Raw genomic sequence first — 110,057 nt, 5'->3', positions numbered from 1 at the left:
AAGCCAATTAAGCCCTTTCCTCTACAAGTTGCTTTCGGTCCTGGTGGTTATCACAGCAACAGACAGCACACTACTGTTGACCAAGTTCCCACAGTCAAATCCCAAAGAAACACACAGAGGTCTACATTAATTATAAAACTGATTGGCCTAGTAGCTCAGACTTCTTATTAACTCTTATAACTTATTAGCCCACTATTCTTGTCTGTGCTAGCCACATGGCTCGGTACCTTACTCGGTGAGGCAGTCACATTTGGCTTCTTCTGTATCTGGGTCATGACTGCAGACTGAGCTTTCCTCTTCCCAGAATTCTCCTGTTCTCATTGCCCCTCCTCTACTTCCTGCCTGGTTGCCCAGCTTATACTTCTTGCCTGGCTACTGGCCAATCAGCGTTTTATTAAAAATAATACAAGTGACAGGATAAAAAAAAAGACCATTGTCCCACAGCACACTACAAGACTTACTACTATTTACTTTTTATTTTGTCTTTGTATTCTCAGTGTTACCAGAATTAGACACACTTTGGCTAAGGCAGGTATCAGGAGGGACTTTCACACCATGAAGATGGGGTTCACCAGGCAGTCTCCTCAAGTGAATCAGCGTCAGTATTCCTCGTGGAAAGGATAGTCCTCTTCGTTAATTGCGCTGCAGTAACAAACATGAAGGAGAAAATAGTCCACGGAGGCAAAAATATGATGGGAGGCATTCTTGTATGGTATATTCAGCTTTCCCGTGTTTTTCAATCTCTTCCCCAACATAACTGTGGACACAGGACATGATGGGGGTGGGGAGACACACCACATGACCCCCCCCAAAAGTACGAGAGGACTATAAAGGAAGGAGGGCCTGCAAACCATTTCATCTCGTCACCAGTATGTTGCCATAATGAGGGATCATAAGCAAGCTGGCACACAGCCGATGGCCTCAGAACTATTGTCTCAAATTCTCACATTGTTGTGAAGTAGGAAATACTATTGAAATGGACAGATAGGTTGTGACTACTAAATAAAATTAATATAAGCAAAGAGCTTAAAGTGTCTGCTCTATTTCAGCTGGTCTTCAGTGAAGGTTTGCTGTAATTAATACCGTCATCTGACTGTGTAGATAGAGTGACTTTTCGACATCGAAACTGCCCCAGGCCTCATCTGTGGTGAGTAAGTGGTAGGGATTGGATTAGGACCCAGCTAGGCTGGCTTTGGAGTCCACCAAATCCTCTAGCTCCGCACACACTCTTAGTTGCTACCCCACTGGCATAAAAAACACATCTCAAAACCTGGACTTTCCCAAAATGTTAATTCTGTACTTGAGCTGCTCAAGCAAAAGCAAAACAAAGGAATAAAAACTATATTCAACTGTTAAATCTTTTTTTGGCAAATTTAATGGATTGTGTGTTCCCATTTATCTAGATTATGATCTTCCTCATTTCCTCCCCCACACCATGCTCCTGGTCCAATGACTCTCATCTTTCCCATGGGTTATCATAGTCTCTCGATGCACAGGTCTTGGTGAATCTTTTAAGGCATGCCAGGTCATGCCAGCCTCTGCTCGAAATTCCCTCATGGCTTCTCCCTCCTTCAGACCTAAAACTCTAAGCCCTGTACATGGTCTATAGCACCTACTTGATATTAACCCAACGCTGTCTCCAACTTCCTTTTTTCTTACAATAACACCCTGTCAGTGCACTATATTCTCAATAGCATCCTAACCCAAGTGCTTTGAACCTGTTGCCTCAGGACATTTGCAGTGGTAGCTGTGACTGTCAAGAATGCTATTTCCTGATTGCCACTCATCCTTCACCCTCTTCAACTGTCATTTTATCAATGAAGCCTCCGGAGATAACCATGGATTAAAGTGTTATCACACCGGGCTCACCACTGCCTCTGCCTTCCGCCCCATGTTACTGTTCTGTAGCGTGTGTTACTCTCTGACATACATATTTGGTGTTAGCCCACTTTTCCCTTTCTAGAATATAAGACTGAGAACAGGAAGTTTGTAGTGTGATGCCCTGACGATCTAGATCATTCCTGGCCATAGCACATTGCAGTAAGTTGCTAAATGAATGTGGAAGGGAATGAGAACTTCTGACTCCCACGTAGTTGTAACAATTCCTTTCTTAAACGTCCTAGCTCTGTGTGTAAAATTAAGAAAATGGGCATCAAATAATGTCTCTCCTACTAATGATTCCCCACGACACAAATGTTAATTTTTTTAAAATATTATTTATTCATTATGTATACAATATTCTGTCTGTATGTATGCCTGAAGGCCAGAAGAGGGCACCAGCTCTCATTACAGATGGTTATGAGCCACCATGTGGTTGCTGGGAATTGAACTCAGGACCTTTGGAAGAGCAGGCAATGCTCTTAACCACTGAGCCATCTCTCCAGCCCTCAAATGTTAATTTTTTAAAAACAACCTTAAAATAGTATTTCAAGACGAATGTCATCCCACAATCCCTCATGCCTTCTGTTCCTTCCTACCACCCTTTACAACCTTAGATAAAGACCTGATTAACCTCTTATTTAACTTGATGATACTTACGCAAACACGCTGCAGGCCCTCCAGTTTCTGTTGAAGCTGAGAATGGTGGCCATCTCCTCATCACTCAGCTGGAAGTCAAAGACCTAGAAAGATCCAAAAACATCCTTAGCAAGGAAAGTGTTGATGGGATGTGAGGTTCCAGATGTTTCCCTGAATATGTCCATGGCAAACACGTTAAGAGTAAATTATTTATAGAGTTTAGTGTTCTAAGATGGGAAGAGATTTGGCTGTAGGGGTGTGAAGTATGCACAATGACTATGATTCCTGAGGCATTTTAGAAGGGGTCTTTTGGGGTTGGGGATTTAGCTCAGTGGTAGAGCGCTTGCCTAGCAAGCGCAAGGCCCTGGGTTCGGTCCTCAGCTTCAGAAAAAAAAAAAAGACAAAATAACAGAAGGGCTCTTTTTCAAATCCAGTCCCTATATCTACAAAACATAGGTGAGTAGACGAAGACAGTGTATAGTTGGCCAGGACAATGACTGGCCGATGAGCTAAGTACTCGGTAGTTTGCAGTGGTCTGCTCGGTGGTGTAAGCTGTGATCATCCATGGTGCAGGCACAGCCGTGACCAGTCCTGACAGGGCTTTGCCGATACCCACCCCAGTCCATCCGTGACCCACTGGTGATCATACAGCTCTGTGGGGGCCAGCTCTCTGGCCTAGGAGTTGATAAAGTGCTTAGAACAAGGGAAGACACACTGGCAACGAAGGGATGAGAGGAGATGCTGAAGGACAGGGACCCGCCTTCCCTCCCGATCATCTGTACCACTGAAAAACATCAGATAAACAGCCTCATCATACCTCAAAGTTCTCACGTATGCGGGAAGGTGTCACAGACTTGGGGATCACCACCACATTCCTTTGGATATGGAACCGAATCAGAACCTGTGAATCACGAAGACAAGGCACGTGTCTGGTTATCTACAAGAACTCCTGCTTGTGAGATTATCTACGTCCAACAACAATTGACATTAAGAAGGCACTTCAGTATTAGGGGCATTTGCCAGTTCCCTTGCTATGTCCCTTGATCCAGGAAACAACACTACGATCTTCCTAGTCAGGAATGAGGAAGATAGCCTATGGTCATGAAGCTAAGACCCTGTATAATCGGCACCTGAACCCAAAACCTGCGGATGTGGCAGGAAGCTGATGGACAGAGGCGGTCCTTCCTTCCTTCCTTCCTTGATACCGGCTTAATTTTCTGAACCTTCCCATGGGTTTACAATCCCATTTGTCCCTCTCCAAGAGATAAAAAAACAAAAAACAAAAAAACAATACGGGTAAATACGTGACTAGAGTGAATTGCTGCTGAGAAGGGAAAAAGCACTCTATTTTACCTGGGCCACAGTTTTCTTGTGCTTTGCAGCAATCTCCTTAATCTTGGGAATCTCCAGTACTACAGGGTCGTCTGGCTTGGCACTAGGGAAAGAGAGATGGCTGGCATGAAAAACCACTGTGGCTACGTTCCAGTGAGCAACACTCCCTGGTCTGGGTCAAGGCTGAACATTGCAGCCTTCTTCTTCTGCAAGGCAGGTGGGCTGATCTGAAAATTTTGTGTCTTTCCCCTGGGTTCATATATAGGTCCAATGCTTTAGCAATTTAAGAAAACTTCCCCAGTACTGGATGGCAAAAATGGGGTATTTCATGGGATCAGACATGCTACCATTTTAAAAACACTTTACCCTGGTAAAACCAGATGGGTTGTCAAGCACATTGCCACTGATACGTTTCTCCTTGTATCTTGGAAATTACCTACTAATATTAAATTATGGAATCCCAATTGTAAGTAATAGAAGAGCTGCCACTCTGGAGCCTTACTGAGGTCTGTCTGGCGAGCCCAGGGGACTGTAAGCTGTGATTCCAATGCCCTTGGAGTGACAGTACTGGATCAGTTTCTCCTGGGTGAGATATGGGTGGCACTCAATCTGCAAAAGAAAACATTGCCATTATTAGGGGAGTAGTCCTGCTTTCAGAGTGGTCAAAAGAACTTTCCTACACGAGAAAAGACAAACAAAGACCAAATGCAAATCATTGATAGATATGTTATGAAATGGACCCAGGGATCTTTCTCCCACCTCCCTGGGCATCCTGAACATGGACCTCAGAGATGAGATTCAATAGCTTGTATGGAAATTGCCTCCCAGTGTTGAAGTAGTCCCAAAGCGGGGCCTTCACCAAAGAGAATGTACCTGATTGGTCACTGGCTTATGTTTCAGTCCAGGCTTGCTCAGGAGCCTCTCAATCTGCAAGTGGTTGAAGTTGGAGATGCCCAGGGCTTTCACCAGCCCCTGGTCCACCAGTTCCTCCATGCCCTGTCACAGTGAGAAACACCAGTTAGATGGCTGCAGGAGGATACAGGGATGCTGGGTTGGCCTCGTCCTTGGATAAGAGGAATGGCTTCCATGTGACAAGGTCAAGTGAATCACTAAAGGGAATCTCCAGCTAGACTGTGGTGCCTGCATGGCTGGTTCCAACCCTTCTACCTGTCCCCTGCTCAGCTGTAACCAACAAGGAGAAGTGAAGGTTTTATTTGCTGTCTGCTCTAAGGCCAGAGTGACACGGGTTTACCAGGAAATAGCCCACAGTGTGAGGAAAGGAATCATCTCTATGGCCTCTGTTTTTTTTTTTTTTAATGGTATTAGGGTTGTGTCTATGGCTTCTCCTGTGCTACACAGGCAATCTCCCATTGAGCCACGTCTCTAGTTTCCACCCCCTTTCTAGTTTTCAGTTCTGAAATAGCATCTCTTTAAGTTAGACAGGTTGGCCTTGAACTTACTCTACAGTCCAGGCAGGATTTGATCTTCCTGCCTCAACCTCTAACATAGCTGTGATTGTAAGTGTGCAGTAGGAATGTCTTGCAGATATATGGGCCCTGGCAGGGCACCCAGCCTAGATTTGTGTGACCTGACATCTGTCTCATTGGTCTTTGTCCAACCCAAATAGCAGCAACCTAAGGGTTGCTTTATCTTGGGTTTCTTTATCTATAACTTAAATGCAATGAGCTTGTTCTAAAGGTACCAAAGAGGATTATCCAGCTGATACACGCAGCCATACATTGGACATGAATTTGTAATCATTCTTTCTAATTTCCTGGTTTTAGTCTATTTCCAGAATGTAAACCTATACAATGTATGTGCTTTGTGCTTTGAATTTTGACAATTCTAATAGCATAGGGATGAGGAAGATAAGGAAGAAATCATCTGATCCCAGGGAAGACATTAGGAAGAGAGTTTAAATTGTGCCTGAAAACAAAATACAACATATAGAAAGGTGGTAAAATCATGAACAGGTTGGGGGGAAGGAGGAGCAAGGGCTTAGAGGCAAGTAGGGACAAGTAGGGTGTGTTCAGCTTACACGTGGTGTCTCATCTTTGGCTACAACTTAGAACACTCTGAAAGCACTAACAGAAATGGATGTCTAGGTTCCACACCCTGGCTTCTGAGGAATTCTCTAGAATGCAACATGGGCATCAGGATGTTCTTAACTCCTCTGGAGATTTAGTATACAAAGCTGAAAACCACAGCAGGGATGAGGGTGGATTTTACTAGGTAGAGTAGCTGAGCATTGATGAGACAAGAAAGTCCAGTGGGGGGCTGGAGAGATGGGTCAGAGGTTAAGAGCACTGTCTGCTCTTCCAGAGGTCCTGAGTTCAATTCCCAGCACCCACATAGTGGCTCACAACAATCTACAATGAGAACTGGTGCCCTCTTCTGGTATGCAGACATACATGCAGGCAGAACATTGTATAAATAAATCTTTAAAAAAAGGGGGGGGAGTCTAGTGGGCAGTGAGATACTGTAAATGTTGTGCGGCCTGGGGCGGGTTTGGGTAGGTTGTATGATCCATCTTGCCCTCCTTACACTCATTTTTCTTTCCTTCTTTTGAATTCTGTTCCCTGCGGTTTGTTGTGGGTCCACAGAATTGTCACATTATTGACATACTCAGGGATTCTAGGAGAGCCTGGGCTACAGCAAGATATTTTCTGCTCCTTAAGGTGTTTCATGGGACCAGGGAAATGTCTCAGTGGGTAAAGGTCCTTTGTGCCAAGTTTGACAATCTCACTTTATCCCTGGAAGCTGCCTGGTAGAAGGAATTAATCTCCTTCCGTCCTCTGACCTTCACAGGTACCTCCATATACACCACATTAAAGGAGAGAGGGAGAAGAACAGTCCTGAAGATATATACAGAGCATTTCATACCAGGGCGGAGCCTCAAGGGGGCCTGACACAAGGCTTTAACTCTGAGCACCCTTGGAACAAGTTGGAACCTACCTCCCAGGCATCCAAGAATGTGGATTTACTCATGAGAAGTTTGCCATTTTTATCTGTGGGGAAAATCTCATTCCCAGCCTGTAAATAAATAAAAAAAAATCTCACTGGAATCTGGTCCTATGGGGAGATATCTCAGGACAGTGCTGTGAACAGTGCCCATACCTGCACGGACATGGGTCAAACTCTGGAGCGCTCACATAAAAACAGCTGTTCTCAAACACATTTCTGCATCAGTCTGCCACAGGGTGTGAGCCCTCTGTTTCTGGCAATACCAAATGGCTCCAGATCCATCAGTATATCAATGAAGCCACCATTACCATCCTGGAAATTAACCAATATAAACTTGGAGGAATTTTAATGTCAAGGTAACTAGACAAAGGTTCTACCAAAAGAGGATGGTTATCTGGGGAAGAAGGAGCCAGCTTCTGATTTTGCCACCTTCAGAAGGCTTAAATGTTGGCACTGTGACCATCGCTGTTCATGAGGGCAACAGAATGAGAACTCCCATCCCTCCAGTTCCTGGGAGTAGAGCCCCAGACACTACAGAGCAGCTCTTCCGGCTGGACTGGCTAACTGCCAATATCACCATATTTGGAAGTCACTCCCTGGCATACTTTGATTTATAGGGACTTATGCAAGATCATCCCAAGACATCCTACCCAGGGCTCTTGTGGATTGGGTTCGACAGGAAAGTGACTGGCCAGTGGCAGCTTATCTGAGCTGGCAGAAATGACTGTTTCTTCACGGTTGCATCAAACCAAGCTTGAGGCTCCACAGATACTACCTGTTGCCTCAACTTCCACTCCATCCAGGCTCTTTTATTTACTCTGTGTGTGATCTTCTGGGGACTAGAGAGATGGCTCAGCAGATAAGAGCACTATTGCTCTTGCAGGCAACCTGGGTTTGGTTCCCAGCACCCATGTGTTTATTCACAACCATGTGTGACTCCAGGTCCCAGGGATCCCATGCGTCCTTCTGATATTCAGAGACACCAAGCACGGACATGGTGCACATACAGACATGTAACTAAAACACCCATATGCAGATAATCTAAGAAAAATTAAAAGATGTCTCCTGCTTCATTCCTCTCCAGTGCCACAACTTGTCATGGTCTCCATTTTGTGCTATCTCCCAGAAAGTAGAGACAATGCAAAGAGAAGCTCGAACCTGGAATCCCTGTGGCCAGTGAACTAGATACAGGTCCAGGTAGTCCAGTTTCAGATCCGAGAGGGTTTTCTGAAAGCATTTCTTCACCAGGCTTTTCTCAAAGAAGGTGGGCCACAGCTGCAAATGTGAGATAGAGGCGTTAGGACTGGGGAGAGGAAGGCCCATGCCACAGCCCCCCTACCGGCTTTGAGATTTATAAACCCTAGCCAGGCCATTCATTGATAATAAAAACAGTTAAGAAATGCAGCCCAGTAGTGAATGGAAACAAAGAAAAAGGAGAGGAAAGGACATTTAGGCTCCCAGGTATGGTGGAGGAGGAAGTTTACTGTGGATAAAAGGGAGAGCATGTCCAGAGGCAGAAACGTCTGGGAGAGTCCAGAATGGACGTGACCGGACTGAGGTGGGCTATGGGATGGGGAGAGGTAAGAGGGCAGAAGTGAGGGGCAAAGTACAAAAGGGGCAGGTAACCAAAGTGTCTGGATTCTGTAGGGAAGACCTTTGGGGGAAGAGCAGCCCAGCCCCTGGGCTGGAGAGTTCAGGTTAGACGGTAGGGTATGACAGACATACCCTGTAACAGCCAAGGACTGTGAGTTGCTAGGAGAATCTAGTCACCAGGTCGACTTTTATATATTAATATCAAACACCTCAGCTGTTTATCCGGGGTTTGACACTTAACAAGTTTACATCAGCTCTCATCAGGTCAAGGTCATTTCCTAAGTGTTCTGTGCACTTGGTTTTCGATTTGTTTCTTTGGTCATTTAACAGAGTTGGTCGCTGACTAAAATTTTATATTCCTATGTTATTCCTTCCTTGGCTCTGGTTTCTCTGTGGGCAGGAGTCAGTGGTGGTACTTAAAGCTCAAGCATTAGGGTGCAATTAGGAACAGCTGGCCCTTTTAGCACTTCCTTATTCTCGGGTCAATCAGGCCCGTGATTGATGACAATGAGTATATATAGGTGTGGCCACTCGAACCTTTGGAGATTTTTGTGTGTGGAAATCTGTCTAGATATATAATGAAGACAGGAGAAAAGGGCTGGTAGACAGGCAGGCACATAGTGATAACTGATAAGCTCTTGAAGCCAGTCATACCCAGATACTTCCACCTGCCTGAAGTCCCCTCCACCAAGTGGGCCACTCTACCTTGCTGACAATGAAGAGATCCTCCCGCTTCACGGCCTTCTCCTTGATCTTCTCTTGGATGGCTTCCCCCACTTCATTCTCATTCTGATAGGCATAGGCGCAGTCAATGTGGCGGTACCCAGCATCAATGGCGGCCTTCACAGCATCCTTGACTTTGCCCGGTGGAGACTGAAAGACAACAGAAAAGACAGCTAGACAAACCCAAGGCCCCCTCTTAAAGGTTCCACATAGACCATATTCTCAAAATCATGGTGTTGCTGAAGCCTTACTTCCAAGTAGACAAGAGAGAGGAAAGCATACATTGAGCAAGTTTTCTAAGAAAAAGTGAATTAATATTTTTTTCTTTCATTCAAATTTTAGGTTGACAAAGTGATGGAGTTTATTATGGCATCTTAAAATGCATGTCACTGTAGTGATCATCAAACCATGTCCTCTTCTAGTCAGTAACCAGTTGTCCTCTGATCCAGGTTGATCTGAAATACCTCCAGGTTCCAAAGAGTGTCAGACAGTTCCCATTGCATCTTGCTGAAGGCCACTCTGAAAACTCGATTCTGAGACAACCCAGAGGAATTTTCAGACTCTGGGAAGAAGGCTCTCAAAACGGTAATGACAAGCTAATCTACTCTGCTCTGGTGCCCTATGAGCCTGAGGGATTCCTCAGTTTCTCTAAACCTTGACAAGGAACTATAGCAACAGTAATGGATCCTGCTTCATGAGGCCTTTGTGTTCCTTGCTTGCCACAGGATTGTGAAGGTTTTAGCACATCCCCTGGCACTTAGAAGGCTGGTGGATGCAACCAGTATGTAATCACTGTTTCAGAACAGGAATGAATAAGAAACTGTAACAACCGATTGTTCTCCCACCTATAAGCAAAAGAAAACAAAAGAAGAGAAAAGAATGTTTGAACTATCACCTTCTGATCTAACCTAGCCGAGCCAGACATTGGTGGTGGGAAATGATACTCTGCACTCATCTCCCTGCAGAGCATAGAGCTGCTCGCCTCCAATCCCACTCTGGGAGGCTCAAGGCAGGAGGGTCATGACTTTGAGGCCAGCCCCTGGCACATTACCACCTCATTCAAGAGAAAACAAAATCCTGCCAGATGTGGAGGCCTGCATCTGCAATCTTAGCATTTGGGAGGAAAGGGGGTAGGAGAATAAGGAATTCAAAGCCAGTCTCAGCCATATAAGCAATTATAAGCCAATCTGGGCTACATGAGACTCTCTCAAACAACAAAATTCTAAAAATGCTTTTTTAAGTATCAAACCATGATAAAGCGTTGCACATAAAGCAGAGATGAACAGCTGTACCATTATGGGGACAAGGAATTGCCAGAAATTTAGAAGCACTGGGGCCCAGGCTCAAAGCCCCACCCTTCTGCATGTCCACTGATAAGCACAGTGTCTAAAGCAGCACCATCATGTAGGCAGAAGTTTCTGTCCACCAGCTGCTCCCAAATAACCACACAAAAAAATATTAATTATAAATTCTGAGCCAATAGGTTAGGCTAGTCTCCAGCCAGCTTTCACAACTTAAATTAACCCATTTCTTTTCTTCCTCCCAGCAGCCTCTCTGCTCCCAAGATCCTGTCTAGCCATCAGACAATCAGCTCTTTATTAACCACGAGAGCAGCACATCTTCACAGTGTACAGAAGGATTACTCCACAGCACTGTTCTTTAACCTCGAAAACAGCTAGCTCCTTTACGATATTTACAACTGCTTTTGAAATTCTCAGTGTTCATCGCTTCTAACTTTATCCCTGGAGATTTGTGATTTATTTGTTACCTTGATGGAATGTGAAATTCCTACTTTGGTTCAAGTCTCGCTGTTCTAGAAAGATTTCAGTGCAGCACCAACACAAAGACAGATCTGACGCTCTGTGCAAACAGGAACAAAGGGACAGAGGAGGAAGCCTGTAGAGGAGTCTCTGAGACAGGAGAGAAGGGTTCCAAAGCAGCTCATGATCCAGGGATGATGTCTACACTGTAGTCCCAGCGTTCAAGAAGCTGAGGCAGGAGGGCTGCTCCCAGTTTGCTCAAGGTCAGTGTAGGTTTAGAGTGAGACCCTATCTCAAGAAATCAAACTCCTAACTAAAAACAGCTCCTATGAACAAACTGGCTATTGTCGTGTTGTGGCTGAGGTGAAAGACAAAGAAGGCAGAGATACAAGATGGAACAATTTCAGACTTGTCTGAGGAGAGGTTGGGAAATGCGATTCACTCTGCACACTGGGATGGACCGTGGAACAACGTGGCAGGAGAGATTAACACAGGAGGGGCAGAGCCTGAGCTGACTTCAAGTGCAGGCTCTGCAGTCCTCAGGACAATCAGATTTTACTTTCCTGTCAGGAAATCACGTGGAGTCTTGGTGAAGGGCAGGTGCCAGTTCAGTAACCTGGGCTGGGGTCTAAGACCTTCCCTCTCCCCCAGGCTCCCTGGCCACTTGGATGCCTGCAAGGAGTTTAGCATCATGAACAGCAGGGGGAGCCTGGTCCTTCAGAACTCTCTCCTCTCTCAGTCACTCAGCCAGTAACAAACCAACAGAGAGCCTCTGAGTCTCAAGGAAATGCTTGCTAAGAAAATAACGACAATGAAAACTATTTTCTTCCCGAAGTATAGTTCCAACTTGCCAGGGAAACTATCCTCATTTCAGAGAAAGGCTCATCGTAGTTCTCCGTAGCCCAAAGAAGCCCCAAATGAAGGGACACTGGGCGACAGCTCTGAGCTTCCAAACCCAACACAGATTCTGTCAAATGAAAGGAAAATGCCAAGGTCCCCCCTTCAAGAGGAGCAGGAGGCCCAAGATTGCAAACTCACCTTCCAGGTGCCCAGGCCCACGATGGGCATCTTGGCCTTGGTACTGAGTTCCACGAAGGTGGCCATGGTTGCTGCAGAAACTTTCTGAGAACAAATGAATGCCTGCTTCTTCTGTAAGCAGACTGGTGCAGTCTTTATTTCCTGGATGAGGGGGCAGGCTTTTACTGCATTGGAAGGCAGCCATAGCCAAGGGGTGGGGCACTCAACAGGATGTTCATTTTGATCTGGTGTAAAACTGATTATGGTGAACAAGATTAAACTCTGCACAGTGCAAAGTCTTCCTGCTGCACGAAGGTTTATGAACCTCAAGAAAATGGGTGAAAGTCCTCCAAGATGAATCTGTAAGATTATTTGGGAAGAGACATTGCTATGGGAGAGGCTATAACTGTAGTGAATGGAGTGGGTGTTCAAGCCATCTGAGACACGGGGAAATGTCAAGGAAACTGAGACATCTTACAGCAGCTACTTTAAAACAACTGTGGTTTGCTGCAGTTACGAAAAGGAGACGTCTATTCCAGCATACACTAGCAGATGACCTCACAGAGTTCTTTTTTAAACGTGAGGTCATTGTGAGCCCCTGTGCCAGGCTTTGTTTCTGCAAATGCTAGTAATGATTTGTATTGATGCAATTCTGACAGATTGTTTAGCAAAAATTTCTGTAAGCAAAAATTGGGACATCCTGGACCTCAATACCCATCTATACCATATTCAGCATATACCCAAGGATGTTCCATCCTACCACAAGGACACTTGCTCAATTATGTTCATTGCATCTTTATTGATAACAGCCAGAAACTGGAAACAACCTAGATGTCCCTCAGCTGAAGAATGGATAAAGAAAATGTGATACATTTACACAAGGAACTATTTCTTAGCTATTCAAAAGAATGACACAAAATTTGCAGGCAAATGGATGGAACTAGAAAAAAATCATCCTAAGTGAGGTAACTCAGACCCTGAAAGACAAACATGGGATGTACTCAGTGCTAAGTGGACATTAGCTGCTAAGTACGGGATAACCATGCTAAAATCCACAGACCCAGAGAGGCTAGGTAACAGGGAGGACCCAAGGGAAGATACTTAGCTCTTCCTGGGAAGGGGAAATCAAATAGATTTTGTGGGTGTACTGGGGGTGAGTGGGTATGGGAAAAGAAGGCATCAGGCCTGTTGGGGTGGGAAGTGATGGAGAGAGAGCATACTAGGAGAGATGAGTGAAATTGGTGGACATTTGGGGGTCGATGTGGAAGCCTAGTGCAGTTGAAAATCTTAGAAATATCTGAGGGTGACTCTAGCAAAGACTCCTAGTAATGGGGGTACGGAGCCTGAACTGGCCATGTTCTCTAACCAGGCGAGGCTCCCAGCAGAGGTTCTGGAACCTCAAACCAGACACAAAACCTTTGACCTACAATCCGTCCTTCCTCCAATATGTGCTGAGGTAATGGTGGCACAGAATTTGTAGTAGTGGCCAACCTGTGACTTGTCCAACTTAAAGTCCACACCACAAGAGGGAGCCCATGCCTGACACTTCCTGTATGGCCAGACACCAGAAACTGAACAACCCAGAGACCCAGGATAGAACCAAATACAACTAGGGAAAATGTCTATGAAATGATTACTAAGGATATTCTGCTATACTCAGAGATCATTGCCCTGTCCAGTCGTCATTAGTGAGGCTTCATCCAGCAACTGATGGGAACAGAGGCAGAGATTCACAGCCAAACACTAGACTGAACCAGGGGAACCCTAAGATTCGAGGGCTGAGAGGTGGAGCGGTGAGGGGATTGCAGGAGCCAAAGGGGGTCAAAGACACCGGAGACGCATAGCCCACAGAATCAACTAAGCAAGACTCATAGGGAAATACGGAGCTTGCATGGGTCTGGGCTAGATCCTCTGCAGAGATGTAGTTGTGTAGCTGAGTGTTCTTACTGGACTCCTCACAGTGGCTATGGAGGTGTCTCTGACTCTTTTGCCTGTTCTTGGTGTCCATTTCTTGATATGAAGGCTTGTGCCTAGTTCTATTATACATTTTTATGCTGTGTTTGGCTGATATGCCTGGGAGGCCTGCTCCTTTTTTAAGTTAACAAAGGAGTAGACCTCGGGAGAGGAGAAGTAGAAAGGAGGACTGGAAAAAAATGAAAGGAGGGAAAACTGCAGTCTGGTTATAATGAATGAGAGAAGTTTTATTCTAAAAATATACATCATGTGTCCTGGGCGGGCTGGCAGCCCTGCCATGCCACGAGCCAGCAGCCAAGCAGCTGCAGGTTCCCAACAGAAGGGGAGCCTGTGTAAACAGACCCATAGACACAGAAAATAGCCATAAACATTTATTAAAGGAGAGAGAGACAGAGAGAGACAGAGAGAGAGAGACAGAGAGAGAGAGACAGAGAGAGAGAAGGAGAAGAGATAAGAGGGACAGAGGCAAAGATATGTGTGCACACCAGAAAGAGAACACAGGAAGAGAGAGAGAGTTTTCAGATGAAGCACGTGTTCAGAGGTCGCTGGAAGTGATCATGGAAAAGGGTGGGGATCAAAAGAATAACAAGAGGAATAAAAATGAACATAATAAGACAAACATTGTAAACATTTCAAACACATCATTTTACAGCCCATCAGAGGACTAGGCCAGCAGAGGTGGCACACGCCTTTAGTCCTAACACTAAGGAGGCGATTCCTTGACAGTCTCTGAGCCTTGCAAGAGGCTGGGATACAGAAGTCCTACTTGGAGATGAGCGTTCTGCATTCTTATTCTCTGCACAGTGACCAGTTTTGAGTCTCAGGGTTCAACACCATCTACTGCATGCAGAGGCGTCTCTGATGAGAACTGAGAGATGTACTAACCTGTGGGTATAATGATAAGACTTGAGGAATTGATTTCTGGCTGTTTTTCTTGCCTTCACAATTATTTCTTTCTCAATATGTCCCAAGAGCTGGTTTTCCAGAGGGACATCCATATTTATTGTAAACTTTGAATCCCCCTGTGCTATTTACTGACTTGATCACTCATTGCTGTTTTCTCAGTATTACTGCACCATTGTCTGTGTGCGCCACAGTTTGCTTGTCCACTTACCTCTGGAAAGACAAAGAAGATTTCTCCACAGTTTTGGACTTTGAATAAAGGAATTTCTCTGCTGGCTCACCATGAGTCAGCAAATCCTGCAAAGTTGAATGGCAGAAGCTGGATTCCCTTAATGTAAACAGGAACTAATCTTTGCTGATGAAGGAAGATAGAGGGCCTCTTTTGCCTGTTGTGCTTCCTATGAGAGCTGAGGTCCAGAGGAGAAGGGAACAGCAGATCTTGATTTTAAGGACTGCAAGTTTAGATTTGATATAGTGCTGGACTAATTCTGACCTGATTGAAGTCAGCATGAAGGCTGGATGAGAGGAGATGTGAGGTGGCTTAGAGTAGAGGCTGGAAATGCTTGGTAAAGAATGAAGCCTGGTGGACAGAGGCTGTTAAGCAGATGTGTTTCCTGGTCCAAGCCTGGAGTGTAAGGTAGATAGGTCTGATAGGAAAGGTTGAATGTGACATGGGAGGGTCCTGTGGTTTGGGAAATAGGGAGGAAGGTTCCTGGCCCAAGCCTAGAGCTCACTTAAAGTGAAGACAGAAGGCCAGACTAGAACTGGATGTAGGGCCCAGGCTAAATCTGGAGGGTTGTGGGAAAGACATGTATAAGGAGGTCGCAGTACTCAGCAGGCTAGACTGGGAAGGAGGCTGCAATAGTCTGGGTACTGAGTGGGGTGGCAAATGCTGCGAAAAACACATGGGCTCCCTTAGGACTGTGTGCCTTTGTCATATTTACTGTGGCCCCAAATTAATAACTGTTTTTTCGGAAAGTTAATATGAAAAGCTAAAACACCTGCTTTGGAAGGACTGAAAAGCTGTGTATAACATCCAGGAACGGAGTTTAGAAGATCTGTTGTCTGGCAAAAAAATTCTCTATGAGGTGGTTTGCTGTGTAATTGGGCAAGAGAAGACAAATTGAGAAACTTGTGAATGTATCTCCCCTCTGTAGATCAGTTCTTTTTTGTTTGCTCTCTCTTTGGTTTGTTTATTTTTAAAATACAGATCTTGCTGTGTGTTCCAATCTGGCCTGGAATGCTATGTTCTCAGATCCGGGTGCCCTTAAGCGAAACTCAACAAGACGGCTAAGTGTTCTGTCTGATTCAGTATGAGCTATAAGATTAGAAATGGTATTAAAGAAAATCCTGGCACGTCCAGATTGCGACCTATAACACGGGCTGTTCAGTGGCTCCCTTGAAATGGAAGGGGTAGATTAGAATTAATAAATAAGAGAAAGAAAGATAAAATTGTTAAGAGATAGAGGGTTCAAGTGGGTGCAGCATCTAACTGCACCTTTTCGTGCCTCACAGAGGCTTAGAGCAAGAGAACAGCTTCAATTCTGATAACTCCTGGGACAGGATTGGTGGGAGCTTCCCTTTAAGAACTCAGAAGAGAGCTGTATCATGTTCAAACTGATAAGCTCGTTAGGACTTTGCTTAGAAGGTGCTCATGGGATTGCTTCCCCATCCAACCCAGAGAGCAGTGATCAATGGTGTTCTGAGTAAGCACTGTGACCCTGGCTATAATAGCAGAAAGTTAATTTTTCTTTTGCCAAAAAAGCAAAAGGCATTCTTTCATACATGGTGGATAATACCTATGATGCCATGTACTTAGGAGGATTGAAAAGCCAAGGTCGTCGTTGTCTGCATGGGAAGTGCAAGGCCAGCCTGAGTTCCTTAGTCAAAAGAATAAAGTTCAAGGTCAAACTGGACTACAGAGAAAGTCAGCTGCAGGCCAAGCATGGCAATCTGGGTCTCAAAAATTTTAAAATCATTTTGGAAAAGTTGCAGAAAATTGGCCTTAAAGGACTTACCTAGCAAGGGCCTGGAGCATAACTGTTTCCTCCTCTGAGATTGAAACCTTCCATCTTGTAAGAAAGTTTCTTAAGAAGAAAGTTTAAAAACAAAGCAAAACAATGAAACAAACAGAACAACAACTTAAAACAGCTTCAGGAAGTCCCTGAAACTGACCCGATTCATTATACCCTTCCCAGTCAGAGTAAGGAATAGGAACAGAGCTACCAAGAAGACTCCCAGAGAAGCCAATCTACAAAGACTATGAGACCAGAACAGCTTTCAAGAAGAAGCAGAAGCCAGCAGAGCTTCCTGGAAGAGTTTTAGACCAACCGAGGCACCAGGAAAGGATGCTCTAAGCTGTTGAGCCGCCAGTAGGCTGTGCAATATGCTCCAGGTTCCCAGCTTTGTGAGCAATCTCCAGTGCTAAGGTGGGTTTTTGTGATACAGCCATCTTTGAATCATTTCTGTTCCTATAAGTAACTCCTCACCTGTTCTCTTGTAAGTAAATAAAACTCATTGTTTTGCCCAGTTGGACTTTGGTGGTATCCGTACTTTGGTCTGTTGTGAGTTCCCTAAATGGGGTTGAGTAGACATGTGTGTGTGTTATATCTCCCCAGGAGAAGTTTATCACACAAAAGTCAAGTAACTAACTTTCATCTCTAGAACTGAAAAAAGTTAGCTCTTTCTGAATCCCATCCATCAATATATTATGTCTTTAAAAAGAAAATGAGAAGAAAAGCTGTGTGAGACATTAATGATGAATCGTTCTCTAGAAGAAAAAATAGTCATGTAAATTCTTCAAACTCCAGGAAGGTTGTGCAACTTTTGTCTAGGATGAAACTAGGATTTCTTAATCTTCATTCAGAAGTTCAAAAAGCTTTAATGTTGTTATTATTATGCAAGATAAGGTTTTTCTGAGTATTCCAGAACTTACTTTGTGACCAGATCTCCAGAAGTTCAGTAATCTTGAGACTATCTTTTAAAATAATATCATTTAAATATTAAATAATTAAAATATTAAAACTCCATTTAAAGTATTAAAACTGAGTCATCAGAGTTGATCTATCTAAAATGGAATTTAAATTTCAAATATCCAAGAGTAGCTCCTTGATTGATAAAGCAAGAAACAAAAAGGAATTTATTTTTGAGACACTGTCTCTCTACAGAAGTAGCCTTGGCTGTTATAGAGTTTACTACATGGACAAGACCTGCCTCAAACTCACAGATATTCACCTGGTTCTGCTTCCTAAGTGCTTAGACTAAAGGCATGAACTACCACTATTGGAAGAGTTTTAATTTTCTAGTCATTTTCAATTTTTTCTCAGTACCACATAAAGTTTTCTATTATTATTTAACATTCTCGAAGAAATACTGACTCGGGTTGGACCTTGAAGCAGACTTTAATTTCCAGATTGTGTGTGATTACACCGTTTATGGAAGTCTACTGATAAGACGTTTTGCACCTATAGGTAGAAAACCTTAACACCCATCATAATGTATTGCTAAATGATTTACTTCAGCATTAATAATACAGCATACATTGTAATTGTTGGCGCCAGAATACAGTACAAAGTCTCTTAAGTCTACTCCTTATGCACACAGTGTGGTATGACAGTGGCAATGTTATAATTTGGAAATCCACTGTGAGTCACAAAGTAAAGACAGGTCTATCGATCTTGCTCATATTTTTCTTTAGCCTAGAAATCTGAGTCAGAAAAAGAAAAAAGAAAAAAAAACCTTGTTGGCTAGTTGGGAGTAATCAGGAATCTCTGGGTAAGATGTCAGCTCACTTTAACATCAGCCATTTCTTCTTATGGGGTCAAGGTTTGAGCTGAAATTGTTTGTTCCACATGGCATCAATCAGATTCCCTCTTAAATTTGACTTTATTTCTCTGGATTGAGATTTCAGACAAGAATGGGGTTCTTTTCCTAAGTGTTTCTTTCGTCTGCTGGACGCTGGCTTGGGTTTATTCACAGTCATGACTTAATAGCATTCCAGTGGCTCTATTCATGAGGTGTGTGGAGCGTCTCTTCTGCCACCTTCTCTTGATAAAAGAAGTTGCCGATACAGCCCAATTTTGGATTAGAAAGACATTCCACTTCTTGTGAGATTTATTGGAAATAAGCTATAGCTATTTTAAATCAACCTCAGAATGTTTAGTAAAGTCTTTTCATATATACTTCTAGCTTCATGAATATGCCAAAATACACTTGGTGTATACTTTAAGAAACTTGTCCTACTTTCTTTATTCTGATGAATACATGTGTATAATAAAATTTACTTGGTCAAAAGTGCAAACAAAGTCTAGAAAAAGTTAATGAAAAAGAATGAGCTAGGTTTAATGTTTTATAACTTTTCTTATTGCTATAACAAAATATCTGGCCAAAACAACTTCAGGAAAGGGCTTATTTTGGCTCACAGTTTGAAGGTATATAGTCCTTCATGCAGGGAAGACAGAAGGAGGAATGTGAGGTAGCTGATCACACTGCATCCAAACTCAAGGAAAAGATAGAAAGGAATGTTTGTACTCAGCTAGCTAGGGCCCCAACCTATCAAATGATGCCATCCAAAGTTGGAGTGGGTCTCCCATCCTAATTAACCTACTCTAGATAACTCCTCACAGGTGTGCCAGATGTTTACCTCTTTATTTGTCCTAGATCCTGTAATTGACAGTATTACCCATTACAGGCTGTGATTGTGTTTTATGTTAACATCACAACTTCAGGGAGTTGAGCTTGTTGCAATGAGTCTTTTCTATGATCCACCAGCTCCAAAATAATGACATGGAGACTTAAAGTCTTAGGCTTAGGCTTGTTCTAAGTAGCTCTTATAATTTAAATTAACCCATTATATTTATCTACATTCTATCACATCGCATTACCTCTCTTCCTTTTTGCACCTCCTGTTTCCCATCTGTGTCTCCAGGCTTCTCCTATGCACCTAGATTCCTCCTCCTCTTCATTTCTGTCCCAATACCTCCTGCCTAGGTATTGGCCATTCAGTTTTGTATTGCACTGTCAGGAGCCAATTTCCTCCTAAAATCATTACAGGAACCATCACCCTGGGGAGTCTGCAGAGAACCCCACACCCCTAATTGTGTTAAGAATGGTTCTATTGACAGAGCCTACCCCACACCCAAATTGGTTGTTAATGAGAGCTATCTGTTAGCGGAACCCACCCCGCATTCCAAACTATCTCGAGAACTAGGTGTGTCATCTCCTAGTTGCAACTTCCAGGCCTACTGTGACTTGACCGAAGATAACCTCCTGCCTACGTGACCAACGAGGACCATGTGACCAACGTGAACCACGCGGCAAGAGCCCAGAACCCTGTGCCCCATCCCCCCAACTCCTTACCCTATAAAAGGTTGTATCTCGTCCCTAATAAACGGAGGCTTTGACAAACTTTGCATGGCCTTCTTCCTGTCTCCTAGCCCATATCTTCCAGGTAGTGCCTCTCCGGGACCCTGGAATAACTGAACTGCCAGGCGGGCTACTAACCCTAGACTAAGTGGCCCGCCAAGGCAATCTACATTGCACCAATTACAGCAATACATCTTCATATAGTGTACAGTATTCCATGACATTTTCCCTGTTTTTCTAAATAAAATGCAAAGGTTTAACTCTAACATAGTTACTATATATAATAAGAAAAAATATCAGGTAAGAATTACATTCACAATGTCCTGTTTATTTGTATTTGGCAAATTCATAGAAAGTACTGTATTATTTATCTTAGTGAGTCCGGGGTATTATACCTAAAGCAATTTTTATAACTTATATTACCATCATAAAATATTTTTTGACCATAAACATCTTCTTAGATAAACATCTTAAGCTTTTGTGTTTCTCAACCTTGCAAACTTTACATCTCTTAAGTAAGTTTCTTTACTTAATTTGGTAACAAGGAAAACTGTAACTATCTAGTCTTCAATCCAATCAAAGATCTGTTGATTGCCTTGGCGAGCTACTTAGTCTAGGGTTAGTAGCCCGCCTGGCAGTTCAGTTATTCCAGGGTCACGGAGAGGCACTACCTGGAAGATATGGGCTAGGAGACAGGAAGAAGGCCATGCAAAGTTTGTCAAAGCCTCCGTTTATTAGAGATGGGGTATAGCTTTATATAGAGTAAAGAGTTGGGGGATGGGCACAGGGTTCTGGGCTCTTGCCGTGTGGTTCACGTTGGTCACATGGTTCTCGTTGATCACGTAGCCAGGTTACCTTCGGTCAGGTCACTGTAGGCCAAGAAGTCGCAACTAGGAGATGACACACCTAGTTCTCGAGATAGTTTGGAATGCGGGGTGGGTTCCGCTAACAGATAGCTCTCATTAACAGCCAATTTGGGTGTGGGGTAGGCTCTGTCAATAGAACCATTCTTAATACAATTAGGGGTGTGGGGTTCTCTGCAGACTCCCCAGGGTGATGGTTCCTGTAATGATTTTAGGAGGAAATTGGCTCCTGACAAAGATCCCAGAAGGAAATAATATTATCTGAGTAAACAGGAAGTGCAGAACAAACAACGTCCAAAACTGTAGAAATATCAGAGACAGCTCACTGCCTGGAGAGTTGCTCAAGGTTCCTCTGCAATGTTATGGCATTCATATTTGGCCTAAAGGCCTAGAATTTCTGACTCCTTTGTGAAGCAGAAATTTTGAAGACCCTTTTCTTGGCAAAGTTTGGCAGTTGCCTTCTTTTGTGTTCTGATTATCCAATTTGTATAGCATACTGTCAGCAATTGAGGCAAGAACAGTATTTAGTCCAATTGGCTAGCTTTGCCACATTGAAAACAAACTCCATATGGAGGTTCTTTGATGCCCATCATCTTTTTTTTTTTAAGTAAAATGGTCCTGCCAAGAGCAGATGTGTCTCATTGTCATGAAAAACGTTTTACCTTTTATTATTAAAAATTTTAAATGCCATATTCTATAGGTCTCTGAAGTGTTTAAAGACCATCTCTCTATTTAAACTATATTTGTGTTTGACCTTGAAAACATATATAACTTGACTATAAATTTGACTGTTGCAGATGACTAACTACTAATCTGTCTTTATTATACTAAAAATAGGTTTCAAGGGCTAAAACCTTACATTTTTGAATGAGCCGCATAGGTTCAATACCTTAAACAAGAGTAGAAGCATATATATATATATGTATATATATATACATATATGTGTGTATACATATACAAAAATAACTTCAAATATGTACCAATATATAAACATTCATACCAAGGTAAAAAAATTGAGTTAGTGATTATTCAAAAGCAGTCTCAACAATCTACCCTTTTATCCCATCATTTGTCTACTATATCCTTTCTCCAGTCTCCTTTATTTAGCTGCTTTCCTGACCATGACCAATAACAACTTGAAACCAACTCCTCTAAACAATAACAAACATCCATAATCCACCAAATGTCCAAAAACCACCCACCCTACCTCTCGGGAATGCAGGAAGCATGTTCTCTAGACTGCTTTATGTTGTCTGGGGGTGATGGCATCTTTAGGGGACCCTGAAAATTTGAAATAATCGTCAAGTCCTAGGAGAGCTAGTTGTATGCATTATTTTTTGTTTAGTCTCTGTGTGATAGGAAAATGTAGCTTTTATCTGAAGTCTTGGCTAGATAGTCTGTGAGGCTGGACCATCTCAGGTTACAGCTTTTGAGTTATTCTGGATGCAGAATTATAAGGAAACTGCAACAGAAGCATTCAGTGAGACTGGATCACCTGGGCTACTTGTCTTCTTTGGTATCTGATTCTTTTTTTCTGAAAACACCATAAAGTCTTAAAGGTAATATGCATATGTTCATTAACACAAGTATGGAAATATACAGTGTGTACAAGGCAACTAAAGATGATTTTCTGTTACTGTTTGAACAGGTAAATGATGTAGGTGGGTCATCTGTCTATCTGTTGCTTTCATTGGTTAATTAATAAAGAAACTGCTTGGCCTTTGATAGGCCAGCCCTTAGGTGGGTGGAGTAGACAGAACAGAATTCTGGGAGAAAGAAAGCCGAGTCAGGCACACCCTATAGCTCTCCTCTCCAAGATGGATGCAGGTTAAGATCCTTCCTGGTAAGCTACCACCTCGTGGTGCTACACTCATTAATAGAAATGGGTTAATCAAGATGTGAGAGTTAGCCAGTAATAGGCTAGAGCTAATGGGCCAAGCAGTGTTTAAAAGAATACAATTTCCATGTTATTATTTCCGGGGCTAAGCTAGCCGTGCGGGAGCTGGGCAGGAACGCTGCCTGCCACTCCACACTACAGGTAAAAAGCACCCATCAACTCTGAAGATCCTTTTGGACTATATAACCAAACTATAAATCTATATCTGTGTCGTATGAAAGGATGGCATAAGTCATAAGAACTCTGTAGCAAACAAGATTTATTATTTCTTCTCCAGTCTCAGAGTTGTCCCTATAGTAGAAGGGTCAGCATATATGTTACCTGTCCTATAGTTTTTCTTTCTTTTTTTTTAATGCATGTCTGTAGTCAAAATTCAGGAGGTCTCCCCTATCAAATCTAATCTATGTTAATTTTGAGGAAAACCATAACTTTTTGTTTTCTGTGGAAACAAAGGCATAACTTCTCCCCCAACACAACACATTTCCCAACTTCAATTCTGAAACCAATACATCTCTAAGATGAATAGGCTGGTTTAATTCAGCAGTCCCTTTCATAAACCAGTGTCTCTTAGCAGCTGCCATTCACTCATCATCTTTCACAAAATTCAAAGTCAGCAAAGCACCATACAGTATCCAGATACCCTGGGTATTTCCCATCTGTATATGGCTTATTTCTTTTATATTACTTTGCTCTCTCATTAGACTTACATTATTTTGCTCTCTCTTTAAAGACTTATTTTTAATCTATGTTTCCTGTGACTGTCTGTACCCAGTTTTTACTGTATCTTTTTAAATATTTTCTCAGTCTGAACTGCTTTACTGCACAACTGCAACCTTCCCTGACCACGTGATCCAAGCCTTAAACCCACTGCATGGCTCAGCACATGGCGCTGGCTGGCTGGAGGCCACAGGCAATAGCTGGGAGCCATGCCTCTGTTTGCTGCCCCCTGCCAGAGAGACTACAGACTAGGAAGCAGTGTCTGGCTCCCTGTCTGTGTGTTTGGAACATCTCTTTTTAAGCTTTCTCGGGTCCTACGTGGAAATATGTACCCCCTTATTGGATGCTATATGTAACAAGTCCTACTCTGTTCCACCAACCCACTGTCAAATAATGACACAGAGACTTCTTATTAATTACGAAATCTCAGCCTATACCTTAGGCTTGTTCCTAACTAGTTCTTAAAGCTTAAATTAACCCATTTTTATTCATCTATATCTTTACCATGTGGATTTATCTCTCTTTCATCTTACACCTTCTGTTTCCTCTCCATGTCTCCTGGCTTCTCCGGTATGCCAAGATTCCTCTTCCTCTCCTCTCTATACCTGGAAGTTCCGCCTATCTCTCTTGCCTAACTACTGGCTGTTTAGCTTTTTTTTTTCTTCTTTTGGCTCCTTGGCTTTTTAACACATCTTCATACGGTTGACAAATATTTGCCTAGCAAACCCACTCCTCTGCTTTGTAATGCTGCCATAGACTGTTTTCACAGATTTTTCTCATTTAGCTCTCTGGTCTCAGCAGGAGTGACAAAGAGACATGGAAGGTGTCTGTGCACTCTGGGTACTGGTGTAGCTAGCTGGAAGCCATGTGGGCCCTTCCTTCGTTCTCCTTCCCAAGACCAGGCTTCCCAGCCGCATTCTGGCCTCTAAGGTAGTCATTTCCCAAGGCTTCTGCTCAGCCTTTCCTTCCTTTCCTCTCTGCTGACCTGGAGGACCATCTCCCTTCTTTACATTTCCTGTAACAGGTTCTAATGTTCTCAAATCAGCAGTGATTCTCCTGGAGCTGCTGGGAACAAATGTCATCCATATGAGAATCCACACTTGAAAGAGTAGGCATTCCCTGCAATCAGGCTCCAACGGTGATTGGGTGAATGCTATTGTTGTGTGTTAGACATTTTGCATTGGTGGTATGACATGGCTTCCCTCATTCGCTTGGATGTAAGGTAGTGACGGAATTTTAAATACATAGCTTGTGAGAATAGTTTGGCTGTGAAGAAGCAGAGAAAGGAGATGGCATCAATATTATCTATACTGTGGTGCCCAAGGTTCACATTCTCCAGAGGTGAAATAATGTGACATCTCGCGTTGGTTTCCCTCTCTGGAGGACTGCCTCTGGCTCATATTGATTCTCATGGTATCCCTCCCTTGGCATTGTGCTAACTCTGTCTTGTTTGATTTTTGTCCCCATGAATTACATTGTTTTTCTCTTCCATTTATCTCTGGACAGGTGAATGAACCCCTTAAGGTTTGGCTGACCTCAGATACTGTGTTACTTTCTGTTGTGTAATAAGTACTTATCAGAAAGCAAGTTAAAAAAAGAATGTAGGTTTTTTTTCTGGCTTCCGGTTAGTAAGGGCATGGTCCATTGTGATGGGGAGGGCACACTGTAGGAATAGAAATCTAATTCTCATATCAGAACAGATCAGGAAACAGGAAGGAATAAGAAATGGATCCTGGAACTCATCTAGGTGTTTCTTTTTCTCTTCCATCCAGCCACCTTTTAGGAATGTGCCCCCAACACTGGGATAGGTCTCCCTCTGTCAGTTACTGCTCTCAGGAGAGACCTCCATGAAGGCTCCCAGACGTGTGCCTCAGTAATGGCCTGGATATTTTCTTATCCTAATTATGTTGATGATAAAAAAGGACCATAACAGATAAGGATATAACCACTGAACCCAGGCATATCTAAAAGAGAAAAAGGTCAGAATGGTCCCCCAGGAGAAGCTGAAGCAGTATGCAATGAAGTACTAGGAGCTCTTTGAATGAGCCAGGTATGCAGCTCTCAGGGTCCTGGAAGATGCTATTCACACTGATTGGTTGAATTTTAACTGTGTCCACTAATTGGAGACAGTTATCAAGAAACCAAATGGGTAGAGCATAGACATAAAGCAGCTTGATGTGGTATTTGTGTGGTTTCCTGCTTGGCTGAAGGCTAGGAGAGCCTGTTCCGTGCTGTCGCTGGGCACAGAATTGAAATGCACAGGAAGAAAGAAGTGGCAAGCACATAAATAAAAGTTTCCTAAACATAGACTTTTCCAAGGACTCATTAGGAAGGGAGTTCATGGTCATAGATGGTGTTGGAACGTTAGGCTGACTGTGATGCTGTAGCACCGCGCAATGATCTCTAACCGCAACTAGACTTGGGAGCCACTGGCTGATCCAAGCTGCAGCTCCTGAAGCAGCCCCACCCTCTCTTCTGCAGCTGTATTCTCCTTCGCAGTTAGACACGGCCTTGGCTGCCAGCCCCTGCTCGCGCTGTGAGGAAGCAGGGCAGGCCTCCAGTGGGGCAAAGCAAAGGGCTCCTCAGAGCTGAGAGAGAGCGCAGCTGTGGGTGTGTGGTTCTTTGTCTGATGAACTCTTAAGGGCTGATGTTGCCGGCTGATATTATAAAGCCTGTGTTTGCATGCTTGTTCCAGAACTTGGCCTCCAGGTTCCCAGCAGAACAGAGTGAAGTCAGAAGACTCCAGGGGCTGAGCGCTGCCACAGACACTGGCTTTCCAGTGCTGTTCACTCATAAACAGATGAAGCCCAGCTAACAGATGCTGCTGCCCTTAGTGACGGAATCAGGGGAGAAGGAGCGAGAAGGTTCATTTTTCTGAGGTTATTTTTTTCCTGTCAGAGCTTAGGCGAAAAGAGACCACCATCTCTTGTTGCGGAATATTATTTTAAGATGTATTACATTCGTTTATGCTGTGAAACATTTGTTTAATGATTTAAGGGTGTGTCGCATTCTTTTATGGTGCATTTGTTTAACTCTGTGAGGTTGTATTACTTTGCTAGTCTAAAACACCTGATTGGCCTAATAAAGAGCTGAATGACCAATAGCTAGGCAGGAGAAAGGATAGGTGGAGTTGTCAGGCAGAGAAAATAAATAGGAGGAGAAAAGAGAAGGGGGAAAAGAAGGAGAGAGGACACCAGTGGCCCTCCACTCAGTTATACAGCAAGCCATGGAGTAAGAAGAAAGGTATACAGAATAGAGAAAGATAAAAGCCCAGAGGCAAAAGATAGATAGGATAATTTTAGTTAAGAAAAGCCAGCTAGAAACAAGCCAAGCTAAGGCCAGGCATTCATAAGAAAGAATAAGTCTCCGTGTGATTATTTGGGAGCTGGGTAGTAGACCCCTCAAAGAGTAAAGAGTAAAAAACAACCAACAACTCCTTGAGATGAGAGGATACAGGAGAAAGGGGGATACCCTAATCCCAGAAGCGCTGTCAGCTGGTAGGAGTCAGTAGCAATGTGGAGGCTTGATTAGGAAGATCTGGGATCACGTGTTCAGACAATGATGACTTTTTCTGCTGATGTTCAACCTCCTAACAGAACCTCAATGACTAATCCCAGAAGTTTGACTAGGAAGCTTGGGTAGTGGGTGTCCTCCCATCCCCATCACCATGGGCCCCGGGGAGGAGCAGAGCAGGATACTGAGTGTTAAATGGGCCTGTGAGCAGCAGAGAATGAGGTGCCTCAGAAACCATCAATGGACAGCGATTATGGGGAGCAAGGATGGAGGAATGATCCTCCCCTGTCTTGACTACAACTTGGATCTTGAATAAATTTCTTTTAAAAAAGTATTTGGACTAAATATGGCAAACTGTTAGTTTTGTTTTCTTTGTAAAATGGATGACCATTTGCTCATTACGCTTTCATGTGGATATTCCTAAATAATTGGAAATGTTTCTAAGAATGTTTTCTTAACATACTTTCTAGGAATAGAGTTCTAGATTATCAGCAACAGTTAATGTTGTCATGTCCAGATTCCCTCATTCCCTGCCCCATTCCCACAAATGCCATTCTCTCTCTCTCTCTCTCTCTCTCTCTCTCTCTCTCTCTCTCTCTCTCTCTCTCTCTCTCTCTCGTGGCATTGTGTGACTTTTAAGGGCTCTTCTACCAGCGGCATTGACCTTTGTCATGGCATATCAGAGGGAAGAGCAAGAAGAGGAAAGAGTCAAGTCTTTGGGGAAAGAGGCAGGTACCTGCCAGAAGAAGGCTTGGGATGAGGAAGGCAGCAAATTGTCCTGAGCTCTCCCCAAGAGCACTCTTCCTTTGAAACTTACTGTAGCCACTTTCTACCTGGGGCCCTCAGCAAGTTCTTGGCTTCATTTCCTCTTCTGTAAAATATGAATGGTGAAAGTTGGACCCACGGCGTTCAGAAAGCTCTCCTGACTGCTAAATGTGTGTGGTGATTGTTATTTTTATTGTTTGATCTTTATATCCTCAGGATTACCAGTGTTTCTGGGGTAAGACAAACATTTGGCCAGATCTAATTAGTGAAAACCATTGTCCTGTCTGTGACAGGCTGCCTCTAGCTGAACATGAGGTTTAAATGCAGAATTGTCTTCTTGTGGCTGGCTCGGTGTGGTATCTGGTAGGCTTGGCAATGATAGGAGTCCTGGTAACCCTTGAAGAGGGCGACTGGGCAAACTCATCAGGTGAATCTGTGTCAGTATTCGGCGTGGAAAGGGAAGTCCTCGAGATGACTTGCCCTGCAGCAACAAGCATAAGAAGAAATTGTTCCCCAGAAGCAACAAGTGTGACCTAAGAGGCATCGTTCAGTGGTCTATTCAGCACCATTGTGCTCTCTGAGTCCCGGCTCCCATAAGACCATGAGGAAATGAGATAGGGCACACAGACCATGATGTCACCCAAAAGGATGAGAGGACTATTAAGGAAGGAGGGTCTGTAACAAGCAGTGACCTGGTCACCAGTAGATTGTTATAATGAGGGATCATAAGCAAGTTGACACACAACCGGGGGCCTCAAATTCTCACATTGTTGTGAAGTGGGAAGTACAACTGAAATTGACAGATGGGTTATGAGTATTAAATAAGATACTAATATAAGCAAAGAGCTTAAAATGTCTGCTATATCCTAAACTAGTACTCAGTGGATGGTTGCTGCAATTAATACTGTCATCCCTGCTCTGTAGATAGAGCAACTTGGTAATATCCAAACAACCCAAGGCTCCATGTCTAGTAAGTGGTAGGGTTTCTCGTACGAGCCAGCTAGGTTTACTTTTGAGTCCATCGATCTGTGACTCCACTCACAAATCCTGATACAAGAGCACTGTCCTCTTAGATAACGCCCTGATCACCCTCCTACTTAACCTGATGATACTTACGCAAACACGCCGCAGGACCTCCAGTTTCTGTTGCAGCTAAGAATGGTGGCCATCTCCTCATCACTCAGCTGGAAGTCAAAGACCTAGAAAGTTCCAAAAACATCCTTAGCAAGGAAAGTGTTGATGGGATCTAAGATTATAGGTGTTCCTCACATTCAGGCATAATGCCTCCAAATTCTTCTCTAAATGCTGACTGGATAATTTAGAGATATCGATGTCCTGGAAGGGGAGCATTGTAGGTGTGTGCAGTGTGTGCAGTGACTGATATCCTGAGGGCCATGTAGGAGGCACGGTTTTTTCAATCCATTGCATCACCTTCTACAAAAAGGTGCATGAGTAGACCAAGAGAGTCCACAGTTGACCAGGACAGTGTGGGTCTGTGATCTAAGTGCTCAAGGGTAACAGGAATCTCCTCAGTAGGACAAAGCTCAGACGTTCAGATCTGACAGGCCTTTGCTGGTGCCTGCCTCCAACCCACTCATGGCCCACATGCATGTAATCGCTGCAGCTCTGTTGAGGCCAGCTCCCTAGCCTAAGTGTTGGTCAGGTAGTTAGTTGGAAGAAGTGAAGTCACACTGGCAATGAAGGGGTGGGATTAAAGTTCAAGGACAGGATCTTTCCCAACCCCTCTCCACCGAGTGGGACTAGCAAATGATGAGGTCACATCTTACCTGAATGTTCTCTTGTATGCGGGAGGGTGTCACAGACTTGGGGATCACCACCACATTCCTTTGGACGTGGAACCGAATCAGAACCTGTGTACAAAGAGGGGACATCAGGTATGCACGTACCTATGAAGAACCCCTCCTAGTGAGATAAATGGTAATTGTATTTCTCTGTGGCTTTAGCTATTATTAGAGACACTTGCCAGGCCTCATCTTACAGCCCCTGATGCTGGAGGCAGCACTGATTTTCCTAGATAGGAAGGAGGTGGGTAGCTTGTGGCCATGAGGCTGAGACTGTGTCCAGATGGCAATGTTCATGAGGCTGAGCCTAGGGGTTTGACAGGAAGCTGATTGACAGAGGCAGCCCTTCCCTGATGCCAGTGGTTTTGCCTGGAGGTCCTAACAAACTTAGATTTCTCATTTCTTCCCCTCCAATGCGGTAAAAGAAGGCAATAGCAGTAAAACACACGAATACAAGAATGAATGGGTGGTCAGATATAGGGGGAATTACTCCATTTTACCTGGGCTGCAGTTTTCTTGTGCTTTGCAGCAATCTCCTTAATCTTGGGAATCTCCAGTACTACAGGGTCTTCTGGCTTGGCTCTAGGGGAAGAGAGATGGCTGGCGTGAAAATCACCATGGCTACTACATGCCTATGAACATTACTGCCAGGACAGTGCCAAGGCTGAGCATGAAAGCCTTCTCCATCTGAGAGACAGGCAGAGAGAGGGGGAGGGGAAGGAAGGGAGGGTGGGAAGGAAGAAAGGAAAGAAGAGGGAGGGAGGGAGGGAGGGAGAGAGAGAGAGAGAGAGAGAGAGAGAGAGAGAGAGAGAGAGCGAGCTTTGTGTCTCTCCAGGAGTCCAGCTATGGACCAGAAATTTAGCAGTTGAAAAGTATGACCTAGCCATGCAAGACAGAAATAACCTCTTCTCTGAGTATCAGCCAGGACCACTGTTGGGTTTTCCAAAAATTTTTACAGCTGCATTCCCTCAGGTGGCTCAACACATTGCCAAAGATAGACACATTTTTTTCCTAGTATCTTGGGAATTACTAACCAATTACCAAATACTGTTTTAAGAACGTTAAAAGGAAAAGACACCATTCTGAAGCCTTACTGAGGTCTGTCTGGGGAACCCAGAGGGCTGTAGGCCGTGATGCCAATGCCCTTGGAGTGACAGTACTGGATCAGTTTCTCCTGGGTGAGAAATGGGTGGCACTCAATCTGCAAAAGAAAACATCGCCATCACTAGGGAACTAGGCCACTAGCCACTTTCTGAGTGGCTCAGAAAGACTTCTCCACATGAGCAAATACAAACAAAGACCAAATGCAAATCAATGATAGATATGCTCCAAACCAGACCCAGAGATCTGCCTCCCAGCTCCCTGAGCATCCTGAACACAGACCTCAGAGATGAGACTCAGTAGCTAGTATGGAAATTGCCTCCCAGTGTTGAAGTTGTCCCAGACCAGGGTCCTTCACCAAAGAGAATGTACCTGATTGGTCACTGGCTTATGTTTCAGTCCAGGCTTGTTCAGGAGCCTCTCAATCTGCAAGTGGTTGAAGTTGGAGATGCCCAGGGCTTTCACCAGCCCCTGGTCCACTAGTTCCTCCATGGCCTGTCACAGTGAGGAACACCAATTAGATGACTGCAGGAGGATACACGGATGCTGAGTTGGCCTCGTCTTGGATAGGAGGAATGGCTTCCGTGTGACAAGGTCAAGTGAATCACTAAAGGGAATCTCCAGCTAGACTGTGGTGCCTGCATGGCTGGTTCCAGGCCTTCTACCTGTCCCCTGCTCAGCTGTAACCAAGAAGGAAAACTGAAGTTCTGGCTTCTGTTCATAATTTTACCACCTTTCTTCCCTTTACTTTCCAGGCCCAAATCAAACTCTCTTTAATGTCTCTCCTGGGATCAGACAATTCCTTCCTTCCCTCTTTGATTCCTATGTTGTTTGAACTGTCAAATAAGCTGAGGTCCCCTAGCACTGGGGCTGAGGGCTCATCCACAGAAACCTTAGCACTTGGACTGAAAGAATCTCAACAGCAAACACATTGTATATGCTTTGATCCTAGCAGCTACTGGACAGGAACTTACAATGAATGGATCATAACTTCATGTTCTGCTGCTCTAGGGTTGGATCATTATCTTTGTGAAAGTTTAGAACAAGATCACTGTGGTAATAATCTATAAACCCTACATCCTTGGGTTGACTCCATTTGGGGCTAAGCAGGTAGTCAGTAGGATAGATTTCAGCCCTTTTCCAGTGCAAAGATAGGCACTCCTACCAGGGCCCATATATCTTCAAGGCCTTCCTCACAGAACATCAAGCTGTGTTGGACAGCAACGAGAGGAATTACAACAGCAGATGGGTCTGGGTGTAGGCTGAAAAATCCCAGATAAGTTGGGGACGTTGAGGCAAAAGACTCATGATTTAAAGTCTACCTGGGCTTCAGAGGAAGATCAAAATGTGTCTATGTGACGTGGAGTGACCAAATTTTATTCCCAGAAACTCATATCGTTGAGACAGAGAACTTTCTCCCACACAAGGTTTCTGACCTCCACAAGCGCATATCAAATACATGAATAGAAAAGAAAGAAACAGGAATAGTGAAGGTAGACACAGGGCTCTTGGGCTTTTTCATGCCATGGTGGAGTGTCAAGGGGTCCTGACAGAAGTTTTTATCTCTGAGCACACTCAGAGAAGCTCTAACCTACCTCCCAAGCATCCAAGAATGTGGATTTACTGACAAGAACGTTGCCTTTATCGTCTCTTGGTAAAAATTCATTTCCAGCCTGTAAACGCAAGACAAAAACCTCATTAGGACCTACACATGGGTACCTGTTTCTGAGAAGCAAGGTTTGAGGGCAATGGATTCCCAAAGAAAAATGCCCGCACAGCCATTTTTCACAGAAAAGTTCAGAATCATCTATGTGGCAGTCTGCTGTGGGATGGAAACCCTGCATGTGACCCTGGTGGACAGTGTCTGACCATCTGTCCTTAGTACATTGTCAAAGCTATTATTGTCACCACTGAGATTAATTCAATATACCTAAAGCCATAGATACTGGGTGGGGCATTTTGGCTTCAAGGTTATTAGACGAGGGTCATATGAAAATGGCATGGCTAACAGGGGAGGATACTAGCCAGTGTCTGTCCTTGCAGCCTAAATCTGAAATTTGGGATAGTATGCAGTCATCACCCAAACTGGTCACATGTACAGTAGAATGAGAATTCACATCCCTTCAATTTCCCTCTACATTCACTTTTTAAAAAGATTTTGTTGGTTTTAGATTTTGCAGGGTTTTTTTTTGTTGTTTGTTTGTTTTTATGTGAATGATTATTTTGCCTGCATGTTTGTCTGTGTAACCACATGCTTGCCAAGTGCTTGTGGAGGCAGGAATAGGATGTATGATTCTTCGGAACTGGAGTTACAGACCGTTACGAGCCTCCGTGTGGGTGTTAAAAATTAAACCTGTATCCCCTAGAAGAGCAACCAGTGTTCTTTACTGCAGAGCTATCTCTCCATACCTTCCACAACCCCTTTTCACTCTGAGGAACAAGCAGGCATGGAGCCATAGTTTTTCAGATTATATTATCTGCCAGCTTTCCTATATTTGGGTTTTGCTCCCGGATGCCTCTTCCCCATGCAGGGGAGCTATAAAGGGCAAAAGGTTGATCCTTGATGTGTGTCATACAAGACTGTCCCAAGAGATTCGCATCCTCTCTGCCTAGGGGACTGGGCTGGGAATGAATAGGAAAGTGACAGGCCAGCTGCTTTTATAGTGGAACAGTCTTTTAGTACACTGTAAAGATGTGTTGCTCTCATTGGTTTAGTAAAGAACTGAATGGCCAATAGCCAGGCAGGGAGAGGTTAGGCAGCACTTAGAGAGAGAGAGCAGGGATGAGGAAGGGCAGGGTCACCACCCAGGTGCAGAGGAAGCCGGACGTGTAGAAGATGAGGATACAAGCCATGAGCCAATTCACAGCATGTAAATTGATAAATATGGATGAATTTAAGTTTTAATTTGTAAGAACTAGTTAGTAACAAGCCAAGTATTTATAAATAACAAAAAGTGTCTGTGGTTATTTGGGAGTTGGCTGGCAGGACAGAAAGTTCCACCTATGTGCTTTTTAGGCCACTGACTTTCTGCTGTGTGCAGAACTCCTGATACAGTCCATCCCCCTGCCCCAGCTCAGGCACAGCTGCTGGTTTCTGACATTTGCTCAGCTGCTACAGATGGGGCAAAAAGCAGCTCAAACCTGGAATCCCTGTGGCCAGTGAATTAGATACAGGTCCAGGTAGTCCAGCTTCAGATCCGTGAGGGTTTTCTGAAAGGCTTTCTTCACCAGGCTTTTCTCGAAGAAGGTGGACCACAGCTGTAGAGTGTGACGTGAGAACGTTAGGACGGGGTAAAGAAAGGGCCACTCCACAGTCACCCTCCCTCCTTTGAGATTTGCTGTTGACCTAAAACCAGGTCAGGCCATTGGTTTATAATACATTTAGTTAATATTTAGAATAGGTCACCAGCCCTCAACAAGGTCATGGTCATGCCTATGTCCTCTTTCATGCTCTTGGTATTCTGTTTCATTTAGAACATTTGATTCCTAATTAGAAGTTGACATTCCTATATTAGTCTCTTGGTGTCAGTTCTCAGAGGGAAGAAATTGCGTCTGACCCTTAAAGTTCAAGTATCTGCACTGGGAGCAGATGACCCTTTAATTGCTCTGACCCCCAAGTCCATCAGTCATACCCACACCAACACTGGGGCTGTGTGTCAGACCCGGTACGATTTCCTTGAACAAGCATGCGCCAGCACAGAGCCAAAGCTCCCCAAATACCTAACGTTCAACACCTCTGCTTTTTATAACAATTTGTAATTCACACGTTTTATTGGTTTGAAATAAAAGGAAATTTGTACATGACAATAAATAATACTCCCACCATTTTCAAACCACACATGTCTGAGAACATCAAGACCAGGGCCATTGAGACCGCAGTCGCGTTAAGCAAGCAGTAAGGTTCAGAGGCCATCCCAACCATACCCCGTACTGCCCCTTGGAGAGTAGATCCCACTGCTGAAAACAGGGAGGTCAAGAACACCAGGAGGCTCAATGAAGCCATCACTACTATAAGAGATCCAATACTGTAGGAGACCAGCATCAGCATTTTCTTACTAGTACTGATTTGGCATGGATAAAGATCCAGAGATAGAATGAAGGTGGGAGAGAGGTGCTGGGAGAATACCGCAGATGGGGGAGGCTGATAAACTCTTGAAGCTGCCCATTCCCAGATACTTCTACCTGCCTGAAGTCCCCTCCACCAAGGGATCCACTCTACCTTGCTGACAATGAAGAGGTCCTCCCGCTTCACGGCCTTCTCCTTGATCTTCTCTTGGATGGCTTCCCCCACTTCATTCTCATTCTGATAGGCATAGGCGCAGTCAATGTGGCGGTACCCAGCATCAATGGCGGCCTTCACAGCTTCTTTGACTTTATTAGGGGGAGACTGGAAGGCAACAGAAGAGACCCTTAGAAGCCATTCTTCCAAGGCTCCACATAGATCAGATTCTCAAACCACAGCCTGGCTAGAATCTATTTCAGATAGATACTGGTGTCAGGAGTAGGGAAACATCCTTTGGAAAACTCTTTAGAAGAAAAGACTGGATCATTTTATTAATTTTTATGGTTAGCATATAATATAATTGGTTTCATCTATTGATCTTCATTCATATGTTGTATCCTAAACTGTGAATTGTTTTTGTGATTATCACCTATGTTCTGTCTTAGCCAAAAACGAGTTCTTCTCTAATCTAAGCTGACCTTGAAGGCTCTTCAGTTGCTCCCCTTGCAACTTGCTAAAGACTAAACTCGAATCTACAGTGGACCAGAAGAATCCTCAGACCCCCAGACAGTTATAAACACTTAAACTATAGTTGTTGTAAGTTAATATGAACTCTCCCATGAGTAGAGTTCAGAGGCTGAGCAGGTTGCAGGTTTTTTATACCTTGACTGCAAAACAGCAGTCAAGACAGCCTACCTGATAAGGTCCTTACATTGCTTGCTTTCAACAATGAACATAAAGATTCTGGTGTACCGCCTGTCACTTAGTAAGGCATGCATAGGGTTGCATATCCGTATGCAATCCGTTATATATTCACTGTTTCGGGAGGGGGAACAAATAGGAAACTACACAGCAATGGATTTTCATTTCTGTCAATAAGAAACAAAAAACAAAAGAATATCTGAAATAGATATTCTTCTCCCAATTTCCACCAGCCAAGCAGATATTGGATTAGGAAAATAAACCCTTAAAGTTCACTTCGCAGAGGAAGCAAGATGACTCCTAGGGTAATGGGACTTGCTGCCAAACCTTAGGACCTGAGTTCAATCCCCAGCTCTCACATGGTAGAAGGAGAGAGCTGACGCATACAAACTATCCTTCCAAAGGCCACATGCACACCATGGCATAAAAGTAGTTGAGTGTGCAAATGTATGTGTTTGCATGCACACAACCACACTACCAAACTAACAAAACATGTATAAAAAAAAGTTAAGCCAGGCATGGTAATACACATTTTTAATCCCAGCAGTATAGACGTAGAGGCAGGCTGATCTCTGTGATTTGAGGCCAGCCTGTTCTACACAACAAGTTCCACACTAGCCACAGCTACACAGTGAGACCCTGCCTCCAGAAACAAAACTTAGAACTCGCTGTTAGTCAAGTATAATAGTGCAAGCCTGCATCCCAAGCACAGGAGGGACAAAGGCAGGAGAGGAGGATAGTGAGGCTAGAGACAGCCTGGAACGCATCACGGTCTGATTAAAAATAAAAGCAAAAAAATGCACACATTCTGGGTGCGGTGGCCCATGCTCATAATTCCAAGCATTTGGGAGGTAGAGGTGCGGGTGAGGGTCAGGAGATCAGCCAGTTAGTGAGCTCTAAGGCTGCCTGGGCTGCACGAGCCTGTCTCAGACAACAGTAAGTAAATCCACCTCCCACCAAGTCTAGACATTCTTGCTGCAGTTGTCAAACATAGAGAAGTGTACATAGCAGAGATCAACAACTATATCATCATGGGGTCAAGGAATTGCTGCCAGCCACTCAGAGGCACTGGGGTCCAGGCTCAAGTCCCATCTCCCTGCTCCTGCACTGGTGAACTCATTGTCCCTTTCCAGCAGCACCCCATCCTGAAAACGACTCCTTGAGAGACCCTACATCACTGCGGGAACTCTGAAAGTTCACCTCGGCTGATTTTTCCGGGTGAGTAGATTCCCTGGTGATCTCCAAGTGATTATTTGTTGCTTCAGTGGATGTGAAATTTCTGATACGGAGCAAATCTGCTTCACTATGCCCTGAAGTGGGCCTTGGAGCACTTGGCAGAAGAGATGACTACAGCCAGCGTGGGACCCTAGCAGACTCCTAGCCCGGGCTCTCTGTCATCTTGAGCCGGCTCAGGCTTTAATGTGTGGGGAACACATGGAGGGGGGGGGTGTCCCTGTAAAAAGTGCAGGCGCCAGTTCAGTAGCCTGGACTGGGGTCTGAGGCTGCCTTTTCCACAGGCTCCCAGGCCGCTCAGATGTTCCAAATGGAGTCCTTTCTTCCTCATGGACAGCAAGAAAAACTGGGTCATTTGTAACTCAGTGTTCTCTCTCGGAATAACCCAACTGGAAACACACAGCTCAAACCTGTAAATCGTTAAGTAATTCAGAGGAAAAGCTTACAAAAAGACTAACTGCCTGGAGATGGTATTTTTGTTGTTCATTGCCAAGTCCAGAAACAGCTGGAAACCTGACACTTGTTTGGGAAGTTGTCAGCCTGCTGGGAAAAACCAGTCTGAGCTTTGAGGCTTGAAGCAGGGCAGAAGCTGAAAGCAAGCTGGGTCCTGGCTCTAGGATTCCAACCCCCATCCCCTGCAGACGCTGTGCAAAAAGGAGAAAATGCCCAGGATCACTCCCCACTTGTAAGAAGGAGTTTTCCAACGACTGCACACCTACCTTCCAGGTGCCCAGGCCCACGATGGGCATCCTGGCTTTGGTACTGAGCTCCACGAAGGCTGCCATGGTTGTTACAGAAACTGTCCTGAGAGAGCTGATAGGCACCTCTGGCTTACTTTAGGAAGCTGATAAAGGTTAGGCGCGTCCTTGGGGAGGCGGGCTCCTCCTGCTGGCAAACAGCCACAGCCTAAGAGCGGGCCTTGGCACAGGAAGTACATCGCGGTGTTTCGTAAGACCGATTAAACCCTCTAGAATGCAGAATCTCCCTGCTGCAGAAGGCGAAGGCTGCTGTAGCAGAACTCACGCGTGTTTGTGGACATCAAGAACACGGCGTGGAGAATGAATTAGTTTACTTAAGAAGGCCCATCGCTGTGAGAGTGGACACACTCAGTGAACCCTGCCACTGTTCAAGACGTTTTCAGCAGTGGGAGAATTCAAGGAAAAACTAGGAGGCTATAGCAATCATTTTGATACGAGTTAGTACGGATAGCCGTCTCCTGCTGCCGGACCAGCCACATCAATTACTTTTGAAACCACTGTGTTTAGCCACAGTATTATTAATAACAAGGGCTGTCAGTGTGAGATTAAAGAGACAATTGGCTGAAGTCCCCGCAGAAAGATTTTTATGTGAGGTTTTAATAGTCTCTGTGCCAGGTGTAGCTCTGGGAGGGCCTGTGGTTTATTTTGTGTTCACACAATTGCTGTAAGGTTGTGGGGGTGAGTTGTTCTAAATTAGAAATTCCCCATTAGTCATTTGTATGTGATATTTTCCCACCAAAATTCTCTCTCTCTCTCTCCTCTTCCCCCTACTTCCCTTCTTTTCTTTCCTGTTTCATTCTTATTTGCTTTTCTTTCAGATTTGATAACTTGACCAGTTGTGTTCAGAATGAACTTCCATTTTTTTCCACCTACTTAATAAAAAAACCCTTCTTGATTTTTATACAGTATAGAGAATATGAAAAATAAAGGTGCTTATAAATGTGGAAAAATAGCTTTGTCAAACTGTACAAGCTGCCGTTACTCAGTGCTGTTTTCCCGTGTGTGGCACGTGGTTTTTATTATAACAGTTGCTCTGACTATATGAATGTGCCTGTTTCTATATAATGTATTTTTCTAAAGCCAACCAGGCAGACAAATGTTCTCTGCATAAATAGAAATCACTTTAAATTACACCAAACATTGTAGTGGTTCTTGAGGTTCAGGTTCATGGACATTCATTTTCACTATACTTAGAGCTGTAGTTCATGTCCAGTTAGTTTCTAGTGTGGATCTATTTCAAGGTGTACCACTGTAAACAAAGCATTGAGTCGTTTTCCTTGGACTAGCTGAAGCTGAAATTTATTTCAGTTTATCATGTGATATCTAGATCCTAGTTAATTTTTTCCAAGTAGGAGATTATCCCACAGCCATTTATAAAAAAACATAATCTCATTACTCTTGTTTATATTTCAATAGTCATTATAAAGAATTCTCAACTTTCATTTAATTGATGTACAAAACTAGAATAGGTGAAGGGTCACTCACAGGAGTATGGGTAAGGGGTCACTCACTAGAGTAGAGGTGAGGGGTCACTCACTGGGGTATGGGTGAAGGGTCACTCACTAGAGTAGAGGTGAGGGGTCCCTCACAGGAGTATGGGTGAGGAGCCACTCACGGGGACATTTTATCCATGCTCCTCCACACCTCCTGAAATCTCACTGACATTTGGAAAGAAAAAAATCCTACACGCAGCATATTTTAATCTATCAATCAAAGGAAACACAGAAGGCAGAGAACTAAGTTGAAGATGCTACACTTGTATAAAGATACTGCAGATTGCTTCATCTTGGCTATCACAATAGTGTACAGTGTTATAAGTCAAGAGCCATAACCTCTGACTACTAACAACCTCAATAACATCTACTTCAATAGCTGATCTGATGGACCGTATCTCTGAACTTAACACACCTCTAGCCTCCAACCGAAGAAGGGCTGGGGAATCTTTAGGCCAACTGGGAAAACTGGGCTCGGCCCCTCTAAGGGGGCATCCTTTGGGTTCCAGGCCTGGATGCAGGAAAAGCAAAAGCAGTTACTGCCTCAGAGTGACAGAGATAGACAGGAAAGGACCAGCCACGTACAGAGCAACAGAGGACAGAATGACAGACTTTGCTCCCACTAAGGAGCTGGGAGGAGTTCCAGGTCTGGGAATCTGCCCAGGGACTCTGGGTTGGAAGTCCTGTAGGCTTCCAAGACCATCCCCTCTCCAGATTTCTGCCTTCCTTTTCTCCCTGATTGGTCCTGCTAGGGGTGTCCTTCTTAGGGTAGACTCTTTCCTCCCGCCAGCTGAGCAGTAAGTAGTGTTTGTAACAGCTGGCTAGGGGGTGGAGGGAGAAAGGAACGGTGGGAGGGGAGCAGTTCTAGGCACAGGGGATTAGAAGGTATGTGCAAAGCTTCGTGTGTGTGTGTGTGTGTGTGTGTGTGTGTGTGTGTGTGTGTGGCTATAGACTACATTGCAGCTATAGTGCCTCAAAGACTCTGGAGAAAGGTGAGGAGAGCCATGTGCTTCAGGACATGGGTACTCATGTGAGAGCAATCTAGGGCAGAACAGATTGTAAAGACTCAATGACCTGAAAGGTACCTCCACGGAAGACCCTTCGGACTTTCACCTTTGTTTTATTTATACATAATCATCCTCCGGTTAATGAGCTATATGGAACGTTAGAATCAACAACTGAAACATTTGCTTTGGAGGAACTGAAAATCTGTCCACAACAGTCAAGTGATGTATTTTATAAGTCGACTCTCATGTTGGCCTGAGTATTCATCAGCTAGCCCTCTGTGGCTGTATTGCAAGAGGGCAATACAGACAATTATTGGCAAGCGTTTCCTCTTCATCACAATTCTTGTTTTTCCTTTATTTATTAATCTTTTTGGCACAACCGTATATGATGGGAACAGCAAAAGTCACAAGGCCAGCAGAGCTCTTTGGCAAAGATCCAGCAAAGCTGAGTCACATGATGGCCGCCATGCCACCTTTGATTTTCATCTCCCCCAGTTGCATACTTGGGGGACTTTTAATATTTGTACAATTTAGGGATGTTGGATTGATGGAAGTTTTCTTATTAATTATTTATGCTTTCTTCCAGGAATGCTGCTTCTAAGCTTCCCCAGAAAAGTCCTGAACATTCTATTCCTCCCTCTTTTGGGTAAATATCCTTATCTGCTTGAAGGTCTTCCTTGTGCCTTGGAGTTTGTGACACACATAAAGAACTCAGGGGGTTCTTTATGAGGCTGTGAGGCATTTTTGAAACATCTGTTCCTGTACTCATGCAGGAACAAGATATTCAAAACAAAGTAAACTCAGAAAGGTGAAGAAGATTAGGTGGGCTAGAGGAGTTGACCACAGCTCAGATTGCATGCCTCTTCCCACTATACACTCAGGCTGTTATGTGGCAGATACGGCAACAAAGTTAGATCCGCTGGAGTTGCCTCTGCCCTGCACAGAGCCTTATATTGATAGGCAAAGAATGATGTAGAAGGATGATAAAAGAACGAGAGGTGAGGACCTTCCTTTCTTAGCAAAGTCAGCACATGCAGAGCCACTGTGGTGTCATGTGACCAAGGAAAACAGAATGCCAGGATTAGACATATAGACACGTTCTATAAAAGTATAAAATGTAAACATTGTATTATGCCCAAATTTGAATAATAACCGCATCAGCTTTGGCCTGAGGACTTTCTTGGGCACTCTGACCATTGAGAGTTAATAATACACTGCTTGGGACATGACAATACGCCTGGATTGGCTTGAGGATTTTGTTTTGGTCTTGTGTCCTTGTAGCCACAAAAGCTCCTAGCCTGAGAACAGGCTGCCTTATGCCTCTAGATTCTTAAAAATTGGGGTGTGGGGGTTAGTGGGTAAAAATAATAACTCTGTTTATCAATGATGTCAAAACTTGAGAGAAAATGATTGAAAATAATAACTCCGTTCGCTTGTAGTTTATTATTGATGACTAAAACATGTGCAAAAGGAAGTGAAACACATATCCAAAAACCAAAAATGTTATGATCTACGTTTTGAAATAGCATGAATGGATTTCTGCTCACTAAATTCTGCATAAATGAAGAAGCACTCTGGCTGCCGGTCAGTCAGGCTGCAGGATTCTCCCGACCACCCTGACCTGGTTCCCTCCCTCCCTCCCTAGGCTGCTCCTTACATCCCCTGCTGGAACCTGCTTCTCTGCCTAGGTAGATCTTCCTCTCTGTCCCTCTCTCCTAAAATGAAACTAAGAAGTCTTCCGTGTTTGATTCCTCCTGCCACTGCTCTTGCCCCCACCCATCTTCAGACCCTGCCCTCATCTGGAGCTGTACGCCAGCACTTTTTTTTTTTTAATTAAAGGTCATGTTATATAGCCTACTTTAGCCTAGAACTCACTGTGTAAAGCCCATGCCTCAAACTTAAGACCCTCCTGAACCCCGGTCTCCTGAATGCTTGGATTACAAGTGCAGATACCAAGCCAAAAAACAATTTTAGTTTTTATTTTTTTTAAAGATTTATTTATGGGGAGAGGGGTGGGAGGAGGGGGAGAAGAGTGAGAGGAGGGGGAGAAGAGTGGGAGAAGGGGGAGGGAAAGGGGAGGCTGGGAGGAGGTGGAAATTTGTTTTTTTTATCTTTATTCTTCTTTTATCAATAAAAAAATTGAATTCAAAAAATAAATAAATAAATAAAAGATTTATTTATTTATTATGTATACAACATTCTACCTCGATGTATGACCGTAAGCCAGAGGAGGGCACCAGATCTCAGTACAGATGGTTGTGAGCCACCATGTGGTTGCTGGGAATTGAACTCAGGACCTCTGGAAGAGCAGCCAATGCTCTTAACCTCTGAGCCATTTCTCCAGCCCCACAATTTTAGTTTTTAATGGTAAACCTCATAGTCTCTAAACCAGAGCTACACGGAAGTATTCTAGAAGTTGATAGGTAATAGCGCTGTTCCGTGTCTCTTCACTCACTCAGCACAACTCACATGCTTGAAAATAGTCTGAAGAAGAAGCTCTGACATTCTGATGTTGCTACCAATAGCATGGACTTCCCGTGGCTGAACAGAAGGTCCGACCTTAGGAGGGAAAGTGTAGATTTAAAATGATGATAAGTGGAAGAAGGGTAAAATTGTTGATACTGTGACGTCTAACTGGACTTCTTGCCGTGCAGAGGCATAGAACAAAAGAACAGCTTCAATTCAGATGCCTCATGGACAGTGAAAGGACACTGGAGCTAAAACCTGACTCCCTACCACCACCTCTATTGAGACAGGGTCTCACTACTACGTACCTCTGGTTGGCCTGAAACTCATTATATATATGCATTAGGCTGGCCTTGAACTCACCTGCCTCTACCTCCCAAGAACTGTTATTGAAGAGGTGCACAACCATATCTAGTTGAAGCCTTCTCTTTTAATTCAGAAGTCAGCTGCATCATATTTAAGTGGATAGACTTACTAATTTTGATTAGAAAGTGACCTATGGGCATATATGCTATTTCCAGATCAAACCCAGAGAACACCGATCCGTGATGGTCTGAGTGAATACTGTGTGGCCTAAACTGCAATTCATGAAGGTATAAGAATGACCTTTGGCCTAATATGGAAAGTCACCCCTTGCCAACCCTGCCTGAAGGCTCACTCCTGTAAACAGCTACAGGATGTTTGAAACCTGTCTTAGTCACTGGTCTGCTGCTATGAAGAGACAGCATGACCAAGGTAACTCTTGTGAAAGAAAACATTTCATGGGGGGTTTGCTTACAGTTTGGGATAGTTAGTCCATAATCATCGTGGCAGAAAGTAGACAGGCATGGTGCTGGATCATTAGCTGAGAACTTTATATACTGACCCACAGTGATTAGGCAGAGAGAGAGAGAGACTGAACCTAGCATGGGCTTTTGAAACCTCAAACCCCACCCCCAGTGACACATTGCCTCCAACAAGGCCACACCTCCTAATCCTTCTAACCCTTCTCAAACAGTTCCACTCCTCGATGACTAAGCATTCAAATATATGTGCATCTTGGGGCCATTTTCATCCAAACCACCACAAAAGTTGAAATTTATCCTTGACTACATAGGGATTTTTGAGTTATCCCAGTCTAAGCTAGAAAGTCTGTCTTAAAAAAAAAAGATAAAGAAGACATAATGGAAGAAAGGGAGGAGAGAAGAGGAAAGGGAAAAGAAAGAAAAAGGAAAAGCGAAAAGAGAAGAGGGACTGGTCAGATGGCTCACTCAGTAGAGCATCTGTTCTGCAAGCATCAGAATCTGAATTTCTCATCTGAACCCACACATCCATGTAAGCAGTCAGGCCCAGCAATGTATCTGTAATCTCAGTACTTGCGAGGCAGAGACTATTGGCCGGCCACCATAGCTGAATCACTGAGCTTCAGGTTCAGTGAGAGACCCTGTCTCAGAAAATAAGGCAAAGTAAAGATTTCTACAGTGGACTTCTTGCGGTCCTGAGTTCCTTGCTTGTGCTCTCTCTCCTTCTGTTCCTGATTTGGACCTTGGAGTTGTAGTCCGGTGCTCCAATGTGGGACTCGGACTCTGTCTCTGTCTCCTTTCATCGCCTGATGAAGGTTAATACCCATGAGGATGACTATATGTTTGTCTTTGGGTTCACCTTCTTATTTAGCTTCTCTAGAATCATGAATTATAGGCTCGATGTCCTTTATAATAGCCAGAACCTGGGAAGAATGGATGAAGAAAGTATGGAATATATACATATTAGAGTACTATTCGGCAGTAAAAAAACAATGACTTCTTGAATTTTGCATGCAAATGGACGGAAATAGAAAACGCTATCCTGAGTGAGGTAAGCCAGACCCAAAAAGAGGAACATGGGATGTACTCACTCATATTTGGTTGCCCCTCCTTTTCTTTACACAAGTTATGAGAGCTGGCCCGGAGCTCACTCTTTAGCCCCTAGGCCCTGGGTTTGCAATCTCTCTCCCGCAGCCTCTTGTGAAGTCAGGATTGTAGGCTCACAGCACCAGGTCCAGAACTTCCCTGCTAATGCTTGTATCCAAACTTTGGAGCTATCCTGGTTTCATGACTTCCTTCTAAGACTAGACATCTGGGATAGGTAAGGGCCACCAGGTGGCGACAGAGTCTAATGTCTGAGTTGATATTTCAGTGACAGGGCTGAGTCCTGCCCCTTCCCAGAGTCCCAAAGGTGAAGTGCTTCTCAGGAGTGAAGGAGTGGGTAGATGGTTTCTATAGCAACTTCACACGCAATCCGAGGGCCCTGCTCTTCATTTCAAGTGCTCATTATTGCTCTGTTTCTACTCTAATACTCCTGCCCTACTTCTCACTTCTCCTAGCTTCTTCTTCCAGCTTCTTTTTCTCTTTCTTCCTCTTCATTTTCCCACATTCTTATCTTTCCTATATCCTTATCCTTTTACATTTCTGCTCCTTTCTGCCAGCTTCTCCCTCCCCCCCACCCCCCACCCCAGAGGCTTGAGGCAAAAGGAGTCACAAGAACAGCCCTCATTGGTCAGAAGCACATCCCTAGGCTAAGCACATTCCATTGCTGCTGGCGACAGCAGGGTCCAAGGTTATAGAAGTGAGGCTGTGACCAGAGGGCCGGTATGCAGTGAGATTAGCTTTGAGACGTAGTTGAGTAGCTGCTGAAAGAGGGAATCCAGGACACTCTTGTTCTTTGTCTCTCTGAGAGCTACGGCTCAACAAGGCTCAACAACTTTAGACATGCCGCAACTCTTGACCTTGGGCGTCTGTTAATGTCTCAATAGAGGTCTCTTTGCCTGGACACTAAGACTGATCAACTGTCTATCAAGGAAAATAACTACAGGAGAGCAGACTTCTAAGTTTATACAAAGTTCATACTCTGTTTGAGAGAGTAAACGTATTGACTGATTGCTTTCTTGCCAGAATCACACCTTTCTGGGGAAAGTCATCCAATATCCCAATGCGTAGGGGAAATTGTGCCCAGTAATTGATGAATACACGGCTGGGGTTTTGAGTTATGAACCCCTCCATAGAGAGGGGAGCACTATGAATCCCTCCATAGAGAGGGGAGCACTATGGCTCCACAGGGAATTTACAGCAAGGACGGTGGCTATTCATAAAGCAAATACTCCCACCGCCCTGTGTGTGTGATACTGGTGGGTTAGCTCCGTGGTTTAGTCAGCTGAGTTCTCATTGCATAATTCTATGGACTGCAGCAGACCCCAAGTATAAAGAGGAAACCAGTGCAATTAACAAATTAAAAAGATGGACATTCTGGGAGTGGTGACACATGTTGTAAGACCCAGGGTTGAGTAGAACAGGCAGGGGGAATCTCAGGGATCTAAGGGCCTTGATCTATATCCCAAGTTATGAGCCAACCAGGGCCAAATGGCAAAATCTAGCTCAAAACAGTTAAAGGAAAAGACTTGTGCCTACAATCAACACCTGGTAAGGGGTGATGGGTAGATAGATAGGTACAGAGAGGTGACTATATTGAGTCTGGGAAACCATATCATGGGTGACGGGGTGGCAGGGAGCCAAGAACAAAAGAAAAAACAGAAAACTATGAGACCAGTGAGCTGAGCTCAAGAAGATACTTCTGAACCCTTTATAAGTGTAAGTCTATGGAACAGGCACACCCAAGCAATGGGGGGGGGGGGAGGGATGGCGGCACTCTGTCCATGGTAACCGTTCACAAGTAGCCCTAAGGGTGGTACAGTTCTGGCCCAATGACTCTGAAGGTCTTTTCTAAGAACCACTCTGTTAATACTAAGCCTCCATCCAGCTCCCTTAGCTCTCAGCTGCACAGCTAATCCCCCATACCTGAAATGAGCCTCACCTCCATCCTGGGCAGCCAGGTGTTCTGCAGAAAGTTACATCACCCTTTGCGTTGGAATCAACTCCAAAATCCTCACAGGTGAATCAAGGTTGTACAACACTGATGGAGGAAGGTCATTGGCTAATAAAGGAACTGCCTTGGCCCATTTCATTGGTTAGAAGATAGGTGGGAGGAGTAAACAGAACAAAACGCTGAGAGGAAGAGGAAGTGAGCTCAGACTCAACAGCTCTCCTCTCAGGAGCAGACGCCTCACGAGAGACATCATGCTCCCGGCTCCTGGGCAGACACACGCGAAGAAGCTCTGAACTAGAATCTTCCTGGTAAGACCGGTGCTCACAGATTGTTAGAGATGGGTTGATCGGGATATCAGAATTAGCCAGTAAGGGTTAGGGCTAAAGGGCCAAGCAGTGATTAAATGAATACAGTTTGTGTGCTGTTATTTCGGGCATAAGCTAGCCGAGCAGGCGGCTGGGGTGTTGGGGACGCAGCCCCACCGCTCCATATCACTACACAACACCCCCTTCTTTTCTGTTTGGCTCCTCAAAGGCCAAACCTTCTCTGCTTCCCAAAACCTCTTTACTGGACTGCCGTGGGGCAATGGTCTTTTATCCTGTCACTTGTATTATTTTTAATAAAATGCTGATTGGCCAGTAGCCAGGCAGAAAGTATAGGCAGGGCGATGATGACCAGGCAGGAAGTGAAGGCAGGGCAACGAGAATTATGGGAAGAGGAAAGTTTCAGTCTGTAGCCATCACCCAGACGCAGAGGAAGCAAGATGCGACTGCCTTGCCAAATAAGGTACCAAGCCATGAGGCTAACATAGACAAAAATAATGGGCTAAGCCAGGCAGTAATCCCAGCACTTGGGAGGCAGAGACAGGTGGATTTCTGTGAGTTGGAGGCCAGCCTGGTCTACAAGAGCTAGTTTTAGGACAGGCTCCAAAGTCACAGAAAAATCCTGTCTCAAAAAACAAAAACTAAAACTAAAAAGGAAATAATGGGCTAATATAAGATGTAAGAATTAGTTAATAAGAAAAGCCTGAGCTACTAGGCCAACCAGTTTATAATTAATGTAGACCTCTGTGTGTTCCTTTGGGACTGAACGACTGAAGGACAAGGTGGGACAGAAACCTCTGTCAACACTGGACCTCAGTAACCCATGCACATAGATGACCTATGGCCTCTCCTCTCCGCAGGGGTGGGGCCATCTGCCCTGCCTTCTCTGGAGCCACTTCTACTGCAGACAGAGCAAGCTGGGCTCGAACCTCTGGACACATTGACAGAGTCAGATGGGGGAAACAGCACCCCTTTCCAATGGGAAATAACCCAAAGCTCTCATTCTCTGCATCCATTTGCTCCTGTGGAGGATGAGCTAGAAATACTGGCAATTGGAGTTTTTCCTAAATCATAGGAGGAGGTGCAGGGAAGAGCTTCCATGGAGTTCCCCTAAGAAGATGGTACCTTCACATTATCGGAGGAGCTCACAAACACGGATATACTGTAGTTTTCTCTTCCTTTGCATTTCATCTATCAGAATCCTATCCCAAAGACTCATGATTCATATAGTTAGACATTTCATAAATATTGACTGACTGTGGGGCTAAGATAGATAGCCATTGTAGAGTTATCACGTTCAGAAGTAAGATCAAGGGTGATTTTAATGGCAGGTACCACATACTGATAAAAGGAATCATGCATGTGAATTTGCCAGCTCTTCCTCTAGCACTGTCGAGAGAAAAGCCCCTCACTGGCTAGCAGGCATTTGCCTGTGTGCTCCACTGTCCTGGTCAGTAAGACAGTAGCTGACTCAGGCTTCATTACTCTTCTTAATCTTCTGACATATAAGCCTACAAAATTTTTGTTTTTTTTTAAAGAATACCTTCTTTCATTTACTTATTTATTTGTGTGAATGCCACAGCTGGTGTGTGCTTATAAGACAATCTGTGGTGATGCTTTTCTCCTTTCCCACGTGGGTCTCAGGAATTGAACTCGGGTCCTCAGACTTGGCGGCAAGCACCCTTACCAACTGTGCTACCTCTTACTCATCTTAGCCCTGACTGCCTGGTATTCTCTATATAGTCTAGGTGGCCTCAAAATTGTGGCAGCCCTGTCTCAGCCCCCAAAATATTGGGATCTTCTTCCTGTACTAACACTTCTAGCTCAGTTTGCAAAAATTTCCCACCTACCAGTAATGTCATGTAGAACTAGCAGGCGCGCATATCTAGACAGCATGATGGATGATCTCCAAATAGTGATGTAATTTAGAATTTTATCATAATGATTGGCTTTTTCTGAACTAGATTATAATGGTCATATTCATTCCAAGGTTATTCTTGGCTAGAGTAGCAAAATTTTGACAATCAGTTTTCAATCTGCAGTACTACACACTGGACCTTAGTATTAGAAAAATCCTATCAGTGTGTTAAGGTTCTGTAAGACTCAGCCTTTCTTGGCACTTTAAAGGCACCAGAATTAACTTAAAGACACTGTCTTGGTTAGGGTTTCTATTGCTGAGACAAAACACCATCATCAAAAACCAAGTTGGGGCGGAAAGGACTTTTTTGGCTTATGTTTCTGAAAACGGAGACTGTTTGTTTGTTTCTTTCTTTGTTTCCCGGTAGCCCAGACCCAAATATTCACAGAAACTGTGTTAATTACAACACTGTTTGGCCGATGCCTCAGGCATATTTCTAGCTAGCTCTTACACCTTAAATTAACCCATTTCTATTATTTTATATTTTATCACGAGGCTGGAGGTTCGTTACCTCTTGCTTCTTGGGCAGCTACATGGCATCTCTCTGACTCCACCCACTCTATATATATCTCTTCCAGACTGGATATATTCTGCCCTGTCATAGGCCAAAGCAGCTTATCCATTAGTCAATAAAAGCAACACATATACAGAAGGACATCCCACATCTTATTTCCATACCGCTGTTCATCATTGAAGGAGTCAGGACAGAAACTCAAACAGGACAGGAACCTGAAGGCAGGTGCTGATGCAGAGGCCACGGAGGGGAGCTGCTTACTTCCCCTGGCTTGCTCAGCCCACCTTCTTTCTTATAGAACCCAGGACCACCTGTCCAGAGATGGCACCACCCACCATGGGCTGGGCCCTCCTCCATTGACCACTAAATGAGAAAATGCCTTACAGCTGGATCTCATGGAGGCATTTCCTCAACTGAGGCTCCTTCCTCTGATAACTCCAGCTTGTGTCAAGTTGACACAAACAACCAGCGGTTATACCCAAATCATGGAGTCCCCCCAAAACCAGCTGGGAAACCAAGTCTTTTTTTTGGTTTTTCGAGACAGGGTTTCTCTGTGGTTTTGGAGCCTGTCCTAGAACTAGCTCCTGTAGACCAGGCTGGTCTCGAACTCACAGAGATCTGCCTGCCTCTGCCTCCGCCTCCCGAGTGCTGGGATTAAAGGCGTGTGCCACCACCGCCCGGCCAAAACCAAGTCCTTTTATGTAAGAGCCTTTTATTCTTACACAAGTTTGCAAACTTGGGCTTTCCATGTGTCCAACGTATTGGAATGATCAGAGAGCCCTGAGCTCAGTTGGAATGGGTTTTTATAATAGCAGAGATTATGGTGAGGGATTCCCAAGGTTCAGGACCCCTGATTGGCTGACATTTGTCTAGAGGTGTTCTGTGAAAAGCAATGACTCTGTGCTGGCAGGTGATCCTTTCTACAATGGTTGGAACATTAGGAATTTTCTTTGGATGGTCTGTTCCTGGGTGGTGCCTAGGTGATCTTTCTTGGAACCAGGTATTGCCTTAGGATAAACTACTGAAACTCAGGCCTCTATTGAGCTTGTCATGGCTGGGTCCTTCACAGCCATTACAGACACAGTGGGTTGAGTTTGAGACAGGGTTTCTCGGTGTAACAATTCTGGCTTTGTAGACCAGATCGGCTTTGAACTCACAGCCTCCCCAAGTGCTGGGATTAAAGGTGTGCGCCACCACCGCTCCAAAGACACCAACCTCTTTAGTTGCTTTAATTGAATTCAAAACTTTAATCTGTCATCTTATTGTTAAATTAGTAAAATAGCCCACTAACAAATTAAACCAATACAATTGAAATTAATGGGCTTCAACTGCTTCCATTAACTGTACTTATTTCTCAAAAAATGTACTGAGGATAAATAGGCATTTGCCTATGTGGTGATTTGAATGGGGATGCCCTCCATAGTCTCCATCGCCAATCATTTGAACACTTGGACTCCAAGGGTGGTACTCTTTGAGGAGGTTTAAATGCTTTGAGATTTAAAAAAATCCTAGCCTACTCATGGTTTCTCTCTCTCTCTCTCTCTCTCTCTCTCTCTCTCTCTCTCTCTCTCTCTCTCTCTCTCTCCTTGGTGCTTGAAGTTCAAGATGTGAGCTCTCAGCATCCTCTGCAGATCCCCTTGTCTCCCTGCTGCCTCAACCCTACCTACCACTGCGGAACTGTAAGCCCGAGTGAAGTGTTCATTCAGTTGCTTTGGTCATGGTGTTTTATCGCAGCAGCAGGAGAGTAACTAATTTTTTTCTTTTAATCCAGCTGGATTCTGTTTATTGGCTTCGCTGTCACTGCGCACGACACTGAGATGTGTAGAAGGAAAGTAGAAGAGAGTGAGGAACCTGCCTGACTCCATTCTGAAGGCAGGAGCCATCATGCTATATTTTGAAAAATAAGTTTCTAAAAGAAGCTGAGAGGAAAATGAGAGAAACACCACCTTTCACAATACAAACACTACAAATAGCATAAATTATCTTGGGGCTAACACTAACCAAGGAAGTGAAAGTTCTTTGACAAGAACTTTAAGTCTTTGAAGAAAGAAACTGAAGAGGATACCAGAAAATGGAAAGATCTCCCATGCTCTTGGATTGGTAGGGTCAAGACAGTAAAAATGGCAATCCTACAAAAGGCAATCTATAGATTCAATGCGATCCCCATCAAAATCCCAACAAAATTCTTCACAGACCTTGAGAGAACAATAATCAACATTTTATGGAAAAACAAAAAACCCAGGATAGCCAAAACAATCCTATACAATAAAGGAGCTTCTGGAGGAATTACCGTCCCTGAAATCAAACTCTATTACAGAGCTACAGTAATGAAAATGTTTAGCTTGGTATTGGCATAAAAACAGAGACGTTGTCCAATGGAATCAAATTGAAGACTCGGATATTAATCCGCACACCTATGAACACCTGATTTTTGACAAAGAAGCTAAAATTATACAACGGAAGAAAGAAAGCATCTTTAACAAATGGTGCTGGCATAACTGGATGTCAACCTGTAGAAGAATGAAAATAGATACATATCTATATCCATGTACAAAACTCAAGTCCAGATGGATTAAAGACCTCAATATAAATCTGACCACACTGAACCTGATAGAAGAGAAAGTGGGAAGTAGCCTGCAATGCATGGGCACAGGAGACCACTTCCTACGTATAACCCCAGTAGCACAGACAATAAGAGCAACCCTGAATAAATGGGACCTCCTGAAACTGAGAAGCTTCTGTAAAGCAAAGGACACAGTCAATAAGACAAAAAGGCAATCTACTGAATGGGAGAAGATCTTCACCAACCCCACATCAGACAAAGGACTGATCTCCAAAATATATAAAGAACTCAAGAAACTAGATAGTAAAATTCTAAATAACCCAATTAAAAAATGGGGTACTGAACTAAACAGAAGAATTTCAAATGGCCAAAAGATACTTAAGGACATGTTCAACTTCCTTAGCTATCAGGGAAATGCAAATCAAGACAACTTTGAGATACCATCTTACACCTGTCAGAATGGCTAAAATCAAAAACACCATGATAGCTTATGCTGGAGAGGATGTGGAGTAAGGAGAACACTCATCCATTGCTGGTGGGAATGCAAACTTGTGCAACCACTTTAGAAATCAATGTGGCAGTTTCTCAGAAAACTGGGAGTCAACCTACCTCAGGATCCAACAATACCACTCTTGGGAATATACCCAAAAGATGCCAATCATACTACAAAAGCATTTGTTCAACTATGTTTATAGCAGCATTATTTGTAATAGTCAGAACCTGGAAACAACCTAGATGCCCCTCAATGGAAGAATGGATGAAGAAAGTGTGGCACATCGACACATTAGAGTACTACTCAGCGGGGGGAAAAAAGAAAAACAAAAAAAACAATGACATCTTGAATTTTGCATGCAAGTGGATGGAAGTAGAAAACGCTATCAAGAGCGAGATAACCCAGACCCCAAAATATGAATATGGTATGCACTCATTCATTAGCGGATTCTAGCTAAAAACAAAGGGCATTGAGCCTGTAGTTTGCGATTCTAGAGAACCTAAGTAATAAAATGAACCCAAAGAAAAACATATATAGATCCACCTGGAAATTGGAAGCAAACAAGATCACCAGGCAAAAGTTGGGAGCATAGGGGTGGGGAGGAGGGGAGGTAGAGGGAAGGAGAGGGGGAAAGAGGAGGAGAGAAGGGGAAGGTTGGAGAGAGCTTGGGGGAGTGGAGTAAGATGGTTGAGATGGAGGAAGAACAGATATGGGTGCAGGGAAGGAGTTATCTTAATTGAGGGTGCCATTTTGGGGTTGGCAAGAGGCTTGGCTCTGAAGGGGTTCCCAGGAGTCCACAGGGATGACGCCAGCTAGGACCCTGGGCAGTGGAGGAGAGGGTGTCTGAACTGGCCTTGTCCCGTAGTCAGGCTGATGACTATCTTGAATATCACCATAGAAACTTCATCTGGCCACAGATGGAGACAGAGACCCACATTGGAACACTGGACTGAGCTCCCAAGATCCAATTGAAGAGCAAAAGGAAGGAGACTATAGCAAGGAAGTCAGGACCGCAAGGGGTTGGTCCTCCCACTGAGACAGTGTGCCTGATCTAATGGGAGCTCACTAACTCCAGCTGGACTGGAAATGAATAAGCATGGGATCAAACTGAACCCTCTGAATGTGGTTGACAATTGGAGCAGACTGAGGGGCCGATGATAATGGCACTGGAATTTGTCTCTACTCTATGTACTGGCTTTTTGGGATCCTATTCTCTTTGGATACTTACCTTCCTAAGCCTGGATGTATGGGGGAGGGCCTTGGACTTCCCACAGGGCAGGGTGCCTTGCCCTCTCTTAGGACTGGAGGGAGGTAGGGGAAGGGTATGTGGGGGAGCAGGAGGGAAGTGGGAGGAGGGGAGGAAGTGGGAATTTTGATTAGTATTATTTATAAAGTAATTTAAAAATAAAAACAAAAAAAGAGAGAAAAAAATTAGCTTCTATTTACTGTGAGAGTTGAATTGTTCTGTTTCCCCAACCCATGACCTTGAGTTGTTTTTTGAGAATACCCTCACCCTCTCTGACCCACTCCCTGACCCCTCCCTTAATCACATGGTGGGTGACCACATGATGATTTTTTATTTCCTTATTGCCCCATTGTTTCCATTTTATAAAACTACTTAGTTATTTTACTCCTTAAAAGGAGCACAAGACATGGGTTTGGGCTGCTCTTTTTAACCCAACTTAGAAGGCAGTCGCTCGCCAGCTCGTGAGCACACCCCAATAAAAATCAAGCTTGCTTCAAATTTGGCTTGAATTGTGGTAGTGATCTTATTCTTGGCGTTAGGATTAGTAGAAGCACATAAGAGAGGCCATTATAAACATGGGATTTCCTAAGGCCTCTCTTAGCCAGACTGATGCTGAAGACCTGGGAGAACTTGGGTTTCTTCTTAACTCCCGACTCCAGGCTGGCTGACACAGGCTGCATCTCCTGAACTAGCCCCATCCTCTCTTCTTGTGAGCCTGAAGCTCACGACTGTACCCGCCCTTGCAGTTAGAATCAGCCTAGGCTGCCAGCCCAGGCTCACCCCATGCTGAAGCAGGGCAGGCCTCCACTGGGACCAAGCTGGTCTGACTAGCTCCTCGGAGCTGACAGAGCGTGCAGCTGTGAGCGTGCATGCGTGCCTGCATGCGGCTCCTTGTCTGGTGAGTTCCTAAGGGCTGATGCTGCTGGCTAATAATCGGGATGCAGCCAGTGTTTGCACACTTGTCCCAGAACTTGGCTTCCAGCTTCCTGGGAGAACAGAGTGAAGTTAGGAGCCTGAGCGCTGCCACAGACACTGGCTTTCCAGTGCTGTTCATTTATAAACAGATGAAGCGGAGCTGAGAGAGATGCTGAGTCTTAGTGATGGAGTCAGAGGAGGTGGAGCAGGAAGGTTCCTTTTCCTGAGGTCACGTTTCTGTGGTAGCTCACAGGTGACTCAGTTTCCATCTGGAGTCCATCCTGGCTTATCAGTCATTTGAGTTCAAGCTTGCTTGTTTCAGTCTCCTTGAGGGCTGTGAGAAAGTTCTGATTAAGCCCATGGGAAAGACCATTTTGTCCATGAGAAAGAACACATTATCTACTAAGACACGGGCTGGTGAATGCCAGCTGAGGGCACATCCAGATAGAAAAAGAAACAGCTTGCTCAAGGACAGAAATGGTCTTGTGGTTAGATACTCACTGACTGACTATGCTGCGCTTTGTTTGGCTTTTGTGTGTAAGCAGGCTCTGAAATAAACTCTGGGCTGATAGGGATTTACCAACAGACCTCCCGGGCAGACCCTGTGCTTTCTGTCGCAATCTCTTTCAATCCATTTCCTCAACCTCGAGTCCCCTTCCAGGTACCCCAGTTGACTTGGTTGGAGCAGGCTCTGACACATTTTCCTGTCAGAGCTCAGAAAAAGAGTGAAGGAAATGGTCACTGGAGGGACCCAGGGCCTTTAGAGACTGCTGCAATTCGCCATTAGAAAGAGAACCTGTCTCTGGAGTTACAGCATTTCTGAGGCAGGCAGAAGGGGAAGTTTATTTTGGAAGATGTAGAAATATTCATATTTAGAGGAGTTGTGCCTTCTAACTTACAGGTTCCTCCTCCTGTCTCTGTGCTTGTAAGAGAACACTTGACAGGTACATGTGCGTGTATGTGTGTGTATTAGAGACAGAGAGACAGAGGCAGAGAGACCAACAGGGAGACCCAGAGGGAATCGCTGTGTTTCCAGAGCCAACCTGGATCTTGCTGCAGCTGCCTGCCTCCTACTCCTCAGTGCTGAGAGTGAATACCTGCACCATCACGCCAGCTCCTTATTACTAACATTGTTTGGCAGGGCACACCCAGGAGAGTGGTCATTAGAGAACAGACTAGTTTTGTAGATAATTGGGCGCTCATGTGCTCTCCTGTGAGGCTACAGCCCTTGCCTTGGTGGAGAGCCATGGCTCTTAAGAGACAGGAAGCTAAAGCCACACCGAGTCAGAATGACATCACAGGATGTAGCCAGGATGGTGTGAGAGCTCAGCCACGTTCTCAGTGATGAAAATGGCTTTTGGCAGGGGTGGTGCAGAGAACCACCCATTCCAAGGTCGGTCGATTTGTCTAGCCTAAAACTGCTTCTTCCTTTAGTGATTAAGTAGGCAAGATTTGCCAGACAGTGGTGGCTCAGGCCTTTAATCCCAGTACTCTGGAGGCAGAGGTAGGTGGAGCTCTGAGTTCCAAGGCCAGACTGATCTATAAGTTCCTGTTCTGACATTCAGGCTCTGTGTAACAGAAAGAAAAAAAAAAGTAACTAAAATATGAAAAGGCAAATATTTACTTACTGGTCTAAATATTTACCAATGTCCCTTGGTGAATTAATGCTAATGTGTGCTCTGTGGTTGTCACAGGATGACTTTACAATTCGATCATCTCTTGTGCATGGATCACGTGATATGCATAATTTGAGGAAATGTTCTCATTTCTTCACTGTCTATTCAGTTCCATGTGTTCTCCTGAATTTCCTTTTATTCATTGGATTGTTGATGACTAATGACAGCGTGTGTGTGTGTGTGTGTGTGTGTGTGTGTGTGTGTGTGTGTCCTATCTGTGTCCGAGGGGCAGGGCCCATCATCTGCCCATCTTAAACCTGAAGCAGCCTGGTGGTGGCGCACGCCTTTAAACCCAGCACTAGAGAGACAGAGGCAGGCAGATCTCTATAAGTTTGAGACCAGCCTGGTCTACAAGAGCTAGTTCCAGGACAGCCTCCAAAGCTACAGAGCTATAAAAAAACCCTGTCTCGAAAAAGAAAAAAAACAAACAAACCTGAAGCAGTTAGCTTGTCTTGGCTTCTCAACACTCTAGTTTCTATTAATAGTCCAGGTGCAAGAGTTAGCCAAGAAGACGCTAGATATTGGGCCAAGCAGTGTTTAAAAGAAAAGAAAAAGAAAGAAAATGGTACACAGGTGTCTATAGTTGAACAAGTATTTATGTCTGTATTGCGATATCAGTGTATTGAAAACCAAGAGCTCTTCCTCATTTTTGCCCAGTTATAATGGGTATATTTTCTTTGTAACTTTTCATAGATGTAGACTTTCCTCACACTAGGTGATGTGGCTCAGAGCTCGCTGCACAATATGCTCACAACTGGAAAATGCAGAAGCCAGCAGCTCCCAAAGCATAGGGGAAATGTGCTGCTGGTGGTTTTAAAACACGCTCCTTTCTTCCTTTTGCCGTGGTCTCTTTCCTTGTCTGCGTGTTTTGTTTTTGTTTGCTATTCATTATCATTTTAAGTGAAGAAACATTTAGACGTCTAATCGTTAGTATGCCTCTATTATTTCGCAACACCTGTTTAAAGTATAAATATAAAACATTTAACTCAAGCACAGCATCACACACTGTAAAAACTCTTCTTTTGAAGCACGCACGGGAAGTGAGTATTGTTCCCAACAGAGCAGTGGAAATACTGCAGAGAATCAGCGAGAGTGTTTTCGTCTCGATTCCAGACACGCACCCAGTCTACTAACAAAGCCTGCTCTGGGTTATTGACCATGTACTGAGATGAAGAGGAAGTATGGTTTACTTTATCATTTCTCTTGTTCTCTTGTCGCACTCCACACAAACGATTGTCTCATGAGCAGAAGTGACGCAGATAAGTCCTGCTCCCGGTGACTTCCCATCGAAAACTCAGCAGGTTTGAGACAATCACATCCACCAAAACATTTTTATTAAATCTATTGTATGAGTATAATCTCATCCTGTTCACGGGATCTGCCTACACGCAAGGGAAGGGATCATACAGTGAATGTCACTGGCAGGGCGTAGATTCTGACTACCACATTTGTCTAGGGACAAATGTTGTTGGGAAGTTGCCAACATTTAACAGTCTACACTGTACATAGAACTCCACAGTCTCCAGGGAGCCAGAGGAATGAACTAATGAAAATGTAGACAAGCCACTGAATAAAAATGAATTGTAAATGTCTTCGAACGATGCCAAGAGGTGGTAATTTGGCCACTTTGGTAACAAATATGATAGTAAATTATCTTCAAAATGTCTACACGGTAGTCTCAGAAATACTAAGTAGTCAAATAAAGGTATAATAATGTTCCATACATTGCCTGAATAGGGAGCCAAAAGCCCATGTCTGCCCAGACCTCAGAATATGGCCTTACTTGAAGAAAGGGCTTTGCAAACAGAGTAAGTTCCATTAAGATATGCTTCCGGGTGTGACGGTGCACACCTTCTACCCCAGCACTCCGAAGTCAGAGGTAGGTGAATCTCTGTAAGTTTGAGGTCAGTCTGGTCTATGTAGTTCTTGCACATCCAGGGCTACATATTGAGACCCTGTCTCAAAATAATAATAATAATAATATTGATGCTGCTGCTGCTGGCATATTTGGTGAGGGTGGGCATGAATCCAATGGCCAGTTTTCCTATAAGAGCATCATGAGAAGTCAGAGAGAGAAGTCAAGACTTCTGAAGAAGTAACTATAAAGCCAGCAGTCAGCAAAAGTAGGGGAGTCAATGAGGGAAACCCTAGAGCCTCCTCTAGGACCACCCCTCTGGTAACTTGATGGAGGACCACAGTATGGAATGGACAAAGTGATGGGTTCTAATCCCAGACACACTGTGAACTGTTAGGAGACAGAACCAAGGTTAAGGTTGTGAGAAAGAGCTGGTTTCCCACAGCAAATCTGACTTCTATAAGAAATAGCATCTGAAAACCACACATTTTGCTTCTTGAGCCCTTCAGGTTCCTAATAGTAGTCCCCACTAAGCTGTCTGACCAGGAACCCTGGAAGTATAGGCTTCTGCCACCATCAACACCATGCACACTGGGAGGAAGGGCAGGACCTGAGCACAAGCAGGCTTGTGAGCAGTGGATGAGGCAACTCAGACATCTGTCTTGACGCTGATTGTGAGGAGCAGAGATGGGGAGAGCTAGAGGTTTCCTACCCTACACTTACCACTTAGTTTTTCTATTTGCAAAACATTTGGAGCAAACATGGCCCAAGGTGAGCATCTTTAAGTTTGTGAGATGGGTGGCCAGGTGCCCTTTTGTTCTCTAAGCCTTTCTTGATGGCTGCAAGGTTTCCGCAAAGAAATGCTATAGAAAAGGCATGTCCAAGGTTAATGGCAATAGGATTTTTCATGCCCGACTCCCCCTTTACCCCGTGATGTCCTCTGTGGATCCCAGACTCTTCCCCCTACCCCAGCACTGACCCTTAGGCATGATGGTGTGTTAAAGGCAAGGTTGGGAAGTTCACAGGGCAATAGAAGAGGTGAGAAGATGTGGGAGGAGGAGGGCATCAAATTGCCTTGCACTGGCGCTCGCACTGAGAGCATCTTCCTTAGAAACTTAATTTTAACCACTTACTGCTCAGGGACCTCCAGCAAGCAAGCTCTTGGCTTGGCTACACCTCCATTTCATTCATATAAAATGTGAAGCGTGAGAGTTGGGCCCCAAAGGGTAAGAGTTGGACCCAACGAGTTCACTAATTCAAAAACCACTCTAGAATGTGTTGGACATGCTTGTTACTACTATCATTTTTATTGTTCTATCCTTATATCCACCAACGTTTTTTGACATACATTTGGTCAGATCAAGTAAGGAAAAGAAATGTCCATTTGTTTCTCAGAGTCATTATCATTGCAAGACAGTCTGTCCTTGGTTCACCAGGAAGATTTAAGTACAGCATTGCCTAGAGCACAAAGTCAGGCGGTCTCGGCTCAAATAGGACTCCAGGGTGAGTGAGGTGTGTGTCAGCAAAGATGGACGGCTCATCGGGCGGTTTAGCTTCAATATTCTGCATTGTAGGGGAATTCTTCCATGTTTATTGTCCTGCAGCAATAAGCGTGGAGAAAATGTTAGTGCCATGTAATGATTTTTTTATTGTTTTGTTTTGTTTTGTTTTGTTTTTTTAAGACAGGGTCTCATGTATGCCAGTCTGGCTCTGAACTCTATGTTGTAGAGAACAACTTTGAACTTAACCTCCTGATGCTACCTCCACAGTACTGTGATTAGAGGCATGTACCACGGGGCCTGGCTTTAATTTTTGTAATTATTTCTTTTATGGTTTTTGAGATTATAATATGATCACATCACTTCCCTCTTCTTTTTTTCTCCTTCCAAAGCCTTCCATTTACCCCTCCTTGATAACGTAGGAACATGTATGTAAATACATAAACATACATGTATGTAACAACAGTTCGTGAAAAAAAGGGCACAGATTTGGAAGAGGCCTGGTTTTATGAACTACCAACGATCTAAATCAAGCGTTCATGCACACCAGGTAAACACTCTCTAACTGAGCTACTTCCCCAGTGTGTCCAGGCATTCTTATATGGTATACACAAGAATGTACTTTCTATGTGCTTTATCAGCCTCTCTTCACCCCATCCTTGGAACTATGGCACATAGGGGCTTCCATACCAAAGTCTGCCCTCAATATGATGAGCAGGACAGGACATTTGAAAAGAGGGCAGGGAAGTATGCCGTGGCCAGGTTGCCAAAAGCCAGGCATGCAGCCAAGGGCCTCACAAACACTGTTTGAGTTCATTCCACATTACAGAAAAGTGGGAAATCATGAAGAAATCAACAGATTAGTTGTTATATTATGATTGATGCATTAAACAAGGCCAGATAAGCCATGAGCTAGGATCTCTGATAACATCTAAACTTGTATTCAATGGATATTTGCTGTATTGGGTATAACAATTCCTACTTTGTAAAAAAAAAAAAAAGGAATCGGATTTGGCAAAGTTACAAATCTATCCAAGGCATCGTGGCAATTGAATGAGTGAATTTTGCATTACAAACCATCTGGGCTGAATGGCCCAATCTATTACCTCACTCACTAATGTAACTATCTCTCAATATCTATTTGATGATCACAAACATGTCTCAAGCCAAATCCTTCACCTCTAAATGACAACTCTCATTTTGGATTGTTCTTGCAAAAACAAAACTGACCAAGCAAAACTATACTTGATAATTCTTTGGCAAATTCAGTTGGCTATTTTCTATTGGAATTCAGGTCCAGTTATTGTCCTCTCTTCCCTGAATTATTATATAGTAGGCTTCCTATGGCCTCTCAGTGCAGAAGTCAGTAAACTTTTCAGGCACGTCAGATCATGTAGACTGTTCACATCCTCTCTCTGATTCCAAGTCCGAAAATCAAAGTCCTTTTCATGGTCTGTACCACCTTCATGCCCTTAGTTTAAGGTTGTCTCTGAATTCATTTCTTTCCAGAGTAGGCCTTACTCATCTGCTGCAGCTTCAATGGCCTCCTTGTTGGAGTGCCCTAAATCCACTACCTCGAGGCATTCACACCCACTGCTGTGATTGCCAAAGAAGGTGTTCTTTTAATACCACATGGCACATTCTTTGTTTCTCTCAATTGTGACTTGAGAGATCAGCCAAGTCACATCACATATAAAGCATCTATTCCACCAGAATGCACTACTTCCCATACCTTTCACCTATTTTACCTTTCTCTATGGCATTTGGTACTGTCTGACATACATACTTAGAGTAACTTCAGATGTTGCTAGAATACAAGATTGGGCAACATGAAGTTTGTATAGTATGATATGCCAGACACCCAGAACATGCTGGCACACAGCGTATTGCACAAAAGCCATTAAGTGAAGGAGTGGGTAGATAAGTGCTTCTGCCTCCTGCAAGGAACAGTGCTGGGAATATTATTTTAAGATGTGTTACTTCCTTTAATGCTCTGGAATATTTGTTTAATGATGCAAAGATGTGTTGCGTTCTTTTATGTGGTATTTGTTTAACTCTGTGAAGCCGTGTTACTTTGCCTGCCTAAAACACTTGACTGGCCTAATAAAGAGCTGAATGGTTAATAGCTAGGCAAGAGAGAGAAATAGTCATGGCTGGCAGGCAGAGAGAATGAACAGGAGAAATCTGGGAAGAGAAGATTGAGGAACAAGAGAAGGAGAAGGAGAGGAGGATATCAGGGTCCAGCCACCCAGTCACACAGACAGCTGTGGAGAAACAAAGATATATAGAATAAAGAAAGGTAAAAGCTCAGAGGCAAAACGTAGTTAAGGAGAAATGGGATAATTTAAGTTAGAAAAACTGGTTAGAAACAAGCCAAGCTAAGACTGAGCATTCATCAGTAAGAATAAGTCTTTGTATAATTATTTGGAAGCTGGGAAGCAGAACCCTAAAGAGAAAAAAACAATCCAGAACAGCATGATCTTTCTTAAACTCTGGCTCTATGTGTAAAACTCAGGATTTGCAGAACTGGCAGGCATGATTTCCCATGATTCAAACAGTACTTTCTCACAACTCCCAGGAAACAGTATTTGAACATAAAAGGTCATCCTGGATGTCTTCCAGCCCTCCCAGTTAACCTTCTACAACTTCAAAAAGTCATGCATAACCCTGTCCCACTTACTCAGGCAGCAGGCAGGCCCTCCAGTTTCTGTTGAAGCCCAGGATGGTAGCCATCTCCTGGTCACTCAACTGGAAGTCAAAGACCTGGAAGGACAGAGTCCCAAGGCTCCTTAGCAAGGAAAGGGCTGGTACCCGAGGCTGTAGGCATTCTAGGCTTTCCTCTCTACACACATAGGCTCACATTGCATACAAACCATTTTCTAGTTCAAGACTGAATTATTTATAGGGTTCGGTGGTACAAAATCTCGGTTTGTGCAGTGTCTAATCCGTGAGGGACACATGGATCAAGGACATTTCTTCAGGTCCAGTCCATACCTGTTTTCCAGCTAAAAGGTTGCCATGTAGGCAAGGGCAGACTGCCCTTGGGCAGGATAGTCTATGGCCCTTGACCTAAGTGCTCATGGGAAAGTAAGGGTCTTTTCTGTGCTCATAACTGATGGGGCTTCCCCGGTCCCTCGCTCAGCCCATTCGTGACACCCTGGTGATTCATCTCGCTCTGTTGAAGCCAGCTAGCTCCCTTCAAGAGTTCACAAGATGAGAAGTTAGGAACATCGCTGATGCTGCAGGATAGGATGAGAAGCCTGCTAAGAGTCCTCTCATCCATACACAGCCAATGATCAGCTAGGATCTTACCTGAAAGTTCTCATGTATACGTGCTGGTGTGGCAGACTTGGGGATCACTATCACGTTTCTCTGGATGTGGAACCGAATCAGAACCTGCGCACAAAACGTAAAGGCATGTGTTCACTGAAAGAGGAGAATGGTGATCCAAATGAGACTGGCTCCACAGGTACATGTGTTAGAAAACTGGGTCCCCAGTCAGCGGCATGGTTTGGCAAGGATTAGACATGGCCTCGTTGGAGAAAGTATGTCACTGGGGATGGGCTTAAGGTTTCAAGCTTTATGTCAGTCCCAGTGTGCTCTCGTCTTCCTGTTTGTGTATTAAGACGTGAGCCCTTAGCTCCTGCTCCAGCACCATGCCTGCCTGCCTGCCGCCATCTTCTCTGCCGTTATGGTGATGGACTCCCATCTCTCTGGGACAGTAACCTCCATATAGATCCCTTTCTCTATAAATTGCCTTGGTCATGGTGTCTATCACAGCAATAAAAAAGTAACTAACAGAATGATTATCTTTGCAATTCCCTATGGCTCCTGTATCTCCCTTAAGCCTGAAAGCAACACCATGATTTCTCTAGCTAGGAACGGGAACTTGGCAGGAAGCTGATGAACAGGGATGATCGTTGTTTGATACTGCCAGCTGTATTTCCCAAAGGTGCCAATAGACTTACATCTCCCATTTCTTTCTCTCCAAAGGATTAAAAGACAGCAACATAAAGAATAAAACAAGACTAAAGACTAGATTGCCCCCTCCGAGTGCACACTTTTAACCCCAGCATTCAGGAGGTAGAGGATGCAGATTTCTATGAGTTTGAGGCCAGGCTGGCCTACAGAGTGAGTTCTAGGACAGTCAGGACAACACAGAGAAACTCTCTCTCAAAAAACAAAAGCAAGCAAACAAACAAACAAACACAAAGGGATTACAGGATTAAAAGCAGGAAGGCAACATCTTTTACCTGGGCTGAGGTTTTCTTGTGCTTGGCAGCAATCTCTTTAATCTTGGGGTCCTCTAGTAGTGACGGGTCTTCTGGCTTGGCCCTACAGGCAGAAAGATAGCTGGAATGAAAAAAATCACCCCACTTCCATGGCAGTATCAGGGCTGAGCACCATGGCCTTCTCCAGCTGCAGAACAGACAGGGAGCTGCCTGGAAGCTGTGTCTTCCCTATGGTCTTATATGTAGGCTCTGGAGCCTCAGGAATTTGTAAGGGTATTCTAGCATTAGAGAGCAGAAACGGAGCACTCTTAAGAGGTAAGGCATCCTGTCATTTTTTAAAAACATGTGCCCCTCCTCCCATAATCCTATTTGAATGTGTCAGATGTATTGCTATAGACACATTTTCCCCAAGTACATAAGAAATTCATAGCAATACTAACTAATTATTAAACACTAAACTTCAGAGTGATGAAAGAAAGTCATCACTCCGAAGCCTCACCAAGGCCTGTTTGGAGAGCCCAGGGGACTGTAGGCTGTGACACTGATACCCTTGGAGTGACAGTACTGGATCAGTTTTTCCTGAGTGAGGTATGGGTGGCACTCGACCTGCAAGAGAAAACATCTCCATCACTAGGGAAGTAGGCCTTCCTGAGTGGCTCAGATGGAACTCTGGGCACAAGGAAAGACCAACATAAAGGCTAAATATAACCTACTGATGAATGTGCTATAGACCAGACCCAGAGATCAGTCTCCTACCTCCCTGAGCATCCTGAACACAGACCTCAGAGATGAGACTCTGTGGATAGTATTGAAATTGTCTCCCAGTGTTGAAGTAATCACAGAAGAGGACCCCTTTGCTGAACAGAATTTACCTGATTGGTCACTGGCTTATGTTTCAGTCCAGGCTTGTTCAGGATCCTTTCAATCTGGAAGTGGTTGAAGTTGGAGACCCCCAGGGCTTTCACTAACCCTTCATCCACCAGTTCCTCCATGACCTGTCACAGGGAAGAATGCCATTTAGATGGCCATGGGAGGATTGCAGGGATGCTTGCTCGGCTTAGTCCTGAGATAAGAGGAGTAGATGAACAACCCTCCAGGTTAGGTAAGTTACAACACTAGAAAGAAGTATCAGCCCAGGCGGTGAATGCCCATCAGTGGTCAGATGCTTCTAGGAGTGTAGTGTTCAGCTCTCTCGTCACCCAAATCTGCATAACCTGAGAAAATAGGCTCCTTCACTTTTGCCCTTTGTCTTTCGTGTGTGTGTGTGTGTGTGTGTGTGAGAGAGAGAGAGAGAGAGAGAGAGAGAGAGAGAGAGAGAGAGAGAGAGACAGAGACAGAGAGAGACAGAGACAGAGACAGAGAGAGAGAGAGAGAGAGATTGGGGACTGATGTGACTATTCAGGCACTCTATTCTTGAGCTACATCTCTAGCCTTTTATATTTTCACTTTAAAAGTTTGATACGTGGTCTCTCTGATTATCCAGATTAGCCCTGAACTTCCTCTGCAGCCCAGGCAGACCTCAAACTTGTGATCCTGCCTCTGCCTCCCGCACCTGAATTACAGGACTGTGTCCTCAGAACCAGCTTCCTATTTGGATTCTGACCCCACTTTCCCCTGCCATATGGTTAGTTTTCCAATGGCGAGACATGTAGACCTATCAGAGCCTGGCACGGCCCCCAAGCTAAGGTTAGGTGGGCCTGAAATCTGGCCAGCTAACAACCTACAACAACCATGACTGTGTGTTAGCCCTAAGGAAGGGTATTTTTAAAAATAATTTTTCCCCAGAATGAACAATTTCCAAATTTGTCAAGATATCATACTTGATGGTGGCAGCCACAAACTCAACATGTACTTATGATTCATTTATTATAAGTTCCTGTTTGGAAGTTTGTAGAATATAAAAGCCTACCGTGTGCTTCTTTCAGTGATCCATCAGTCATCACAGTGAGGCTACTTGGGCTCACTTGACAGTTGGCATAACCCTGAGCATCAGTGTGGGAAGGAAGGGATCTACACGGGTCCCACAGTGACAGTGAAAGTAGAGTTTAAGTTGTGCCTAAAAAATAGCGCAAAGGAGGGATATCAAAAACTGAGTAAACCAGCTTTTGAACACTCCTTATGCACATCAAGTATCAGTCTGGGTTCTGCAAAGGAACACAGCTGATAAAGTCAGTTGTTTGGTTTTAAAAAGCAAGGTTCTTGTTAGTTACTTTTCTGATCTCTAGATACAGGCTCACTGTCAAGCACTGTGATAAAAGTTTTGAGAACTGGACTTTTGAGTCAGATAAGACTGAGTCTAGTCTTAATTGTGTCACACCCCTGTTGTGTAACTAGATGACTTCAAATTCCCCAGGTTAATGGTTATATCATTTGTACACAGGGAAGGTAACATTCCCTTGCAGGGTTGGTAACTAATGTGCCAAGATGAAGCTTTGGATGACCGCTCTCTTCATCCTTATCCCACCTGAAGTGTGATAGTATGTGAGTGTGTGCATGGTGTGTGTGCATGCTTGTGCACATGTTCCTGTGTGTGCATGGTGTGTGTGCATGCTTGTGCACATGTTCCTGTGTGTGCATGGTGTGTGTGCATGCTTGTGCACATGTTCCTGTGTGTGCATGGTGTGTGTGCATGCTTGTGCACATGTTCCTGTGTGTGCATGGTGTGTGTGCATGCTTGTGCACATGTTCCTGTGTGTGCATGGTGTGTGTGCATGCTTGTGCACATGTTCCTGTGTGTGCATGGTGTGTGTGCATGCTTGTGCACATGTTCCTGTGTGTGCATGGTGTGTGTGCATGCTTGTGCACATGTTCCTGTGCGTGTGCAGGAACACACACCATGGCAAGTGTACCAAGGCCAAAGGACAACCTCGGGTGTTGATCCTCATCTTTCACCTTGCGTGAGACAGAGTCTCTTTGTTTTTCATCTGTGAATACCGCACTAGCTGACTGGAGATCAGGGGACTCTCCTATCTCTCCCTCCCTCTTGCCACACGAGCACAGGAATTACAGCCATGTGCTTCCAAACCTGGCTTTGTGTGGGTTCCGGATCCTTCTGCTTGTGCAGCAAACACTGCACCACTGAGCCTTCTCACAACAAGCTCATCAATAAGAGTAAACGGCTCGAAGGAGTTCAATCTTTTCACTAATACAGTTGGGTGTGGTAGTGCACGCTTTTAATCCCAGCACTGGGTGGGAGGCAGAGGTAGGCAGTTGTCTGAGTTCTAGGCAAGTCTGCTCTACAAAGCAAGTTCTAGGACACTCAGGACTGCACAGAGAAACACTGTCTTGAAAACCCAAAATAATAATAATAATAATAATAATAATAAATTTCCTTTGGTTACTCAGCTAATATGTGCAAATCAAGGCAACATCCCTGTACCAAGTACCTGCCCTTAGCTTTAAAACAGCATATGCCTACCACAAACTGAGGAACATTTGTGTTTCCTGTCTCAGTTGAGATCCGAAGAGTCACCTCCAAAACAAATGATTTTAGTCCCAGAACCTGGGAGGCAGAGGCCAATGGATCTCTGTCAGCTCCAGGTTAACTGGGGATACACTGTGGGATCATCTCAAAAAAAAAAAGTAAATGATGCCAGATGAACCCTAAATCCAAACATGTTAAAGAAGGGGTAAGAAGAACTTGAGGAAAGCAGAGACAGAATTACACACAAGGCATGTGGCCTTTTCATACCAGAATGACAAAGTCTCCATCGCACAGTAAAGCTGGAACCTACCTCCCAAGCATCCAAGAACGTTATTTTACTGGTGAGGACATTGCCTTGAGCGTCCTTGGGGAATAATTCCTTTCCAGGCTGTAAATACAAAACAAAATGCATGTTGGCTGCTCCTATGAAGCGAGGCTCTGGGATGGTAAAATACCAAATACCCACACCTGCTTAGCGCTCGGTCAGGCTCCAGAGGACACACTTGCAGACATGAAGCCCGGCAACTCTATCCCAGCCTAGTGTGGACGGTAAATCCCAGACCACAGACACTGCTGGGCTGGTTCCCAAACCTACTACTATATGTCAAAGACGCTATCAGGAAATTTCCATCACCATGGAAATGAACGCAGGGCATCTGGACCCGCATGGGCCTGGAGGAAATTTTAATTTCATTATCACTAGGCAAGGGTTAGATCTGAATGGTAAAGTTTGCAGAAGACTATAACTAGATCCTGTTCTTGACTCCTCCAGAAGTCCAGACCTTCCTCCACAAGTACCATCACCCTAGCTGTGCATGAATGAGGGGAGGGGCAAACTGAGTGTTCACACCCCTCAACCTCAGCAGCAAAGTCTTGGGCTTTGCTCTAGGAAGCAACTCCCTAGGCACGCTTTGCTTGGCAAGGGTGTCAGACCCTGAAATACTACAAAAGTGTTTCAAGAATAGTATTGAACCCTGAAATACAATATTCAAAAATAGCCCAAGACATCTTTTGAGGACATCACTGGATGTGGAACCAACAGGAAGTTGACAAGCTTCTCCCCTGCCCCGCCCCCTTTACCATAGCCCTGTCTCAGTGGCTATAGAAGGTACAGAGAGCAGCTCAAACCTGAAGTCCCTGTGGCCAGTGGATAAGATAGAGGTCCAGATAGTCCAGTTTCAGATCCGTGAGGGTCTTTTGAAAAGCTTCCTTAAGCAGTTTTCTCTCAAAGCAGGTGGGCCACAACTGCAGAGTGCAACAAGGAAGGATTAGGAATTGGAGAAAAAGGGCCTCGCTAAACTCACCCTCCCCGTTCTGAGATTTACAGTCTGATCTAACCTTGGGACAGGCTATTTATCTTTAACACAATGGGCTAATTAACATAGCTAATCTGATATGCAAGATTCCTAGGGCTCCACGAGGCAGGTTATTTCCTACTTGTTGAGGGTGATTTATTTTCTCAAGCTTACTTCATCCTGTGCATTTCTTAGAACACTTAGCATTCTGATGCTACAGGGGTATAATCCCCTATCTCCAAGGCAACAGGCCCTAACGGTGAACCACAGGGCTTAAAGTGGCCAGTCTGTATGGTGAGTCTGTTTCTCGCACCAGATGCTGTTTCCAAGTGGGTAGAGTGGTCCAAATAGTTATACCCAACCAACAACGTCACGCTCCACTCACCCCTCTCCTTTTTATTTTTTACAGCATTTTTAGTGAATTGAGATTAAAGAAAGATATTCCTATGCAACAATAAAAAAAAAAAAGCTTTCTCTACCCAGCCACTGAGAACACAGTACTGAGTGATATGGCTCAGGCCCATCCCTTTTTAAAAAATATGTATTTCATTTATTATTTCTGTGTATGTGCATATGTGCACATGTATGTGAGGGGTGCCCCTAGAGGCCAGAAGCGGAGCTTGAGTTACAGGAGTTGTGAGCTACCTGCTGTTGGTGCTGGGCACTAGATAATGATCTTATGCAGGTACAGAATGCACCCTTAACCCCTGAGGCATCTCTTCAGTCACCCTTGACGGCGCCCCTAGCTTCTGACTGACAGAAAGCATGGCAGTGAGGAGCACTTGAACCTCAGTGGAACCATCTTGTTATGGGAAAGCTCCCACATTAGGGTGGGCCAGCAGCAGAACCTTATCAGTACTGACTTGGAGTGTGGTTATTCACACCCACGGATATAACAAAAGCAAGGAAGGAGGTTAGGAGAATGACGGATAAGGTAGTGTGGACCAGATTCTTCCACTGGCTTTGAAGTCCTGTCCACCAAGTGGGCCACTCTACCTTGCTGACAATGAAGAGATCCTCCCGCTTCACGGCCTTCTCCTTGATCTTCTCCTGGATGGCTTCCCCCACTTCATGTTCGTTGTAATAGGCATAGGCACAGTCAATGTGGCGATATCCGGCATCAATGGCCACCTTCACAGCTTCCTTGACATTGCCTGGAGGAGACTGAAAGGCAACAGAGGTCACAGGATGCTCTAAGGCCAAGACCATCCTCACCAGATTCCACACAGCCCAGCTTCAGGAAACCACAGGGTTACTGGAACACTAGGGAAGAAACAAACTTTTCAAAAGTGAAGAAAAAGTGAACCGGAATGTTCACCCACCCCACGTTCTCTCTTAGCTAACAGTCAGTTCCTGTCAAATCCACCAGATCTTAAAGGATCTCTTGTTTCTGAGGTGTCAGACAGCTCCCATTACAACTTGCTAAAAGCCAAAATTCAACTCTGAAGCCACCCAGAGGATTTCAGCTGCAGACCATGTTATTCAAGAATGTTGGAATAAGCAGGGTGGTGGTGGCGCACGCCTTTAATCCCAGCACTCAGGAGGCAAAAGCAGGTCAATCTCTTTGAGTTCGAGGCCAGCCTGGTCTACAAGAACGAGTTCCAGGACAGGCTCCAAAGCTACAGAGAAACCCTGTCATGACCATTGCATGACAAATTCAGATTCTGCCACACAGCAGTGTAAATGGATGAAATATAATAAGATTAAAAAACAAAAACAAAGATCAGACCCCTGGGTGTGGTGGCCCATGTGTGTAATCCCAGCATTTGGGAAATAAGAGACAGGGAAATTGTGAGTTTGAGGCCAGCCTGGGGTACATAGTTGCCTTCAAAATTAAACATAAATATAAAAACAGTCTTCAATCAACCAACCAAACCAAACAACAACAAACAAAAAGACCCTTCCTCTCTTACCAGCTCTAGAAATACCTTGGTTAAGTATCAAACGAGGAAAAGCACCACAGAGATAAACTGTTGACTTCCCAGGGACGAGAAATGGCCTCTAGCCATTCAGCAGTTCCTGCCTCCCCCCCACCCATCCCATACCTTCCTGACTTTCAACAGATAAGAACAGACTCCTATTAATACCACATCCTTTTCTGGAAAACAACTTCCTTGTCCTGCCCTAATTTTGAATTTCTGAGAGGTACTTCTGGGAAGAGTGGTTGTCAGCTTGGTAGAAAGTGAAATTTCCATTGGGGAGCAAATTCAAGTAAGATTTCAACCCAGTGCAGAGACAAAGAAGGGCTCTGCCTCTGTTCCAGGAGCAGAGGAAAGAACATTGCAAAGGGTAAGAGACAGCGGTGGCGGTGGCTAAGCCACCAGAACAGGAGACATGGGCTCCAGAAACAGCTCCTGGCAGTGACTCACACCTGTAATAACCTTTGGAGGCTGAGGCAGGAGGATTGCAAGTTCAAGGCTAACCTAAGCTCCAGACAGGGTGAGTTCTAGGGCAACCTAAACTCTCAGTCTCCAGAAACCAAATAGAGAGCTCCTAGAAACCAGCCGGCCACTGTCATGGTATCACCAAGGGAAACGCAAAGGCAGTGTTAGGAGATGGGACATGGTCAGACAAGTCCCAACAGAGGCTTCACTGGAAAAAGGGATGGGCCTGAGGCATTCGGCCAGGAGAGTAAGACTACAAGGCAGGATGCCAGCCCAGGCTCTGTGGTCCTCATGCTTAGAGTGTAATGTGCACGGGAACCAGGTCGAGCCTTAAAGGGCAGGGGCCAGTTCAGTAGCCTGGGCTCGGATCTGAGACCCTGCCTTTCCCACAGGCTCCAGGCCAGATGCAACAGATGGAGGTCCTTTCCATGGGCAGCAAGGGGACCTGGGTCATTTGGAGCTCGGTGTCCTGCCTCTACCTCTGAATGACTTGGCAAGAGAAAAAAAACCCAAAACACAGTTAAGACCTAGAAAATGTTGGGTGTCTCATAAGTTCAGAGGAAAGCTTGCCTGGAGCTTTTTCTTTTCTTTTCTTTTCTTTCTTTCTTTCTTTCTTTCTTTCTTTCTTTCTTTCTTTCTTTCTTTCTTTTTTGGAAAGGAGAGGGGAATTTTTGATTTTTTTTTTCAAGACAGGGTTTTTCTGGGTGACAGCCCTGGCTGTTCTAGAACTCAGTCTGTAGATCTGACTGGCCTAAAATCAGAGAGCCTTTGCCTCCCGAGCACTGGGACTGAAGGTGTGCGTCAGGACCATGCAGCCAGCCTCTTGTTTTTAAAGTCCAGGAAGGGCTCAAAACCTGACATTTGTTAGAGAAGCTCTGTCATCACAGCTGTAAAAGCCTACCAGAGCTTTGAGGCCAGAAGCAGTGCAATAGCCAAAAGCAAATTGGGTCCTAGCTCTAGCATTCCAAACCCTCAGAAAATGTTGTGGAAAGAGAAGGAAATGCCAAGACCCTCCTGGAAAGCAGCAGGTCTCCCAAGATGTCACACTCACCTGCCAGGTGCCCAGGCCCACGATGGGCATCTTGGCTTTGGTACTGAGCTCCACGTAGGTGGCCATGGTTGCTGCAGAAACTTCCCGAGAGAGCGGAAGTCTGTGTGTTAGTGGAGGTTTTAAGTCCTGTATGTATGAAGAGGCGGGCTCTTACTGCAAGCAGCCACACCCAGGGACAGTCATTGAATCGGATGTTTATCCTTTTGTAAGATTGAAGAGAATGAGTGAAGATTAATTGTAACCCGGTAGGAAGTCTCCCTGGTGCAGCGTGAATTACTCCGGGAGCACCCATTAGAGATTTATGAACCTAAATAACACGGGGTGAAAGGTTCTTCAAGAATCACTGTTAAATGTGTTTGGGACAGGACATTGCATCGGGAATAGCAATCCCTGTAGGAATTCCAAGAGTTAAACCACTTAAAAGTTTTCAGAGGCAAAATGAGGAAGCTTACATAAGTTATTCTGAGACAACTGCAATTGCAAAAAATTAACAACGGAGGCGCTGGTCTGAGCAGCTGCTGCAGGGGAGGGGGGAATAAGGGTGAGAGGAGAGGAGGGGAGGGGAGGGAAGGGGAGGGGAGGAGAAGAGGGGAGGGGAGGGGAGGAGAGGGGATAGGAGGAGACTTTGAGGGTGTGTCTGTTTTCTAACTGTCCTTTCTTTTTTTTTTTTAAGTTTTACTCATCTAATTGCTGGAAGATTTTGAAGAACAAATTTCTCCTGTTACCCACCAGGTCAGGATCTTTTCTTTGGTAACATTCTCTCTCTCTCTCTCTCCCTGTCTCTCTCTCCCTGTCTCTCTCTCTCCCTGTCTCTCTCTCCATCTCTCTCTCTCCCTGTCTCTCCCTCTCTCTCTCTCTCTCTCTCTCTCTCTCTCTCTCTCTCTCTCTCTCTCTCTCTCTCTCTCCCTGTCTGTCTCCCTCTCATTTGAGATTTGACCAGTTATGTTCATAATGACATTTTTAAACTTTTTGTGCTTACATGGAAAAAAAACCCAGACTTTTGTGATTACAAATATTATCATATATCACTAAGGAAACTGTGAAAAAGAAAGACAGTTATAAGGTGGAAATATAAAGCGTCTTTGTTCCCACCACTCCAGACGTCCTTGTTCCATGCTGTTCCCCAGATCTTGTCTCTCTGAGAGAATTAGCTTTTACACTCTGCACTCACATTTTCAAAGTTGGCGCCGTAAGACAAGCTTTTCTACACCTTCTGAGTAAATCGTTTTAAAAGTACTTTTATGTCCAACATTTAATATTGTATTCCATTTTATGATCACTTATTCTGCCACTTTCACTATCTTGGTTTCCAACTGGTTTCTCTTCCGCATGAATAATATTCAAGGCCTGCCATTTGCAGTGAGGCATTGGGCACACTGTCCTGGGGATGGATCTTTAGAACTAGGACTCTACACTCAAAGGAAATTGATTTTTGCTTATCTTGTGTTGTCTAGGCCCGTAGACAAACTGATATTTTTTCCTAAATAGGAATGCTCTCTTCTGCTACTTATAGGATAATAAACTTCAGGTAGATGTCACAGCCAAGCCCACCTCACACTGTGACATTTTTTTTTTACATGTGCCCTGTGTTATGGTTTTGGTCCCTTTAAGAGACAAGCCACACCCATTCCCCTCCCCATCCGCTGAGGCAGACTGATCTTCAGCTTCTGGCTTGAGCTAGGTCTCTCTTTTCCATCTTCCTCTCAGAGAGGCAGCTTCGCTTCTGCCTCTCTCCCCACTTCTCTGCTTCCCCCCTTCTCTGTCTCTTTCTCCTCTCTCCTCTCTCTCTCCCTCTCTCTCTGTCCCCCCCCATTCACCCTTCCTCCTCCATAACCCCCTGAATAAACATTCAACCTCACCCTGCATGTCCTGTCTATCCATGTTTCTGTCTTCTGCCCGCCCGCCATGTGTCTCCCTGCCTGGAACCAGCCATTGCTCGGGGACCAGCAGCCGTCTCTGCCTGGGGCCCACTGCCTGCTACCACATGGCCTGCCACCACTGCTCTGGGACGAGCAGCTGTCTCTGCCTGGGACTGGCTGCTCCCAGGGCCCGCTGTCTGCTGCCACATGGCCCGCCACCACCACCGCTCAGTCTGCTGCTCTGGGACCGGCAGCCATTTTTGCCTGGGACTGACTGCTCCCAGAGCCTGCTGCCTGCCACCACATGGCCCGCCGCCACCATTGGGACCTACAGCATTTTTGCTGCCTACTGCCACCGGGGATCTTGCGGCATTTTTAAAAAAAGAATAACACCCTGACCCCATCAAAACCCCACTGACACCTGGAGAGAGAAAATCCTAAATATAGTAGATTTTAATTCATATATAAAGGGAAGTCTAAATGAAACACAAGTGCCAGCAATAAACTAAACTGAAGAAGTTTATTTTATTCTAAAGATGCCAGAGTCTCTTTCATGTTGGCTAACTAGAACACTGTAGATGAGGGAATGCTGTAGGTCCAAAGGCAGAGTTCCAGACTTCTAAATAAAATTCCAGGTATCTCAAAGTTTGGTGCACCTCTAGCATCCAACCGCCAGCCTCAGAATGGACAAAGCCTCCATATCATACTTGCACAGAAGAGGATGCTCTGCCTTGCTCTGGTCCACACACCTGATGCTTCTGCCAGTATCGGTAGTGGTGACCAGTGGATTTCTTCTTAGCCTCTCCTCCTCTTTCCACTTCCCCTTTCCTTCTTTCCTTTCCTTTCTCAATACAGCCAAGTCTTGCCCCAGACTTGCTACGTAGCTGAGGATGACCTTGCTCTCTGGATCCTCCTGCCTCTACCTTCTGAGCATTGGAATTACAGGCGTGGATTGCAGAAGCTTCTGTTTCCTGTCTTCCTAGTTTCCAGTGAATCCAAGGCTCAGTGGTGAGACATTATCTTGCACCCACATTGTGTAACTCGAGTTCCTGGGGATCCAACACCTCCTTCTAACCTCCTCGGGCATCTTCACTCATGTACACATGTTCACACAAGCACACGTAATTGCAAAACAAACAGACGTAAGCCTTTCCAGACTGCCGTTCCATAACATCACCACGTGCACTCAGGGGACCTCTGTCCCGTTGGTGTATGATTCCATTGTCACAAGTACCACAGCTTGCTTATCCATTTCCTTCTAGAAGGGCATAAAGGCTTCGTCCATGTTAAGGTTTCTGTTGGCTCACCATGAGTCAGCAGTCTCACCAAAGATGACCTTTGGAAGGCTAGCTAAGTGTCAACAGGCACTTGGTCACCAGGGAAAGGAAAATGAGAGGGACTTTTTGACCTGTTGAGTGCTTCCAGAGGAGAGGGGACAGCCAAGTCTTGCTTGTGAAGACTGCCATTCTGGATTCAGTTCAAGTGGCATTGGAAGAGTTCTGACCTGACCGGAGCCAGCTACAACAGTGACACGGGGAAAATGACTTAGGCCTCATCGTCACATGACATCATTTTGGGTTGTCTCGGCACGGTATTTCTTTGTGGCATGCGTGTGGTAGTTTTGTTTGCTTTGTCTTTTTAATATTTTCTTTACATTTATTTATTTATTTAATGTGTATGGGTGTTTTGCCTGCATGTGCACCACATACATGCCCGATTTCCTTTGATCCCCTGGGACTGGGCTTACTGATAGCTGTGAGTCACTAGGTGGGAGCTGGGAATCAAGCCTCGGTTCTGTAGAAGGGCATGCAGCTCTTACTCACTAAGACCTCTTCAGCTCCATACTTTAAATCAACTATAGAAAGTTAATAAAGCCTTGCTCAGATACTTTCTAACTTCATTCATTTGCCAATTTACTCTTGGCTTATGCTTATTTTTTTTATTTTGTTTGTTTATTATTATCGTATATGTGTGAGTGTGGGCATGTGCCATGGTGAACATATGGAGATCGGTGGGCAGTTTTCAGGTGTTGACTCGCCCCTTTAGGCTCTCATGACCTCTTACAGAAGAATTCCAGCCCGAAAGAACAAAGATATCCCCATGCCTAAATGCTGGGAGTGGGCTATTGGCATACTTCACATAAACCTTCCTCTCTGATGGTGCTTGGCAGGACTGAGAACTGGATGGAGGTGCTTCCACACAGATGTTGTGAACAGCCGGAGATGACCAAAGTAGTGGAAGAAATGGACCAGACAATGCCAATGCCATAGGACATTTGTTTGTTTGTTTGTTTGTGACAGGGTTTCTCAGTGTAACAGCCCTAGCTGTCTTGGAACTAGCTTTGTAGACCAAGCTGGCTTCGAACTCACAAAGATCCTGCCTCTCCCTCCCAAATTCTGGGATTAAAGGTGTGTGCCACCACTGCCCGGCAGCCATAAGACATTATTATATCCCTCATTTGCAGAAGACATATGTGTTCTCATTTACAAAACAGTGTTTGGGACCAAAGGCTGGTGCCACGAGGGGCAGCCGTGGGCCACCTGAGGCTTAGGTGTGTCCCCTTACAGGTGGGAGACCGTGGCAGCAGAGAGACAGTCAGATTTGCCATGCAGAGACAGCTGGGGTATAGAGTTTATTTAGTAGATTATGGAGGGGAAAGGGAGGTGGAGAAGAGAGAGAGGCAGAAGATGCCTCTCCAGAAGAAGGGTGGACAGAGAACCCTGTTGGAGGAGCCAGAGACCTGCTTTCCTAGGTGGAAGTGGGGTGGTGGATTGGGAGTGGGCAGGGCTTGTCTCTTAAAGGGACAGGATACCCAGGTGACAGACAGGGCCAGCAGATTACAACAATTTGTCCTGGCTGTTATGGTTTTGGTCCCTTTAAGAGACAAGCCACACCCATTCCCCTCCCCATCCGCTGAGGCAGGCTGATCTTCAGCTTCCGGCCTGAGCTCGCTCTCTTTTCCATCTTCCTCTCAGAGAGGCAGCTTTGCTTCTGCCTCTCTGTCCGCTTCTCTGCTTCCCCCCTTCTCTGTCTCTTTTTTCTCTTCTCTCTCTCTCTCCCTCCCTCTCTCTGTCTGTCCCCCCCTTCACCCTTCCTCCTCCATAACCCCCTGAATAAACATTCAACCTCACCCTGCATGTCATGTCTATCCATGTTTCTGTCTTCTGCCCCCCCCCCCCCCATGTGTCTCCCTGCCTGGGACCAGCCATTGCTCAGGGACCAGCAGCCATCTCTGCCTGGGGCCCACTGCCTGCTGCCACATGGCCCACCACCACTGCTCTGGGACGAGCAGCTGTCTCTGCCTGGGACTGGCTGCTCCCAGGGCCCGCTGCCTACCACCACATGGCCCGCTACCACCATTTGGGACCTACAGCATTTCTGCTGCCTACTGCCGCGGGGATCTTGCAGTATTTTTAAAAAGAACAACACTGGCTATTTGACATAGCTTAGTCTGTTGGAGGACAGCCTCCTACTTCACTTGGGGTAATGATCAAGCCAGTCATGCCTTTGCCAAATATGTGAATTTAACTGAGAAATGTTTTGCCTCAAAGTTAGTAAGCCATCTAACGATGAAATGGCTCTCTTGAAAGATGCCTGCCCACTTTCCAGGTTTGCCCCTGCCTCGTAATAATGCACAACCACGGGGCTCTGCTTGTTAAGAGTCCCTAGAACAATGACCACGTTACACTTGTTCTGATTATATCAGTCACTCTACTGTAGGCTTGGGTGCAGTCCTGGCCTTCTAGGCCTTCCCACTGGATCCAGGCTGAAGGGCAAAAAGTACTGGAAAGGCACAGGGAACCCAAGGAAGGAGGATAGAGTTCCTGACCCCCATCCCCATAAAGCATAGTGCAATTGCAGCGCTTCCAAGGCTCTGAGGGTGGTCCGAGAGAAGAGTTGTGTGCCTCTCGGGACAGGCTGCTCTCACAACAGCCAGCCTGGACAGGAGAGACTGGTTAGGGCAAGAGCACCAAGAGGCAGACCGTGGAGGACAGCTGGGCCCTGTGTGCAGCTGAGCAGGCCCCATTTGCTTCTAGGTAGACTTGTTTCTGGAGACGTCTCTGGTGACGTGTCTCTGGTGACGTGACCTCTCTGGCTATCGAGGGTTTGGAATGTCAATTGCGCACTAGATTAGTCTCTGTGTGCAATGCTAGATAAAAACATGAATTTTATTAAGGTGTTCTTCCTTAAGAACTGATAGTCTTATTTATTTATTTTCGAGGCAGGCTGGCCTCAAACTTGCTTTGTAGCAGTGGCTGACCTTGAATTTCTGACACCCCTATCTCTACTTCCTAATTCTGGGATTAGACGTTCTCCCCACACTCAGTGTTCTATTCCATGCTACAGGTTGAACCTAGGGATTTATATATGCTAGAAAAGCAATCTACCAAAGGAGCCAAATCATATATTATATATATTCTTTAGGAAAAGGCTCCGGCCAGAGCGAGTCATCAATCCCGCCACGCCTTGAGACTAGACCAGAACATGGCTAGTGCTGCCCTCTAGTGTGCGCCTTCTAGGAAAGAACTGCTTTGTAATAAGACATTGAACTATCAAAACAAGACAGGACAAAACCCCTCCAGAATACTGTAAATAACCCTCAAATCATGGAAAACAGTAAATCCAGGAACATCTCACCAGGGAAATCACAGGAAGGACCCAAGTTAGTGGCAAGTCACTAAGCTTTTTCTTTTCCCTTGGGGCTTGTGATACAGAAAGAGCTAGAACAATACCAAAAAAAGACATTTTACTTTTTGGTCCCATCTAGTTATATTTCATCAAATCAAGGCAAACATTTTATTTTTTATTACATTTATTTATTAATTAGTGTGAGCATGTGGCATCAGAGGACAACTCGAGCATCCGTCCTGTTATTCTGCCATGTGGGTCTGGGGAGTCAAACTCAAGTTGTCAGGCTTGGTGACAAGCACCTGTGACTGCTGAGCCAGCTGGCCAGCCCAGGCAAACATATGATTATCCACACACCATCACAAGAGCCCCAGACAAAAATAACAAGAGCAACAAAACCATGTCACATCCAATAGATTTATCATATTTAATATGATCATAGAACTAATTAATTTTACAGAAAACTAGAATGATGGGAAGTGTGCTTTGTCAGAGAACTCTTGGGTACCAACCCAAGTCTCCATTAGATAGCTAGTTCTCCTTCAGTAGACAGCACAGAAACCTGTAGAAAAGTGTTCTCTCTTCATCACGAAGCCCTTTTCTTTTACTTACTCATCTTTTTGTTTATTTATGTGAGATTTTACTGTGGCCTGGAAACTCACTACATAACCCAGACTGACCTCAAGTTCCTATCTCAGCCTCCCGAGAGCCAAGATTATGGGTGTGACCTCCAGAGTAGAGCACAGCTTCCTTCACCACCAAATCTGGTGGCAACTAATCTATAGCTACCTGGAATGGTGTCAGAGGCTGCTGTTCCAAATAAGGTTGTCTCTGAGGGTGGGCGTGGCTCACAGAGCTCCTCAGACATTGATGGTCTGGGGTTCCAGTCTGTTGCCTCGTGGATGGGATTGTCCTAGGTTCATTTATTCAATCAGTGCTAGCCTTGGAAATGGGCCGGAAGGGGAGCCTGGCATGTCTCCAGCTGCTGTCCACTGCACGGACCACCCAGTGTCTGAACAGAGGGACCGCCACTGGAAGAAAGGTATAGGTTAAAAGTGATGATCAGGGCTGGAGAGATGACTCAGCCTAGTTAGACACTCGTACAATTCCCAGCACCCATGTAGCTCACAATGATCCATAACCCAAGTTCCAGGGACCTATTGCCATTTTCTGCCCTCTGAGGGCACCGGGCATGCATGTAGTGTGCAGGCATGCATGCAACCCAAACACTCATGCACCTAAAATAAAAGAAGTTGGAAAAAAAATAAGTGATGGTAAATGAAAGAAAAATAAAATTGTGGAGGGTGAACAAGTAGGTCAACATCTAACTTTTGGTCCCCTGTCAAGACTGAGGGTGTGAGAACCGCTTCAATCTGGATATTCCCTGAGAGAAGGGATGGTGGTGCTGAAACAGAGTGCTTTATCCTGCTCACACTGACGAGCCTATTAAAGGACTCACCTTAAACAGCGGCCTGTGGGCATGCTTTCCCAAAATCAGTAGTCATCTAAATGGAAACCATGTTTCATAATTGGCCCACAGTTGTGAAAGTGTGACAGATACCTTGGGTGTAATGCCAATAGTTGTGCCTTGCCCGCTGGGCCTGAGTTCTCATACCTGTCACAGCAACTGCTTGGGAGACTGATGACGAATGGAAAGTTCCAGGCCTTTGCTGAGGATAGCTGTGCATTCCTTTAATCTCACGGGGAGTTCAAGGCAGCCTTGGGCCATAAAGGAAATGAGTTCTAGGTCAGCCTCTGCAGCTTAGTGTGACTGGATCTCAAACTTTAAATAATAATTCAGAAGAGAGCTGGAGATGCGGAGTGCTTCCTCGAACGTGCCAGGCCTAAATTTAGTCTCTGCCACTGAAAAGTTACTTTCGCACCTGCCAACATATTAAATGTTGAAAACAAAAAAAACCTGTAAGACATCTATGAAGGATGTGGAGGGACCATTGTGACTGTTGGGTTGCTAACAGTGGACAGATAATTATGTATAGCACAGCACTTCTGCATCTTAGAGAATGACAATGCAGAGACTCACCGTGGTTGGCCAAGAGATGTGCTCCAGTGTGCACAAACCAAGCTTCACCAAGATGCCCGCTTTTCACCCGCCCTCTCAGAAGTGGGACAGGCCAGCCAGTGGGTGAAAATGACCAACTGGAGAATGCAGCCATGGAGAGACCTGCCACAGGACAAGGACCATGCCCGGGTGTTCATCATTCTTTGCCTACAATGCAATGCACCATTGTGGGGCCCTTATTTATTTGGTTTTTTTGTTTATTTGTTTGTTGAGACAGGATCTCTCCATATAGCTCTGGCTGACTTGGAACTTGCTATGAAGATCAGGCTGGCCTCGAACTCATGGAGACCTGCCTGCTGATGTCCCCTAAAGCTTGAACTAAAGGCATGCACCACCACAACCAGGAGGAGACATGTTTTAAACAGTCTAGGATGGGTAGGTAAGCCTATTGCTTTTTGGAAACAGTATCTATTTATTAATTTATTTACTTACTTACTTGTCATGGTTCTGTGCCAGCCCGGACCATGAATTATTTCTCCAGACCAGAGGGGAGGCGTGGAATTAAAGACACAACTCACATGGCTTTGTTGGAAAGGAGGTTATAGGGACCCCTCATGAAATCCTGAGTTCACATCCTGAAAAATCACCCACGTTTATTCTCCAAACAGCTTTTATACCAAAATGTAAACTGAGGGGGAGATTCATTAGCATTCTGTTTCCTAGGTAACTGGGAGAATGACTCTGGTCATGTCCACACCTTTGTCCACACCTTTCTATGCCCATTTTGTCACGTCTTCCTATCTTTCTGCTATGTATGCCAGCTCTGAAGCATAGGCCAAATTAACATCTCTATCCAGGCGTCCTCCAAATTACAAAGAAGGAGCAGAATATTAGCATAACCTGATCCTTTGTTTAGGATGGCGACATCCTGTCTGGAAGGCCTTCTGTGTGGTCAGGTGCGAACTGGCCTGAAAGTCTGTCCGCCATACAATGTATAGTATTGGCCTGTATAATATTTGGCCCTGCACTTACTTCTTTATAGGAAAGGTTGTCACTCACCACTTTCGACCCTGAGATAAGAGATAAGGCCTTAGGAGAGAAAGCTGGGTATGGAGAACAGAGTAGCATCCCCGCCCAGTCTGCCCCACTCCTAGTTCCTTGGCCCTGGTACATTAGGTTGGACGACAACAATTCTGTTTGCAGGTGGGATTACTGCCACAAATCTGCTAATTCTGATAGGGGTTCAGGGTGTGTAGCATGATCATTTTGCCGAGTCCAGTGCTATCGCAGGAGTTCTGAGAAGGAAATAGAAGAGGAAGGTAGCCAAGCCAGATAGCAAGGAAACAGCCAGCTCTGAGCATCCAAAAGGAATACAGCCCTGCGGCCTTCTGCATTTCAATTTCTTTCTGCCGCACACTGCGCCCCCCATCTATGCGCTCAAATCCAGTTTGCGAGCTTCAGGGAAGGGGCTGGAGGTTGAGGAAACACACACAGAGACAGACAGACACACGGACCTCCAATCACTGGTACAATCACTGGTTTCATCTTTAATAGCACCATGGAGGCTTAAATACCCAGCAGTCAATGGCCAACAGGTGAAAATCCCGTCCTCTGATCCTCTAGGCAAGGCACAGCTTTTAGTAACTTCAATAAGAAGGCTCTAGCAGGGAAGAGCAGCTGAAGGCCAGGACTCCAATTGGTCCCAACACTTTCCCCTCTTGGTGCTTGAGTTTGAATCCAAGGCTTTGCATGCTTGCAAACCCAGTGCTCTCCCACTGAGTGACACTCCCCCACTTGACTTGTTTATTTTTAACCTGGGAGAACCATATTAGACTTTTGACCTAGAAACCTGTGAGCTACCAAACTGTAATGTTTCAAGATGTGTAATGATGGGGGGAGCATTCACAGGACACTGCTACATGGATTTGGAGGAGGGGCTGGCAAATTATTCTGTAAGTGCATCTGATTTATACTGCAATCATGTATGCTAAGTAATGGTTGCTACAATATAGGAAGATTAGCTAAGATTAATGTGCAGATATCTACATTAATATTAATGATGTAGAATCTAATAAAAATTTTAATGTTGATATCAATGATCAAGTTTCAGAGGAAATTGAATAAAGACCCTGTACTGTATTATTATTGCAGGATAAAATAGACTTAAGGGAAATTAGGATTATTTGATTGGAGACTAATGCCAGCCCTAAATCACACCTTAGATGCATTGCAGCTACAGATTCGCAAGCTGCAGCATGAGATTCTTAGGTGACTCGATCTTCTGCATCTAAACAAACCCCTCTTTTGCTACTGAAGATGCCTGGGCCTGTATGAACAGTTTGATGTCCGATCAGTCCACAGTAGGAGGCTCATATTTCCTGTCAGACGAAGAAAGGTTTTGAGAGAGCCTTGCCTGGTCCCACTCCCACTTCACCTCGGTCTGCTTCCTGCCTGCAGCTAAAGATGGGATCTCTCAGTTTCTCTTCCTGCCACCACGGCAGCCATGCTTCCCCGCCATGTTGGATTCTCCTCTTCTCGAAATGTACGCCCCACATAAACTTATTGCCACAAGTTGCTTTTGGTCGTGGTATTTCAGTGCAAGGACAGAAAAAGTAGCTAAGATAGGGATTAATCTTCTAGAAGCTAATAAAACATAATATTGACATTATTATCACATTTGGGGGGATATTGGATTAAAGATCATGGAGGATATTATGTCCTTAGAAGAAAATTAAGACGATTAAGGTTGTTAAGTGTAGATTGATGGTTTTCTTTTCAGTACCGGAGGTTGAACTTTGGCTCAGTTCATTCCAAACACTTTGTCTGGGTTGTATGGCCAGCCTGGCCCCCTTTTCTTCTTTCACTTTGATAGACAGGGTCTCAATAAATCGCCTGTGCAGGCCGAGCTTAGGAACCTTCTGCTTTAGCCATCCAGGTAGCCAGAATTACTAAGAGGCACAGTGACTGGCTTAAGAATGGTTCTTAATCACTTAGATAATGCTGCATAATATACATATAGTTATAGATCAGGAAATATAAAATTTGTAAAATTACTATAAACATGTTTGTATAGACATGTTTGTATGGAATTGCTGAATGATTCAACTGCCTTTTGAAATCCAAACACATCCCTTCTTGACTGCTGAAATGTTTATAATATATATACATATATATGTATACACACACACACACACACACACACATATATATATATATATATTAAAATGTTTCTTTGACACATGGTCTCTCTGTGTAGCTCTGGCTGTCCTAGAACTCACTCTGTTGACCAGGCTGGCCTCGAACTCAAGAGATCCACCTGTTTCCGCCTCCCTAGTGCTGGGATCAAAGACACTGACCACCATACCTGGTCCTGTATGTACATTTTTATGTCTGTTGAGTCAGTTTTAAGAGACTCACAGATGCTGTCAAATGTTTTTTTTTCATTCTAAAAAAAAGAAGTTGGCGGGTTCAGCCAGATGACTCAGTAGGTAAAATCACCTGCTGCTAAAGCTGTGGCCTGGGTTCAATCCAAATGATCCACATGGCAGGAGAGAGCCAACGCCAATAAGTTTTCCTTGGACCTCCAAATACATGCCATGGCCTGCACACGTATGTACAAATAAATAGCAATGTAAAAAAAAATAAAGGCCACGGACCTACATTGGGTTGTGCCATTAGAATAAATTCAAACAGTCCTGGAATTTGCTTAAACTCTTATTTTCTGAATTCAGAAATGCAAATCCTTAGCAACATGCATGACTTGGACCTAGGATTGGCATGACCCCCAAAGAAGTCTCAAGGGGGCCTGATTTGCTGTGTATAGTATGTCTGTGTGAGCAGGGAATACAAGGCCTCACCTGGACTCCCTGAGCACCTGAGAGTGGATGCCTTGCTCCCCCATTCCTCAGAAAGGCCTGGTTGGACCGCTGGAGCTAGCTACCCATTTGTAACAGCAGGGAAGCGTCATAGGCATACAGGAAAGCCCAGGATGCAAGGCATGGGTAGACGGTGGGAGGCGGAGAGGGTGCCTTTCTGTCTTCCTTGTGTACACAGGCTTCAGATGTGCAGTGATATCTCCAGCTTCACTTTTTAATCATTGCTCCAATCAATGTAAGGGCAACTTTATTGAGGACTTGTAATGATAGAGGCCCAATAAAGAGGCTGTGGACGGCTTCCTAGTAGCTGAGGTTGGTGTGGCCACCTCTCTTGTGGCTATTGATGGCGCAGAGTACAGGCAGGTCTAGCACTCTCAACAGGCCTGTGGCCGTTTTGTTTCTGGGCCCGCTAAAGCAGGAAGGACTGGGTGATATTACTTGCAGACAGAGCTCCACATGTTGTGGTCCAACAGGATGCAGCTGTCTCCAAGCTGCGTGCCGACGAGCAAGCATCCCTTGCTGCCCATCAGGTGGGGTGCCTGTCTTGTCTTGGGATTTCGATTTTGACATTCTCAGTGATATCACCAGGATTGAGCTCCGCCGGGATGGTGCTGTTCACAGTCCTGACGAAGCTCTGCACCTATGAGGTCACTCCACCCACTCAGAGGCCTAACTGGGAGGGTAGAGTTTGACAGTACCAGTACGGCCACTGCTTTGAAGGAGGACAGGTAGCAAAGGCCAGAGCAGAAGCGGTCTTTTGCTCTCTACTGCGATATGGGGAGGATGCTGCTGCTTTGATTACTTATGACTAGTGAGGCCTCTTCTTACACCTGTGGGGCCTCTGCTCATTATGGCTCCCATGCTTGTTTGCCATAGTGATCTTTAGAGACTTGAAGTTGAAATTCCCAGGTCTGGCGTTTGGCTGTGATCATGCCAGCTCTGTCTTTGGTAACTCAGCTTGGAGCCAGTTACACTCGGTTACCCCAAGGCACTTGTATTTAATATCAGTGGCAATGGCTAACGGTTGTCCACTCTCCTGCTGACCTGAAAGCTGCTTGTGCCAAACTGATGTCTCGGAGGTTGAGGAGATGTTCTGAAGTCACCCATCCTGGTCTCGAAGGAGCTTGGTTAATCCCACTGAGGAGAATAAAATCACCACTACCACAATTTAAAGCCAAATTTGAAGCAAGCTGTAATTAAATACTGGCCAGGTCGCTGGGCTCAGGCCAGGTCCATACCCAGGTTCCTGGGAAATGGCCCAGAATCACAGTTTGCAGCAGCTTAGGAATGAAAATCCATAACTCAGTGCATTTCCCATCAGGTCCAATCAGGGGCAAGCATATATCCTGCTTACCTCCAGCCTGTGAGCCTCCAGTCCACACGTGATCAAGGGCTTCCAGCGCAGCTGGGTCAAATGAACTTGTTTAGGGGAATGAATAACACACGGCTTGTTATCTCCCATAAACAACACCCTCCAGCGTGTCAGACACTATCTGTGCTTGGGCAAGAGGGTTGCAGTTCAGAGGCATGTTTGTTCCATGGACCTCTTAGGCGTAGTAATTAAAACCTAAAATGTAACTTTGGCCCTCACAGCTTCACACTTCCTAACACAGAACAAAGCAGTTCTGGCATTGACCCGGGAATCGCCGGTGCCGGGTGTAAGTCAAGATTTGGGTTTGTTCTGCTGTCAGTATGAGCCTGGGCTTAGCTTCCCCGGCTTGTCTATAAAAATGGTGTTCTCAAGAGACAAGGGACTGCATATCAGAAAAGTTGGAATATTATTTCAGCATACTTATTCTTTCTTGTATATTTTGGGGATTAAAAAAAGAAAGCAAAACTCCAAAGTAATGGAAAAAGTTGCTGCTCAATGCTAAAGATCAAAATGCCAAAGCAGACCTAAGGCTTGGTCTCCATAACTTTCTCTACAATAGTGATCCGTGACAAAACTCAGAATGTGTGGGCCTCAAGGATTTTACAAAGGGATCTTCCAGATTACAGGAGCAAATTTTGTCTGTTCCTTTCCTTGCTTAGAGCAGCCAGGGCAGTCTCCCCAATGTGATCTGAATACTTTACCCTTTACCAGAATGGGGTGTGTTTGTGTTTGGTGGGCGGAGCGGAGTCTATTGTGTGAATGCAAGTTGTGACCAGCAGAGGGCAGAAGAGACCACACAGCTGGTTTTCAAACCTATACCATGAAACATCCCCTTGGAGTCCTCTCTCTTGGGGATAGAGACTGAACTCCGCGCTATGCACAGGAAATTAACCATTCAGAACACAATCTGGGACTCAAGCCCAAGGTAGACCAAATCAATTACAGACACTGACCAATGTCTCTGAATCCTCACCAACTCCTGTTCTGGGTGCACACACACACACACACGTGCACAGGCGCACACACATATACATATATACACACAGACATACTCACATATGTATATATACACACAATACACACACATATGTGTATAAACATCTATGTGTAAATATACTATAAATGCATACACACCATATATATTGTGGGAGCCCACATGTGACTCAGTTTCCATCTGGAGTCATTTCTGACTTAAGAAGTCATTTGAGTTCAAGCTTGCCTACTCTGCTTTCTTCACTAACCCTGAGGGCAATAAGAGACTTCTGATTGAGCCCGAGAGAAAAGAACACTCTGTCTAGTAGACAGTCTACTCAGGAACATCAAGATAGAAAGGGAGGCTGCTTCCAAGCAGCAAGTTTATGCTGGAGAGGAGGCTGCTCACTCAAGGACAGGAATGATCTTGTGGTTAGATACTGACCGACCATCTGTCCTGTGCTTTGTTCTGCGTTTGTATATAAGCAAGTTCTGAAATAAACTCTGGGCTGTTTGGCTGCTTCAGCATGACCCGACAGACCTCCCTATTCTATCCTGTCTTCTGTTTCTTCTGACTTTTCCCTAGCTGACCTTGTGGGAGTGGGCTCCTACAATATATATTATATATTATCATCACAGGCTAGAGCTAGATTGTATAAATACACAAACACGTGACTTTCCAGTATAAAATGATTGTTCTCCTCATTGTATTTGTTAGCTAGCTGTCTGAGAGAGTAGAGAGAGAGGTCAGTACTTTCAGGTTGTGAAGCCTGTTTGAGGCTTTCTCTCTGGGTACTCAGATCTCAGAGGGAGGACTTTGACCCAGAATGACATTTCTCCCTGTTCAAATTCTTGCATTCTAGGGGAAGTGCTGTTAGTTTGCACTAGAAGGGGAAACAAACACATCAAGCAGGTGTATCTTAGATTGGGGGAGGGGCACGAGATGCTGTGAGCTTCTTCTGGGGTCTGGATCCTGCAGCTATGGGGTTTGGAGCATCGCCTGAGTTGTGGTGTGAGAGGCATCCCGGGGTCCTCTAATGGTTCTTGCCAGTGACTGTGGGGTCCTCTGGGAAGAAGGGCTTGCTCAGGAGTGCCAATGGGTAACGGGCTGAGAAACAGCAACCTCGCTGTGATTCTGCTGGCAATCGGCCAGGCTGACTCTTTGTCCTGCTCCCCAAACCCCAATGCTTTGTTCTTTTCCAGGCCAGAAGAGACACAGCACAGACAGAAAGGAGCTGTAGACTCCAGAACTGGGGACCTCAAGCTCCCTGAGATGCGTGTATTTTCCAACTCTCCCTCCCGCAAACCTGCCGTTCACTGTCTGTAGTCACCACCTGCTATGTCTCAGTCTCTCCTTCCTTCTCCTCCCCGACTCTGTGGGTTTCCTGGATTCCGAACTCCCCCCTGCGTCACTGCTCAGCCTAACTAGGCCCTTTCTGACGTTCTCAGTGCTATCCACTGCACCATCTCACACTCTATCCCTGGGGCCTTCCTGCTCTGCGTCTTCCAAAGCGCTGTCTGCACTGCTCCCTAGGCCATTTCAGAACCCCAAGCCCTCCAGGTCCCATGGAGTCTCTACTCCCTTCTTCTAATTAACACCCACCCCTACCCCAACACTACCACAAAAAAAAAAAAAAAAAAACTTAAGACGAAGATTCTTTGCTTGGCCAAACTGGCCAGGCTTCTGAATGCCTGTCAGATCCGTCTGAGAACTTCCTTGAGAATCCCGTTTGGCAAAGAACTCTGTGAGGTAGTTTAGTCAGAACTCCTTGTCCCAGTATCTGTTCACCCTCTGTACCTGATCAGCCTCCCACTCTCCACCATGCCCTGCCAGGGGTTACGTCTGAGTACCCTTCCTCAAGAATCCTGTCAGAGCAGTTGAGCCAGAAGCATCCTTACTGCCGAAGCTGCCTCAGTAATTTTCCATTCGCCAACACTAAACTGCCCCTGGGCTATCGGCTTCCGTTTGCTCGCTGTCTGCAACGTTGAGGCTGCGCTCTCTGGCAGAATCTTGCTGCGGGAGGGGGCTATACCTTTTGCAATGGTTCTGAATAAAACCTTCTTTTCCATATTTTAACGTGTGTCGCTAGGATCTCCTTAGCTTCGCTCGCTCACCTTGAGCTAAGCGGTGCGGTGGGTGAGTCCGCCAGCTCCCTCCTCAGCGTGTGTCCCTTTGGAATGCTAGTGCGATCTAAGCCTCTTCTCCTCTCCTCCTTCTCCACTCCCTACCACTTCTTCCTCCTTCTCTTGATTCTTCATCTACTTTGTCTTCTTCCCTGGCATTTTAACACACAGGCTGGGCGAAAGCTATACCACTGAGCTTGCGCTAAATTTGAGGGGGCCGAATGGAGGAAGTTGGAGCGGTGGTTTCTAGCCTGCTGTCTCATTGCGTCTAAAATGGTTACTATGCGAAGAGTATGCTGAGCTTGTGACACAACACCAGGGTCTCCTTCTGAATTCTCCCACCCGGAAAAGCGCTAGGAGAGGTGGTCATCCAAAAAATCAAATGAAATATAAAATTCAGTACCATCAATACTATAACTGTGGTGGTGACAGCGGGGTCTTGGGAGTGTCAAGACACGGCAAATGGCTCATATTGTTGACACAGATTTGTTGCTAGAGCACTAGGGATGCTTGGTGAATTCACACAGCTGTGCCTTGCTGCTGGCTGTTGCTCCCCAGAATCTAAACAGCTGTTGTCAGCGTGAGCGTATCTCCTATAATCAAGTAAACATAAGAAAAGTTTCTAGCGTTTGCGACACTCACCATTGGATGAGGATAAACCATGAACGCTTCCAGCATGCACAGCGACACTGAGCTGGGGCCTTCATTCCAGTTACTCGATATTTGCTACTTTTGTTTGGCTCTGAGCAATCCCCAATTAGAAGGCAGGCTCTTCTTACACAGGAGCAGGGTGTTATGTTTCCCGATTCCTCCAGGGAGCCTGGACGATGCAATGTGTAGGGGAGGGGTGCAGATCCTTGTGGAACAAATATAAATGCACACAAGGTCTTCCTACCATTGAGTCTGTCTCCTATGTCCCTTTCCCCCTTCTCAAGCCCTCTAGGTGAAATCTTTGCATTAAGCACCAACACCTTTATGTTTTCTCAACATTTAACTCAGATTACCTGTACTTTCCCCCATGAATCTGGAATCTTCCAAAGAGCAATACCCAAGCACAGGTGACTTAGCACAGTTTCCTGGGGGAATCCGTATTCTTCAATAGTATGTGTTTGTGAGTGAATGAATTAGCTAATAAGTAAACAGATATGGGTCCCATGGCAGGGGCAGTTGGAGATGAATCCACAAGATAGATTCATAATCATGTGTGAACAACTGGACTGTGACATAGTAGAACATAAGAACTGTATTAGTACAGCCAAATAAAGGATCTTAGGAATTATTATAGATATTATTCCTGTAGGTAGTTACTTTTTTAAAAATGAGGATCCCAAGGAAGTATTATGTGTATATATGGAGACCTTGTAAATACCAGCCAACCAAGCTCAGACCCTGGGCCCTCTTCATGGAGTAACAAACCATCTTCTGAACAAAGTCATGGTGGGCATTTTAGGAATAACAACTGCAAATGCTGGACTTCTTCCCCAAGGTGACGTAGAAGGGGGGAGCTGTCTCTGCTGCTGTCTGTTCAGTGAGCAGAGTTTCCTGAGCTGGAAGCCAGGAACACAGCTTGGCAGGAGGTGTTTTCATGGCTGTACCCTCTCAAGTTGTCCTTCATTCTTGACTGGTGAAATGATCTGGCAGTCTTAGAGGAATTGCATGACACTGGAGGATAAATTTCACAAAGTAGCTGTGAGAAACTCAGAGCACAAGTCCTTACAGTTTATGTTGCAATAAAAATAAAAAATCGTAAGGAGGAGGACTTCAGTGACCTTGACGAACCATAGAGGTGGCTTTGCGAGGAGTGATGGTGGCTGGCAGCTTGAGCCCGTTCATTGGTCCCTTTACTTGGGACTTCAGATGCCCAAATAACATTATCTAGGGGGGAGTAAACACACGGGAGTGAGAACTGGAGAGCTACAGAAATAACTCGAAATGTAATAAATGAAAGTTATAAATTATTAACACGAGACATCAACTGGGGCTCTAACCTGTCAGGGGCCATGAGAAGCAGGTGGCAACTAGTGTTCGGATATCACCCCACTAGAGACATGGTTGTCCAATGGAGGATTAATCCTGTCCAGACAAGGTCTGCAGGACCACCAACTCTGAAACCTGTTGCTCACTTTTGGTGTCTCCCCAATATCTGCACTGTAGTGTGTAATCTCATGTGATGTGTGTACGTAATCCCATGATTGCATCTTAATCTTATGGGCACATATATATCTGTGAGTGGTCAGGAGGATGACTTTCATTTAGCTATATAATTTTGATGTATATAATACACACACACACACTGGGATATGCTTCATAACCAGATCTATTTGTCCCGCAAAGACTGTGCACAATGAAAAGCTTGCCTTGTTCTTCTGCTCATTGGATGATTTCCCCACTGCATGAGACCCCCAGTGAGAGAATTTAGTCACACAGTCAGAAACCTTGATTCCCACCATCAAATCTCCATTCTGTTCCCTGAGATACATCAGGAGGCACCTCCCTGCAGCTATCTTCTGTTTGGCAGGACACGCAGCCAGGAAAGGAGTCTTTCATACAGACCACATTTGGGACCTTCAAAGATAAAAGGACGTCCATGCTCAGAGAATTGCCTTTGTTTTGTGTGTATAGAAACTGGAAACTTTACAGAACAAGAGGGAACAACAGAGGAAGAACAAAGAAACTGACACCGAAAAGTACACAGTGGGGAGCTCATTTCACCCTCAGATCCTCCTAAATCCCCCGTTGGCTGTGAGCCTTCTATCTGCACCCTGAGGGGGCACTGAGGCCGGCACTCAGAGGCCATCAATAATAACCTGATATACTCTTCTGGGAAGTACATCTAAAAAGAAATCGTTAAGTCTTGTAGAAACTTGGGGTGGAAAATAAAAGAGAATTCGATGTATTATTCAGGGAGGGTTCTTCTAAAAGCCCAGACAGATGTGCAGTGTGCACGCTCATGGGCCAAGGCAAATGCAGAATTTTGACGGTTCATTCTAATTTTTCAGATCCTGTTTCCAGGTTAGGAGTATGCTGGTTCCATTTCTCATTATCCCCACTACTTAGGGAAGACCCTGATGAGGCTTCTAAACAGTGGGGGTTTTCCTGGCTTCATGCATAAGTTCGAGCAGGTGCCATCTCCAGCTTCACATGAACTTGGTTTGTCTCCTCTCCTGTGTGTGGATGTCACTTCTTCAGCATCAGGTAGCTTCCTCACATGGGTGGCCAGCGGTTCTCTGCTGAACATTCTAAAAGACCCTTTGAAGATTGTCTTGGTCACTGTTCTATTGCTGTGAAGATACACCACGACCAAGGCAACTCATAAAGTAGTCTAATTGAATTGGGCCTTGCTTGCAGTTTCAGAGGCTTAGTTCACTGTCATCATGGCATGGTGGCATACAGGCGTGGTACTGGAGAAGTGGCAAAGAACTATGTCCCAATCTCCGGGCAGCAGGAAGAGAGAGATGCTGGGCCTGGTATGGTTTTTGAAACCTCAAAGTCCACTTGCAGTGACACATTTCCTCCAATAAGCCTGCACCTACTCATCCTTCTAATCCTTTCAAAGAGTTCCACTCCCTGGTGACTAAACATTCAACTATATGAGCCATTCTTAATAATGGGGTCCATTCTTACTCAAACCACCACAAAGACCTTCAGAGTCCCTTCTTTCTGCCACTCTTTCTCCAACTGTCCTCTAAGAGCCCAGATTGCCTCAGTTTACCCAGATTGCTAGCACCATTTGCTCACATCAGAACCTGTGAGAGTCTTTCCATCTGACACGCTGCCATCTAACCCATAGCACATACCAGAGGGATAAGCAGCAAGGCTTCCTTTCAGCTTCTCCGTTGTCATCGTCCGCTTTGCCTTATGCCCAGTGTCTTGAAAATGATTTTTGAACATAGTGTGTGGCCATCTCCAGCTAGTAGCCACTCTATGTGACAAAGCAGATACGCTTGCCTTCTGCCCCTTATGACTTTGGCTGCACTTTCAAGAATAGGCTTTTAATTGATTGCCAGTATCTGTCCTGGAGTCATCATCTTAACATACACTCTTTTGAAGTGTTTTGATACCCTACCTCATTGGAAGAACTGCACTCCAGACCGGCTTCTGAACACCTCCAGCTCACTAACATTGCTCTTCTTGCCTCATCATCCAGGAACACCACACTCAGTTAGATGGAAGATTTGCCAGCAAGTATATAGTTAGGCCTTTGGCGGGGGTGGGGGGAATATTTAGCAAATAGAGGTTCTCATACCTCATTCTTTCTCAACTGCCTCTGCCGTCAGAACTTCTGTCCTTCTGGTGGTACCTACATCAGAATGAGCATCTTTACTGAAAACTTTTTTTTTTTTTTGGTTTTTCGAGACAGGGTTTCTCTGTAGCTTTGGTTCCTGTCCTGGAACTAGCTCTGTAGACCAGGCTGGTCTCGAACTCACAGAGATCCGCCTGCCTCTGCCTCCCGAGTGCTGGGATTAAAGGCGTGCGCCACCACCGCCCGACCTGAAAACTTTTTATATTCTCCCCAATCCATACTTTCTTTTTTTTTTTTTTTTTGTTAGATAATGTGGCTCTACCAGCATTGAGTTTGGTGTATTGTCTTCAGTGGGGTTTTATTGCCGTGGATAGTTGCCATGACCACGGCAACTCTTATAAAGGAAAACATTTAATTAGGACTGGTTTTATTTAATTACAGTTCAGAGGTTTAGTCTATTCAGGAAGCATGGCAGTATGAAGGCAGATATGGTGCTGGAGAAGTAGCTGAGAGTTCTATATCTGGATCAGCAGGCAGCAGGAAGAGAGAGCAACAGTCGGCCTGACTTGAGCTTCTGAAACCTCAAAGCCCACCCCTAATGACACACTTCCTCCAACAAAGCCACACCTCTTAACAGTGCCACTCACCCCCTATGAACCTAGGGGCATCATTTTCATTTAAACCACCCTATGTATGAGGCACGGCATGGTTGAAACGGCATTGGTTGTCACAAGATGATGATTCTACGGTACCAGGTCTTCCAGGAGGGGTTTTACTAGGGAGTCCATAGAGTATACCTGGGGTCTTCAGGCTCTGGGTGGTGAGGGTTGCAGCAATTCGGTGGGAGAAACGGAAAGGCCACCAATGAAACTGTTAAGGAGGAATCTCAAGAGCTTCTACTTCATCTCTACCATTTCTCCGTCTTACTTGTTCCGTAATGCTGGGTAGGAAAAGCCATTGTTTGTTATTTAATCTTTCTATGTTAGTGAAGCATTAAATATTTACTAGTTGTCTTTGTTTAAAATCTCATATCCTAATTTCTTATTCCAGGAAAGGAAGGAGATGGCAACAGAAGAAAGCCCTATCACTTTTGATTGGTGAGATTTGATACAATTACACTGAAATCTGGGGGGAGACCCCGTATCTGAAGGATGGTTGGGTTCAATCGGTTGATCAAACCACACAGGAGGGACCTAACCCTTAGGGAAACTCATCATCAAAATAAATGAAGGGGCTGGAGAGATGACTCGGTCGTTAAGAGTGCTCGCTGTTTTTAAGAGGACCTGGCTTCAGTCCACTACCCACACAAGGCAGCTCACAACTATCTCTAACTGGAGATCCAGGGGGTCTGAGTGCCTCCTCTGGCTTCCATTGTGAACCTGCATGCGTAAGCACAAAGAAACACACACACACACACACTTAAAGAGTTATTAAAAATAAAATTATTTTTATTTTTAAATTTAATTTAATTTTAAAGTTATTAAAAATAAAATAATAAGTTATTAAAATAAAATAACTCTTTAAGAAAAGGAAATGGGGATTTGCTATCAATAGTATAAAAAAAAAGAATGGCACGTCCAAAAAGCTGTAGGGTGTCTCCTCTGTCCTTGCCTCCAACAAGATTCTGTAAGACATATTCTTTCTTGGTGTGTATGTAAAGACAATGAAAACTACACTAAGGAAAGAAGCGGAAGTCATGACAGACACAGACACTGGGAATAGTACGTTTGGAGAATACATCACTAGGCAAGATGTGATATTTGCTGAAGGCTGGCCAAGAAACTTTTCTGACAATATTAAGACCAAAAGGAGAATTTGCCCCTGTAGTGCTCTGGCTATAAAAGATTTCATGATAGCCAGGCAGTGGTGGCGCACACCTTTAATCCCAGCACTCAGGAGGCAGAGGCAGGCGGATCTCTGTGAGTTCGAGGCCAACCTGGTCTACAAGAGCTAGTTCCAGGACAGCCAGAGCTACACAGAGAAGCCCTATTTTGAAAAACAAAAACAAACAGAAAGAGAAAGAAAGAAAGAAAGAAAGAAAGAAAGAAAGAAAGAAAGAAAGAAGAAAAAAGCTCCTGGAATGACCAGCAATGCTCACTTCAATTTTTTGTTTTTGCTAGGCATATCTTTTTTTATGGATATGTTTGTATTTCTGTGTATCTCTATGTGCGCATGTGTGCAGATGCCAAGAGAGCATCAGCTACTTCGGAACAGGAGTTATAGGCAGTCAGGAGCCACCCAAAATGGTCTATGAATTGAACCCCAGTCCTGACCTCTGAGCCAGACACGACATTTCTCCAGAACCGACATGAAGCTTCTGAAAGAGATTGCTAAGGAAGAAAGCCAGCTGGTCACTGTGAATGCAGCAGCCTGGTAGCCTGCGTGCCACTTCTCAGGATGGATCTCACTCAAGAAAACAGTGGAATACACAAGTTTTCGAGAGAAAAGACACTGTGCACATTAGTACTTTATGAATGTTGTGTTTTAAATATATACTATATAAAATGTTACTTATTTATCAAACTAAACACAAATACATATTTCATGATGGAAGGATGGAGGGAATGTTTGAATGAGTGAATGAATGAATAATGAGTGAATGAAGCTGGCTAAGTAGCTGATTCTGTCCCCTAGGCTTTTCCTTCATCTTTGGGTTCCACTAAATATGTCTATTACCAGATGCTTGGATATCCCCAAATCCTATTTACAATTCCTGCCCAAATAGAGCAAAGTTACCTTTTTTTTTCTCTTAGCATAGGTAAGTTAGGAAAGCATTTAGAAATTGTTACTGGTTACTAAGACTTGAAGGGGAAAAATAAAGAGCTCTAACATTCAGACAAAGATAATGGCACCTTTAGTAACCGCTCATGTGTTCTTGCACTGACGGGCACAGAGCAATGACCCAGAGCCATCTGTCTACCGGGCAGTACTGTTGGTACTATCCCCGCCTAGCAACGCACACACAGACTTTCTGGGGTATTCCCACACTAGCTCACATCTACAAAAGAAGGGAAGTGTTGTTGACAAAGAAAACATCATTCAAGGATCCTTATTAAAACATGAGGAAGAATGTCCTCAGAGGCTAAAATTAGATGTCATAAGTGCCCAGATAGGTCTAGCAGGGGCTTCAGAAAGGAAGACTCATCTCTACTCATTTTCTTGATCCTTCCTGGACTTCCCCAGGCTGGGCAGCAGGCCTTTACTCAGGTCATTCCGACTCTGGCTTCCAGGGACGGTAGGGACTGTTCCCCCCACGGAGCCTGAAAGTCTCTGTTCTGGTTTCCTTTGTGTTTCGGTGATCAAATATTATTTTCAGAAAAAGTCACTTGGAGGGTTTCCTTCCCTCACAGTGCTGTGAGAAGGTCAATGCAGGAACTCAAAACACGGTCAAGATCAGAGCAAGAATAAGTGCACAGATACTTGCTTGGTTACTACCTAACTCTAGGCTAGGTTTCTCTACTGTTACACCTCCTGGGGCCCGGCCTATAAAATGAATAAAACGATGCCCCCCACAATAGTCTGGGTCTTCCTTCATCAATTCACCATCAAGACAGTTGCTCACAGACATGTCCATAAGCCAACCTGGTCTAGAGACGTCTTCGTTAAGATGCTGGGTTGTGCCAAGGTGGCAGGGTCTCCATCTCAAGTTACACACACCAAATTCCAAAGTTACTTCCTCCAGTGAGGAAAGGGGAACTTTGTCCTTGGCCTCATTTTTTTGATGAACAAGAGAGCTTGCAACAGAATGAAACAAATTGTACAGACGTTTTGTTTGTTCATTCATTTGCTTTGTGTTTTTCCAGACAGGGTTTCTTTGTGTATCCTTGGCTGTCTTGGAACAAGTGCTGTAGACCAGGATGGCCTTGGACTCACAGAGATCTGCCTACTTCTGCCTCCCAAGTGCTGGGATTAAAGGCGTGCACCATCACTGCCAGGCTAGAATTCTTTTATGGGTGAATGTATATAAAAATGTACACTCCTAGTTGGAGACATGGCTCAGTGGGAAAAGGTACTGGGTGCCAATCCTGGTAGCCTTACTTCAGGTTCTGGGACCCATATGGCAGAAGAGAACTAACACCTAAAAGTTGTCTTCTGACTTCTACCACGTATCCTGTGGCATGTACACACACACACACATACACACACACACACACACACACACACACTAAAATGTAAGCTAAAAAAATACATACACTCCAAATTATACATATAATGGGGAAGTTGTGGGCATTAGAAATGTATTTTCCTAACAAAAAAATTATATAACTAATATAAATGATTTGAGGCTAACCTTATGAATAGTGAAGATGGCCAGATTGTTCTAACAATGGCCTTCCCTGTTGTTTTCCAATAAAGAAGAATGTATGTCCGCGTCCAGCCACGTGTTTCCAGCTTCTGCACACTCAGTGACTTTCTTTGGTGTGCGCTCTCATTCCTTGACAAAAACTTCTGGAAAAAAAATTGATGACTCAAAGTCCTCATTCTGATGAAACTGATGACTCTCGCAACAGCAACAAGACTCCTTTCATGGGTTTCCTTTCCAGAGGATGCAAAAGGCCTGCTCGGAAGGCTGAGAGAAGCTGCCTCTGCCCCTGTTCCCACACAGCCTCCACCCCTGGCTCTATAGTAACTCTTCCAGTTCTGTGATTACCCTAGGAGAAACAGCGGGCCTGAGGCTTGTGGAACACCAAGGGGCGGTAGGACAAAGCCCAAGGTCCTTACACCTCTCTGACAATGAGCTGGAGGAAGACAAAGAGGAAAGCCTAAATCTCCCTGGCCCCACGAGTGTTGACAACCATCTGAAACCATCCTCTGTGATCTACCCAACATTCTCGTTGGAGAATCGGGACAGGGTGCTTTTTGTCTATGTAAATCTACACGCTCCTTTTGAGAAAAAAAAAAAAGAAAGACCTTCATGCCATATAAATGCCTTAGCAGATCATCCAGTTGTGGAATATGCCATTGACATTGATCTGGCTTTGGCATCAGCCTTCTGGGCAGTGCTGGCATGCTAGGCACACGAGAAGAGAAAGAGGGGGGACACTAATGGTGGCTATGCATAAGCCCGCAGCCAGAATCGTGACTTACCAAGAATGACACTATCCTACTATCACCAGAATGCCAGCCAGCCACTGAGACCACCACTCCAAGTTCCTCCTCTGGTACCTTCCCTCGTGGATGCTCCAATCTATAAAGTACATATCAAAGTGTGAATTTTATTCTAAAGACCAGGCATCATGAAACAGAAAGTACACATAGCCTTCATGTACACTGTAATAGGGTCCAAGGGTGGACTGGAGGGACCCTGCTTACTGTTATTCTCAGTAAAGACTTGGAGAGCTGCCTTTTCCATCCCTATACCTCTTCTCTCTTCAGGACTAATTGTTCTGTCTCCCAAAGGTGGTAACACTTGCAGGGTGACACGGTTAAGAATTCTTGGGGATTCTACCAGCACACACAGTCTTTGTCTTTCACACCCTCTGATAGAGAGCTACCTTGCCCAATGTCATGTTTCTTCCAATGTGGCCCATATACAATGCACAATGAATTTCATAGTTTGGCAAATTTTATGGTCATCTTGGTACAACCAGGGCCATCTCAATACCATAATAACACCATAGCTTTCAGTATGCCAGTCAAAACTGCATTGGACCTATATGAAAATGGATTCTGCCCATGCTCGCTCCTCTTCAGACCCTTTCACAGGCACTGATGCCAAGCGTCCTCTTGGATTGACATCTTGCATCCTGGATTCATTCTCAACCTATTACCCAGCAAACCCAGAGTGTGAGATCACCCATAACCTAAATCCTTGTATCTCCCTTGGAGACTATAGAGGGCTACAAACTGGTCTTTCCACCTCCTTTCTTATACCCTGCCCCCATGTCTAGGCTACACATGGCATCAAGAATGGTCATTCTATCATGTATATCAAAACATGGTATTTTCTTGTTAAAATCCTTCCACATTTCTGTTACATTCAGAATAAAACCCAGCCTCAGGCTGGGGAGATAACTCAGTAGGTAAGACAGTGGCTGTACAATCATAAGGACCTGAGTCTGAACCCCATGTAGAAGCCTGACACATGCCTGTGTCATAGGACATATGCCTGTGATCCTAGCCCTTGAATAGGAAGTCCACGCTGTTGGGGAGAGAGGCATTCCTTCACAGCCCACTTAAAAATGCTAAGACACCAGAGCTGGGGAGATAGTTCAGTGTAGTAATAAGGGGCGGCGGGGCCCCAGCCGCCTGCTCCGGCTAGCTTATGCCCCGAAATAATTACACGGAAACTGTATTCATTTAAACACTGCTCTGGCCCATTTCTATCTAGCCTCTTCTAGGCTAATTCTCACATATTAATTTAGCCCATTTCTAATCATCTGTGTAGCGCCCCTAGGTGCGCTTACCGGGAAGATTCTAGCCTAAGTCCATCCTGGGTCGGAGCTTCATAGCGTGCGTCTTCCCTGGATTCCCTGGAGCAGGTAGCGTGGCGTCTCTCTCAATCGTCTGCTCCCGAGAGGAGAGCTGCGGAGTCTGACCTCACTTCCTCTTCCTCCCGGCATTCTGTTCTGTTTACTCCTATGATATAGACATGAATAATTTGCATTAGTATAGATTTTGCTTTATTGATAGAGATTTACGGTCAATTTTGTTATATGTATAAATGTTTCTGATGTAACTTTTACTTGATAACTGTTTTGTTATATGTAATTTTGCTATGTTAAAGTTAAAGCCTTTTTTTGTTTAAACTGAAAAAGGGGAAATGATGGAGGAAGGTCATTGGTTAAAATAAAAGAGGCTGCTTGGCTCTCATTGGTTAGGAGATAGGTGGGAGGAGTAAACAGAACAGAATGCCGGGAGGAAGAGGAAGTGAGGTCAGACTCCGCAGCTCTCCTCTCGGGAGCAGACGATTGAGAGAGACACCACGCTACCTGCTCCAGGGAAGACGCACGCTATGAAGCTCCAACCCAGGATGGACTTAGGCTAGAATCTTCCCGGTAAGCGCACCTAGGGGCGCTACACAGATGATTAGAAATGGGCTAAATTAATATGTGAGAATTAGCCTAGAAGAGGCTAGATAGAAATGGGCCAGAGCAGTGTTTAAATGAATACAGTTTCCGTGTAATTATTTCGGGGCATAAGCTAGCCGGAGCAGGCGGCTGGGGTATTGGGGACGCAGCCCCGCCGCCCCTTATTACTACAGTTCAGCAGGCAAAGCACTTGTCACACAAGCTCAGGGACCTGATTTTGATCCCTAGCACCAACGTAAAAGGACAGCCACCGTGACGTGCACTTGTAATCCCAGCCTATGGAGGTGGAGAGAGGCAGGCTCCTGCCAATGACAAGCCTGCCGGCCTTGCCTAACCGGTGAGCTGCGACTCTCAGCGAGACAGAGTGTCTACAAACAAGATGGGTGGCAGCCGAGGCTGACTCTGCACACCCTTACACACATGCGCACACAGTGCCAAGATGCGCTAGCACTTGTGAAGTCAAAAACGTCTTGGTCTTGCACCTTCTTAGTGGCCGCTAACACTTCTTTTCCCTTCCAAAGTCCAGAACCTCAAATTAGTAGGAAATCCTGTCAGTCTTACCAAGCTGGTCTTCAGTCAGAGCACAGGGTGTGTGTTATTTTTTCTGGTGTAAGGCCTGTTTCCCTGCACCCTTCTTTGAGTCTATTCTCTTGTCACTAAGCGACCTTGGGCCTCTCACTCAGACGGTGTCAGACAACTGAGGTTCTCAGTCACAGATCTACAAGGCCCTAGAGCATTCCAAGGGCTGTAAGTCCTAGGTGTATCTCCCAAGTTAGTGTACCCCCAAGTCATCTCTGCTGGAGGGGTGAACTGCTTCAGTACGTAAGGCACTTGCCACTAGGCCTGAGCAGCCGGGTTCAGTCTGGACAAACCCTGTGGGAGAAGGAGAGGACCAGCTCCCACAAGGTGTCCTCTAACGTCCACATGTATGCCATCCTCCCCCTTGAAGACAAATGTCTTGGTAAGTGGAATTACAATTTTTAAAGTTTGCTTGGGTCGGTGAAAGGCTCAGGAGGTAAAGGCCCCTGTTGTCAAGACCAACAACTTAAGCTGGATCTGAGAGACTCGTCGATGGAGGGAAGAAAGAATCCGTTCTCATAACTTATCTTCTGACCTCTGGCACACACATCCTGGGACAAGTATGTTGCAATGTTAAGGTTTAGTGTGTTTTTAAGAAGTCGTCTTAGTTGGAATGTTTTCTTCACCTGATCTTTTCGGAGCTTTCATGATTAGAAGCTGAAGGGAATAGTTTGGACCTATCAGGTGTCAACTCTTAGTAACATGACAGCCATAAATGATTGCCCAGGAGTAATGATTGCTCAGTGTCAATATCCTGGTCCCTGGCACTTGGTACTTAGCGCCTTTGATGATCTAGCTGGCATGAGGCCAGTGGGGTATTTTCTGCTTAGAGGGTTGGAGAAATGCCCATACCTTTCCACACCCAAGCTGAGCATGGTAGCACAGACTTGTAATTCCAGCACTTGGAGGCTGAGGCAGAAGGATCCCAAGTTCAAAGTCAGTTAGAGCTCCATAGCAAGACCAGGTTCAAAACCAACCAGCCAATTAATTAAAGTCAAAATCAAGATGAATAATGTTTCAATGCAACTTTAAAAATCTATTGCAACAATGATCCAGGCTGAACAAAATACCAAAGTTTCAAGGAAAAGCCATTTATTAACTTCTTAGTTTGGGACAAATTAAATCAACAAACCTCAGTGTATTCGTTCTGTGAATAGAAAAGGGAGTATAGGTAGATGTCTCTATGAGGCGGTTGTGGGGATAATGCTTATGAATCCCCTGTTGCTAAGAGCCACGTAGCAACCATCTTGGATGATCTCATCCATAAGAACTTGCCACAGTCAAGGAGAGCCTGACAAAATTCATTTGTTGGTTGGTTCATCTGTTTCTTTTTGTTTTCCTCCCCTATCAGGTAGGAGGAAATGACATTAACAGTTAACTCAATGATGTTTGTCCTCTAAACCTGGCCACAAACATAAACAAATATTGACACACAGGAGCCAGCTCAGGCTGACCTGTTTCTTATATCTCTGAGTCTCATCTCCTTCAAGGTTGGGGCTAAGGCCCTTCCAGCACCCTGTGTCCTCTCTCTTGCCACGCCCTGTATCCCCACCCTGAACGCCCAAAAGGGTTCTTGTAACAACATTGATGAAGGGTGGGAGTTGAGGGGGAGAGACATGCCTGCAGATAGGGCAGGAAAGCCACGGTGTGAGATACTTTTCCTATCACTGTGAACGAACATGAGGGAGGAAGGGCTGATTTGGGCTCACAAGGATTTCAGTCTATCAGGTTGGAGAAGGCAGGGTGATGGAGCTCCACCCTATGGGGCAGCAGCTTCTCAAAGGAGCAGAAAGCAACAAGAGAGTTTGCTTTCTGTTGCTGTGATGAATATTGTGACCAAAAGCAACCTGGGGGAGAAAGGGTTTATGTCAGCTTCCAGGCTACAGTCCATCCTGAAGAGATGCCGGGGGCGAGGAACTGAAGCGGTGACCGTGGAAGAACGCCGCCCACCTACTTGTTCCTCTTGGCTGGCTTGCTCAGCCTGCGTATATATTATCTAGGACCACCTGCCTGGAGTGGCATGGTCCAGAGTGGACTGGGCCCTTCCACATCAATCATTAATCAAGAAAATGTCCCACAAACATGGCCATAAGTCAATCTGATGGAGGCATTTTCTCAGTTAAGTCCCCTCTGCTCAGAGGACCCTGGAACACACACATATGTATATACACAAGTGGGTAAAAATTATATCTCATAACATAATACATATATATATATATATATATATATATATATATATTTGGGTAAAATTATATATATGCATATTGTGTTTTGAGATATAATTCTTACTGCGAATCATGCTTTAACAAATTGGAAGTCACTTCTGTAGCAGGTCCTGGGTTATGTAAGGAAGCAAGCTGAGTAAGTCAAGGGAAGCAAATCAGAGCTTCTGTTTCTGCTTGAGCTCCTCCCCTGAACTCCCAAAGTGATGGACTGGGACTGGGACCTGTAGGCCAAATAAACTCTTTCCTCCTCAAGATGGTTTTGGTCAGTTTTTATCACAGCAATAGAGAGCAAACAAGGACACAAGGCCAGTAGATGATAGTGGAAGTGATGTGCGCCATTTCCAGACCCGTACAATTTGTGTGAGACCCTCCCTCCCTTTGGTTCTCTGACAGCAAATTCTGAAGACTTGGGTTGGAACAATAAAAGCAATCATAGGAGACCTTTAGACCTTGGGTCCGGAAGCTCACCTTCACCAGCCAGGGTGAGCTGGATGACATGTAGCCTTGGCTGGCTTGTTTATAGCTGCTTGATTGGGGTTGAATTCACACAGATTGTTATTCATCTTTTAAAAGTATGCAATGCAGTAGCTGTTAGTATATTCACAGAGTTCCATCACATTGAAGACAGGACTGTGAGTACCAGCTCAAGAAAGCAGTGTTAGACTCTGGGTATCTGTGGGCAGCTAGCAGCTAAAAGCAGGTTGTCCTTAGAAAAAAAAGACTTATAGAATTTACCTTTTCATTCAAGTATATGAGTTTTTGTGTGTGTGTGTGTGTGTGTGTGAGAGAGAGAGAGAGAGAGAGAGAGAGAGAGAGAGAGAGAGAGAGAGAGAGAGAGAGAGACTGTATGCCACATTTGTACAGACGCCTGCAGAATCCAGAAGGAGGCATCGGATAGATCCTTGGGAGTTATAATTATAGGCAACTGTAAGTCTCGTGTGTTGTGGGAACTGGACTCAGCAGCTCTGGAGAGCAGCAAATGCTCTTAACTGCTGAGTCATCATTCTATCCCTGTGGCTTTGTATTTTGTTGTTGCTTTGTTTTGCTTTAATGTGTGTTTGGGTGTTTTGCCTGCATGTATGTCTATATACCAAGAGTGTCTGATGCCCTCAGAGGCCAGAATATGGTGTGGAACTGGAGTTGCAGACAGTTTTGAGTCTCTGTGTGGGTCCTGGGAATTGAACCTGGTTCCTCTTGAAGAGCAGCCACGGGCTCTTAACCACTGAGCCAGCTCTCCTGCCCCAGAGGTGGTCTTTTAGTTGCAAAAAGTAACCTGTTTACAAAGGAAATAGTCTGACCACTGATATCTGAATGCCATTCATTTCTTATGCTTCTTCCTTCCTCCAAATCAATGTCTCTTCCTCCTGCTTGTCATCAGCTCCTGTTTACTGACTTTGTGTCTACTTTTTTTAGTATCAGCTCAAATACACTCTTCCTTATGTCTACGCTGTCTTCCCATTTAATGGCTGAACTTTATTTCTTGCTAGCATTGGACTTTATATGTGTTGTATTGATTTTTGTATGCACATGCACAGATGTCTGTGTGATATTGGGATGTTATGTGCCCTGGGAATAAAATCGCAGGCAGTACTCACGTCTCTCATGAAAATTCACACCTATTCCTACAATATAGCTTTCTCTCCTCTTCCCCTCTCTCTCTCTCACTTAAGAGTGTTCTCTTAAGTTAGATTCTCAGGAAATAAGCCCCGTGGTGGGAGTTTATTATCAGAGTGTGTTAGGTTAAACTAGAAAGCTTTAACAGAAAGGTTTACAGAAAGTTTCCCTTTCAGGGCTTTTCTATGGACCTCATGGAGATCCACTCCTCTGCCTCCCAAGTGCTGGAATTAAAGGCCTCCACTACCATGCCTGGCTATATTCTTTAAAGAATTTGATCCATGCACAATACATTTTGCAAGAATTATAGAGGCAACAGAAGTTACCCAGAGGCTATTGTAATAGTGTGTCTCAACTTTAACACTATGAGGTATAGGAGAAATCCTCAAGTGTATGTCTTTCCACATTTGAATAGCCCAGGCAAAAGGCTGAGTTTTAGACAATCAGACATTATATTTGGTTATTTTTGCAATAACAAAGCTTTTGGTATATAGTGCATTTTCATAACTGGTGGTGACCCTTCTGTGTGTACCACCTGCTGCTAAAGATGCATGCTTTGTGGCAGTGGTAGGATTGTCCTCTTTACCTTGTGAGGCAGAATCTCATAAGCAACCAGGCTGACCCCAACGTCTCAGTCCTTTTGCCTTAGTTTTCTAAATGCCGAGGGAAGAGATGTGGCCTGCAACAGCGCAGGTGCATTGCTTCACAAGACATCAGCCCTTTGTGCTGGACCCAGGAGGTTCCAGTGGCAGAGCAGTCTGAATGCCAAGAGGGATTTAGCAGAGGGCAAGTGGTTGGCCATGTCGTCTGCTCTCTTACACAAACCAAGTTCCTAGCACTAAACTCAAAATCAAATTCTGCTATTTAGAGAAAACTTACACCAGAATTTCCCCATGCACACAGATTTTTTTTTCTTTTACAAAATTCAAGTGGAAAAATATCTGTTCTTTATAAATTTTCCCCAGGATAAGAGTGGGAGAGTGTCACTTCTTAAGAGGGCACCGACTGGAAAATCACCAGAATGGGACTATAGAGAGGTAGGTTCCTGACTCATGACTCAGCAGATGCAGCTGCCGAGTTGCATAACCAGGGGGCGACTGAGTATGACCCAGCAGAGGGAACAAGGGATGGAGTAGAAGCATCGCCCAGATGACTACTGGAAGAGTACCAAACTTGCCTCAATAGTTCTTGGGGCAACTTGGACTATTTTAGGAAAAGTCTGTCTTTCTGCCTGGCACAACTGGTCAATTCATTTAGCGCCTCCTTATTTGAGATTGCACTGTGAGAGCGGACTTTTCCTTTTGTGGGGTTCTGCCCATTCACTTTTCTTCCAGAGTTTGGTCACCTTGCTACACGGGAACCTGTCAGCTCAACGATCGTGCTTTCCAGAATCACTTATGTGTTTTGGATCAAGTTTATGAAGGTTTTCAACAGTTGTTAGATTTTGCACCAATACTTGTTGAACCATATTGAGCATGTGCAGACCCCGGGGGGTGGTAGGAAGATACACAAAAGGGTGGTGTAAATTTCGTGGTATTCTGCAAAAACAGTTACAAGCATTTTAATCTAAGGGGGGGGGGGAGCGCACTTAAACACACCTGAAGCCTATCTGCTCCGTCAGATTGAAAACGTCTTGTGTAGGATTTCAGAAAATTGTCTTTCTGGGATTGGAAAAGACACAAAACATCTTCTGGGCTCTAAAATGAAACCAAAACTTCTTTCCAGTTTCTGTATCTCTAGGTTGCGGGTTATTTTCAGAACAGGCTCATTCTGCCGCTACATCAGCAGACAAACACTCTGCCACGTGGGGCGCAGGCAAAGCAGCTGGAGCTTTCCGCGCCGCTAGGACCTAGAAGGGAGAAGCATCCTCGCCGACCCCTCAAGGACCGCGGCAGCGACCAATGAGAAGGCGCCTTTACTCCGCCTTGCACCAATCGCAGGCGTCCTTTCTGCAAGCCGTTGAGTCTATTTAAAGGTGCGCGCCGGAGCCAGCGCCGCACAATTGTCTGTTAGGGTGTGTATCGCGTAGCGGTCATGGCCAGCCATCTGGAGCTCAACAACGGCGCCAAGATGCCCACCCTGGGCCTGGGCACTTGGAAGGTAGGTGCACTGAGGGGCCGAACCCGCCACCCGCGTGGGTGACCCCGAGCGGCCTGCGCTGAACGGGGCTCGAGTGGCGGGGCCTGTCCTGCACATCGGGGCCCGGCCCCGCGTGTGGCGCTCGGGTCTAGCGGCTGGAGGGCGCGTGGGCGCCCCAGGTGGAGACACACCCCACCGGGACCCGACAAGAGGATCAGAAGCGGAGCCTCAGGCTTTGTCATCAGGCACCTGTGGCGCCCCAGCCTCACGTGTGGGTTGTCCCCACTGGGCCCCGGATGTTGCTCTCTCGGGAATGAGCCAGTTGGGCCAATGGGCCCGAGATGATTAAATTAGGAGGCGAGAGTTTGCCAGGAACTCGCCTGTTTTTCTGTCGACTTAGGCGCTGGGGACTAATCTGGCTTCCGCATTGCTGGGTGCCACCCACTGATAAAGAAGAGGGCTCCTGGTGGGACAGCCCCCAAAACTCAACCCAACACAGCAGGGTTGAGAAGAGGGCCTGATACATCAGAGTGAAATTCGGAAGGGGGAAAAAAACAGAACAGATAACTAAAAACTAAAAGCTGTATCCGATTTGATTATGTGGCAACCAAGGAACCAGATTTGGTGGCATTACTGAAGCAGAGAAAAACCCAGTTCTAAAGCTACTTGTAGGGTAGTTTGTCCATGGATGTATATTTGTTACATCCCACCGCTGTAACCTGGGTCTTAAAGGAACTTTGAATATGGACCTGGACACTTAGACACAGGGAGGGAAAGAGAAACATGGTGTGAAACAGGACAGAGTCCGTTTATACCCAAATTACAGTTGAGATGGGTAATGAATGTATTGGGCGAGGAAGAAGCAGGGTGTAGACTTACCTGTCTCTGAGCGCATTACGAGGCAGTAGATCAGCCGGAGTTTCCAGAGGGCCGCTGGTGACTCTAGTAGAGGTGTCATTGAATTACCACCATGCCAGGTTGAATTCCGTGCATGGGAGTGATGAGAAAGACGGTGTCCCTGCTGCAGCCAGCACAACTGCAGGACACAACACACACAGGCACCGAAACTACAGGAGAAGTTTCGGAAGACCTGACCCACAGTATGAGTAGGGCTCTTCTGCGTTAGTTCTATCCCCTTTCCCAGAAACCATGGTCATAGCTTTAGGACTTGATTTCACAGGCCAGCATTTGGAGATCGTCTCAGATACGTAAGGAGGAAAATTGCACAAGTCTGTTGCTGGAGAGCATGCCACAGATGTTTGTTTAAAATAACAAGTTTACATGCTTAAATCCTTCTAGTCTCTTCACAGATAGTTCCGTCACTTCCCACAGTGCCTGACGTGTAGAATGGATCCTGAAGTCATGTGTTAGGTTAAGGTCAAAAAATATACTGGAGAGGAAACTATGTTGAGATCATGTCCACTTGTGTTTCTGGGGCCAGGTGAGGTTCGTATGGAAGAGAGTGGAGGGAAGATGGACGAGGCCAGTAGAGACTTGCAGGTTTTCCTTTTTGAAAAAGAATGTCAACCTGCTGCTTGCATATGTGTGCATGTTCCTTGGTAGATAACAAACAGTGTAACTATTGGGGCAGTCTCAGGGGAGGGCGCGTGGATGCAGTTTCTTGTTGCCGCAGAAACGTGTCAGTGGTCCTGTGGTACCCTACAGACCAGCAGCAGGACTTTGGTAGTCTGTGATCCACTCTTCCCTTGGGGCCTTCATAACCCCCCCCACACACATCCCTAGGGATGAGGATTTCAGGCAGCTGAGAGACATTCTTTCTTAAATGGAGTTTCTTCCTGGCTGACTTGCCTTTCCCACTGGATAGTAAGTACACCCATAGGATTGTGTGGCCAGGAGGCCGTTAACACAGCTAACCTGATACAGACCAGTGTCCTGTGACTGATAATGTTTTGACCTAGCTGAAAGTCTTTGTAAGGACATGGCCATTGTCTCTCCCCCGTGTTGACTAGGGACGCTGCCAGGAACGGAGAGACTTTCCAGTTAATGCTCGCTGGGTCTCCCAACCATGAGTGTCTTGAGATTTTTTGACCTAGTTGTTCCCCAACAAGATCTTGGTATCAAGTCCGATTTTTTTGCCTCTTTGGGGTACTACCTGTTCCTAGGAGAAAAATGTGCAAGACTTGTCCTGCTGCTTCCTGAGCTTCCACTGACAGTCCTGGGGCCAGGGAGAAGAGCTGTGGTCTTCAAAATAGGAGTTTGGTTTCCTGCCAGTGACCAGGCTATGCACCTCAGCCTCTCCATCTTCAAGATCAAAAATATTCAAATAAATCCTGCCTAAGTAGGGCCACTCCTGGATCCACATCTCTCCTGGGTGGAGCTGTGTCTTAAAATCAGGACAGATGGACTGATTTGTTACAGTAGAGCGCATTTTATTAGTGCTGGTGCTAAACCAGGCTCCAGGCATGATAAGGCTGGGGAGGGAGTCCTTCTTGAGGTTTCGGTCTTTATCTCTTGGGATTGCTGTTTGTGGTACTGAGCTGGAAGATTAACACACAGCATCAAAACAAGGGAGGCTGGTGTCTCTGACTCCTACAGTGGAAAGTGCTTCTGTGGTGACTGTGGGTAGGGCATGAAGGTGGTGCCTCGCTCATTCTGTGGGTTTTCTCTCAGACTTGCAGGTGTGGCAGATGTAAGCCTGCTTACTAAGCTGCCAGGGGTCTGGGTTTGGGGATGGACACCTCTGGGAGCAGGCTTTCTCCTTGACCTCTTGCACTTCGAGCCTTTATCCATCGTTGTCTTCCCATGAAAACGTCGCACAGACTTTTCTGTGGACTTTAGTTTGGCACGAGTTAACCTGCAGTCTTGGTTAGTGTAGTCTGCTCTCAAGCGCTGAGGGACAGAAAAATCAAGTTAACCGGAAGCAGAAAACAAGCACAGAAGTCACGTTCGGGGTGGGAGCTCACTGGCTATACCCACGACAGCCACTAGATGCTCACCTGGCGTTCCATTGGGAGTTACAAAGTAAGGTCACCAGGATTCAGCCACTTTTGGCCCCATTGTTCCAGGGCGTTGTAGGCCCACATTCTCCCAGCAAAGAACGCTAGCTGAGGGGGGTCCCCTTAGCATGTCAGTGCAGGCCCCGAGACGGAGTCCTCAAAGCCTGGCTCAAATTGTGTTTATGCTTGGTGGCTGTGGCAGATGTTTGGCTTTGCTCATCCCGGGACCTTGTGCCCAGCACTCTGTCCAGAGCCAAGTGCTGCCGGCCCTAAGTAGGCTCACTACAAGGCACGCAGAAGAGGGAGCCAATGAAAGCACATAAATCCTGGCAAAAGTTCAGCATGTGCTGTGAGGCAGAGCCCCAGTTCACCAGGCCCCCTTACGCTGTCTTTCCCAGGCAGAGATGTGCTTGCCCCTCGCAGCTAATATCAGCGACAGCTATGTCTGGGTGCCCCAGAGAGCCCGTGGTAGGGGAGCCCTCGCCTGCGTATGCTGAAACAGTTCCTTCGACCATGGAAGGGTGGAGAAGCCATAGGTCCCCTCTGAGGTTCCTCAGGGAAACCAGA

At 45.1% G+C, this 110,057-nt stretch overlaps 4 protein-coding genes across 4 annotated transcripts in view; 1 reads left to right on the top strand and 3 right to left on the bottom strand.

Annotated features, from left to right (window-relative positions):
- Nucleotides 1–457: 457 nt before the first annotated feature.
- On the bottom strand, nucleotides 458–12,074 carry LOC142838448 (aldo-keto reductase family 1 member B7). The gene is made up of 10 exons (XM_075953926.1): nucleotides 11,928–12,074; nucleotides 9,112–9,279; nucleotides 7,972–8,088; nucleotides 6,805–6,882; nucleotides 4,723–4,845; nucleotides 4,352–4,458; nucleotides 3,871–3,952; nucleotides 3,335–3,418; nucleotides 2,539–2,621; nucleotides 458–642 (listed from the first exon to the last, which is right to left on the bottom strand). Exons 1-10 carry the CDS (start codon nucleotides 11,991–11,993, stop codon nucleotides 600–602), a joined length of 951 nt encoding a protein of 316 aa, XP_075810041.1. The 5' UTR covers nucleotides 11,994–12,074; the 3' UTR covers nucleotides 458–599.
- A 15,999-nt stretch (nucleotides 12,075–28,073) lies between these two features.
- On the bottom strand, nucleotides 28,074–37,855 carry LOC142838446 (aldo-keto reductase family 1 member B7-like). Its single transcript, XM_075953923.1, has 10 exons — nucleotides 37,682–37,855; nucleotides 35,025–35,192; nucleotides 33,947–34,063; nucleotides 32,401–32,478; nucleotides 31,178–31,300; nucleotides 30,799–30,905; nucleotides 30,205–30,286; nucleotides 29,690–29,773; nucleotides 29,019–29,101; nucleotides 28,074–28,383 (listed from the first exon to the last, which is right to left on the bottom strand). Exons 1-10 carry the CDS (start codon nucleotides 37,745–37,747, stop codon nucleotides 28,341–28,343), a joined length of 951 nt encoding a protein of 316 aa, XP_075810038.1. The 5' UTR covers nucleotides 37,748–37,855; the 3' UTR covers nucleotides 28,074–28,340.
- A 21,456-nt stretch (nucleotides 37,856–59,311) lies between these two features.
- Nucleotides 59,312–72,084, bottom strand: LOC142838449 (aldose reductase-related protein 2). The gene is made up of 10 exons (XM_075953927.1): nucleotides 71,912–72,084; nucleotides 69,473–69,640; nucleotides 68,310–68,426; nucleotides 67,492–67,569; nucleotides 64,630–64,752; nucleotides 64,257–64,363; nucleotides 63,779–63,860; nucleotides 62,838–62,921; nucleotides 62,206–62,288; nucleotides 59,312–59,624 (listed from the first exon to the last, which is right to left on the bottom strand). The coding sequence occupies exons 1-10, from the start codon at nucleotides 71,975–71,977 to the stop codon at nucleotides 59,582–59,584; spliced, it is 951 nt and encodes a 316-aa protein (XP_075810042.1). The 5' UTR covers nucleotides 71,978–72,084; the 3' UTR covers nucleotides 59,312–59,581.
- Nucleotides 72,085–106,248: 34,164 nt separating this feature from the next.
- The window catches only part of Akr1b1 (aldo-keto reductase family 1 member B), an 11,825-nt gene continuing 8,016 nt past the window's right edge, over nucleotides 106,249–110,057 (top strand). The window contains exon 1 of the mRNA XM_075953554.1: nucleotides 106,249–106,554. Within this exon, the coding sequence (XP_075809669.1) occupies nucleotides 106,489–106,554 (66 nt within the window). The 5' untranslated portion in view covers nucleotides 106,249–106,488. The remainder of the gene's footprint in view (nucleotides 106,555–110,057) is intronic.

The sequence above is a fragment of the Microtus pennsylvanicus genome, chromosome 19 (assembly GCF_037038515.1).
Source record: "Microtus pennsylvanicus isolate mMicPen1 chromosome 19, mMicPen1.hap1, whole genome shotgun sequence".
Lineage (NCBI taxonomy): Eukaryota > Metazoa > Chordata > Mammalia > Rodentia > Cricetidae > Microtus > Microtus pennsylvanicus.
Note: the sequence above shows the minus strand (reverse complement) of the source record. Positions and strands in the feature narration are given on the sequence as shown.

What these genes read in the sequence shown, in the direction of transcription:
- LOC142838448 (XM_075953926.1), bottom strand. Translation starts at nt 11,993, where the DNA reads ATGGCCACCTTCGTGGAACTCAGTACCAAGGCCAAGATGCCCATCGTG. An exon ending in ACAAGAAAACTGTGGCCCAG is followed by an intron (nt 3,419 to 3,870) that starts GTAAAATAGAGT and finishes CGTGATTCACAG; the next exon opens with GTTCTGATTCGGTTCCATAT. An exon ending in AGGGCCTGCAGCGTGTTTGC is followed by an intron (nt 643 to 2,538) that starts GTAAGTATCATC and finishes TTGTTACTGCAG; the next exon opens with CGCAATTAACGAAGAGGACT.
- LOC142838446 (XM_075953923.1), bottom strand. Translation starts at nt 37,747, where the DNA reads ATGGCAGCCTTCGTGGAGCTCAGTACCAAAGCCAGGATGCCCATCGTG. An exon ending in ACCTCTTCATTGTCAGCAAG is followed by an intron (nt 34,064 to 35,024) that starts GTAGAGTGGATC and finishes CACACTCTACAG; the next exon opens with CTGTGGTCCACCTTCTTCGA. An exon ending in AGGTCCTGCGGCGTGTTTGC is followed by an intron (nt 28,384 to 29,018) that starts GTAAGTATCATC and finishes TTGTTGCTGCAG; the next exon opens with GGCAAGTCATCTCGAGGACT.
- LOC142838449 (XM_075953927.1), bottom strand. Translation starts at nt 71,977, where the DNA reads ATGGCCACCTACGTGGAGCTCAGTACCAAAGCCAAGATGCCCATCGTG. An exon ending in ACTGGCCACAGGGACTTCAG is followed by an intron (nt 67,570 to 68,309) that starts GTTTGAGCTGCT and finishes TTGTATTTACAG; the next exon opens with CCTGGAAAGGAATTATTCCC. An exon ending in ACAAGAAAACCTCAGCCCAG is followed by an intron (nt 62,922 to 63,778) that starts GTAAAAGATGTT and finishes TTTTGTGCGCAG; the next exon opens with GTTCTGATTCGGTTCCACAT.